Source organism: Phragmites australis, chromosome 22, assembly GCF_958298935.1.
Source record: "Phragmites australis chromosome 22, lpPhrAust1.1, whole genome shotgun sequence".
NCBI classification, from domain to species: Eukaryota; Viridiplantae; Streptophyta; class Magnoliopsida; order Poales; family Poaceae; genus Phragmites; species Phragmites australis.
The window spans coordinates 18,827,010-18,970,137 of NC_084942.1; the positions used below are offsets into that span (position 1 = coordinate 18,827,010).

The 143,128-nt window shown below is 44.1% G+C and overlaps 9 protein-coding genes, 1 long non-coding RNA gene and 4 other non-coding genes across 19 annotated transcripts; 3 read left to right on the forward strand and 11 right to left on the reverse strand.

Annotated features, from left to right (window-relative positions):
* Window positions 1-11,353: 11,353 nt before the first annotated feature.
* On the reverse strand, window positions 11,354-12,549 carry LOC133904927 (uncharacterized). Its single transcript, XM_062346581.1, has 2 exons — window positions 12,250-12,549; window positions 11,354-12,092 (listed from the first exon to the last, which is right to left on the reverse strand). The coding sequence occupies exons 1-2, from the start codon at window positions 12,543-12,545 to the stop codon at window positions 11,684-11,686; spliced, it is 705 nt and encodes a 234-aa protein (XP_062202565.1). The 5' UTR covers window positions 12,546-12,549; the 3' UTR covers window positions 11,354-11,683.
* Window positions 12,550-28,877: 16,328 nt separating this feature from the next.
* On the reverse strand, window positions 28,878-42,296 carry LOC133904287 (uncharacterized). 5 transcript variants are annotated; one of them, XR_009907454.1, is made up of 12 exons: window positions 42,253-42,296; window positions 41,106-41,218; window positions 40,949-41,013; window positions 40,050-40,172; window positions 32,087-32,168; window positions 31,733-31,985; window positions 31,510-31,588; window positions 31,082-31,389; window positions 30,088-30,964; window positions 29,457-29,538; window positions 29,267-29,345; window positions 28,878-29,150 (listed from the first exon to the last, which is right to left on the reverse strand). It is a non-coding gene; the product is annotated as an uncharacterized LOC133904287 (long non-coding RNA). The 5 variants fall into 5 exon arrangements; XR_009907455.1 differs by lacking the exon at window positions 42,253-42,296 and adding an exon at window positions 32,615-32,684 and having other exon boundaries at window positions 32,087-32,230; window positions 41,106-42,240; XR_009907453.1 differs by lacking the exon at window positions 42,253-42,296 and having other exon boundaries at window positions 31,082-31,162; window positions 31,259-31,389; window positions 41,106-42,237.
* A 1,174-nt stretch (window positions 42,297-43,470) lies between these two features.
* LOC133904423 (protein spotted leaf 11-like) lies at window positions 43,471-49,248 on the forward strand. The gene is made up of 4 exons (XM_062345928.1): window positions 43,471-43,868; window positions 46,793-46,909; window positions 47,005-47,439; window positions 47,530-49,248. Exons 1-4 carry the CDS (start codon window positions 43,569-43,571, stop codon window positions 48,721-48,723), a joined length of 2,046 nt encoding a protein of 681 aa, XP_062201912.1. The 5' UTR covers window positions 43,471-43,568; the 3' UTR covers window positions 48,724-49,248.
* Window positions 49,249-52,765: 3,517 nt separating this feature from the next.
* Window positions 52,766-55,189, reverse strand: LOC133904358 (dof zinc finger protein DOF5.1-like). The gene is made up of 2 exons (XM_062345826.1): window positions 54,434-55,189; window positions 52,766-54,071 (listed from the first exon to the last, which is right to left on the reverse strand). The coding sequence occupies exons 1-2, from the start codon at window positions 54,482-54,484 to the stop codon at window positions 53,145-53,147; spliced, it is 978 nt and encodes a 325-aa protein (XP_062201810.1). The 5' UTR covers window positions 54,485-55,189; the 3' UTR covers window positions 52,766-53,144.
* Window positions 55,190-58,259: 3,070 nt separating this feature from the next.
* Window positions 58,260-62,322, reverse strand: LOC133904710 (heat shock 70 kDa protein 4). The gene is made up of 2 exons (XM_062346200.1): window positions 62,010-62,322; window positions 58,260-60,195 (listed from the first exon to the last, which is right to left on the reverse strand). Exons 1-2 carry the CDS (start codon window positions 62,221-62,223, stop codon window positions 58,460-58,462), a joined length of 1,950 nt encoding a protein of 649 aa, XP_062202184.1. The 5' UTR covers window positions 62,224-62,322; the 3' UTR covers window positions 58,260-58,459.
* Window positions 60,427-60,569, reverse strand: LOC133905618 (small nucleolar RNA F1/F2/snoR5a). The gene has a single exon (XR_009907669.1). It is a non-coding gene; the product is annotated as a small nucleolar RNA F1/F2/snoR5a (small nucleolar RNA).
* On the reverse strand, window positions 60,631-60,714 carry LOC133905620 (small nucleolar RNA Z196/R39/R59 family). The gene has a single exon (XR_009907671.1). It is a non-coding gene; the product is annotated as a small nucleolar RNA Z196/R39/R59 family (small nucleolar RNA).
* LOC133905617 (small nucleolar RNA Z195/SNORD33/SNORD32 family) lies at window positions 60,812-60,893 on the reverse strand. The gene has a single exon (XR_009907668.1). It is a non-coding gene; the product is annotated as a small nucleolar RNA Z195/SNORD33/SNORD32 family (small nucleolar RNA).
* Window positions 61,079-61,185, reverse strand: LOC133905615 (small nucleolar RNA Z194). Its single transcript, XR_009907666.1, has one exon. It is a non-coding gene; the product is annotated as a small nucleolar RNA Z194 (small nucleolar RNA).
* A 1,833-nt stretch (window positions 62,323-64,155) lies between the features above and the next one.
* Window positions 64,156-67,022, forward strand: LOC133904988 (probable inactive shikimate kinase like 1, chloroplastic). Of its 2 annotated transcripts, XR_009907542.1 has the most exons (10): window positions 64,156-64,369; window positions 64,473-64,519; window positions 64,660-64,714; window positions 64,819-64,979; window positions 65,094-65,176; window positions 65,274-65,391; window positions 65,693-65,771; window positions 65,881-65,945; window positions 66,079-66,218; window positions 66,616-67,022. XR_009907542.1 is itself a non-coding variant. In XM_062346663.1 (9 exons), the coding sequence occupies exons 1-9, from the start codon at window positions 64,228-64,230 to the stop codon at window positions 66,145-66,147; spliced, it is 819 nt and encodes a 272-aa protein (XP_062202647.1). In that variant the 5' UTR covers window positions 64,156-64,227; the 3' UTR covers window positions 66,148-66,531. The 2 variants fall into 2 exon arrangements, 1 of the variants encoding a protein (XP_062202647.1); XM_062346663.1 differs by lacking the exon at window positions 66,616-67,022 and having other exon boundaries at window positions 66,079-66,531.
* A 3,294-nt stretch (window positions 67,023-70,316) lies between these two features.
* LOC133904575 (probable protein S-acyltransferase 23) lies at window positions 70,317-72,417 on the forward strand. The gene is made up of 4 exons (XM_062346059.1): window positions 70,317-70,451; window positions 70,870-71,067; window positions 71,751-71,863; window positions 72,375-72,417. The coding sequence occupies exons 1-4, from the start codon at window positions 70,317-70,319 to the stop codon at window positions 72,415-72,417; spliced, it is 489 nt and encodes a 162-aa protein (XP_062202043.1).
* A 13,080-nt stretch (window positions 72,418-85,497) lies between these two features.
* Window positions 85,498-86,467, reverse strand: LOC133904365 (uncharacterized). The gene has a single exon (XM_062345831.1). The coding sequence runs from the start codon at window positions 86,262-86,264 to the stop codon at window positions 85,761-85,763; it is 504 nt and encodes a 167-aa protein (XP_062201815.1). The 5' UTR covers window positions 86,265-86,467; the 3' UTR covers window positions 85,498-85,760.
* Window positions 86,468-92,372: 5,905 nt separating this feature from the next.
* On the reverse strand, window positions 92,373-93,371 carry LOC133905103 (osmotin-like protein). Its single transcript, XM_062346812.1, has one exon. It carries the CDS (start codon window positions 93,312-93,314, stop codon window positions 92,637-92,639), a length of 678 nt encoding a protein of 225 aa, XP_062202796.1. The 5' UTR covers window positions 93,315-93,371; the 3' UTR covers window positions 92,373-92,636.
* Window positions 93,372-116,422: 23,051 nt separating this feature from the next.
* On the reverse strand, window positions 116,423-121,471 carry LOC133904361 (importin subunit beta-1-like). The gene is made up of 3 exons (XM_062345829.1): window positions 121,272-121,471; window positions 117,624-120,050; window positions 116,423-117,523 (listed from the first exon to the last, which is right to left on the reverse strand). Exons 2-3 carry the CDS (start codon window positions 120,041-120,043, stop codon window positions 117,325-117,327), a joined length of 2,619 nt encoding a protein of 872 aa, XP_062201813.1. The 5' UTR covers window positions 120,044-120,050; window positions 121,272-121,471; the 3' UTR covers window positions 116,423-117,324.
* Between the last annotated feature and the right edge of the window lie 21,657 nt (window positions 121,472-143,128).

Genomic DNA, 143,128 nt, shown 5'->3' on the forward strand with positions numbered 1-143,128 from the left:
CCAACGATATGGTTGTGGTCCCATCTCGCCACGTGCAATATAAAAAGGAGGGTTTCTGTGAGGCTTTGGACGCTGAATACATATAACCCTAACACAATAATCAGGGCACAGTAGCGAGGCAAAGACTGTCGCCGCCACAGTCGCACCTTGATGCCGGCGATACTGCTCAAGCCGGCTGCCTCTTCGGCATTGGCATCACGTCTTCACAAACAGTACATCTACATCAACGCGATCCTACACAGAGGGATCCCAATGGCATCTCCTAAAGCCGGTAAGTCTTCACACTTCTACTCTTAGGGAGTTCATGCGTTAGTAGTAGTGATTCCTATTAGTTAGACCAATTTTTATGGCTACACTTCGAGTTTTTCTTCCTTAAATAACATGTACTCATACTTGGAACTTGCAATGTATGTATCAGTTGCTTTTTTTAAGGTACTACGTCCTGAAAGGGCAATTCATTCATAAGCATGATACATTATAAGGTTTATCCCATGAAGGCCAAGTACATAATTTTTCTTTCAGGAGGCAACCATTGTAATGGCTGTAATTAGAACAATTAAAACTAGGGTTGTCAAAGTCTATAGAAGAGGCATTTCTAGCTAAAGCATCCACAGTGCAATTGTCTTCTCTTGGAATATGATAAAGTTCAAATTGGTCATTCTCGTCTTTTCCTCCATATCCTTGATCATGTTCCTTATTCTCCAATCTAGGATGACTTATAGGGGATTTTTCAAACATGAAATGAGGCACAAGTTGTCTGAGAGAAAATCACTTTATTGAACCTACAATTTGTCTATAACAAAGAAGCCGAGAAATAGACTCAAAACTTATGCGTGTAAGGGAGATTCAGCTTGTGATGTTCTTGCTTGAATTTATAAGGTCCATCAAACTTGGTATCCTGAGTAAGTTATTTGAATACCAAGACCAACCTCCCTTCCTGCATTAAAAGAAGCATCCGACCTACAACAACAAATGATCTGGGAAAAGATTGCAGATAAAGATGATTAAAGTTTGAAGATTCATGTATAGAGTCTCCAGATATTTGTTCAATATCATAGGCACCATATTGAACCTTTTGAGCTGCCTTTGCCCGAAAGATTATAGAGTGAATAGAGCAATCTTTATTCTAAAATATACGAGCATTTCTCGCCTTCCAAATAAACTAGAGAATGTAATAGATGAGATCTTTATCATTTGGATTTTGTAAGCAACTGAATATGAAGTGCAGAATATTTGAGCAAGAGCTAGAAAGGTTGCCTGATTTGATAGCAAAAGGAGAAGCAAACCAAACGACTCTTACAAAAGAGCAATGAAAGAAGATGTGCTCATCGTTTTCAACAAAATGACATCGAGAACAATTAGGAGAAACATTCTTAATTCTTCTATGCACTCGTTGCACATTAGCAATGTTTTTAGTCATGACCCTCCAAACAAATATTTGAACTTTTTGGTAGCATTTTTTTTATTCTTCCAGATAAGATCAATAATAATCTTTGTTTGATTTGACCTATTTAGTTTGGTCACTATTTTTTTTAATGTTCTCTTGATGAAGAAGCTTGTAAGCACTTTGTGCTGTCCATATACCTTTCTTATTTGCCTTCCAAATTAAAATGTCTTGACCTCCAACTTGAGAAAGAGGAATCTGCATAAGCTAATTAACAAAATCAACATCAAAAATAGAAGAAATCAAAGGCTCATTACATATTTTTGGATTGGAAAGCCACAAATATGCAACTTTGATTGGAAGACTAAGGCTCAAAGCTTCTTGATTAATGTGTTCATGAATGTTTTCCCAATCTGAACACTAGAGCTGATTCCAAATCGAAATATTACCATCAAAGAGTTGCCATTGAACAACCTTCGAGAGAATGTTTCTTATCTTGAGGATAGAGTCCTAAGTCCAGGATTTGGATCTTTGATTGCTACTCTCCAGTAAGATGAATTAGGGAAATACTTATCTTTTAGAATTTTGGCCTATAGTGCTTCTGGATTGTTGAGCATCCTCCAATCTAAACCTGCAATCAGAGCTATGTTCAAGGTTGTTAAATCTCTAAAATCAAGCCCACCCTCTCCTTTAGGAATACAGAAGTTTTCCCAAGCTGTGAGGCAGAGAGACTTTTTATTATTGTTTGAATAATTGCCTTTCCACCAAAAATGTCTGATGATTGCAGTAAGCTCATATGTTAAAGATTTTGGAAAAAGAACATATGACATGTAATATATAGGAATAGAAGAAAACACAGATTTAAGTGGACCGACCAACATGAGAAATCATATCGGCTTTACAATCATTAAATTTAGACTTGAAATTGGTTTTAAGGAAAGCATAGACCTTAGATTTAAAAATGTGAGCTGTAAACAGGGGATGACCAAGGTGAATGGAGTTATGATCCATATTGGTGACTAAAAAAGATTCTTAATATTATCCTACAGATCACAAGGGGTGTTAACACTGAAAAAATAGAAGATTTATTCTAGTTAGGCATTTGACCTAATCTTTAAAAAAAATTCTAAAATATCTTTGATTACTTGAGCTTCATGCGTGGTAGCTTGACCACATATGATAACATCATCTGCAAACAATAGAGAATGAAAGGCAGGAGCATAGGGAGCCAGACTAACACCTGATATTCTGTTATTTACCACCGTATCTCTCAACCTGCAAGTCAGTTCATTAATAGCAATGATGAAAATGTAGGGAGAGAGAGGACATCCTTGTTGTATTCCCCTGGAGCTTCTGAATCTTCCAAAGGGTTGGCCATTAATAACAACAGAGAAAATAGGCCATTCAATGCAGGCTACAACTAAGTCAATAAAATACTCATTGAAACAAAGGCGAGACATGGCAAACTTAATAAAATTCCACTCAAGTCTGTTGAAAGCTTTAGCCAAATCTAACTTTAGCATAAAAGCCTTGATGTCCCATTTCTTAAGATGAAATGAATGAATGATTTCATGTGCTATAAATAATATTCTCTGAGATTCTTTGCCCTTTGACAAAAGCATATTGGGAATTGATGATACAATCAGGTAAGAAAGGTTGCATTTTTAAAGCTACGTATTTAGCAATTTTGTAAATAAGATTACACAGACTTATAGGCCTATAGTCTAAAGGAGTGGAGTAGATAGGTTTTTTAGGGATAAGAACAATATTAGTTTTTTTTTTCAGGCTAGCAGGTAAAGATTTATTCAAATAAAAGGATATTACCAAATTTTGAACATCATTACCTATCCAAATCCATGTGGATCTGTAAAAAGTGACATTAAAGCCATTAGACTCTGGAGATGCATTCCCTCTCATTGACTTAAGGATGCCATAAATTTCCTCTTTAGTTGGAGCAACTATAAGAGAATCTTCTTGCATTTCCTCTCTCAAGGTTATTTCATGTGTTTCTTCATAATCCTGCAAGGAAGAGGTGAACAGGTCTTCAAAATAGTGTATGAAGCATGCTGCAATATCTTCATTTGTATTGACCGTAAGACCATCATAATTGGTTATGGAGTGGATCATGTTTTTCCATCTTCTTTTGATCACATTACTGTGAAAGAAGGAAGTATTCCTATCTCTTTGGGTGATCCATTTTTTCTTGCATCTCTGCATGTAATATTCAGTGATCTTGCTTTGAATATGAGCATGCTTACTGGATAATTCATATTCTAAAGCATGATTTTGATAACTAGGAGGAAGAGCTTGCAAATTAGCAATGTTATCCTCAATTTGTTAAGCTGATCATTAAGCGAATGTTTATTCCTCCTAGACCATTTGATAAGATTATAACATAATAGCCTGGCTCTTTTATGAAAAGGGAGGTAATCATACCTGTTCCAAGCACTCTTGCTCACCTCTTGGAAATCTTTCTCAGAAAGCCACAAGTTTTCAAATTTAAAATTCCTTTTCCTTCTTGCATTGCTAGAGAAAGGAATGGCTAAAATAGGAGCATGATCTCCATAGATGAGTGGGAGATGATAAATATTGGTTGGTATTGAATTGAAGCTTTACTGATAACAATTGGCATCAGAGTCATCCGATTTATGGAGTTTGTGCTATGGAGGAGGTGTTTGAAGATCGGGTTGCTATGTTGTGGGAGAAGATCGTCGAGTAGGCCTACTCACCAACAAGTTGTGTGAATCGTGAATAAGTTGAAGATGGCGTTGAGCGCTCCTGATCCCTTGAAGCTAGAGATGAAGACGATGGCGTCTGAGCTACTGACCATCGCTCTATCCCATGGCGACACACTCATCACCAACCATGCCCGTAGCCATCGCGAATAATGAGGTCTCCACCAGCGACAACTTCGTCTCTAACCCCATCGAGTCTATGATCGCTCCCTTAGCGTCATCCATCGCTATCTCTGCCTCCACTCCTACCCGGTACACCGACCTCGCGACCCACATCACGGCCACCAACATCCCCAAGAAGATGCTCGCCAGACATTCGACGAGATGCCTCAACTACCCTGTGATGGTGGTGCCACCTAGATGCATGACCTCCCTCTTGTTGGCATCCTTCCGAAAGGTCATCTCCGTGTTGTGCTGCCGCCATGCCGACCCAGAGGTGCTTGCCACTGTGGCCATGGCCTACATGGAGCTCATGTTGACCGAAGTCCTCATCGACCCCCAAGACAGGGAGTGTTGTGTGCTTCTCGAGTCTATCATGACCGTGTTCCCATCTGCAACTGACGCGCCACTCCTGTTAGATTTCCTATGCCACCTCCTCCACGTCGCAGTAATCACCAAAGCCTCCGCCAAGGCACGCCATGACCTGGAGCTTCGTGTCGCAATGGTGATCGACCAGGCCACCGCGGGGGGCTTGTTAGCCATCGCGCTCGACGGCGCCAAAAAGCATGTCACAAACACCGACACCGTCCGGTGTGTCATTGCTATCTTCGGTGAGAGACAAGTGGCGTTGAGGGGTGTGATGCCCGTTCCTTACTACCTACCCGACCCATCTCCTTATGCTCAAAGCCCCGCTCGCTCTCTCACTGGCAAGTCGGGCCCACCTGTCAGCCCCAACCTCCCGCTCCCTTCGTGCCCACGCCTGTGCTCACTCTCGCTCCCGCACGCCTGTTCTCACTCTCGCTCCCGCATGCCGTGCCCGCAACCGCTGGCTGGAACCGCCACGCCCACGATCCGCCTCCGCACCCCCATGACTTTGCAAAGATGCTACTCCCTCTTTGTGCTATAAAATGGCCTCTGCAGCACCCTGCTGCCCTCCTGTTCCCCTAGCCCCGCAGCCTCACCACTGCCATTGTCGACAAGCAGAGCACTACCGCACACCGTTTGCCATGTCCAAGCTCTCCTCAGCGACCTCGAGCCTGCCGTTGGCTTCGCAGGAGCGTAGGGGATCTTCTCCGCCGCTCCTCGACGATGTTCCGTCGCCGCAAGCCACCCTCCACAAAGCTTGGGTGAGTTTCACGATCGCACACCATCACCCGCCTTCTTCGTTGCGCCTCGAGGCCCACTGAACGGTTCTTCGGCATCGCAGGACCCCGAGAAAGCTCCCTCGACCATCGTTTTTGCTTCTCCGTCACCGCAGCTGAGCCCCCGCCGAGCTCCGTCCTCACCACCACCATCTCACCATCATCGGCCACCACCGAGCCACCTCTGACCGCCTCGAAGCTTCGGTGAGACCCCCTATCCCTCCTCTCTATTTTGGACCATTTCCTGTTATGTTTGGTAGCTCGTAGCGCTAGATCGAGCTTCTCCAGCAATGCTCCATCCATGCCCGCGACAGCGCCACCATTTTCGTGTAGCCGCCAGCCGCCAAACCCACCCTAATCGCCCTGAGCCATCAGATCCCTTGTATGCGGTCAAGATTAGAGGTTTAAATACCCCCTCGCCCATTTGAATCATAGCCGTCGGTTTTGAGATCAATGGATTAGATTTTAATAAAGGTACCCCAGTCAGCCTTACCACGTCAGCGCCATGTGTCGCAGCAACATCAGCAGCCTTATCCGACGTGGCAAGCCACGTTAACACATTCGAGCCCGATCAGCAGGCCCAGTCAGCGATGACATCATGCTTACATAATAAATAGGGTTTTCAATACAAAAATAAACTCTTTTATTCTCTAAAATTAGGTAATCTTACATTTAGGTTCCTAAACTCTTCTATTTTCACAAAAATGCCCCTGTCAGTACTGTTATTTTACTTTTAGCCCCCTAAACTTTTATATAATTACAAATAAGTTTATGGAACTTTCTATTTTTACTAAATATCCCTATTATTTTACAGAAAGGCCCCTAAAGCTTCAAACCCGTATAACTTTTCTATTATAGCTTCGTTTTAGGTAATTCTTGTGCTCACACGATTGTAGCAATGAGTACTTTCCATTAGTAGACTTTTTATAGTGCTTTGCTACTATTTGGTGTATTTTTCTTAGATGTTTGTGCTTACTTATTTTTTATGTGCATGATTGCAATAGGAGACGAGTAGTTTGTGAACTTGTAGGACCAGACTTTTGAAGAGTTTGAGTAACCCGCTGTTGAATGCAAGTGTCCTTGATCATATTGATCCTATTGTAGAAAAATGTATCTTTTACTTTCTAGATGCTTGCTTTTCAATATGAATCCCATGTTTAGGGTTTATTAGTACTTTTCGTGATTATCCTTATCGCTTGTGTTGTAGTCTATGTGTCAGGGGTAGCAATGCTTAGTCATGCTGTCGAGTCGGGTGGGTTAAGTGTTGATCTGATTGATGGTCTATGCAACATAAATCGGGTTGGGTAATCTTTTGTAGCAACATAGATCATAGGGATCTAGGCAGGTTGGTTTGGTTGGTATGGCTGATGTGTGCTCATTTGGAATGTGCGAATACATGCTTTAGATCCTAAGGACCAACTGAGCAGTGCAACCACGAGGCTTATATGGGTACTGTCTGGTCAATTAATTAGATCTTCTCCTTATTCTGTACGTACCAATGGACGGTTGAGTGACACAAGAGGGGGCCTTGTAGTGGATGGAATCTCTGTTAGTGGTGAAACCTTAGTTGGTGCATATAGATTTGGAGGTGTTTTGTAAAGGCCTTGTAGTGAGACCCCGACTCTATACCCGGAAGTGTGAAGAAAAATAAGAATTACGACTCATGGGTAAAGTGTGCAACCTCTGCAGAGTACAAAACTGATCGATCAAGCATGCTCATGGTCAAGAGCGGACTTGGACTTCTTCATGATTAGTGAGGATCTTGGATGGTTGGTTTTGAGTAGTCGGGTGGTGGTACTCCGATGAGTTGGTAGCCGAATATGGAATATATGGTGAGTCTGGTAGTCGGATGGAATCCGATAAGCTATTTTTTTTAATGTTGGTGTCATCACACATAGTCAATAGGATTGCTAAGTCCTAGAATAGGATGACATAGATGCAGTATATCTGAGTTAAGCCTTTCTTTCCTTAAGCATTCATGTCATATTTTTCCACACTTGCTGAGTACTCCATGTACTCACACTTGCCTTATCCCAACCTCTTGATATTGCTCCGAAGGTGAGAACTTTGAGGATATCCCAACCGATGGAGCTGAGTTTTAGATGAAGGAAGATTTCAACCTGAAGACCATGTCCTGGCGCTCCTCCGGACAATGCATGTGGATGGATGGAGGACCCACTATCGCTGTAAGTTATCTTAGTGCTTTCTTTAAGACATACGGGTCCTTTTGTAATGAATCTTATCGTTATGTAATGACACTGTTGTGTTATCACTTATGAAGTCACCACATGTATGAAACTTGATCCTGACATATATGTGGTATGTATCTGGTTTGTTCTTTTGAAACCGGGTGTGACAAAGGGCGATACGAATGGTTGAAGCCGGAGAGCGTCTCTGTCTAGAGAAGAGCTCGGTTCGATCATGCTGGAGAAGGTGGCGAATACGATGGACGAGGTGGCCTTGCTCTGCTGCACTAACCTATCGTTCCTCCCTGTCTTCTTGCTCGTCGATTGCAGAGGCTGCTACTTCACCAACCTAAAGTTCGACACCACTCATGCCGTTGTAACCGACGTCCACATCATCATGCCTATGGCTAGGGTTTAAGTGTCCAGACCGCCATCATGGCCACCATGGTTGGGTCTAGCCATGTTATGTGAGGTGACGATGCTCTTAGGCACTCCACCAGTGCCATTGCGACCTCTAACTCCATGGCGTTCTATTCGAGAGTTGCTCACTGATAGCAATGACATGCTTGTCTTTGATCCCCTTATTTCAAGCATTAAGGAGTACTTCCCTGACACCATGAGCTTAAATGAAGGTTCACCAATTGGTCAAAAGGTGTTTAATGAAGTGTCTGAGGGTCTGCTGTCATCATCTTGGCCACCGCTAAACATTGGGAGTAGTTGTGTGGAAGTGAAGCTTCCACAACCATGGCCACCACCTAGGCTAGAGTTCATGAGCAGCAAGTCTAAGTTTACAAGTGGTCATGATACTGAAGGTCCATCTCAAATATAGGCAACTGCTCTCCAGTGGATTGTCAAATGTGTACAATTCAAGTTAGTAAGCATTCTCTTTGCTCCAATTGAAATAGCAGCGCCATGTTCATTTGCAAAGTTGTCTGAAGCTCCTGCTACCAATTTTGTACATCTTATTGAGGAGCATTGGAAATGCATGCTACTACTTAAGAACAAGGAGGAGATGAGCTAGATGCAATTTCCCCTAGAATCAGCAAGCGCAGACTTAGTTGGTGCAGAATCTGATGCTCAAGGTGATAGAAAATGGGATGGAGCAATGAAAAGGGATATTATTTCAGTCGTGGAGGGCAATGAATCTTTGCAAGTGATGTTTTCAAGCGAGCTAATTCATAAAGGCTTTCTATAGTTGGATATATTGATGACCGGAGATTGGTGGAGAGAAGACACAATCTATGAGTGCAATATGGGTTCGATGGTGGTGCTGCTATTACATTGGCCTCAAAATTGTAGTGACGGTGCAATATTACTCTTGCCTCCTTGGCCACTACCAAAGCAAAGAAGTGATAAGTTGTTCAAAGCAAAGAAGTGATAAGTTGTTCAATTCTATTAGGGGCATTAGTGATGAGCTTTGCATGGTTCTAAAGCAACATCTTCATAATTTGTTTGTTGTGCATGTCTTCTCAAGCTGGTATGAGTGGAGCTTGTTACATCAATTGATAGTGTGCTTGGACATTTTGATCAATAATTAGAGCACATTCTGCACAGAATCAACAATTCGGAGGAGTGCAATTTTGATTTGTCAAGACAATAGATTGAAGATTATCCAGAGCATGTGTCCTACTACTGTTATCATAGAAGTATAATTGAGGTGGTCGTGAGGTTGAACAGGGTGGGCTGAATTTGTGTAAAGTCCAGAGATAAGTGGAGGGATCAATACAAGAGATTATTCAGCTGAAGTGTTTTCATATGCTAGTACATTGGTACAACTATCTTCTCTGCTCCTCATAGTTTAGTTGGGACCTTGGTCTGCACTTATGTTTCATGGAGTATATTCAAACTGCACGAGAAGTTAAATGAAACTCTCCTAAAGCTTGTGCTGCGATGGTATTGGAGGTGCTTGAACTTGCATCTGGTGCAAACAAAAGGCAATGGATATCGCACGGGAATTGTTCTCTTCCTAAAGGATGTTGTGTTTCATGAAGTGTTATGCTATATGAGGTACAAGATGCATTATTCTTCAGTGAGTTCAAGTGCTCAAGATGTTCAGTTCACCACCGTCAAGGAACGTCGTATACCGTCGGATCATGGAGGTTATTTGGCATCAGCTTGGGGAAAAGCCGATTCTAAGGAGGAAGGAATGTCATGGTCATGGGCCTACATTGGACTGGCTACCAGGCTAGATAGATGGGTCGGCTTTGAGCCCAAGTGGCTAGGAACATTGGTACTACAAAAGAAGCGAGGCCTCAATAGCTCACTGGATCGAAGAATAAAAAATAGGAACAATGCCTTCTTTTTCCTCAAGCTCTGATCCACCCCTGTGCTTCCTTCTCTATTTCCATCCCCTTGCTCGTCCCGAGTCTAATGCTTCTTCCTAGTCCTTAGAGTTCTTTCTTTCTCAAATTGTATCCCTATAACCTGTATTCAAGCCTGGAACTTGCAATGCATGCATCGGTTGGTGTTGAATTGAAGCTTTACTGATCGGGTATGTAACAAGGGGCTTGAGCCTCTAGCCCCTGACAAACCAAGTGGAGAAGTGTCTTGGTTTGTATGTGATGAGGCATTGATAACAATTGATGCGTCTTGAACTTGGTTAGCATGTGTTTATGGATGTTTGTTCTTGTTCTTGTCTAACTCGAGTTGGCGGTGTTTGGAATTAGCGAATTTTTCTTTGTACACAGAAAAATTACACATCCGGTGTGAATATCGGATATTCTGGTGTTCACCGGAAGTTCTGATGTGGGCAGTGTATACTCATCGGACTATTTCTTGCAAAGAGCAATTTTTCGGATGAAATTAGAGATCAATACACCGAAAGGTCCGGTGAGTATAGTGGCTACACCGGAGGATATCATCAGAACATTTTCAGTGCTGAAACAGATATGAAAGCTAACACCAAATGGTAGTTGATGTTTTCTCATTGAGGTTTTTTTTTAAATTTTTTTTTTACGATCCTTGGAGAGGTACCAAGATATCAATGTGAAGTTTTGGTATCTTCTCGCCTCAACTAGAATTTCTTTATACCTATCAGTACTTTTCCAAAGTACCGTAAAGTAGCTCTTTCTTGTTTCCTCAAAGGAACACACTAGACAGACACGTTATTGAACGTGGCACCACTTATACATATGAAGATTCGAAAGGAACAACGCGCATGGCGTCTCCTTCGTTTTGATGTGAAAGCTTTAGCGAACTTCTGAAGCAGCAGTCTTGTTGAAGACGATGACTGGCCTGTAACAACAGCCAGGCTCATCCTGGGCCTGAGAAAGGCACATATTTCCAAGCGTTGTGGAAAAAACAAGGGGAAATACAGTGGTTGGGAAAAAGGGAATGCCAGTATGCTACACGAGAAAAAAGTTTCTTCATCGATATTTTGTAAATTAACAACTGCAGCAATCTCTTTGATGCCATATTTTCATGCTGATTGCTGCCTGCCAAAGCATGGGACACTGCTGATGGCGAGCTTCGCATTTTGGCGCCTGCAGAATCATTCAGAATAGATACATCGCAAAATATTTGAGGGGACACTAACCACAACACACTGAAACAATGGGTAAGTACCGATAAGTTCCAAGTCATGCATGCAGTAGATATTGCTCGGTTAATCTGACTTTCATATCCACACCCATGCAATGATATGATGTAACAACCAACAGACTTGGTGCAACTTCAGCTGTGTGCATGTTCTCTCGCACTTAGTGCTACCTGCACACGGACACAGCTGTTAGAATCCAATTCAGATTCGGGTGTCCAATTTTGTAAAAAAAATTTAAACACACGAGATATAACTCAGATATTAGAATCTGATTCAGATTCAGAGTATCTAATTCGGCAAAAAAATAGACACAAATGTCAAGTAACACAGATGTCCTTTGAATTCCAAAATAACGTCCGTGTATCCCACCATATTCCTACTCAAGTTTTTCATATAATCCCCTTCCAATTCCATTGAAAAAAGAAGCTGTGTGTCCGTTCAGTCTTCACACTATAACAATGGCTAGGAAGCATACATCGTATAGCTTCTTCAGTTCAGGTAATCAGGTAGCTGCACCCTTTTCTTCAGTGAGTAGATGACTAGGAAGAAAGAAGCAACAACGACGACGCCTCCCTCCCGCGGCGATCACACCCGAAAGGATGATCCACCACCGTCTCCACATCGTTCACCCGTTTGGCGCCGCGGCGCGGCATCAATGGCTGAGCCGACTCCTCCTCCGGCGCCGCAACGTTTTCAGAACGAAGTAACGCAGCGCCGGCCGTTGCAGGTCGGTGCCTGAGCTGAGACTTGTTGCTCATGTCACCGGCACCACCACAGACGAGACGAGTATTATTCTCAGACAAGCTTCCTGTCCTGGAGTCGTCATCGTCGGCCAGGAGCAGCCCCGATTCGTCTTTCTCGCCGTCGGATTCGAGGTCGGCCTCGGTGCTGATGCTCTCATAACGCGGGTTGCAGCTGCCGCCGTCGATGACCTCCCCTTCCGCGAGCCTGCGTGCATCGGTTTGATTGCAGAGACAAGAAATTAGCTGACCACCGTGACAAGAACCGCGGTGGAATCAGATAACTGATCAGCTGACCAGCACAAGATGGTGTCGCAGGGAACCGCGGTGGCGATGGACAGAAGGACAGGACGGGGAGAACTTACAGATGCGCCGGGGTGGCGCCGGTGAGCGCCAGCCGCGCCATGCGCAGCAAGGACGCAGCCCGCCGCGTGAGGTCCCGGAGCTGCCGGCCGTCGGCGCCGGCCATCTCCTGCACGCGCGCGCACAAGTAGTCTTTGGACTGCGTTGTGGTTAGTTTTGGTAGAAATGAGCCCGATTTGAAGAGGAGATCTAGAGCTTGAGATCTGAGCAATGAGATTAGGCTGCGAGTTAGCAGTTGAGTGGTGGGCAAGTGGAGTGGGGGTGGGAAAGCACTTGCACTTGCACCGTTGCATTGCATTCCATAGAGGTCAAAGATTTGGAGAGTTGGGCAGAGGTTGACTTTGACTTCAATTTTGTACAACATGAGAAGTTGAGAACTGAGGTTGGCCTAATTGTAAGACTATAGATCTGTTTGTTTGTTATTTCTGTTTTTGCCTAAATGTAATTTCTCTGGTGCCAGAGTTAGAAGTTCAAATAAATAAATTATTAAAAAGTGGTTTATAAAGAAATCAGAAATTTATTTACGAGAAATAAAATAGAAGTCGAGAAGCTGATTGAATGTAGCTTTTTTAAGAAGTTACGTGCTAAAAAGTTAAAAAAAGTTTATAAAAACTAACAACTAAAATTTAAAATAGCTTTTTAGAAAAATCAAAAACATAGTTTTTAAAAAAAATCAAAAACAAAAGCAGCAAACAAACAGACCATTTAAGTCCATTGCACTGGTAACGTGCAGGAACATGATGTCACTAGAGCTTAGAGATGCAACTCCATATGTCCTTACACACGGATGAGCTATCTCAGTTATTTATCTCTCTCGTGATACATATCAATTTATTGATTCTCTCATATATCTATAATTTTTTTCACTTACATATCTAAGTACAAATCTCAAAATAAATAAATCATCTTAATAAACTATGTGTCTATGTACCCTAGTAAAATATTTATATTCGAACTCGGGACCTTGACATTTCTGACAACACTAAATGATATGGAGTGAACAATTTCACACTTACCTCTTCGAAAACATATCACTCTTTGAACATGTCACGGTCTCCAACGAGAGACGTAAACCATCAAATATGTTAGTTAAAAAGTATAGAACAAGTTATATTTTCAAAGTGCTCCTTGTGAAGAAAATTATAATCATTAATGGTACTACTTTTGTGTGGCCAGTCTACATAGTCTTGCACACAATTGCAGTCAAAGTTAAGAAAACAATGACCATTTGATTCTTAAAATGTTACATATTTTCAGACAAAGAGAGTACGAAATATTCTTCCTACGTAAATCTGTACCAAAAAATCATATATTTAAAATGAGTAGGAATTGACACAGTTCATCTCGTGTCACGAGAAAAGAAAATAAGGCGGCATTTTTCAATTTATGCTAAAAATATTTTTTGTTAGTTCATGTCATGTCGCGAAAAAAAAAGCAAACCGTCAACCTCGGTATTACAACACATCGAGTAGCACTTCGACGGCCTCGAGGTGCTCGGTCTGCGCTCACGATCTAAAATATTAATTACGTAATTATATATGTATAATCGTTATCGGATATACTTATATGTATTTATCTATCAAAAACTAGTCAAACATGTTTTAAATAGCCTAGTGATAATTTAGAACACTTTAGAGAATTCCTAAATACTTTGGAGAAAGAAAAAAACAGAAGGATTATGATAAGAGGAGACTTAGGAAAATTTTAGCAAAAAAACCTCTCGCAATATGACTGGAGTCACTCATGGTCTGATCATCAGGTGCGCTACCACGTGGGCTGCCACGTGGATTTTTCACGATTTGACCGCCTGAGCTTGAGGTCTGATCGCCAGCACACAGAGGCTCGGGTTAAGTAGATCGATCACTTTTTTTTCTTTCTCCCTCTCACTTTTCTCTCACTCGACCCTAGAGAGAGAAATAGAGGCCTGTTCACCGCGTTTGGAGGCTAGAGATTAGAGGTGGGAACTCCCACGAGCTTTCTGGAGAACTTCTCCAAATTTCCATCGCTTCTCCCTCGCCGGAGACCAGTTCATCGACCTCATGCTCATCAATCTCTCCGGGAGTCGATCCATGAATTAGAGCCTCCCCGAACCATTCCAATCCAATAGAAAACTTCTATAAGCTGAGGTGAGCTATCCCCTACCGTTTCACTATTTTTTTTCCGAGCTCAATTCGACCCTTATGTCGTTTAGGCCCAAGTTCAACCTAGCCTAGAACCAATACATGAGGTATTTTGAATTTAGCTCGGTGAATGATATCCAAATCACTTTAGGAACACAACACTAGTCCCATAGAGCATTTTGGTATCTTTTGTTGTCGAAGGTTTCGCCGGAGTCCTCGCCGCTGACCCCCCAAAGGCGCTGTCGACAATGTCTGACGGTCTGACCGCCACTAGGGTCGGTCTGATCGCCAGTTAGGATCGAAGAATCCAAGTTAAAAATTTATACATGAGATTGACCACCATTAGGGTCGGTCTGATCGTTGGTGAGCGGTCTGATCGCCACCATGCCTACGGTCAAACCGCTAGAGGCCAAAACTCTCTGCTGGTCGTCGGTCAGACTGTCACCTCTACATCGGTCTGACTGCCAGCCTGTTAAGGCTAGGTATACTTAGTTACCTTGTTCTAAGGTTTTGAACTTCAAAACCCTAATCACTTAGCGGTCATTTGCAAATGTTTTCAAAACACGACCCTCTATTATACTTCAAGCATGCATCATTTGCATGTTTTTCCATCGTTCATTTGTTAATGCAATGCATTTTGATTCATTTAGAGGGCGTTGTGCCGATGGTCCAAACGAGTGAAGGCGACGCTAATCTTCCGGAGTTTTGTGAGTATTGTGCGGGAAGTATCAGGCAAACCCCATAGCAGCAAGGCAAGTATCTAAGTATATTGCATCATTTGATTTGAATTGTGAAGTCTAAAATTGATAAATTATGTTTTATGTAAGTTTGCATGCTGAATGAGTTGATGCTAGGCTTATATGGCTTATATGGGTAGACCCTATGTGATGTATTTTTCTACCTTGGTTATTTGACAATCTATATCCTTGTAGCCTTGATAATATTTTTATGTCTAAATTGAAAGTTATTCGAAATACTTAGCAATACATAGGTCCTCGGTAGAAGTAAAGCGATGGTGCAACTATTGTTTGCGAGCTTAGGGCTTACTTATTGTTTACAAATAGTGATCACAACGTCGATGGTGGGATGAGACAAGATGTGAGCAGTGTTAGGGGTGTCTTCTGCCTTAGAGGAGTTCCTTAGGGTAGTTCGGGAGAGGAGCACGGAAACCATAGACCGCTTTGCATCAGTTAAGCACCGTTCATCGGTCCAGTTGGCTTTAGCACTTTTCATACTTACTACATGTTGCATATGGAAATGTTAAGTCGAATACCTTTGTAGTTATGACCTTTTGGCATGCGAGTCGATGGTGTGAGCGGGCGGGTTTGTATGGGTATTCAGTCTGCTCCGGGAGTAGTTCTTGATGACCCTCGCACCTATCAATGCATGATTAAATGGTTGGAGCTTATTAGGAAAGGTTGACATGAGTACCCTTTGCGTGGGCCTGTGTGGACACGTGAGTCGTATGATCCTCAAGTCGTGTAGGTAAAGGAGTACCCCCTGTAGGGTGTAAAAATAATTTGAATTATCGCGCTCTCAGTCATGAGCATGCTTCTGTCCATTTGCGTCGGTCGTAGAATTATGAATGTGGGGTGGTGGTATGGATGGGATGTGGGTAATGTTGATGGCTGTCTATTGATGTATTATTGTGGTTCTATTTACATTTATGTACAGATTGGTAGTTACAGGTTTATAAGAGTACATTGGTTATGTTTAGATGCTCGCACATATGTGTCTACCTTGTGGGTGCATATATTTTAATCAATCTTGTGGTATTTTTTCTTGCTAATAGCCCAATGCATAATCATTGGAGTCGGGTTATCTATATATATTCTGTATGGATTAAGTCTTGCGAGTACCTTTATACTCAGCTGCTCTATAGGTTTTGCATGTGGGGAAAAGGTAGTGTTTGGCTACTTCGCGCTCGCCGATGCTAGCGGCGGGAATGAGTAGGCAACCACTCGGAGGTCGTGCTTTTGGGGTGAAGCCTAAGGGCATATGGCTTCACGCATTTTTTACTGTCTTTAGCTTTTATTTTTGCTACGTAGTTTCTCTTTTGGCTAGGAGTTGATCAGTTTTAGTATCCTCCTAGATCTCTTTTGTTGTAAATTGTTAAACTTGTACATGGTTAAGAACTTGTAATATGATTTAATTACTCACTTTTTATTAAGCTTGGTTTATAATTTCTTATGTTGGAAAGGTATGTGTTCTGATCTTAGGCGTAAAAAACGTGCCGAGACTACCGAGATGATATTCTGGTTAATTGTTGAAATCGTGATTAAGTAAATGATTGACTTAGTAATTAACTAAAATGTTATTTGGACGGTTTTCCCACAGCTGGTATCATAGCCTAATTTAATGAAGTAGCCTAAAAACACTTAGAACGTGGCTTAGTAAAATGTCAAATCCACTAAGCAACCTATTAAAAAAAATTTATGTCTCCACATGATTAATATGTATGAACTTGTTATATTATGCCCCTAAGTGTAATGCGTTATTGTGTGCGATGCTTATGTCATTTAGTTTCGTATTGTGATGTTCCTTGTCATGAATCATGTTGCATCAATGAAAAAGGTAAGGAACACATCCTGATGGTAGTAAATATCGAGGGCTCAATCAGTGCAAGGTAGGGCCCTGATGTGTCCCGTATGGTGATGGTACGGGAAGTGAAGATATTAACCATAATGTATGAACATTCATCATACGATGGTAGATATTGTCGTCTACCCATGTGACGTTTACATAGGGTGTCTTGTGAGGTGATGGTATGAGACATGAATACATTGGCAACAATGTATGAAATGATGCTTGTGCAACTCACACTGTTCGTGCGAGAAATAAAAGGGTAGAATGAAGGGTGATGATTGAAAACTATTGTACGTATAAATGCCTGTAATCTTGATGTTTGTTGCAGGGAGTCGTGTACGAGAAAGAAACGTGTAGATAGGAATCGAGTATACCTTTATTTTCTGTAGCTCATATGCATGCATTTTTTCAAATACACGGTGTTATGGGGTCCAAGTAAAGGATATCTGGCTAATGCTATTATACTATGTCAGAGTTTGACTTTTCCCTCTTCATCTTATTATCACAACAGGATGAGAACCCGCCAAAATCTCAGAGACCTTCCTGAGGGTTCCAATGAGAACAACCCTTCATCGTCTCCACCGCCTAGTATGACAGATGTTCTTATGCAGATCGAACAAAACCGTTAAGCTCAGACGACGCTCCTCAAGGCTCTCGTGCGCAACATAGCCCCTCATTGAGGAGATGGGGCCAGGCGCCGAGATGACTTCTTGGATTTTCTACGGACTCAATCGCCTACCTTCACACGTGTTGAGGACCCCCTCGATTCTAATCATTGGCTTCGCACCATCGTGCAGAAGCTCACGCTCCTTCGGTGCGAGGACCATGAGAAGGAGCTCTTCGCCGCCCATCAGCTCTAAGGGGCGACAGACGCTTGGTGGTCTAACTTTTTGTCCATGCACCCCGCCAATCATAGGGTGTCTTGGACGGAGTTCCGCTAAGCATTCCATTACTTTCAAATTCCTAAGGGCCTTATGGAGATCAAGAGGCGGGAATTTATGGACCTCAAGCAAGGAGACAGATTGGTGATGGAGTATGTTTAGGTGTTCAACCACATTATACAGTATGCTCATGATGAAGTCAACACCGATGAGAGAAATCAATACCGCTTTGTGAACGACCTCAACTCCAAGATGCAAGACCGGCTATTGGCTCATGAGTTCACCAACTTCAACAAGCTAGTGAGCACATCTCTCACGATGGAGTTCAAGCTGAAGGACCACTAGGAGGAGAAGAAGTGCAAGAGGGTTCCGTCACCTTCTATAGGTAGGGGCTCTCAACGTGCACAGATGGAGAGTCAGCCTCCTCCATCTCATGTTTCGGCCTTGACTGCTCCACAGCTGATGTGGACGGTGCGACGTCCATCCTTCTCCGCTCTGTACGGACATCCTCCGAGACCCGTCGGTTCTCAAACGAGTGTGACTGGTGGTCCCGGCGGCTCGTGCTACAACTGTGGGTGCGTTGGGCATTATGTGTGTGATTGCCCTTATCCAAAGCTAGGAGCCGTGGTGATTGCTCCAAGGTCGTCACTGTCAGCTCAACCCCCTCAGTAAGCCTCCCAAGCTACGTACGTCCCTAAGTGTGGCCGAGTGCGCTACACCATCGCCGAGGAAGCTCATGAGAAAGATAACGTGTTGATAGGTATGTTATTTGTGAATTCATGCCCTGCAATTGTACTTTTTGGTTCTGGTGCATCTCATTGTTTTGTCAAAGAGATTTACGTCTCGAGTCACAGCATGTCACCAAGATTTTACCTTCCTCTTATCATATTGATGTACCCGGTGTTATATTGAGAACCAGCTGTGTCGTTTCTTTAGCTGAGATTCTAATTGAGGAAGTTCAGTTTTCTGCAAACTTGATCCTGCTGGACACTAGAGGAATGGATGCCGTATTGGGAATGAATTGGCTTGCCAAAAATAAGGCTGTTATTGATTGTGCTCCTAGGACTGTCACTCTTAATATCATGTCCGACACCCAAGTCCATTTGAAGCTTAAGGAGATCCATCCTTGCTTTTATGCCCTGCAAGGCGTCTTAGCCATGGATCTTCTGAGTATTCCGGTTGTTTGTGAATTTTCTGATGTCTTCCTAGAAGAGTTACCAAGAATGCCGCCCGACCGAGCGGTAGAATTCTCAATTGATATTTTTCCTAGAACGGCCCTAATTTTGAAGAAGTCTTATAAGATGCCGCCAAAAGAGTTAGTTGAGTTGAAGAAACAAATTCAAGAGTTGCTTTCAAAGGGTTTCATTCGTCTTAGTTCTTCACCTTGGGGGTGTTCGGTACTCTTTGTGAAGAAAAAGGATGGTACTCTGTGGATGTGTGTTGATTACCGTCCGTTAAATGATGACGTGGTCAAGAATAAGTATCCGCTTCCTAGGATCGATATTCTATTCGATCAGTTGACCAGTGCTCAGATTTTCTCGAAGATTGACTTGAGACTGGGCTATCATCAAATCAAGGTCCGACAGGAAGATATTCCAAGGACAGCTTTCTCGACTCGTTACGGACTTTATGAGTTCACCGTCATGTCCTTTGGCTTGATGAATGTGCTGGCATTCTTTATGTATTTGATGAACAATGTGTTTATGGAGGGACTTGACAATGCTATGGTTTTCATCGACGACATTCTTATATACTCTAAGACTGAGGAAGAGCATGCAGAGCACCTCCGTGTTGTACTTGGTCACTTTCGAGATCACCAACTATATGCCAAGTTCAGCAAGTGCGAGTTTTAGCTCAAGGAGGTCGCTTTTCTGGATCATGTGTTGTCTGAAAATGGTATAGCAGTTGACCCGAGTAAGGTGCAGGAGATTCTCAATTCGGTTCAACCCAAGAATTTCACTGATATCCGGAGTTTTCTCAGACTTATGGGCTATTACCGCCGGTTCATCGAGAATTTCTTCAAGATTGCCAAGCCAATGACTGAGCTATTTGTAGGGATCGGTGACGTCCTAAGATGAGGGTGAATTATGACACTTAAAACTATTTTAGCTCCAAAAATAACACAAGATAAACCTATATCAAATTCTATCTAAATATACTCTAGATTTATCTAGCATGTCTACTCTATCGATCAAAGTATTTGGAACCTATCTAAGAAGTTAAATTGCAAATAAGTAAATACGGAAACATAAATAAGGTAGAGAGAGCAAACTCCCTGGCACAAGTTTTTTTTCCCATGATATCGATGGCATGAATGTCACCCCTAATTCACATTGGATCTCCACAAAGGATATGCTTCCGGTCGGCACCCAGTCATGACCTTTGAGCCACAAAGTCACAAAGACAAGGCCTCCACCTAGATGAGCCACCAAACTACCAAGGCAAGGTCTCACCACTAGTCTCTCTTTCGATTCCTCGCTGCCGTGATCACTTCAGAGCTTGAGCCACAAAGGCAAGGGTCTCCGCGTCCCCGCACAATCGGCTTGCCGCCGCTCCACACCAAGTCGGAGGGTCAAAAGGCTTACCGGCGAGTCACCAAGACTCCAAGGTCCCGGCGTACCAAGAGGTACACTGTTGGATCACTCCTTAATCCACTCTCTAGGCAGCAATCACCTAGCAACTCACTCTCTAAGTCTATAAGCACTAATCACTCACTAATCTTGTGCTTAATCGCCTTGGATAATCACTTTAAGCACTTTGGTGGCTTGGATGTCTTCTCAGGTGTACACGAACTTCTCAGGACTCCAACACACTCAAATGACTTAGTGGAGGGGTATTTATAGTCTCAAACTCGCACACTAGCCGTTAACCCAATGACTCTGAAAAGTTGTTAACATCGGATGATTCAGTGAGAACAATAGTACTAACATCGGATCATCCGATGACTACTTCCTTAGAAATTAGCCGTTGGAACCCCATTCAAGCCTCTGTGGACACCGGACACTCTGGTATATACTCCATCTTCATCACCGGACTTTCCAGTGAGTATATCTTAGCCATCCGAGCCAACATCTTCTCTGTAAAAATTGCTCTGGTGCCTTCTTCGGTGTCTTCTCCGGTGCTTATCATATCATCACCAGACCATCCGATTAGGTCACTGCATTCTCCCATTTATCAACAATGCTCCGGTGATTTCCTCCGGTGTGTTCAAATCAATCGTCGGAATATTCGATGGGGTCTTCTGCTTTTTTTTCATATTTGCACTGTCCATTATCCGGTGTATTATCCGGTGTTGCCTTGCTTCGTCACTGGACTATCCGATGAGGCTTTCATGCATATGTCCCCCTTTGACAGAGATGCTCCGGTGAGTGCAAATACCCGGAGCACCGGATCATCCGGATAGTCATTTTTCCTGAAAAAATTTTCAATTCAACTAAACTTTGTCCCAACTTCGATGGCTTCTTTATGTATTGCATCCATGAGATCTACTGACATATTCTTGACAAACATATTAGTCACAATGACTATATTATCATTAATCACCAAAATCACAATTATAACCTAATTACATGCCGTTCATATCATAGTTGTTTTGTCCCACTATCAAAAATAACTTTATTACTTTTGTTGCTGGATGTGTGTGAGCCTCCATATAAAAAAAAAGTACAAAGCCACTTATGAATTCTAATCCAATTATACTTCCATGTCTAACGATGCATTTGAGTAATGGATATTAATACATTTGAGACAAATTAACAAATATTGTACTCTATCCATAGTCATACTGCCAGACATTTTACCTTATGATCTTCGGTTTGCTAATTTAGTATGGTTTGCATTTAGTGTCTATCTGACCCCTGTATTAGAAATAGAAATCATGATTCAAATTGCTGCCAGCACACAAAGCAGAGGCTAACTAATTTTTAGTTAGTTACTGTTAAACTATGTTTTTCCTCCTTTTCTTCTGCTGGCGTTCGAATCTGCTATTATCCCACTGCGGGAACCTTATACGGACTCAAGTTTATTCAGTGCGACTATTTCATTCGTTCCTATTGGCTGTGCTCACTTCCTTCTCCTGCCATCTAATTCATATATCACAAAATCTAAAAATATACTCAGGTTCTAATGAAATAAAGAGATGATGATAGCACTGCAGCTCCCTATGCTTACATTCACCTATGCTGAAATCTATGAAGATCACTATATCGCATGCATTGAATTTTATCCGGATATAAATTTATTCATAGCAGATGCCTCACGTGAGAAACTCTGCGGTTCTCCCGCACCCTCTCAACATGCCGCTTAAGAGTCAGCTGCTCTCCAAGCAATACAATTTATAGAATCAGACCACCAAACGTAGCTCCGTTATTTCAACTTCAAGCAGAAGCAACAGTTGCTCGATTAAAACACAAGCCTGCTAAACATGATAAAGAAACACACCAAAGGCATCAAAACCATCAGCCAGCGTTGGAACAGGTCCCTCAACGAACTTGCGAGAGCATACCAGCTGTGCGATACCAGCGTCTTCTGTGAAGCCTATTGCAATTCTGAAATAACAAACAACCCAAATATCCTACACATCATCACAGAGCTACACCCAGTTATGCAGCAGCTTTCCAACACACTTGAAGAATCAACAACCTTGTTCCAGCGAACGTGCTTTCAGCACGGTGGTAAGGCCAGAGTATTGAGCCGAGCCCACCTGGGCTTCAAGTCCAGGTGACGCACGGGAGGATCTGATTTATTTCGGATTTCTCCGGTTTCTCTGGCGTGACGCTACAGAAAGGATTACGACGTGCTCGTCGTCTTCGGGATTCTTGTTGGATCCTGGTGATCTTTGGATGGACGCTTCCTTCAAGCTGTGTGTAGTTGTAGGGCTAGCATGTGCGTGCGTTAGGTGTGAGTGCGTGTGTGTGGAGTGAGTGCGCGCGTTCATGTTCAGATACTACAGCTGTATTCAGTGGTGAAGAGTCAAAAAAAAAAAAAACAACCTTGTTCCAGGAACATGGCGTGTGCCCATTTAATGTAGCTTATCAACCATGAGTCCATGACCTCGCTGTCCCATAGGACACAACCGCTACTTTTGCTTCTATGTAAGATACAAACCTATCTATAGTTAATCACACTTCCCTAAGTTTATAAGGTACTCTATTATATCTAATATGTGCCCTAGACTTACAAATATACATAGCTTCATAGTGCCATGCTGCTTCATCCATGGTTTTATAATGTCATGCTATTGTAAAAAAATATGGTATTGTATGGTTTGATCATAATAACTATGTCCTCTATATAATCAATATGGTGTACTACACAAAGGCCCCATTTGGTTGCTGTAATCGTTTCGGATTCTCGACCTTTTCGAATCCAATAGCCAAATGGTCAAGCGAGAAGCGATTCTGAACAGCTCTAGTCAAGGATCAGCAGAGAATCGTTGAAATGGCTGGGAGGCCGTTTCTCACCAATTCTCCCAATTCAGCCCCTGTTACAAGATACCTAAAAGAATCTATCTCTTTTCCCTATAGGTTTATACCTTCTAAAAGGCTTAAAAAATCTACCAATTTTTATGTAGGTTCTATAATCCATAAGCAATCTATGTTAACTGGTTGCATAAAACTATATTTTTTTCACAAAAATAGTTTCACAAAACTACAACTATTTTGCACAAAATAGTTGTAGTTTTATTAAAAAAAAATGTAATTTTGTGTTAATAGCGGCACAAGTACTTGTAGTTTTATGAAATTCGTTCCAGAAGTTGTAGTTTGTGATAGTTAGATGTAAATAGTCATAGTTTTGTGAAATTTACTCAATTAAAATTAATTAAAGTTGACTATTTTTGCACCTTTCATGAATTTTTAGAGTTTTAAAAGGATTTCCAAAAATTAGAAAAAATTCACTAATATTCATCTTAATTAATGGATTAATTTCAAAATTATCTGTAGGTCTAAGTTATATTGTGAAATTTTAAGTGTCTTCACATGACCTCACTTTTCATAAATTTGATCAATTCCAATTAAATTCAAATGCATGCAACACTTGCTCAAAAACTATCAGAGATGATACTCATGTTGTATATGTATGTCAATTGTTGTTATTGTAAAAAACCAAAAAAATAGCATATCAACAACGAACAAAATGGTCAACTGGACCACCATCCTCTCTATCAAGAAAGTGAATCTAGAGATTTAACCAAACAATTTTCAGATGTAATTCTGATTCACCAGATAATCGTTTTCAAGAAGAATTCAGAATCGAAATATTTCTAAAAGAATCTAGATTCATACCAAATACGCTAAAAGCAGACAATTTTTATTGTGAGTTGTTTGTGGTATATGACATCATAGACGTTGCTGTTGTTGCATGGGGTGACGTGAATAGCTGTCATCGTAGACGATTTAATTTTTATGTTAAGAATTGTCTAGAATATTGGCTAACACAAACGGTTGGAGCCATTTGGAACCAAGAATTACTTAGTAGCAAGGACACTTGTTTTGCTGACACAATATATAGGAGTACGCTGTGAAGTAGCTAGCCTACATTGCTAGTGGCTTTTCCACACGGTACAAGTTAAGGTTGTTGGTGTGTCACTGTAGCTACACAAAGTGGAAAACCTCTATTAGACGACAAAATGGTCAATTATACCATCATCCTCTCTATCAAGAAATTGTATCTAGAGATTTAACTAAACAATTTTGTAGAGGTGATTATGATTCACCAGATAATCGTTTTCAGGAAGAATTCAGAATCGAATTTTTTTTAAGAGAATCTAGATTCATACCAAATACGGTAGTTTTTATTGTGAGTTGTTTGTGGTATATGACATCATGGATGTTGCTGTTGTTGCATGGGGTGACGTGAATAGCTGTCATCATAGACAATTTAATTTTTATGTTGAGAATTGTCTAGAATATTAGTTAACACAGACGGTTTAGAGCCATTTGAAACCAAGAATTACTTAGTAGCAAGGACACTTGTTTTGCTGACATGATATATAGGAGTACACTATGAATTAGCTAGCCTACACTGCTAGTGACTTTTCCACACGGTACATGTTAAGGTTGTTGGTGTGTCACTGTAGCTACACAAAGTGGAAAACCTCCATTAGTCGACAAAATGGTCAATTACACCACCATCATTTCTATCAAAAAACTGAATTTAGAGATTTAACCAAACAATTTTCAGAGGTGATTCTGATTCACCAGATAATCGTTTTCAAGAAGAATTCAGAATCAAAATATTTCTAAGAGAATCTAGATTCATATCAAATACGCTCAAAGCAGACAGTTTTTATTGTGAGTTGTTTGTGGTATATAACATTATGGATGTTGCTGTTGTTGCATGGGGTGACATGAATAGCTGTTATCGTAGACGATTTAATTTTTATGTTGAGAATTGTCTAGAATATTGGTTAACACGGACGGTTTGGAGCTATTTAGCACTAAAAATTACTGAGTAGCGAGGACACTTGTTTTGCTGACACGATATATAGATTACCCTGTGAAGTAGCTTAGCCTACATTGCTAGTGGCTTTTTCACGCGGTACACGTTAGGGTTGTTGGCGTGTCACTGTAGCTACACAAATCGGAAAACCTCCACTAGCCGGCACCAGGCCGGGGCCAGTCGATCAGAAAGCAACCGATGAGTTTGCTCTTCATGTGCCACGCATGCATCAACAATGGAAGGGACCCATCCATGATCCATGTCCAAGTGCCCATGGGATGATGCTTGTGACGATCGACTAGGAAGCAGTCAAGCAAGTGTGCCTCTGGGATCTGTCTCATCTTCTCATTCTCATCAGACGCCTCGTCACCATTGGCACCGGCCACGTCGATCGACCCTGCTAGAGTCTCAACGTATAGTACGTACTCGTGTCATGTGCACACAAGTCTGCCCTAGGCTCACCAGATCGTGCGTGTGGGCCCTGGTCGGTTAAGGAGCGTGTCGGGTGTACGTCTATCTTAGTTTTTTTTATAAGATTTGGGAAATTATTGCATCCCGGCCCATTTTAAAAGCATGAAGATAACACGGTCTCGAGAGAGAAAAGAAAGAAATAAAAAAAAAGAAAAGAAACGGAACCACCTCTGAGTGGGCTGATGAAGACGCGAGGGTACGACTTTATCTATCAGATATAAATACTTATGTTCATAATTTATGTGTGAATGATTTTAGTGGTATTAGCTGTAAGCGTGTGATAGAGATGTATTTATTGATATGTAAGTGTAGTGTGTTTTAGTGGTATTATATGTAAGTGTGTGATAAAGATATACTTACTGGTGTTTGTGATTGTAGTGTGCGTATATAGTATGGTACGCGTGTGTCACTTATAATAATAATAAAAAAACATAACACTACACATGGTGTCGAAGTCAAAGAACATGCAAACAAATGGAGGAACGCCAAATCTGAAAAGAAAAATACACAACAGCCTATTTATTTTTTTATTATGATTTCAAGATTCTGATTTTAAAATCAGAATAAAAAATAAATAGGTCAATTCTACCATCCAAACTTTACAATCTGAAAGTAGATTATGCCATAATCCATAATCCAGAAAAAGGATGATTCTAGATTGTGGATTATAGCACATATTTATCCACTATTGCTATTACAAACAGAATGTTTCACTTTTTTTTCCCTCCCTTCGCTTATTTCTCCATCGCGCGGTTTTCCCCATCACCTGTATCGTTGCCCTCCGCCGCAGTCAAGGGCACCCCGTCGCTGGAGCCCAGCGTCATCCGCCCGTGTAACCTCGACCTCGCCTTCTCTCACCGCGACTCCGACGTCGCTAGCCTCTACAGTAGCCACCCCCCTCCTCCGTCTACGTGGGCACGACCGCCCCTCCCCACCGCCCGCGACATCCTGGCCGCTCTCCGCCACCTCCTCTAGCGCCTCCACTTCCCCGTCTCAGAGAAGGAGGTCGAGTTCGAGGACGACCTCCTCCACATCCTCCGCATGCTTTGCTGCCCCTACAAGCTCACCTGCTCCACTCTCAAAGCCCTCAGAAGCCTTCTGTGCTCTAGAAAAGGAGGCCCAGGAACAGGAAGCGAAGGCAATTAAGCTCACATCAGGCTCCTTGCGTGGGAGGCACTGCAGGTGGAGAAGGGGATCTTCACTGCAGACATTCACAAGTTTGAGGCAGTGGTGAAGAACCGAAGTGCTAAGATGGATGAGAAGGGGATGCGCTGCTGGATTTGGAGAAGGAGCTGGAGGCGAAGGTGATGCATGGGTGACGCTTTGCAGCTGAAAATCAGGACATGTTGAAAAAAGTAAAACCGTAGAGGAGGGAGGAGAGAAGAGATTATAATAATCAATAGCTATTTATTTTATATTGCATAATTTAGATTCTAACTATCTAAATTTTAAATTATGATAATCAAAATCTAGATTATTAGAATCATAATTAAAAACAAACAGACTTTTATACTAAAGAGTCATAATTAAAAACAAATAGACCTTTATACTCAAGTAAATCTGTATTGGTGTCATGTGGCGACTGACCTGCTTTTGCTGGATCGAGAAGATTGGTCTTTGCAACTAAATGCGTGTATAAATTGGTGAATTGTTGCTTGGCTTGGTGACTTCTTCAAGTGAGCTCTTAGATAAATTCTGTAGAGGGTCTGTAAGCTGCTGGACATGAGTTACCATGATGTTGATGTCTTCTAAATGAGCACTGGGGCGCTGCGTGGGGAAACATGTTAAAACTATATCTTGAATAGCCTTGGATGTTTCTTTCAATTGAACCGGCATCTTCTGCCAAGCATTGAGTAGGAAGTGTATCTTATTTCTCATGGTAAGCTCCCGGAGCAAAATGAGGTTGTTTGCTTCTTTGATTTTCCTGATTAATGTCAAGCTGTAATCATGTATTTCAACCCCTGACACGGTCTGAAAGTAGAGAAGAGCACGGTATGCAGCATCCTTCTCTGCATTTGCAATAGTGTTGCTGACTTTACCCGTGACGCAGAAGATGGTTTTCTGCCTGTCCAGTTCCTTGGGAGAGAAAGAGAAATGCACATATGCTTTGTAGTGGGTCATAGTTACCACGGAATGAGTGTATGCTGACTGGCTTAGATGTAAGTGCTGGAGGACCTCACGTAGGATCATATTTTCTGATAGATCAACCGTCTCCATTGCTAGAAACAGGAAAACAAATGTGCTTTAATAAGTGAGATATATGATTTGTTGGGTATTGTTGTGTGTATTTCTCATAGATCTAGGTGCAATAGGTGTTGAAGATGCAAAATAAAGTAGCATCGGTGGTTGTAGACAAGAAAGCTGAAAGGTGGAGTAGAGATCGCGTCCACACAATAGATCCAAAGGGGTGTTCGTAACTTGTTTAATTGTTGAAACGATAGGTTTAGTAGGGAATAGGAGGTGTGGAAGGAAATTATATGAGACCCTCTGTAGAAAGGTTTCTGTGAGATCCTGATTCACGCTGTTACTTCTCGATTCAACGGTCTGATTGAACACATGTGGGAGTAGTAGAGGACACATGTCACACGGAGGCAGAGTTCTATCTGTGAAAACCGGTCTCATATAATTTACTTCCAGGAGGTACCGTAGCCGACGAGAGACGCCACTTGCTGAAATGACGCCGCTCTTCACCTGGTGAAAGCGACTTTAGAGTGAAATTGGGGGGGGGGGGGGGATAATCTGTTGAGAGAAGCTATGATTGGAAGCATCTTTTTTTTGTGAGGAATGAAATAGTTTGGTTATAACCTGTGTATATACATGTGGCAATAGGTGCCATGGCGTCAGCCTTTGTAATCAGGGAAAAAACAAGATCGATGTTCTAAACGAGCAGTGTCGAATGAGGTCTGTTTAATAGAATGGAAGCAAAGTAGAAGAAACAAAAATAGGTAGATATACAGGAATAAGTAGTATATATTATAGAAGGATGTTGTAGACTGAAAGCAAAAACATAACATAGTAAGTAGGGACACAGATGCTAGGTATTACAGAGCGATAGTTCAAATAGAAATGGCAGGAAGTTAACAAAGCAGTTTCATGCTGCAAGTAGAGCACAATCCATACACTTAGTCCAGATTTGAAATATGCCAAGTGTGTTATTGCGACAGAGCGTATTCTATTACAGAAGCATCAGGCCGCATGGTGACGATCCTAATCGCTATGGTGATTATATACACAAAGGCTGAGCATCAACAGGTTCTAGCTCAGAGCCATCTTGACATCAAAACGAAGGTGCTGGCCATTAAGTTCGTATTCACAACCAAAATGCCAGCAGGTTAGATTTCTGGGCTGCATGCTCCTGCGCTAGTCATATTAAAACCAGAAAGAATACAACCACCACTTGATAAACTGCAAATAACAACAGAGGATGAGTAAAAAAGAAAATAAAGTAAAATAGGTGAGAGTAATAGGAGCAACAAAGACAGGGATAATCACATTAGTAAGGAAGTTGAAATCAAAACTACCTTATGGCAGTTTTTTCCCCTTGAGCAACCCAAGCAAGACTAGGCCATCATCAAGAGAATCACCATGCTTGTTTAAACCCTATAGGAAAACATAGGCAAGCAAGACACAAAACACAAGGATCAAATGAAATAAGGAAAAGAAATAACGTGTAACTAAGGGAATAAGGAAGAGAAAGAATGTATAATTAACCCCGTCAGTTGAATCTCCATCCATAAGTAATCGCTTGCATACATTTCTCCCTCTTTCACCATCACTTGGGTGTCCACTGTATCTACCAACATTATAAGAATCAGGAGCATTTGTTACACATGTATAACCATCTAAAGATCTAAAGCAGATAGGTAACCATGTTAGAAAATAGAGCATGTGCATTCAGCTTACAAAGGAGGCTACCTGGTCTTTAACGACATAAGGCTTGGAGAGTCTTTTGGTGGGGGAGTATCTTTCACATTCTACTCCCTCCGTTTCGCAATGTTTGTTCATAGCATCGGGAGTATCTGTCTCAAATTGTTTGTACATTGTAGTAACCAAGAATGCCTTATGGTCTATTTTACTGCTTTACCCTTGAGTGCATGCATGCATTTACTCCAACGCTGGTGAGTTACTTGCTCTCATGCTTGTATTGATTAGGGGTAACATGATCATCTCACTGTATTTTTCACTAGATTTCAGTATTTTTTGGTTCGTACGTAGTGGTGGACATGGACAAATATTGCGAAACGGAGAGAGTAACAGACAAGGAAGGCAAATGCAGTGAACGTCATGGAACATAAGGTAGCAAGCACCATAGTGAAAATTAGAGCATCAGTCATGTAGATACCTGAGGTAGAGCAGGGACTTCAACATGTTGGTCTTTGTGTAGTTCTATAGCAATTGACCTCCTAACTGTTGTAATGGTAGTTTGCCATGAGCAAGCGTAGCACTTGACCTCCTAACTGTTGGAATGGCAGTTTGGTAGTTGTAGGCACAATAGATGTGCTTAACCTCGTATGATCGTTGTGGCTTTTGAAAGCATTTGCTACTTACATTAACTGTAAACTGATACTTTTCGGATACCAACGAGGCTATTTCACTTGGAATACCATCAGCGTCGTGATAAGACCTCATCAGCACCTTGACATCTTTACAAACAAGGCGACGACCCACATCACCAAAAAGCACAAATTATGCTTCATTTGTGCCATTGGTCCCCATCAAGCATATCTTGGGTCTTTAATGAGGGTAAACCATCAACCAATGTGGGAACAAAACGGGTTATCTAATTCTAACAGGAGAATTCATAAGAGATACACATATGTGCAAGAAGAAATCATTACTTGAATTTAGAGCCTGTGCATTTGCAGTGTGGACATTTATATCCACTCCCATCAGGAAGTGCAATCTTACTGCAGCGGTTGCATGACGGGAAACACCAAGATAGGAATGGATCGACTCTTGAAATAGTAATGGTGCATCGGAAACCCTCAGGCTACAATTAGTAAGAGACTAATAAACCCTTTCACAGAATGGGTTGTATAACATAGCGTACGAACAATGGAAGACACAATTGCAAAGGATACTTAATTGGGAGGTCATATGGACTAATCTTAAATATGCCCTCTAAAGTTTTATGCTAGGGATCAACGTTCACATGTGGGAGAATAGTTGGTTGTTCATCTGCTGCAACGCATTGTATAGCCTGAAAACTGTCGTGCAGGCTATGGGAAAAAAATGAGGTAGTTAATCAATGACAGTCTTACCAAGTAAAAGAATAACAAAGAGGATGCAAAAAAGTATGAAATAAATGAGGTGAGAGGAGAAGAAGTAAATAATACCTAGCTAAAAAAGCGTGGACTTCAGGAACATCAGGATTAATGTACCACCAACAAGCAGTATTCCCACTCAGTGAATGCTCGCTTGTAAAAAATCACATATGCATTAGTAACTCTAAAAAAAAGGATACGACAATAGGTTGTGGAGTCAAAACCACATCCAGCTGTGTAGCACCACACCTTTGCAAGATTTCGTAAGTGTTCCAACAAAGATAGCAATGACTGGCTCTTCTTGCCCAACTGCATACAGCTTAGGAGCATCAAATTTGGAAGCTCTCTTACCCCAAAAGTAAAATTTCACCTCATAGTTGCTACAATCAAATAAAAAATGTTAGAAGTAAATACATAGAGAGCAATAACAAAGACCTCGTTAGCATTAGAAAAAAAAAAGGAAGGGTGGGACCAACAGCAATGTGCAAACTCTGTTGTACCTAATGTCTCTCAGTGTAATCGCTCTTCGAACCATAGGGCTACTCTGATTATGGAGCTGGATTGTGTCGCATCAGCCACCTGTGTGATCAAGCCAAAATATTCGTAACATAATTGTAAGCAGTCAGCAACACAGTAACATTACGATAGCTAATTACTGATGAAAAAGGGAGGGAACAAACAAATTTTCAGAGAGGTGCTCATTAACAAAAGACTTGGCCTCACCAACAAGTGCAGGCAAATCAGGGAATTTCGTCAGGTTGTATGTGTACATTGGGAAATCAGATTGAAAGTTATGCTTTTCTTCAACCAAGGTGTGGAAAGTGATCTCAATCATGAACTCTGAGTCAACAGGTCTGTAAGAAGCCTTAGACTTGAGAACCCTAAACCTCTTCAGCATGTACATCTTCCCTTCAGCAAACAAAGGTTTCTTATCCCTCACATTGTCTGATCTAATCTCAGCATACATAGCAATCCCCTAGAATAGATAAAGCTCACATAATAAGATAGTAAGCACACAACAAGGAATGCAAAGCAGAGCAGCGATTACTGATAGTAAAATAGGAAAGCTGCGTTTACCTCAGCATCTATCATGACAAGGTCAACATGCCGCACATCACCATCATCGGTACCTCCACGATAATCACACATCCTTGAGACCCTTGTACAAACAGCCCAGTGTCTACCCCGTGAGTGTATATCTTTGCGCATAGAGATCGACATCTGCTCTTACAGGTACAATAAAGAAACCAAAAAGGCACCATAGGACGATTGGCATCATGTGATCTCATAGACAAACCAAGGCAACTAAGAAGTCACAAAAACATAAGGAATAGAGCAAGCATAAAGCAAAAAATGAAGCAACAGATACATAAGACATTGCCGCCTGAATACCCAAAACTCAAATGGAGGGAAAAAAGACCTATACACATGAGGTGACATAACAGCATAACCAATAGGTATTTACAGGCCAAAAACAAATGTATATTTACCATAGGTGATGATAAATAGCTACCATATATATATATACTAAAAGTACATTATATAGTATAGAGGCTAAGGAAACAAACTATCACAAACATGAGAAAATTTCGGTATAGACTATACCTTTAGTCTTCGAGCTGGACGAACCATCTTCATTTTTAATTAGAATCACAAGGCCCTTCTTTGATCTCACCTGAGATACAGCCACATATAGTTGGCCATGGGTAAAAACAGGACTTTAGGTAAATACCAACATTATCTAGGGTCTGCTCTTGGCTCTTATTTATAGTCATAGCATAACACACTTTAACAGGGAATTGGCAGTGCTGTAAAGTAAATGTCATTTTATTTTGTGTGATGATAACACTATTCTAGGAATGTAAGCAACCTGGCCTACATTTTTCCATGTTATAATAATCACTCCGGTCACCAGATCAGCAAGATTAGTAATGATAGGGCATGTTATATTGCACAACCCTTCTGCCTGGTTAAGGTTACGTAACAACATGATAGGGACATTATTTTTTAGAACAAGGCTATGATGTGGAAAATTGTTTAACTTGATTGAGTTAAGAAACTCGACAGGATATACTAAATCTACATCCCCCACTGTATATGTTGATTTACATATGGTATCACAACTTAGATATTCTTTCTGACTATCTGGCACAAGTGACATGACATATGAGTTAACTTAATCCGCAATTTCATTTGTTGGGGCTAATATAGCACGTTTACAGAAATACGACACATTAGAAAAATTGGTTTTGAAATCTGGATAAACGGAAGAAACAATAGCGGCAATGTTGTCACCATCAGTATGGACTAAGAAATTGGAAGGTATATCTATCCATGTGGCTTCAGTATGAGCACCATGGTTGTGAGTAGGAAGTTTTCCCTCATCAAGATCAAGTGGGATTTGTTGAATCCAGCGATCTCAAATTGGACATCAGGGTCAAGATCAGAGGAGAACAATCTCATATTAGTCGTGAGTGTAAGGACCTTAATATAATGCCACAACGGAGAATTATTAATCGAAGCATTCACTATCTCAGACCTAGTGCCACCCTCTATAACAGGAAGGATCTATCTTAAATCGCCACCAAACACGACAACTTCACCACCAAATACAAGGCTCTTTGCCTCAGGGTCCTCCACAACCATGATGTCATGAAAAGTTCTATCCAAAGTCTTGAAGCATTTTCTATGAGTCATAAGGGCTTCATCCCAGGTCACCAATGATGTTTTGATGATCATGTCAACAAGTATGGTGCCGCTTTTAACATCACAAATAGTACTGGAGTCAATGGTAAGTGGTATTCTAAAACGAGAATGAGCAGTTGTCCCACTCGATAAAAGTAAAGCAACCACACCAGAGGATGCAACAGTGAGAACGATTTTTGCTTGTGCTCTTAAAGATGACACAATTGCATTCCATAGAGAATTTTTTCCAGTACCACCAGAACCCAAAACTTTTTAAAGTTCAAAAGTTCAAGTCTCTCATCAGAGACACAACTAACAATCTACGTAAAAATTCCTAACTGCTCAAGATTTAAACAGCTACATAATGATGCGGCCTCTGTTTCTAACTCAGCCAAATCATAGGACATTTCATCATCTATAAGCATATTCGTATAAACCGCTGAGCTTTTCTCACTCTTAGTAGGTAGATTGTAATCTTTTATATTTGCACCACGCCTACTAAGCAATAAATAGATATCATCAAGCACTATATCTATTAATTCATCTAAAGGAAGAACAGAATTCTGATTATGAACTGCCTCTTTCATCCGTTGTTGGATATCGTCTCCTAAGTAAAACCAGATTTGTTCAAAAAAAGAAATCACAAAATAGCAGTATAGTAACAAAAAGTTGTCTAAGCTGGCTTGAGAAACCCCACATGGCTGCCTCGTTGAAAGCAGTAAGCCATTCATTATCATCACCTAAAAGACCACGCACTGCACAAGCTTCCTTGAACATGTTATAAACTATTCCGTTATACGTCCTAACATCTTCATAGCTCTTCGCACCTTTGGCAATCATCAGCAGCATCCTTAGAAAATAACGCTCACCAGCACTTGGATGCACAAAATACAAGTGCCCTATTTCAAAGCCATGGACTCTTCCGTTCCATATTCTATTTGTGCCATCCCATGTAAATTTAGTGGGAAACTCACAGTAAGTGACGGTATTTCCTTGTGGTATCTCTGATTAGCAAGGAACCACTCGGTTATCATAGTTCGTTTAAGCCATTCACTTGCTGCTATGTTAGATAAGTTATTTGTTTCTCTGTAGGTGACATAATTTTCGTTAGGTAAATAAACAGGCAGTCTCTCTATAGGTGGAATATGTGCATGTATATCATAACCAAACACCCGCCAACATGCATCTTGCTCATAAATATATCGACAATCTAGATATTCTTTTACCTCATTGATAGCCTTTGTTGTGGTATCCAACGGTGCATCTTCACCATTTCGTATTTTTTCAAGGTAAACCTTTGCATAATTAGGGCTTTTCATGACATACTTGAACAGATATTTTAAAACATGAGTTTTGTTACATAATTCAACATTTATATGAGCCTGGAAATTTTTTAGAAGAGGCATATTATAAGGCACCACCCATTGGTTATCTAATTCAACTTCTCATTTTTTAACATATCTTCCATTTTAAGGATGTTTATACAAAGTAAATCCTTAGGCATTGATTCTTATTTCATCAGCAAATGATTTTGGATACCCCTCAGATCATACACCATTTTTCATGCAAGGGAAATTTGGGTTGTCTGCCCCACATGGTGTTGTAAAAGTGGCCCTATTAGGTTATGATTGTGATTTTGGTGATTAATGATAACATAGTCATGGGACTAACATGTTTGTCAAGAATATATGTTAGTAGGTCTCATGGATGCAATATATGAAGAAGCCACCGCAACCGGGACAAAGTTGGACTGAATTAGAGAAGTCCTAGGAAGATTTGTCTCACCGGATGGTCCAATGCTCTGGGTGTTGAACTCACCGGAGCATATTTGGCAAAGTGAGAGAGAGGCTTGAAGACCTCACCGAAAGATCTGGTCAGCCGGAGCAATTCTTCCAGAGAAGGGTGTTGTGCTGAAGAATGAAGGCTAAGCCTCACCGAATAGTCCGGTGATCAAAGCATGGAAGCACTGGAGTATTTCCGTCCAAAAGGCTGAATGGAACAACCCACCGGAAAGTACGGTGATCAGAGGAAGATACACACCGGAGTATTTCCACCAAAGAAGGTTGCTGCCATGGAAGATCGAAGATCAACAACCGGAAGGTCCAGTGATGAAGTAAGGCTACACCGGATAATAAACAATGCAAAGAGGCAGAACAAAGTTCAAGGCATCAGATAGTCTGGTGATAAAGTGATGTGCATCGGATGCTCTCATCGGAACAATTTCTCAGTTAGCTCGGATGGCTCAAGACAACTCACCGGATAGTTCGGTGATGGAGATAAAGTATACACAAGAGTGTCTGGTGTTCACAGAGGCTTGAGTGGGGTTCCAATGGCTAGTTTGTGAGAGTGTACTCATCAGATGATCTGGTGTTAGTACTATTGTTCTCACCGGATCATACAATGTTAATAACTTTTCTGAGTCATTGGGTTAACAACTAGTGTGCGGGTTTAAGGCTATAAATACCCCTCTACTCAGTCATTCGAAGTGGTGGCATGCTGCTGGAGTCTAGAGGAAGCTCATACACACTTGAGAAGACATACAAGCCACCAAAATACTTAATGTGATTATCCAAGGTGATTAAGCACAAGATTAGTGAGTGATTAGTTCTTATAGGCCTAAAAAGAGTGTTGCTAGGTGATTTCTGCTTCGAGAATGGATCAAGGAATGATCCAATATTATACCAAGTGATATGACAACACCTTGGAGTCTTGGTGACTTGCCGGCAAGCTTGTTGACCCTCTGACTTGGTTTGGAGCGACGACGAGAAGCGTGTACAAGGACGCGGAGATCCTTACCTTAGTGGCTCAAGCTCCGAAGTGATCATAGCAGCAAGAAACCGGAAGAGAGGCTAGTGGTGAGACTTTGCCTTGGTGGCTTGGTGGCTCATCTGAGTGGAGATGTCATTGTGACTTGGTAGCTCAAGAGCCGTGATCGGGTGCCGACCGGGAGCATATCCTTTGTGGAGCTCCAATATGGACTAAAGGTGACATTCATGCCATCGATACTATAGAATAAAAATCTCTTGTGTTAAGTTTGCTCTCTCTACCTCATTTACATTTCCGCATTTACATTCTTGCAATTTACCTTTTTAGATAGGTTGCAAGTGCTTTGATCGGTAGAGTAGACACACTAGATAAACCTAGAGCACATATAAAGAGAAATTGATATAAGTTTATCTTGTGTAGTTTTTAGAGCTGAATAGATTCTAAGTGTCCTAATTCACCCCCCCTCTTAGGACGTCACCGATCCCTTCACATGGGCCATGCATCATGTGCTCTGCAACCAGAGCATAACCAAGAGGATCAACCTCTGGATCTGGAATCTCAACAGTAATAAAGGAATCTATGAGGTCTGGTGTAAGCACTGATGTGTAAAGACGGAGCCACACGAGGACATGTGTATGTGGCAGACCACGCTTCTGGAACTCAACAATGTGCAGGACTAGTGAAGGAAAATAGAAACAATGACATATTAGGTAATGAAACAAGGGAAAAGCAATCGCACAGGAACCTAAGGGCGATAGATGAACACGTAAAACAAGGAGGCATAAATAAAAAAGCAAGGAAAGCAACACACCTGCGCTAATAGGTCCAAAGGCCACACCATTTTTGATATCTCCTAAAAGGGCCTCTAATTTCATATTGTACACTCTAACAACAAGATCAGACCTATATGTATACTTCTAACCAGGCTCAAGCCTAAGAGCTTCAACAATTTCAGGCCATTTTGGATTAGACGTGAAAGTCAAGAACATGTTTGTAGGGCCGTAGACTCTAGTTATCACGACTGCATCATGGAAATTCTGTAGCATGTATCGTTGCCACCAGTGTGACTCGTAGGGAGGTATGTACGTTTGTCAACAGTGTCACCATCTATACAACCATTGGCCAAAGTGTCCACTATCCCTTAGAAATGCTCTACTCTAATGTTTAGCTAATTGTTAATGATCCACTGTAACCTATTCTTCGTCAATACAAGTGTGGGCATCAACCTTGGCATGTGAAGAGAGCCTACCATAGCATAGGTACGGAGTGGTTTCTTCTATAGTTAAAACAATACCGGTAGTAATACTGCATCGTCATCTTGTTTCGAGCATTTGGTTTTGTCGGATCAGCACCAATATAAAGAACACCAACTTGGAAACAGCATTCACCATAAGGAAACAGAAGCGGATACTGAAGGGCCATAAGCGCAAGATGCAGCGCTAATATTTGATGAAGGTTATCATCAAAACAATGCACAACTATATCATGCTTGTAAGTTTCAACAGAAAAAATCACCAACAACCAACAAAGCTAGTTCAGCACACGTCAACAAATTGTACTGGATAGGATCACCTTCACAAGCACCAATAATCCTAATACCCATATTTTTCCCATGACATTCTCTCAATGATCCCTCGCCGTTCTAAATGTCTTAACCAAGGGATTATGGTCATCTAACATCTGCAACAAGCCCTCAGTTATATCTCTATCTAGGTCAGACTTTGATCTCTCAAATGAATCTAACGAATGGACTCTATTAGTTACTTCGTTGTCAGTATCATAAATATAGAGCTCGACAAACTGTGAAGGCTCACCGTTTGGCAACAACAAAGATCCAATACAATGATGGATCTGACCATTGATACGAAATACATATGGACCTCGACCTCTATTTATAGCATGATCTATTCTAGCACCCATTGAAGTAAAAGCAAACAAACAGTTGCATGAGGAATTTTTTTGCATCGAGCATTGCCATTGAATTTTATAAGATCTCGATGGAATGCCAGTGGCTGTTTAAACGAGGGTATCTGGACTTTGCCACCTCTACAGCACATGCTATATGCTGGCGTTGGGCCCCTAGCAAAAGTGGATCCTCGTATCCTTTCCAGATACTAGAACAATGCATGACAATACTCACGCTCAAAATCAGAAGAACCATAGTATGACCTTCCTCGATAAGATTCTGACAAGAAGAGGAATAGAGAGACAAATAGAATCAGGTGAAAACATACAGAATTAGTCATAGGGGAACACATGCAGATATCACTATCCATATACCTTTAAGGTAATCAGTGTACTTCTACGTGAAATTTGCATACATATTAGTAACAATGAAGCCCTCAGTTGGGCCTACAGGGTAGTGGAAAATCAAAGCTATCAAATAGCATTGAGGTATGGACCTAAGAACCACATAGCAACGATTGGACAGTCAAAGTACCTGGCAACTCATACCATATGTGCTTAAACAACCTGTGACGCCTATGACGATTCTCCGTGGCTATATCCGATGGCACACACGGCAAAAGGATCTCCCTTTTTTTTTAAAAGGAGCCCGAGTGTAATATCAACGCAAACATATAGCAAATGGGCACATAAACACAACACAATTGAATCAGGAAACATACTTGGCCTCTTATGTGAACCTCGAGTCATTATAACTATCAGTATTCTCTTGAGATTATAAGAAAATACCCAAGGGGAAAAACACAAGGGAATGGTAAAACGAACAAACAAAATAACAAAAGCATAGGCGAACCAGCAAATAACCATGGCATGGTATGTAATGGAACAAAAAGAACAAAAGAACACAATGCAACAAACATCATAACTTATGGTCCTGATCACTGAACAAAGGATAAATATTAGATGGTGAAGAAAAATATGAAATGGAGTAAAAAAAACAATGACAAGACATCTCACTAGAGCCACAAGGTAGTAGAAGAAAGCTCAATAAGGAAAAATTGCAAAAACTCATTTATGGCTACAGGAGACACACCTCACACATAGATCGATGGGGAAATAGTACTGACCCAACCAACAGCACCAGCGGCTATCTCAACAGCCGATTGTGCAACTCTCCTATAATACAGTAGCCCCTGGTAGCTATAATTGACCATAAGGAACCCATATAACATTTGTAGGAAACTAACAGCCTGAAATGCCACTTGCTCATAAGGGGCCATGAAAGTGATATGAGGACAACTCCAAAAGAAGACATGTCGAGTAGTGTCTGTATCAAAGGGGGGGCAATTCTATCTCTACACCGCCTATCACAGCCCCATCATTAGCGACCTCACACAAGTAAGAAACAGACACTGAGCGGCACTGAATGACCACAGCATGTAACAAAGAAATATAAGACGCACCCACCACAAACATCCTAAACTCAAATTAAAAACCTGCACCCAGATGTCAAAAAGCAATATGTAAAAAGAACAATGACCCCAAAAAAAGGACAAAGGGAAAAAAAAGGAAGGAATGGAAAAATAAACCGGGATGTGCAACAAGTGGTAGGTATAACGATACAATGAACAGGAACGTAGCAGGAAATGAACCAATAGGTGAAGGAGTACATATGAAGGCTCACCTTGATCATAACAGATTAAACCGCAATGAAAGTCCGACAAACCGACCAGAAAGCCGAGAGGTCTAGAAAATAGTAGGTAAAAGAACCGCATACAAAATAGCTGTGTACCTCAAGATCCCAATCCTAAAAAAGAAGCAACAACAAAAATTAGCACTCACAGAGAAAACTGAAATACAAATGCAGGTTCAAACATATAGGCAAACAAGACTAGATGACTCATAGCCAGGTGCAAGCAGGATAGTAAAAGGTGAGAAATCACTGGCAAGAAGCTAAGAAAACAACAAACAACCACGGGTAGCCTGCAAACCTCTATCAGAACTGCAAGAAACATCATTCCATAATCTCAATATCAATCTAAGCAACTAACAAATTAGAAAACACTAAGAAGGAGACTGCAATCTTTAAAACAACGCTGGCACACACCCAAAAGGCATATGTAATGACAGAACCATCAACAAAGCTCCATGCAAAAATAAAACATGGACCATAAACCCACGCATAGCAGATCGCATGCACCTGAACCTACTGTAAAATACACCAAACAATGAATGGAGCGAAACATACCAAACAATTTCTGCACCAAAACAGAACAAACCAGCACTTAACCAGGTGGTTAATGAATGAACATAATCTCCAACTCAAACTGGCAACAACAAATCAAACACGGATACATAACCAATTAAAACAAAGGGCCAAGCAATTAATCCTACTGGTAAACTAGAAGGTAGCAAAACAAGGTACTTGTTGTACACACCAGGGCATCAAAACACGAAGGCAAGCACAACAAGGTACCTGTAGAAAAGTAGGCTCCTACTAAGATTGAATCAGTAAGCAGATAAGAAACAAGGGACTGCTAACTTAATAATGGAACGTTTAGCAATAGGAGGAACAACATGTACCTTGCGGATGGACCAGGGGCTGCAATGGAATCTAACGGCCAGGCACACTGTACGCCTCCTTCCATCTTAATAGGAGGGCACAACAACAAAAAACCATAGTCAGGAAACAACGCCAAAATGATAGCGAAAACAAAAAAAATGTGTAGGAAGCCCTAACCTCAACCCATACCCTCCATGGTTACTCCAGATGGAAAAACACACGAGCAAGCACCAAGAGCGCAACTCCGCAAAGAAAGGTAGCAACAAGATCTGAGGCGATGATCTTTGGAGCTGAGACCAACCAAAGAAAAGGAAGGCAAATCACACGCCAAACCATACATAGGGTGAACCCACGAAAGGAACAAAAATGAACTATACATAGAGTGAACCCAGGAAAGGGATTGAAAAGGAACCAAAACAAGTGATGGAATCAACCCTAGGCTCAATCATAGGGGGGAAACAACAAAGGGTGACCAAAAACAGACCAACATCACAACCAAGAACCAACAACAAAGAAAGAAGCATAGAGGAAAGCAAGAACACGAAGAGGAACATCTCAAAATAAAAGGGGAAAACCAAGAAAATGAATCTCCATCTGACAGACAATCGACGCGACCAGTGCCCAAAGGAAAGGCAGACCAACAAAATCACCACCCAAATGAACGAGAACTTGGAACAACCCTATCAGGAAAAAGCACATCCAACATAGATCCGACCCTAACCTAGAAACTGAATCCAATGGACCCAAGAAACAATCAAGGTCCATAGAGAACTGAGGAAATCAAGCCCCATCCAGTGAACAATCGATCCGATCAGCACCCAAAGGATGGACAAACCGACGATGCCCACACCCAAATGAATGAGAACCCGAAACAAACCCATCAGGAAAAAGCACACCCATCATAGATCCGACCGTAACCTAGAAACTTAATCCAGTTGACCCAAGAAACAGGCAAAGCCCGTTGCAAAGCACAAAGATGAAAGGAAACACAAGGACGACCAGCGGAAGAACTCGGGCAGGGAAACCACAGAAGGCAAGACCACACAGGAGAACATTTGGAAATAAAGGGGGGAAACCCGACAAAATCAAATCCCCATCCTACGAACAATCGATCCGACCAGGACCCAAAGGAAGGGCACGCCAACGAAATCCAGACCCAAACGAACGAGAACCCGAAACAACCCCATCATGGAAAAGCACATCCAACATAGATCCAACAGTGACCTAGGAACTAAATCATCCAATGGACCCAAGGAACATGTAAGATATGTAGCGAAGGACGAGGGTGGAAGGAAAAGCAAGGACGGCCAGCGCAAGAACTCACCCAGGAAAACCACGAGCTGGTGTGGGAAGAAAGAGACGAACAGGGGAAACAAAACCGACAATCAGAGTCTCTGATACGAACGCACCAACCACTAAAGGCACGACCGCCCAACCGCAAGGGACCACCTGGCGCTCACCAGGGAAACATGAACCACCCGACGTCGCACATCCCACACCGATCTCACATGGGGAAAAATCGAGGACGGCCACCTAACCATGCGGGAGAGGCAAGCAAAGCCGAACGATGCAGCGATCGGATGGCAAAGGAAAACTAGTGACGTGGACAGCCTGGCCGTGCAAGAAGTTCACCGTGAATAGAGTGTTAGATGGATTGTGATGTCTTTTAAGGGCCACTAATTCTTTGTTTGTTAGATAAATCAACCTTGGGCATGACACGGAACCACCAAAATAGTAGAGACGTGAGGGTAAGAGTACATCCACCAGCGTTCAAATTATGATACCTACGATTTACACATATTTATGCTTTTTAGTGATTTTATTTGTAGACGTGTGATAGCAAAGTGGATGTGCATACATGGCAGTTGTAAGCGTGTCATAGTTGTGCACATGCATTATCCTTCTAATCGAAAAAAAAAACAGATTGACTAGTGGTCTTTGGACTGAAAGGGCACATATAGTTGGTAAGACGAACGTGCGAACATGGTTTTACTTTAAACAATTCATTCAGAGTCAATTCTCAAATCAAACCCACTTACTATGTTATATTGAGCTCTTACAAATCCTAACGAGAACGAGGCAACTTCATATAAGCTTGCTCTACCGATTATGCTCTCGTGATTATGCTGTCAAATTTATCTCGTCTTAAACCCTTTGCGGTTAAATGATGAGCAACTTAAATGTTACTTCCTCTGTTCTAAAATATAAGACAAGTAGTATTTCTGTGCCACATATTTTTATATAGTTTAGCAAATATACAACTCAAATCTCCCACAAACACCTCAAGAAGTGATACATATTTCTCATTGCACAATTAATTTTACCTCCCTCGGCCAATCCTCCATGAATTAGTTTTACCTCCCTCACCTAATCCTCCATGACAAACCAGTCACGGTCAGTGATGACCGGGTCGGTCGGTTGGCTGCCAGCCGGTGCACCCGCACCGAAGCCAACCCAACCGGACGCGAAAATCTGCCGTGGAAGAGAGGGCAACGACGCGACCCGGCGGACAGCCAATAAGACGCCACCACCCTCCCCTCTGGCCCGTATTTACCACCCCTACCACCAGCAGCTGCCGAGCCGACGCGATCCGTTTCACGCGGCAGCTGCTCGCAGCTTGCCTCGCCTCGCCTCATCGCCATGGCCGGCGGCGACCGCAGGGGGGAGACGACGGTGGAGGCCGCGAAGGAGAGGGTGGCGGCAGCGGTGGAGGCGGTGGCATCGGGCGGCTGGGAGTTCCGGAACGCGTACCGGCGCCAGCTGCTGGCGCTGTCCCGCCGGATTCGGCTCCTTGGGCCCTTCGCCGAGGAGCTCCGGGAGGCGCGTCGGGCGCCCGTGGATGAGGGGAAGGAGGAGCGGACGCTGGCGCCGCTCGCCGAAGCGCTGGAGAAGGCGCTCGAGCTGCTCCGATTCGGTCGCGAGGGGAGCAGGATCTTCTTGGTATGTGCTTTGCTTAGTACTGGAGCGGTTCTTGGTTTTTGTTAGATTCGTAATGCTTGGATGCCTTTGTGAGCAGAGATGGACTTATTATGATTTGCTAGTATTATTTTGTGTTGGATAAAAAGTGCAGCCTTAAGCTATACTCACTTTGTACGAAACGTGTAAATTTAGATACTTGAGTCAAAATTGCGGTTTTGAGCTACCTGCCCTCTGTATTCTTGGTTAAATTAGCAGCAGCATCCGTTGTGCTACCTAGTGTATAATTTGACTTGTTTGTTATTTGTAATTTGTAAAAAGAACTGCTGAGGTTGTAGTTTTAGCTGCCTTCTCTGTTAGTATCAAAGCTGTTTGTGCTCTTAGATTGGGCCGGTGTTTCGACTATGTAGCTTCCTGTGCGTGATGATGTGTTATACAATGTATTCAGGTAGGTAAGTTTGTAACTTTTTTCATTGCATTTTGGGGACATATTATTGTCATTAAATTGGGGATCATTTCGTTGAGCAATATGATCATTCCTTTGCTCTTGTCGTGTAATTTGGTAGGCTTACCAGATAGTGTTCATATTATCAGTTTAGACTTCTGGTCAAAGCTGTGATCTTTTGTTCGTGGGCAATTTGTATTGTCTTGCTTTGGTCAGTTCACTAAGAATTTGGGATTAAGAGTCAAACTTGTCACCTTGAGATGTTTCAGCCTTTGTTAGCATGTTCCACAAAAGATTGTAGCTTTCTCATTTCTGTGACATAAATGCTTGTACTGATTCTTCCCTTATTTCTGGTCAAATTTGGTTGTTAGTTTGCTTGTTGAAATGTTGACTGTCCATGTCTTAAATCCTTCATTACATCTGTGCCATTATTAGTTTCTTTCACCTATGAATGTTGCTAGTCCATGAAAAATTAAATGTTTCGCGGATCCAAAACTCGCGTTTGAATTGTGTATAACTTGAATATATCATTTGCGGGCGTGCCAATATACACACAATATACAAAAGAATAGTAGAGCAATGTAATAGAAATACTGAACTTTATTCATTCATTATCGAACTTATAAAGTACAAGTTTCATTGATTACAACACTTTGCTCTATACTCATACGCACACGCTATCCGACTAGATCTTCTGATCCGGCGACTGCTTTGTCCTAATTCCTGTGGCCTCGTGAAGCCTCTGGTTAATTACGTCCGTCTCTCGGGCAACCTCCGATTAAGCTACGCTAATAGTCGTCAGATTCAGGTCATCTCCGAGTCTGCAAGACTGTCGTCAGATTCAGGTCATCACAGCAGGGACCCACTGGCAAGGGCAACGGCGGCCATGGTGCTCCGGCTTGTATTCTCCCCTCTCTAGATCTCTCTTCTCCCCCCCCCCCCCCCCCTCTGTAGCTCGGTGGTGAAAAGGGCACCACTGGCCGGGAAAAGAGAGGGAGAGGGGCCGGGCTGGCCAAAAGGAATTGGGCCCGCCTATTCTCTTTTTTTTCTCTCTCTTTTCCTTTTCTTCTTTTTTTCTATGTATATATGTATATACGCTGGTGCAAATATACGACAAAATGACATCGTACACTAAGGATCTTGTTTAACTGGGACTTTTTGTTGGGCAATATTACATTTCTTTACTTAAGTATAGTGTAGGATTTTACCTGTGATTTTTTGGGCTTGAGAAATTTCATGGTTTCAGTTAATTCTTCTCTCTGCAAATTTTACTTCTTGAATCCACAAGGGTTGACAAGTAGCCAACCCTGAAGGCTCAGGAAGGCATGGTACTGTTCACATGCACTGAATATCCCTCTCTCTCTAGTGCTGCGCTTCTTCCTCCATCCACTGCTGCCATAGCCGCTGCCCCCAGCGCCACCGCCGGCCACATGGCCGCCAGCCACTTCCTCTTCCCTCCCCCAATAATCCAAGCCCGCAACATTTGTATTGTTAATCCTGTGTTATGTTAAAGTTGCAATCTTTACCTGTTCGTTTGTATCATAATTTTAACCTCTTGGAGCATTCTGTAGCCAATTTTGGGTTTTAAGCATGACGCGTGTATAGTCTAGCAACTGTTTAAACGCCTGAACTCTGAAGAGGCATTTCTACTTTTTGGTCATGGCGCATAGTAAATGTCTTGGTTTTTTCTGCTCACTGCTAGCTGAGCACATTGACCAAAGTCCCAAAATTTCCTTCTAAGCTCAATAGCTAGCATGGAACTTTTGTACAGAAATACACAAAATAATTAGTTATTCAAGATCTCTTGGTTCTGATTGCCCAAACAACATTAGTTCAGTAGTTGTTCTCTCATAAGATCAAAAACTAAAAACAGTACCTTAAGCACGAAGTACCTCGAGTGGATGCTGCTCGTCAACCAGGGGGCAAGACTAGGGGACCACCTCTGTTGCTATGAGTCTAAATGGTTTGACTGATGGAGCATGGGAATTTGTTTTCCGTTGTTGACTATTGATTTGCAACACAGTTTCTTCTGCACAAGTATTGTCATATTGGTTTTCCTTATTAAGATTTGTCCCAAAATGTTTTCTTTTAGTTTGAACTTGACGATTGTTGGGTTGCATGGTGTAAAATATGGATTAGTTTACTGACTACGGGCTGCACCATTTCTTTTATATTCTATTTTGTTTTAACAAATATTAAAAGCACGGTGAGAAGATAGACAAAGTATAGTTTATTTATTCTATCTGCTCATTGAACCACAAATTTATTGAATCATTTATCTTACAACTTGAAACATTTATTTACAGTGCCTAGTGATGTTCTTGTCATTTTGTTGTCAATATCTATTTTCATGTTGACCTTGAAATAACCTGTGACATATAGTTCATCTTCTCGAGAGCATGCTTTTGAGAACACTACCAACTCTTCTGTTCTCACCTTCCAAATTCCAACCAGTTACTTAGTTAAATTTCCTTTCTGTTTTCTTTTGGTGTGTGCTTTGCAGGTCTTTGAGAGGGATAATGTAATGAAGAAGTTTCAAGAAGTAATTGCTCAGCTGGAGCAAGCTTTGTGTGATTTTCCATACGATAAATTGGATATATCAGATGAAGTTAGAGAGCAGGTAACATTAATAGCACAACTGAAAAGAATCAATTGCTATTGTTGTTATTGTTAAGCACTTAAATCCAGGAGATACTTAACAAAATCACTCTCCAGGTTGAGTTAGTACATGCACAGCTCAAAAGAGCAAAGGAACGGGTTGATATGCCTGATGATGAGTTCTACAATGACCTGTTGTCTCTATATAACAAGAGCTACAACCCAAGTGCTGAACCGGCTATCCTTGAAAGATTGTCAGAGAAGTTACACCTGATGACCATAACCGATCTCACACAAGAATCTCTTGCTTTGCATGAGATGGTGGCATCTGGCGGTGGTCAGGACCCAGGAGAACACATTGAGAAAATGTCAATGCTACTGAAGAAGATCAAGGATTTCGTGCAAACTCAGAACCCTGAGATGGGCCCACCAATAGCTTCTAAGCTAATGGATTCCAACGGGGATCCAAGACCTGTAACCATTCCTGATGAGTTTCGGTGTCCAATTTCTCTTGAGCTGATGAAAGATCCTGTTATTGTTGCTACTGGCCAGGTGGCTATATCTAATTCAATTCTTTCATACTCAAAGTACAATGCAACTTTAATACATATCCTGATATGTGTTTTGTTTATCAATTTGCAGACCTATGAGCGGGCATGCATCGAGAAATGGCTAGCTTCTGGGCATCACACTTGCCCAACTACACAACAGAGGATGGCAAACACGACATTGACACCAAACTACGTTCTTAGAAGTCTTATCGCCCAGTGGTGTGAAGCCAACAGGATTGAGCCACCCAAGCGCTTGGCGCAGACTAACAAGCCTATGTCCGCATGCTCTTCGAGCGAACGTGCTAACATCGATGCTCTTCTGTCCAAGTTATGCTCCCCAGATCCTGAGGAGCAGAGGTCAGCTGCTGCAGAGCTTCGCCTCCTAGCAAAGCGGAATGCAAACAACCGGATCTGCATTGCTGAGGCTGGTGCCATTCCCTTACTATTGAGTCTACTGTCGTCATCTGACCTGCGGACTCAAGAACATGCTGTTACTGCACTTCTGAACCTCTCCATACATGAGGATAATAAGGCAAGCATCATATCCTGTGGTGCTGTGCCGAGCATAGTTCATGTTCTGAAGAATGGCAGCATGGAGGCACGGGAGAATGCTGCAGCCACGCTTTTTAGTCTCTCAGTGATCGATGAATACAAAGTAACAATTGGGGGAACAGGGGCTATCCCTGCCCTTGTAGTTTTGTTAAGTGAGGGCAGCCAGCGGGGGAAGAAGGACGCAGCAGCTGCTCTATTCAACTTGTGCATTTACCAAGGGAACAAGGGTCGTGCGATACGAGCTGGTCTTGTGCCGCTCATCATGGGGCTGGTGACAAACCCCACGGGAGCTCTCATGGACGAGGCTATGGCAATACTCTCAATACTGTCCAGCCACCCTGAGGGGAAGGCAGCGATTGGGGCAGCAGAGCCTGTCCCTGTGCTTGTGGAGATGATTGGAAGTGGGTCACCGAGAAATAGAGAGAATTCTGCAGCTGTGATGTTGCATCTTTGCAGTGGTGAGCAACAGCTTAAGCATTTGACTCGTGCACAGGAGTGCGGGATCATGGTCCCTCTGCGGGAGCTGGCGCTGAATGGCACAGAAAGAGGAAAGAGGAAGGCAGTGCAGCTGCTCGAGCGAATGAGCAGATTCTTGGTTCAGCAACAAGAGGAAAAGGAAGCCCAGCTGCAGGCATCGGCACAGGCCCTCCCTCAGGCCCCTGAACCAGTCCAAGAGACTGATATCCCTGAACAATTGGACAGTCCTGCACCTCAATATCCTACGGTTGCATGATGATGATATGTCATCACCGCAATACCACCGAAAGGTTGAACGAGTAGTATCTGAGTCACTTTGCTTCCGGATCCGTGATTCGTGCTGACTGAGAGTTTTTACAAGGTTCTACTATCAACATGGCCGAACCCTGTCTATGTTTTCAACATAGCTGGCCCTAAGCCCAGGTAAAGGAGGAGGTTTGTGATAGGCTAGGCTTGGCGAGCCAATGTAAAAACCCGGCCACTATTATGGAGATGATAGCCTACCCCAACATGGTTGGAATTAAAAGGCTTTGTTGTTGTTGTTGTTCTACTATCGGGTTCGCAATTCAAATCAGTGACGATCCATCTGCCTCTTCCATGCATGTATGCTGAAGCTCCGGTCACTCTGTCTGTTTCTGGATATGTAAAGTAGCCCAGAACGTTGAGATGTGTACAGTCTACTAAATATGCAGCTCCAAATGTCATGTAGCCACATAATCCAAGGTTTTTCTGTGATAATTTATATAAAAGAGAAGTTCTAGTGGCGGATTGAATCAGTAAATATTGTTGCTTACAACTGCATGTTGCTGCTAGTTTCAGAATTTATATAATGGCCCATATGCATTTGTGATTCCAACACTGGCAGTATATGGTATTATACCCTACTTGAAATGCGGGAAATTTTCTCATCCACGTGGAAGTTGAATAGTTTTATGTCAAATTCATGTGAAATATTTGTGTTTCAAACAGATTCTTGCAAACATCTCCGATGACGTTTCCAAGAGAAGCACACATACATCGAGGACTACGAGACTAGGAGAGTCCATGCTCCGTAGGGTCAAAAGTCCTGCTAGCACCTAGATTTCTACATGCCACATTCTGAATTTCTTATTTTTTTCAGGTATAAAAGAGTGTTATTACTCATGAACAGGGTTACAATACGCAGCGATTACCGCTGTGATACAATCTGGAGAGTGAAGTAATAGAACCTCTATACCACAACTCGTCCTTGCAAAACTTGCTAACAAATCTCCACATCTATAGATCTGCCTTCTTAACTCCTTGATGAAATAACATGCGCTCGATTTGTCCATATACGTATCTTTGAGCGCTTGCAACAACACCTGGCAGTCCAACATATCTGAATTTCTGACACAATCAAACACGCTCGCAAAGGCGTCGAGCATAGGCTGTCACATGACAACTTCTGAACGGATACAAAACTTGAAGCTGAAGCTTTACAAGACCGGACCAGATCACCTATTTCAGATTCAGAGATCGAGCTCATGAAAAGAGAAGAAGGGAGAAAAAAAAGGAATTGTTTGGTTGCACCTTTTGTTTTTGTCGCAAGCAGGCATCTCCCTGTCTGACAACCGCAGTCATCGGCCGGTATGCATCGGAGTTCGTGCTCCCTGCAACAGCCCTGCCATAGGCTTCTATTTGGTCTCGGTGTACTGTTGCCTTCTTTTTTGACTGGTTTATTGTGTATTTTATGGGGAAAGGGAGATTGGGGAGCAACATGAGGCTAAGGAGATTAATTGGTAATGGTAGATCACTAGATCTTACAATTATTTTAGAGTTACAGAAACGTCTAAAACTAGCACGGTTTGTTGTCATGTTAAAACTGGCCGGTAACTAGCTAAGCTACGGTTTGAATTCCTCACCTAGTCCTAAACAGGGTTCACAAACTCGTCGGTAACCGCTTGGTTATCGTCGTTACCGGCCGATTCGGTCAACACCATATTCATAAATCGATCGTTTTTTCGGTTAAATTTAATTCAAAATTCAAAGAATTTGAAAATTTAACGAAATTTGATCGATTTCTACTGAATTACTGTGCTGTTACTGTAATTTTCGTATGAAATTCACGCGGAACTCCTCGCGAAACATTCACTAGCTGCACTCCGGGGTCTAAAATGAAGTGTGCAGTAGGGTTTCCCATGCTTTGATCAGAGTGAATCTTGGTGATACAAACCTAGCTACCAGCAACCCAAGTACCCAAGGCAGTAAACTCCAAAGCATGTGCACCTGAGTTAGCAAACTTCCAGCCTTCAGCTTTTGTCAGCACATTGTCTCTTCCAACATATCTGCTGTTGATGCTCTAAGGAAAGAAGAAAACAATGCAGGAGCAGATGCCATCATCGTGTGTGATCTGTGTGAGGTGGATAGGGTGTGGGCCCGGAGGGCAGGGGCTGGCCTCTTTCTCTTTCTTTGATGTGATATTTTGCATAGGCTGGAGGCTGTGCTGCTTTATTCCCTAGAGGAGGACCGCAGGAGAAGAGAGGAGAGGGAGAATATGTGGTAGACTGCATTGGAGTTGGCAAAAGCAGATCTCTAAAAGAGCCCCATATTCCCTCTGATGATGACTGCAGCAGCATCATTCACCACACATTACATTAAGCTCAGTTAACCCAATCATTTCTGGTGAATCCTATGCCTTCAAATTTGTCACATTTCTGGTCGGTGAATGTTGCCACAACCACTAATGGAAACAATTATGTATATCAGCGTACGTGTCTGTTATAAACATGATTTGGAAAACGCACATAATAGAGCCACACATCTCATACCAGCTCAAAGCTGATTTCAAGCAATGGTGTTTATGTTGTATAAAAATATGCTTTTGCATCACTTTCCATGTACCAAACATGGCTCACATGAGCAAGTGAAGTGATCATTCTGTTAAGACATCTCTGCCTGTCTACACCTTTACAATATATATACCAATTAAGCCAGGTCTAGTCCAATACACATCTATCGGTCAGTGACTAGCTACCTGATTGGTGTGAGCTAGCAGATGGATCGATCGACGCCATAATCATTTGAAACGATCGGAAAGAAATTATATTCATCACCGATCACCTCATCGAGTGCCCGGAATTTCATGTCACCTCCTCGGCCATTGCAATTTCAAGTGTTTTCAGTCCATGTCCTTCAATCCTATTTTATCTTAAAAAACGTCTCTATGTATATGCATCTAAAAGTTATATGTATTGTATTTTCAAGGACGTCTTCTTTTGAAGTTTTGATCAGTTCTTCGCCTGCAGCAAGCACTGACATTGACTGCTTAGACTTGCTTGTTTACAGTTATCTTTTTTTACATTCTAGAGGCTGCATTGTGAAAATTATATACGATATCTAGATCTGATCAAATGGACGTACACATATATTAACATATCATCGTGAATGTACCACCATTATCTGAAGAGCGAGACATGCAAATCTTGGAAGCACATTCCCCACATAAAAGTCTCTCTCTCTCTCTCTCTCTCTCTCTCTCTCTATAGCTAATTTGTGTAGATGCATCTCTGATCTCTGATCTCTGATGAATTGTTTAATCTGATCGGATTAAGATCATAGTCATCATCATCGCCAACATCAAGATAAAGGATCGCAGGGGACATATATAACTACGCAGCGAAGATCACGAGGAACAGGAGAGGCATCATAGTTTATTATTGGGATCTTAGGAATAAATATTAGCTGCTAATTATGTGATCGATCGAGTGCTTTCACTATTTGCAGTTGGGACAGATTGTGCACGCAGCGGCAACTCTCGGAATACCGTAACATAACCAGATAATTGGAGTTCGTTACTACTACTTGTATATTTATACTAGCTAGAGAATCTAGAATGCTGATAAGACTAAATATTCACACATAAGAATCATCTTGCAGGATTCATGCACGGAAATCGATGAGTTTGGTGACCAAAGATTTGTTTGGTTTGCTAGCTATTGTCTGGTGAAATAAGTATTGTAGCTGCGTTGCATCATAATCTTAATAAACCATATCGAGTACAATCGAGAAACTTCGTTATCATATAAAGACTTACCCACGTTTAGCTTGACAAGACCTGGCACGAAGAAAATGTCTTCAACCTAACACACTGATCAATTGTAGACTTGCTATTGTCCTCTCTCAATGATGGAACAACGAATTATTTTTTCAAAAAAAACTACAACAAGATTTCCCGAAATCTCCCGTCTTAACCGCCAAGATGTCACATTTTAAAATTTTAACACAAGGACATAACCATTCATTGTTCACAACATAACCAACAAGAGGTCATCCAAACACACATGTAAAATTTTGATCTTGTACTAGTACAACTATAACCAGGTTCTCATGTAATTAAGCATAGTATATAGTTAAGTAACTCAACACATATCACCCTTCATGCCATGAATTAACACGTGCATTTTTCACTACATGCAAACTACCAACTACAAGACATTAACCATCTTAACTCAAAAGAAAAAAGAAAAAAAAAAGAGCACGTAAACGGTAAACCCCAACACAAGATCAACAGCCTAATTGAAGAACACAAGTCCGATTAAGTCTCCAAGCCACATAAACCCTAAAACTAAATTACTCAGGGTGACCCAGTTCAGCTTCAGCAGCATCTCCATGCATGCATGGCCCATGCATCCAGCAGGACGGTCTCATGCATGCAGCTCACAACACATTCCCCGACGACGACGAGCTGAACCCTGACAGGAACTCCGCCGGCCACCCGCTGCCGCCGCCGCCGCCGTTGCCGGGCCAGTACTGCTCATGTGAGGCGGCGACGCCGCCGTTGCCGTGCTCCTCCATCTTGACCGCGGCGAGCTGCGCGAGCAACCCCGACGCGACGCCCCTGGGGAACCCGTCGGCGAGGACGCCGCCGTCGCCGTCGCCCAAATGGTACCCGTGCAGGCCCTGCTGCAGGAACGACGGCGGCTGCATCTGGAATGGCAGGTAGTGGTGGTAGCCCTCCAGCGACGCCTCTAGCGCGGCGGTGGCTGCGGCGGGCGGGAAGCCGAGGTGAGGAAACTGGGCCTGCATGCTGGCGAGGACCTCGGCCGCCGCGGTGGCGCTCGTGGTGGTGGTGGTGGCCGTGGTGGAGGTGGTGGAGGACGACGACGTGGCGGGGTTGGCGCCCGCGCTGGTTCCGCCCTGGCCGCGGGACGACTTCTTGCTGGAGCGCTTGGTGTTGCGGCGGCACCCGCCGCCGACGGGCACGCTGCGGAGCGCGCCGCCGCGCGTCCAGTAGCGGCGGCACGCCTTGCAGAAGTGGCGCGGCTGCGAGAGCGAGTAGTTGTTGAAGTAGCAGAACTTTGTATTGCTGGAGTCGCAGCGCGGGCACCGGAGCGTGCCGGGCTCCGGGAGCGGCACGCGGGCCAGCCGGGCGCGCTCCGACATTGACACGGCCGGGCGCGGCTGCGCCCCGGCGGTCTGCAGAGAGGTGGATGAGCTTCCGCCTGCCGGAGCGCTTGCGGCCGTGTCAGCAGGACCGCCCGGCAGCGGCGCCAGGCCGGTCGGCGGAGGCATCAGGTGGTTGTGATCGCTTCCGCCGCCGCTGCCGCCGAGGAGACACTGAAGTGGCTGCTGCTGTGTCTGCATCTGTATAGAAAATCAAAGGAGGCGCAATTAATAAAGAGTAAACTTTAAAGTATCCATGGTATATTCAAGAACTGAAGAACATGCTTAGAATGATGCCTTTATGCATACGCTCAGATCAATTGGGCATGAATAAAGGTAGTAAACAAAATTGTGATCAATTAACAAAACTTTGAGATTAATATTAGAAACTAAGATTCTCTCAAAACATAAACGTGGAAACAAAGATTAAAAAAAGATATGATGAACTGCATGCTTGTGCTGATGCACACACACATGTACATATCAGTGAGTATATGTCGAAATTAACAGTATTGAATGTCAAAACGGATGGAAGAAGAAGAAGAAGAAGAAGAAGTGATTACCTGGCCCCAATTCGGAGGGTCTAGGAAGAATGGGAGCGAGGAGAAAACCATAATGCTGTGAGATGAGCAAGCCTCTTTTTCTTCTCTCTTTCTTCCGAGTACTACTTTATGAGAGACTAGTTTCAGAAGAGAGAGAGGAGAGGGAAACCACAACTTTCCTTTCCTCTGCCCGTGGACCTCAAGTGGTGTCTTTTATAATTTATGTAGCATTCCTTAGCTGCTAAGAGAGAACGAGCTGGAGCTACCTAAGAACAGTGCAAGAGACAGACAGAGGTAAAGAGAGATAGAGGGTGCTGAGGTATAGCTAGAGCTAGTGGTGATGAACGTCATGAGTCATCAGAGAGTAAAAGGTGACTCGGAAAAGGAGATGGCCATGGCAAACCCTAACAGTAGGGGAGAGAGAGAGAGAGAGATCAGTGTGCAGTAGGAGGAGACATGGACAGCACCACCAGGTACCAGCCAAAGGGAGGGAGGGATCCAGCACGCTATGGAATGGGATCGGAATGAAGAAGATGAGATGAAGCGAAGTGAAGGCCCCTCCCCTCCTGCTGCCCGGTATTTATACACCTCGCGTGCTGGTCTGGTCTTGGAGCCTGCCTGCAGCCTGAGCTTGACGACCCAGTGTTTGTTCGGTGGGCCCACCCCGAGCTGGTAGAATTATATTATTCTTATGCATGTACGGATGTACTCATGTTTACTTGATTATGCATGTACGGATTACTTTGCATAAACAATGGTAAGTAACAGAGCTAGAGTGAGAGAATCAGTTGTCATCCGCCCCCCCCCCCCCGGTCCGGTACACTTTTGCTTCAGTCATATTTCGACAGAGAAAACAGAAGGTGTGCCAAAAAGTAAGATTCTGCAACATATTATGAGTAAGTTAGCAGATACTGTGATTGAACTGGATTTCCCCGCCAAAATTGGATTTTGCTCGAGCTGAAAACTGTGCTGAACAGGCCAGTGTATGCATGCATGGCTGCCTTAAGTGGTGATCCAGAGCTAAGAGTCAGGGGCTCTCTATCTTTTTCCTTCTTCCCTTCTTTTTTTTGCTCCTTCTATCTTTTCTCCTTCCTCTTCCATAACCAAAAATTGAAAGAGACTCTTAAGTGTGCCGAGGGTTAGAGGGCTTGAGCCCCTAACCCCTGATGGATCCGTCACTGGTTGTCCCCCTTTCAAAAGTCCAAATCAATCTTCAACCGTAGCATGCATGAATGCATACAAATTGATGCAAGTAGTTCCTAGTTCTTCTTGATTTGGACCATATCCTCATAGAGCTACTATTTTATAGTTTTTATTTATTACACATAGGTTAGATTATTATTGAAAATACAAGTTGTTATTCCTAATATGATATTAGAGGTAGTTTTTTATGCTATAACTTGTCTTGATCCAGCCACATGCTGACGCCGACTTTCTCTCTCTGTTCACCTTGGTATTGTTCATCTGCTAGGATAACATTCGTCTTCCATTGTTCATCCACCTGGTAATTACTCGTCGTGCGTGATTCAACTACGCGAAGCTACTCTGCTCTGTTTTTTTAATAGATCCGTTGTTGTTGCTCCTGCTTGGATCCATTGAAGAGTTCTCTCTTCCTGTTAATCTTCATGCTCCTTTGGATCCCATCGTCTTACTTTGGCACGGAGCTTCGCATCACTGTTGAGAGTTGTACGTCGTCGCTTGTCACATCACGCTCTGTTGGTTGCCATATGGATTTTGCTACGATCTGGTAGGCTGCTAGTTTTTTGATTTGTTGTGTGCTGCTGCTGTTGTCCTAGGCTGTGTTTTTGTGCTATATATGCTGCTAGCTTCTTTTGCGTCAAGCTTTAGTATTTGCTTTTCTATTGCGTCCATCCAAGTTTCAGTCTCACTTTGAGTTCTTCTATACCGTGAGAGTCTACATATTCCTTCGTTATTTAGTCTCTTCCTTTCCCCGCCATTCTTGATGCAACTATACCATCTAGGTCTCTTTGTAGTTTTTGTGACGACTTTATTTGTCGTCTATTGCTACTTTTTTTATCTAGGATATTATTTTGTCGTCTTGGTTTTTCTATAGCTTTAGTGACAATTTACGTCTATTATCTTGCTACTCGACATTGCTTTGTTACGATTTTTTACCAAGAGCATTTTTCTATTGTCATCATCACAACTCTACTCATATGCTTTGTATTGCACTTTTTCGATTTGATTCGACAGAATTGCAAGACTCCACTCTACGACGACTTTGAAGAGGCAATTTTTTTTATTAGTCAATGTTTATTATTTAGTGTTATATCTTTCAAATGCAACATTATTGCATATGTCTTGCAATTGAGAGAGTAGTGTTAGAAATATATAGTCTTTATCCATTACATATAGATTAGGTTACTGAAATCTTTTATACGTAGTATCATGTACTCTATATATTACTATTAAATATAGGTTACTACTCCTAACAATTGTCATCATCCAGCTGAGCTTAGGTCACTTCCGGAATTCAGCAGACGCGGGCGCGCATCTATGTTTTGCAATGCTGAATTCGGTGCCATTCAAGTTGAAGCCTCCGGCTTGCGCTCCGGCCGGCCGGTGTGGTCCAGACGATGAAGACAGGGGCCCAGCCATAGCCGACCGCCGTGCTCGCTTGTAAAGCGAGCCGCACACATCCGGCTCCTCGCATGTTCCCCATAATTAGCTTTCTTTTTATTTATCTGCTTTCCAAATTTTCATTTCCGTTTTGGCACTTAGCTACTATCTCACTGAAATGTGGGCCCAGAACCCCCTCCAGCGGCAAGAAGGAAGAGAAGTTTCAATCGAGTGTTAAAAAGGAAATTTCTCTCGGGGTCAAAGTGCCGAACCCACATGGTTAAGCAAACTCGACCAAGCTTAACTTGAGAGATCGTTGCAGTGATTGCTTAGTCCACCTGAAATCTAGCTTATATGCTTCCACGATGAAAAGAACTCAACCCAACGGCAATAACGACCGTCGAAAATCGATCCCTTAGAAATCTACGAAATTCAGGCGAGCCACGTTGATGAGAACAACGATTCTGAGTTGCGGCCATCACCAGAAATTCAGGCGAAGGAACAAAGCCGATATCGCGGCGTCAGGAAGCACGTACTCCAACGGGAACGCCAGCAAGTGCGTGCGCGACGAGGGATCACCGAAGCAGCAGGCTGCATCAGTGTGGCAGCGAGTGTGTATCTTGGCCCTGAAGATTTCTCCATTCCCAGCCTGTTCCAAGAAAAATGCAGTCAAAGATGGCGAGACCGGGAGCCAGAGAGGAAAAAGCAGCGAACCGACTAAAGAAAGAGTCGCCCCATGTGAGGCGATGCGGTGCGTTTCTGTTGTGATGGCTACAGCACACAGCTGCTGCTCCTTCCCGTCCCATCGCGCGGACCCCGAGGCGGCAGCTTTGGCCCGTGCTGGTGACGGTGCCGGGGCAGATTCGGCTAAAGCGCCGCTGCCCGTCGTCCAGGGCAAGGAAAAGCTCTCGCCTGACCGAGCACTGGATCGCATCGCGGTGGCCGGCGGTGCCGGCTCGCTTCGTGGCCAAGGGACGGCAAGCTCGGAGCAGCTCTTGACCGACAGACCCTTGAGCGTTCGAGGAGCAGGAGCAGGACACCGACCGCCCGTCCAGCCGACGAACCAAACAAAGGCGGCGAGCGAAGACCAGCAGCAAACGGCGCGAATCTACACGTCACATTCGGCACCCACCGCGGCACGTCACATTCGGTTGAGCATGTGATTAGCACGCTAAGGAAGCCAAGGCTAAAAAACAGGTACAGGTTCAGAAGTATCACCACTGTTAATTTAAAAGCAGCCGAACGCGGCAAGAAAAGGCTATTCAGCTACCGAAGCCGAATATCGAATTACTTGGGTTCCAACAATAAAGTCACAAGATAGCAGGTTCACCTTACTGACACTACAAACCGGCCATAATCACGGCGTCCAAAAATAACCACCATAGATAAGAGGGATACAGCAGAAGATAACTCGTCGCAGCAGATCCTTACCACTGCTGCAGAACGGAGGACAAGGTGATATCGCGTTTAGTCGACCTCCTCGATCTTGGGACCGGGGCCACCACTGCCTGCCGGAGTGTCCTCGTCCATGCCCCCTGCGCCGCCCATGTCAGCGCCAGCACCCTGGTACATCTTGGCGATGATGGGGTTGCAGAGGCTCTCCAGCTCCTTCATCTTGTCCTCGAACTCGTCGGCCTCCGCTAGCTGGTTGGCGTCCAGCCACTGGATGGCCTGGTCAATGGCGTCCTCGATCTTCTTCTTGTCCTCTGCGGAGAGCTTGGACGCGATCTTCTCGTCCTTGATCGTGTTGCGCATGTTGTAGGCATAGTTCTCCAACGAGTTCTTGGATTCAACCTTCTTTTTGTGCTCCTCGTCCTCAGACTTGTACTTCTCAGCGTCCTGCACCATCTTCTCGATCTCCTCCTTGCTCAGCCGGCCCTTGTCGTTGGTGATGGTGATCTTGTTCTTCTGGCCGGTGGTCTTGTCCTCCGCAGACACGTTCAGGATGCCGTTAGCATCAATGTCGAAGCAGACCGTGATCTGGGGGACACCACGTGGAGCAGGAGGGATGCCAGAGAGCTCGAACTTGCCAAGGAGGTTATTGTCACGGGTCCTGGTCCTCTCACCCTCGTACACCTGGATCAGCACACCAGGCTGGTTGTCCGAGTAGGTGGAGAACACCTGCTCCTTCTTGGTGGGGATGGTGGTGTTCCTCGGGATCAGGACAGTCATCACTCCTCCGGCAGTCTCCAAACCAAGGGAAAGCGGGGTGACATCCAACAGAAGCAGGTCCTGCACCTTCTCGTTGCCCTCACCGCTCAAGATGGCAGCCTGGACAGCAGCTCCGTAAGCAACAGCCTCATCAGGGTTGATGTTCTTGCAGAGTTCCTTGCCGTTGAAGAAGTCCTGGAGAAGCTGCTGCACTCTGGGAATCCTGGTGGATCCACCAACAAGGACAACATCGTGCACAGTGCTCTTGTCCATCTTGGCATCCCTGAGGCACTTCTCCACAGGCTCCATGCACTTCCTGAACAGGTCCATGTTGAGCTCCTCAAACCTGGCTCGGGTGATGGTTGAGTAGAAGTCAATGCCCTCATACAGCGAGTCAATCTCAATGGTGGTCTGGGCAGTGGAAGAGAGGGTCCTCTTCGCTCTCTCACAAGCTGTCCTCAGCCTCCGAAGAGCCCTCGGGTTGCCAGTGATGTCCTTCTTGTTCTTCCTCTTGAACTCCTGGACAAAGTGGTTGACCATCCTGTTGTCGAAGTCCTCACCACCAAGATGAGTGTCTCCAGCAGTGGCCTTGACCTCAAAGATACCCTCCTCAATGGTGAGAAGGGAGACATCAAAGGTACCACCTCCGAGGTCAAAGATGAGGACATTCTTCTCACCAACACTGGTAGCCTTCTTGTCAAGACCGTATGCAATAGCAGCAGCTGTTGGCTCATTGATGATACGCAACACATTGAGACCAGCAATTACCCCAGCATCCTTGGTGGCCTGCCTCTGTGAGTCGTTGAAGTAGGCAGGAACTGTGACAACAGCGTTCTTGATAGTGCTGCCAAGGTAAGCTTCAGCAATCTCACGCATCTTGATGAGAACCATAGAGGAGATTTCTTCAGCTGCAAACTGCTTCTCTTCACCCTTGTGCTGAACAATAATCATTGGCTTCTCACCAGGTCCAGATATCACCTTGAAGGGCCAGAGCTTAATATCACTCTGGACAGAAGAATCACTGTACCTTCTGCCAATGAGACGCTTGGCATCTGCATGATAGCAATTGTGTCAGAAATCACAATGACAATAATATCAAGCTATGACTTTAGAAAAGAAATCACAATGACAATAATACCCAAGTCACAATTTTAACAAATTTGAAAACGATAGGTTAAAAAATAACATCAAATAAGGGAATTGTTATAATCAGGATGACATAGCAAACACTCCCTAAGCATGCATACCACATAACACGCCAAAGGAATTGTTCAGAAACAAAGGCATGTAAACAGGTATATAGTAACCGGAAGCTCATAAAGGAGTGACCAGTGTCGCAAGATCTGTTCCCACTCAATCTCTGCCATGCTTCGAGACACAAAATCAAAAAAAAATGAGATTGAGCATCAGATACCATATGGCACTGACTCTAAAAATGACACATACATCAAACAATAGCTATCTAAGACAATAGCATGTATTAGTTATACAATCTCAACCGAAAGATGGTGATTTTGATTGTAATAATCATTGCGATTCAAGAAATGGGAATACTTGCATCACAGATTGCACATCAACTATGTCACCACTTACATAGTTTCTGCTCTTTTTTCAAGAATTACAAAAACGACCAAAAGTTTTCTTGTGAAAATGTCAAAAAATAAGGATTGGAGATCAGATGGTAGTGCATGATGTGTTCATCATAATGAATGCAGATATCTCGTGTGGATATGATCTCATCACTTCTCCCATTACTTTTTAAATAAACAAATTCCATAAACCAAAGAGAAGACTATATACAATTCCAAAGGTCTAAAAGCTAGTGAACATAACATTATAATGAATGGAAGATCAAAACAACAAATACTATTATAGCATGATAAAAAAAAGTTGAAAAGGCAAAGTAAAAAAATTCATGGAAAATCTTTGAGATGTAGATATTTCAGATTGAAAACCACAAAAGCTATTGTAAAATGGCTTTCCATCATATTAGAATCAGTGGAATAAAGCGCATAGGGTAATTATTTCACCATCAATCTGACATCTCAAGATTTACTAAACATCTGAGAAAACGCATTATAAACAGCAAAATAGAATCAATAGATAGCAAGAACATTTTGACTAATTGACTGCTTATGACATGGAAACCAAACTATCATCGTGTTAACTACAGGAATGCGAAAGTAGATGACAGCTCATTTTAATCCACCATTCATCGGTTCATCATAGCAATTTGTTGAAGAATATGCATCACGGAGATAATAACAAAGTTTAAAACATCATTTACAAGCATAATAAATAAGAAACATTCTTGCTAAAACAAAAGTATCAAGTTATGCAGGCCCTAACCTAAGATTACAGCTGTTCAAAATTAACAGATCATAGAGCAACACGGGATCAAATACTACCATCTGAAGCAAACCATTGCAAAGATCTACGGAAAGACAACAGGTCATAAACGATCATGGCAAGTATACTAGAAAAATGAGCTGGCATCAGAGCGCGTGTCAGGCAACTAAGTCTTCGAAAATAATGGATCTGGATCGCCAGACCCGATTGCAAGCTTACTCAACTACTAGTGACAGATCTGAGTCAACTAAACCAGATCGGAACAAAGTTACAGAAGGACAAGCTATAAGTAGCTAGCACAAGTCATTTAACGGGTTCAGATCCTAGCAAACACAACTCTACACCTACTACGGATCTGAACGAGACCATCCGGCAAATCTATCATTACCTCAGATCCGGCTAAACCGCAATAGATCTAGCAGACCGAATCGCTTCAAAGCAAACGGATCTAAGAGTACAGAGCAAAATGATCTAGGCCGGGAGGAAGGGTAAGCGAAGAAACGAGGGCGGAGCTCACCGAAGACGGTGTTGATGGGGTTCATGGCGACCTGGTTCTTCGCCGCATCACCGATGAGCCGCTCGGAGTCGGTGAACGCGACGTAGGACGGCGTGGTCCGGTTCCCCTGGTCGTTGGCGATGATCTCGACGCGGTCGTGCTGCCACACGCCCACGCACGAGTAGGTCGTGCCCAGGTCGATGCCGATCGCCGGCCCGTCGCCCTTCCCCGCCATCTCTGCTCCGGTGGTCGGTGAGGCGGAGATGCGGAACAGGAGCGAGGCGGATTGGCGGCGCGGGTTGAGGACTAGGGTTTTGAGAGGAGTAGAGATGGCCGCCGGAAGGGAGATTATATAGGGAGGGGCGCGTGGGTGATACTGTTCTAGAATGTTCTTGGGCTCGGGGCGGGGAGCTCCCAACCGTTGAGATGTGATCCTGCGGTCCGCAGGCGCCTTTCGGTTTGGGTGGTTCAAACGGCTCCTTTTTTTCTTTCCGAGTTCGCTTTCATGGCTTCACACGCGTAGAAGGAATCTGCTTCCGCTCGTGGATGGGCCGTGATCAGATCCAAGCCCAACTTGCAAACCCTACTTTAGGTCCAAAGTACAGAGAGAGGCCCAAACAAATTAGAGCAGGCCCAGTAGGCTCAACTGAAAAGCCCAACCAATTTTTCAGCCCTGTCCTTGCAAAAGTTTCCAACAAATCACACGAATTTTTTATTTTTATATTTCGAAAATAAAAAATTATAAAAACAAATGTCTACTCATAAAAATTACAAAAATAGAGGAACTGCAACAGGCACCAAAACACACGCCTTCCTGATTTGACCTCCGTTCTCATTTTCCCTTTAGCCCCTCTCTCTCCCTCTCATTCCATCTGTGGTTTTTCTCCGACGGCGCTGGTCCCAGATCCCATCGCCGCCGCCTCCCCTTCCGGCCACCTCCGGCTCCAGTCGTGCCTCCTCCCTTTCCTCCACCTGAACAGCGTTGTTGTTCTGAGATTGTTGTCGGTATCGACATGGTTCTTTGCTGTGTAGTATCATCAAATGCTTTGCCAAGAACAATCATCCTCTTGTGCATTGGTGGTCTTTGCGGCCTGCATGCTTGGTGATCGTATGGCCTACCTGTTCATGAATATTCAGAGAATCAGTCGATGCAGCGGTTATTTTTGTGACTCGTGAAATGCACGGAGACAATGGCGAAGCTAGAAGAAAAAAAGTGGGTTGCACTGCTTCACGGTACATATAACAACATATACAGATAAATTATTTAGAGTATATAATTTTAGATTTAAGATACATATGGTCAAAATAGGCCAACTTTGTAGTAACTCAATTAAATTAATAAAAAATGAAGTAAGTAGTAACTGAGAACTACCTATTGAATATTCATTTGCATATATACCGAAAGTATGGACACACATCCTCTGACTTTACTCTACAAAGTCACCGAAATGTATAGTAATATGAGTCTATGTAAATAGTATCCTGCCATTATTTACTGTAGCAAAACTGTAGTGATGCTACTGTTTATAAAGATATTGTAGTATGCAATCTGGTACGTCCGTTCCAGATCTAACGGTTTAAATATGTGAATGTTACGGTACTGTTTATCCTCTAATTTTGCTGAAACAAATCAGAGGATACGACAAAATCAGAGAATACAATTCTCGGAAATATATGTTCATCCAAAGTCAGAGGATACAATTCCCGGAAGTATACCCCATATGTGGCTCCGCCACTGCATGGAGAGTAACTTTCCACTGAATGTATCAGTATAACCAATGGACCGCTACTGTACTGTTGGAACGAGCCACTCACTCATCATGCAGGCAGAAAACAAGCGTTTTACCCAAATTTGGAACTATCCAAAAAAAATTATATGAACATATATACCATGTCAAATTCTGTAGTCTGTACACAGAAAAAGAAGTACTGCTGCTATGTATTTCTGGACTGATTTCAGATAACTCATATGTACTCTTGTTACATGCATCTCAACAGATAAAAGAAGCCCAGGGGCCTTTGTGAAAATGTTGGTTTCACTGAGGAGGACACAAACAATCAAAATGTATTTTCTTCAGGGTGCACCGCGTATAACTTCCACCATCATCCTGTCCCTCCATCGCTGATCGGGCGGCTGCGAATGCACGGTCCCGTTCGCCTTGGCCCTTGCGGATAACGGGGGACGTGGCGGGCAATAGAGGAACACGAAACAGCGTGACTGCGAGAGTGAGCAGCAGCCATGGCGATGCGAGCGGCGGCGGCGGCGGCGAGCTTCTTCTCGCCCTCCCCCGTCTCCCCAAGGCCCTTCTTCTTCGCCACGCCACTGGTACCATCCCCCACCGGGCGCTCCATCTGTCGCCGTCGCATCTGCGCCTTCCCAGGTATAACACTGCCCGTCCCCCTCTTTTTTATTTTATTTTTTCTTTTCGTGTTCCACTTTCTCAACGCACGGCACACCATTTCCTTCCCGGTGATCGATTTCAGGCTCGGAATTGACTCTGGAGGAGCTCAACCCATCCGTCGAGCTACTTGTGGGTCTCCTTCCCTTCTCTCTCGTTTCGGCTTCTTGAATGAAACAATCTAATTCAGTAACTTGTGGACTCTCTTCTTCTTCTCTTTTAATTTGGTTGCCCATGGGTGGATGGCTTCTTGTTTGGAACATCTAATCCAGAGGAAAACTGCGGAGGCCGTCGGTGACTTTAGGAAGACACCAATCTATGTCGTCGGTGTGCTTCTCCAGCTCAACTCACAACTCCCTCCATTTGGGACTGAAACCCAACAGATGCAGGTACCATGAGTACCGGACTGACTGGTTCATTCTTCTTCGCAGGCACGGATTGCACCGCCAAGCGCAACATCGCTAAGCTCCTCGCCAACTCCATCATATACCGCTACCTCTGCAGCGAGGAGCTGCTCGAGGACGTTCTTGGAGGCAAGGACGCCCTCAGAGCTTTCCGGGAATCCGATGAGAAGGGCTACCTCGAAGTCGAGGTGATCTCCTTGTTTCTTTCACCTTTTCTCTGTTTATCTTTGTAATTGTTCACTAGTTTGGTTGCTCCAAAAGAAGATAGCACCAATTTCCAAGTTTTGCTATCGTGTCCCCAGACCGAAGGGCTTAAGCAGCTGACGTCCATGGGCAGCCTTGTGCTTTGCTGTGGGGATGGTGCTGTCATGAACTCAACCAATCTGTATGTATGGCCGTGCATTCGGCCCTCTACTCTAGTTGTCGCGCACATTAAGTCGGTCTATCACATTGAGGTGTTCATGTTTATGTTCAATCTTTAGAGGGCTACTGAGGCATGGTGTTTCCATCTGGATTGATGTTCCTCTCGAAGTGGCGGTGAACGATATGTTGAAGAGCATGGGGACGCAAGCTAGTTCAGATCCAGACTCCTTTTCTCAGGTTATCTTCTCTTCCTAATAGTCGGTCATGCTCCTCGTATTTTCGTTGTTCATGCTCTGTGTTGACGTAATAGATGAGATGTCATTTTAATTTCTCACTCTGTCATTGGGTCATAATTGTGATCAGCTCAGCTCTATGAAAAACTCAGATCACTGTAAGGTCGTGTTTGCCCCTCCAATAGCTCTTAGACAACAGTTCACTGAATCCAGCCAGCCTTAACGCCTTCCTATGCTATAGATGCCTCCAGCTGCTCTGGTTTGTTATTATGTTTCCCTTGTTACTTGGCTGTATATTCTTTCAGGTAATGGGCAAGCTCCGTCAGCAGTACGATGAACTAAAAGAGCGCTATGGAGTTTCTGATATTACTGTTTCAATACAAAGTAAATAGATATCCTCAACCGGCCTTTCCTCCCTTTGAGTAAAATTTAATTAATGCTGAATCTGTATGATGAAGTAGATTTCACTGACATGTCGTTCAACACGTTTCAGATGTGGCTTCTCAGCTAGGCTACAGCAGTACCGACTCAGTGACCCTAGAGGACATGGTCCTTGAAGTAAGTCCCCAATATCAGCATCACAGACAGATTTGTGTCTAATATCGTGGACAGTTGGGCAGAATGCATGTAGCTTCACCTGAATATAATTGATACTGACATTGGACACATTTGTATCCGTTCTTTATCCCAGATTGTGAAGCAAATTGAGAGGCTGATCCGAGCGAAGGAGATGATGGAATCTGCTGGAAGGCCCTTCTAGACAAGAGTTGCAAGGTTTAACTTGGGCAACATTCTTCATTTGCCCAGGCCCTTGCCTTTGGCTTTTCCATGGTAATCTGCAGTTAGCCCACTTATCAAAGGACAAGCATTTGAGATCCCAGGAGTCATGTTTAGTTTGTATTAGAAAAAATGATCGGCATTTAATAGCAAATTTTGAGGGGAGGCGGGGTGAAGGGTTTGGCATGCTTTTATAAATCTGCCATGGCGCTGTAGGTTTCAGAATCTGTCAGTTTGTTGGAAAACCCAAACTGATTTCAGATATTGTGCCTTAGAACGGAATGCTGTCTTCCTTTTTCTTTTTGAAAAAAGGCAGTGATCAGTATAACCAATGTTGGGCCAAGAATGGTATATTTCTTGGTGTAAATTGTGTGCTTTTGATGTAGGTAGTTCGGTGATAGCATATTTCTGGGGTTCTTTGTGCGTGACTCTAGAATTTCTACTTTTGCAGGGTTACTTGATCTCTTGGGTGAGGATGGTTCAGATTCGTAAAAATGTGTCATTTGGGCTGTAATCTCTTCCCACATTGGAGTTGGTCTGAAGTCTGAACTGCTAATCGGTCCAATCCTCCGGTTCTATCAGTCTAGCTGACCAATGATGCTTCTTTGGGTATATTTTCCATAGCATTCATCGAAAGTTTGTCTGCGATACGTTGTTTTGTTGTTGGCAGACCATGAGTCTTTTTCTGAAATTGCAAGTTGTCAAATGCACACGGAGTAGTATGGCAATTAAAAAAATACAGGGAAGGGAATCATACATACATTACACAGAATGAATGGATATAAACTGTATTGAAGTATTGCACATTGTGGCCAAGCACCAGGTGCTAAATATTCAAATTATGGCCTCTTATATTTACTTTTTGCGCACCTTCACAAGGCAATCCCTGCAGCTCCGATACGATGCACCATTTCACCATCTGTTGTGCAGCTCAAATAACAAGATACTTTGCATTTTCCATAGAACCAGGACGATTCAGAGCCTTGCTGGTGCAATCCTCGACGACCGTTTTCAGCGCTGCTTTGGCCTTTGGCCTTGTTGACAGCAGAGTCGGTGGAGCCCTCGATGTGCAGGCACAGCTTTTGCTCGTTCGCGCCAACCATTTCCCCTTGAGGCACAGCTTGCACATACGACGACGACTCCTTTCGGGTGATCTTCCAGCGAACCTTCTGGCGGTAAATCGTCGATCTCAGGTTCATGCTCGTAGCGTTTTGGAGCTGCACGGGCCAGCAGCATCGTCTCCAGATTCACCGTGGCCGCATTGTTCTGCTGGCCAGGTGTAATAGGCATGGGAGGAAGCAAATGGCCTAGCACTTGCTGGCTGGCATCACCTCGGGCGCGCCTTTCCTCCTCGGAGTCTGAATCTGGCTCCAGAGCCCTAGCGAGGTCTGGTGCATACTCCTCCGACGACGCCGCCGAGATCAAAGTCACAGCAAAGCCCTCATGTTCCTCGTAATGGTTAAGTTCTTACACATCCTGCAGGCCCCTGGCGGCAACCACCAGCAAGTTGCAGACGCTGCCCTTGAAATCTGCAATGGTTGCCTCGCGGTCGTTCTGGTCTTTCACGCCGTGTAGAGGTAGGCATGGGTACCCAAGATGGAGCAGGTCTTTGAGCAGAGAATCGTACTGGTCTTGCGAGTGGACGAAGACAAGAACATTCCCCTTGGCAAACCACTCCGATCCCCCGAGCAGGCTCAACAACCCTGCCGCACCTCCACCAGCTGCGTGATGTCTGCGTTCACGACGCTCCTCCCGCCCACCATGACCTCCACGTGGCCGAGAAGAGCACGGGCTGCCTGTCCGGCCGGGTGTTCCGGACGATCCGAGTGACCTGGGGCTCAAAGCCCAAATCAAACATCCTGTCGGCTTCATCCCTGACCAAGAATGTCACTCTCCCAAGGTTTGGTGATCTTCCCGTTGCTAACGCAGAGGATCTCGATCATCCTGCCCGGTGTACGGACGACGCCCCTCTTCAATTCGTTGACGTGCTGGGCAAACCTCGCACCAACAGTGACAATAGGTTATCGCTGTCAGTTTGAACCACAAACCGACCGTGATAAGTATTAGCACTTTTGATTATCGGTTTTTTGGGTAGTGCATATAGGATCGAAACGTAAGTGGTGTGGTGAGCTATCACCGAGCCATGTGCTAGTTCAGTGAAAATTAGACAAGTTTAATTTTCTGGTGGTGGGTTTTTGCTAGGAAATAGCTTATAGGAGAGGAAATGAAACATGAAATGTCTTATAGTTGTTTTTTCTTTTTTAGTAATTTTGCCCATATTCTTTCGGAATTTTACCAGCAGCATGCCAAAGGTGGCAGGAAATAATTGAAAGGGCTTGCATCAACCATCAACCTCCCTTTCGAGATTACGAGTCTGTTTCCTAACTTTCCTTTTTTGTTCAGGCTCTATAAACCACACGACAAAATAAGGATCAGAATTCAAAACCAATGGCCTATGCGAACTTTAATTGGCTTTGGGTCGTCCCACCCACGATTTATTTTATTTTTATATTTCCTAAATCAAAAATTGCAAATATATGTGTCCGTTTCGAAAATTGCAAATCTACTCTCCCATTGTCCATTCAATGGGCGATATGTTTAAATATAAAAAATTATATTGCATTGCTTTCAAAATTGAACACACTATAGGAATAGTTATGAAAACTTCTAAAAAAATTATGGTATAGGGGATCCTATAATCTAGCTCACCAAAAAATTATGGTATAGGGGATCCTACGGTAAGAAAAAATACAGATTTCAGCATCCAACAATTTGTCTTTTTTTTCTCATCTTGCAGGTCATATTTTTATCTGAAATATTTTAGAAAGATAGATGCTAGCATACTCTATACCACCACATTTTTAAAAAAAAAATCATGACTATTTCTATAATGTTTTGACTTTTTATAGTATTAGAATGCAATATTTTTTTGTTTTTAAACCTACACGTCGTCCATGCAACAGGCGATATGAGAGTAGATTTGCTATTTTTTGAAATGAACATATATATTTGCAATTTTCGGATTTAAAAATATAAAAATAAACAAAAAATCTCCCGCCCGCCATATAGGAAATGGTGGGTGGCCTTTACAGCTTCATCACTTCATGCCATGGCCTGAACCTGTAAGCTATCATGGCCCCAAGATGGGCCGTTCGGAAGGCCCACTGCACAAAGAGAAGGCCCACACCACTAAAGAAGACTTGGACAGTATGCATTACTGACACTGTATATGCAAAGTGGGAGTTTTTATTTTTTATTTTTATTTTTCAATATTTGCAAAAGTGTATGCCTATTTCAAAATATTGTATATCTAGGATACCATCATCTATTGGTTGGGTGATAATAAGGTATCATACATCCAACGGATTATACCTTTTTAAAAAAATAATGATACCATCTTTCCAACCAGCGACAGCTTAAAAAATAAAAACCTTGTGTTTTATTGCTCTTAAAATTAAAAATATTAACGAAATAGTCATGAAAAATTTTGAAAAAAATATGTTCCAAAGGATGCTATAATCTATCTAAAAAAAAATTCAACTCAAACCAATACTTTACAATGAGAAACATAAAAGATAAATTCCATTATACACTCATTGTACAAATCATATTTTTGTTGGACATTTTTTAGAGATACATCGTAGTATTCTCTACGGCATATATTTTTTAGAATTTTTTATGACTATTTTAATAGTGTTTTGAATTTTAAGAGTAATAGAACACATTATTTTTTAAAAGGTATCATCTGTTGGATGGATGTGTCGCCCAACCAATAAACGATGATAGTCTAAATGTGCAATATTTTGAAATTGGCATGTACTTTTGCAAATATCGAAAAATCTCTCATACTTAAAAAAATAGTAAGACGTGTTATGTCCATCCTTCGCCAATTCCTGTGCCATCGTTCGTCCGTCAATCGTTGTTTGTTCTTGATCGAGCACTCGTACGCTTCATCCACACGCCTGCACGACCGCTCCACCCCTCTCCATGATTACCTGCCCCAGTCTTCTTCGCTCGCGCCTCACTACCGAAATCGCCACCCGCCCCATCCTCATCGCGTGCACGAACAATGCCCCACCGCCCCCAACACTCGTCCCCGCTACCCCCATCCTCCTTGCCCCGCCGCCTATAGCCCCACCCCATCATGGGCCCATGGAAGAGAGCCCGCTCCCATCATTCTGCACAGCGTCCTCTCCCCACCCACCGCCGCCAGCCCTACCCCAGGCTTCTCCTCGCCCCTCCGACTTCTCCAAGCCCTGCCTAGCGTCCCTTCATGGGCCCATGGAGGTTAGCCAACTCACCCACCCGCCCTAAAACCCTAGCCCCCTTCCCCTTACCTCGCTTCCTCCGTTAGGGCCATGGCGGAGATCGAGGTGGTGTCCGACGGCGGTGCTAGGCGGGATGAGGAGGAGGAGCGGCGATAGGGGCAGGACGGGGTCATGGAGCCAGACCCCGTGATGGACATGTACTCGGCGGCGATATACAGGGACCTGGAGCGGTTGCGCGTCTTCGTGGAGCATTGAGGTGCCACGGTGGTGCTCAGGGAGCTCGACGGCAACGGTTGCCACGCGCTCCAATGGGCCGTGCTCAACAACTACGCCCATGTCACACTCTACATCATCGAGGTCGGTTAGGCTCGCCTCACCTTGATGATGTTGTTCTGGTTGTATGCTCTTCGTTGGCTTCAATCCAATGCTGATTTTAGAAAATTGAGATCCATCCAACCTCCCTCCCTGCTTCGCTGATGAGTTTGGTCTATGCAGCTCAGGGCAATGTGAACACGACGGACCACGCGCACCAGACTGTGCTGCACTGGGCAGTGGTGCGTGGGGTGGCGACCGTGGCGGACGTGCTATTGGAGAACGGCGTGAGGCTTGAGGCGACCAATGTCAATGGCTACCGGGTAATGTAGTACCTTTGTCTTTCCGGGAATTTTCCTGTTGTTTCTCTTTACTTTGCTGATGGGTTTAGTGTTTGATCGGTGAGGATATCATAAAAATCGATTGCTTTTCCCGATGGTCTATGTGATATCATTGGAACGATTGTTTGACCATTGAAAATATAGGATCCGTGTTGGTTGTTGATTATCATCTGGTCCGGCAGGCATGCCATACAGTTTGTGTGTTTCAACATATATAGATTACAATAGATATCCATGAGCTAATCTCTGTTTGTACATAACTAGGAATGAGCTTGGCAATCTAGAAAATTTGTCATCTCAATTTAATTTTGAAAAATACATGTCTTGCTCATTCCTGCTAGAACCCCCTTTGTTTGCTAATAACAAATCATATGAAATAGGAGCCAGTATAGATTAGTTCTATTGTGTGTGTTGCTGGGAAAGCATTACTTGCTTCATTGTAAACTTGTTTGGCAATTTTTACAGTGCAACTTCTGCGGATTTCCTTTCAGGCTTCATAGCTTGTCTTGTTTGGAAGATTTTAAGCCCTCCTTTTGGTGTTACAATGCTGAAAAGGAATATAAGTTCGGTCCCTGCCACAACTTAATGCTCCTTTGCATTTTACCTTTGTGTGGAATGAGTGAGATCTTCTGTTTAACTATTCATCCTTTGGATTATAATGTCAGATAGACCATATTGCAGCTCAGTATGGCCAAACATCATTCTTGCATCACATTATCTCAAAGTACGGTGCAGACTTTGATGCTTTGGACAATGACGGGAGGAGCCCATTGCACTGGTACATGAATATGGAGAATACTCTACTCTCCAAATGCATGCTTTCCCTTTTCTACGTATCATTGGCACCAGGAGGACACAAAATACAATATATTATGAATTTATAGATTCTGTCTGAAATGTTGTCACAATATTTTCATGCAATTAAATGAATTTATATATTATTTGCAGTGTATGCATATGATATGGTGTTGTTTGATTCTTTTTAATATTTGTTTGCCAATTGGTATCAAGTAAATTAACTGTCACTGCAGTACACCACGCTAAAAAATGAATCACAATATTTAAGCTTGAGCAACCTCAAAATGATAAATGTCCATTACATACTTATTCTGTAGTATATATTGTACAAAAATTCATCTTTTGTCTCTGTGTTGGTGGTTTCTCATCACTTTGTCTAAGAAGAGTGTATAAGGTGTTCTCCTACAAACCAGTGAATCATCAATATTAGTGGTTCCAAAGTGAGAGAAGTATGAAGTTTGTTAAATGAAGCTTTTGTATCTCCATCACAGTCCTGAAGAGTCGGTTGATAACCTGACTGTTGTGACCTTATAAGTTCTATAACATATACAGGGCTGCCTATTTTGTTTCAAGCATATTAATTATGATAATTGAAATAGAATGGTTATTTAGAAGCATATCCTTATCCTATTATTAAGTTGCTTCTGTACAAGAGGTATTTTAACATCTTTGTGACCGAAGGCAACTTTTTTTCTTTTACAAAGACGTAGAGAATGAGATGAAGGTTGTAGGGCCAATATATGGAGTGTTGTTTTCGACTTTGTTTGCGGATAAGGTCTTGCACAAGCTCATACCTTGAGAGACTCACTTGCCGAGGAAAAGTCAGACATTGTTATCAAGATTAGCTTTTCTTATATTCTGCTTGCCCAGCATATATCTTAGCTCTAATTGATAAGGTCAAAATTTCCACCGTATCTTAGCTCTGAATCATTGCTTGATTGGGCCATCATGTATTCCTTAGTTTCTTCTTAACTCGACTTTACATAAGTTAGTATTTTACATAAGGTAGCTAAAACAAAATAATAACTGTTTATGGGCCTTTCCCTTGAGAATGTGAGTTTATCAACAAGTGTCTAAGCAGTATGCACCTCTCTAATTACGTGTTTTGATTTCAGATTGGTCTTTAAAAAGGTTCTAAATCTTTTCAAGAAGCCCATGCAGCTGGATTCACTGAAGAGAGTGGGACGTTGGGTGTATACGCAAGACTGTATCAAGCAGTGATCTTCTACTGCTCCTGATATCGGATGCTGCTCATGTTTGCTTCTTTGGAGATTCATGTGCTCATATATTGCATACTATGATCGGTCCCTTGTGTAGTGTTGTACCTTATACTATTTAAACTATTATTTTCTACTTCAGTTATCTTTCATTATTTTGTAAAGAACTCAAATCTATAAACCAATTACATTTATATGCTCTTATACATAATTTGTTCTTGATCGGTTAGCGATATTATTTTTATTATATTCATGTTAGTCAAGAAATCAAGAGTCATGACATTATCCTAATATTAGATCTTAGATATCATAGATAACTATTTCTGTATAAATTAAGTGTTACCTTTAGCATCAATGTTTTGTTTTCTTCATGTGAAAAGTAAAATAATATTGTGTGTGAGATTTAAAAACTATTGCAATATAGGAATACTAGATTTAGAATCCGTTGCAACACACGGATATTATACTATAAAATATTAATATCGATATCATCTTTCTCTTGTCTTATTTTATTTTAGAATCTAAAGTATTTATAATGGTAATATTATCATGTGTTATGCTATTTTAAATATGTTTCACATAATCAAATATATTATTTTGTAAAAAAAATTAACGTCTATTGTAATGCCCGAGTAAATAACTAGTAAAAGTAAAAAAGACTGCAAATGACCCATGACTGCAATCCTGCTTTTGAAGAATAAATTAAAGCCCTCGCGATTTGCCTAAGATGAACTAGGCTCAGCACGGTGGCAGTTGCAGAAACATTAAGTTTTTATTTTTAGTTTAAAATAATACAAAGATGATTACCTAAATATTCGCAATGAACCCACAACCCCTACTCAAAAACTCTGAAACTAAGAATACCCGCTCTAAAATTTTTAAAATTAAAGCTCTATGAAACAGGTATCGGGGATGACAACAGATCAGATAAAGTATGAATTTAGCTAAAACCTGTACGCCAGGAAAACCAAAAATAAAAACCTGACTCACACCCGAATTACGAATCAGAGTAAAAAATGTGCCTCCGAACCTGGTAGGATCCGAAATCCTAGGGAGACCTATCGGGTCTTGCACACGGTTCACAAATGCGTCGGTAACCGCCCAAAAATCGCGGTTACCGAACTTCTCAGTTCAGTCCGGTTTCAGAAACCCGAACGGTAACCGAAATTTGAATTCAAAAAATTCAAAATAAAAAAAATAAAAAAAAATCAAAAAAATCTTTAAAAAAACTAGACACAATTCTAAGACCTTCTGTGAAAACATTTTTCAAAAATAATGTCGCTTGCATCATATTCTATAGGGAGAAAGTTTGAAAAAAAATGAAAAAAATTGAAGTGTGCGGCTCAGTTATTAACTCACGTTAAGGAAAAGTGTAACATGCAAACACATATTTTTCTTGTGTAAAATGTATTTTAAGAGAATCTTTAAAATTGATTTCACTTTATTTAGAGTTTTATTAAATTCTCTATGATTTTTACAAAGTTCACAAGCATAAAGTGAATATGTTAAGAAACAGCACTGTAATTAACTTTTTCATGTCTACTATTATTTTTTCTACGTAAATCATAGTATAAATAAGCTAATGAAAGTGGTTTCACTAATTTTTGAGGTGTGATGGGTCAGTTATGAATTAATCTAGTCGCAACATATTTACACAATCATGCATTTTACAATAACTAATTCATGAGTTCATGTATTTTTAAAAGACATATGATCATGTAAGAAGACTAACAAAATTAGTTTCATGATTTTTGAATTAGCAAAGAGTAAACTATATATTTAACTTGGTTTAACAAATACAATTTCTCACAGAAAATTTTGAACTTTTTTATGAGTATCAATACTTTTATCATGTAGATCATGTTACAAGGAAACCAACAAAATTTGTTTCACTTGATTTGAAGCTCAGATGAATTAGTTATTGATTTTACAAGGTTGAGCCCTTTTTTGGGTTTTTTTTTACTGCGCTGAAATTCGATAAAACCGCTCGATAAATCGAGAAAACCGAACGGTTACCGACCCAAACCGCTCGGCAACCGACCAATTCAAAATTGTAAGAAAATCGCTCGGTAACCGACCCAAACCGTTCGGTAACCGACCAAAACCGAGCGGTTACCGAACGGCTAAAATCGCGATTTTTTTTTCAAATTTCAAATTTTACCAAATGAATTTTCTCCGATTTTTTTTGAATTTTTGACGGGTAACCGCGGTTATCGCGTATTTTCGATTACCGCCGGAGCTCGATAACTTCAACCCTGGTCTTGCATCAGACACCCAATGTCTCCCCATCGCGACCCTAACCAGATCGGCACCAACGACTTCATTGGCTCCCACTTCTGCAAGAAGCTCATGATGCTACCTCATCGACCAGATCGGCGCCGCCGTCGACGTCTACTGCGGCAAGCTCCGCCACGGCGCCACCTCGTCGACCCCTCCCCGCCTCCTCCTTGTCATGGCCCAGAATTTTCAAAACATATAATTAAGTGCTAATGGACGTCGTTAGCATCATTTGTTTGGTTTTGAGCAATTTTAGGCATGCAATTTTTAATTAAATAAATTGTAAAAATCAATATTAGTTGATGCGTTGTTAAGCAACTCACCATATTTCTATACAACATAGGGTTGGAAACAATTTTAGAAATTAGTAGGTGCCTGGAGGAGAATATAAATGAATTTTCCCAAATTTTTGGGAATTATTTTAAAGGCATAAAAATTAACACAAGTTAGAAAAGCTTGACTCTTTGGAGAATTTTCATTTGAATTTGGTGCAAGCTTTTTGGGTCAAACAAGGTAAAATGGATTGTTCATGATTTATAGAAGCCAACAAAATTTGTCCCACAATTTTTAGACCACAGTAAGGCCTCCACCTTGATAACCAAAGTATTGAAGATATTTTTGCCTGGCGGTCACTGTTCATCGGCCCCACCTGTCATCCCCTTCGCTCAGGCAGCCTCTGCTTCCCCTTCTCCCGCTCTCACAGAGCAAGGCGGCGCCGCAAATCTTGACTTCGGTGGCCAGCTCCACGTTGCCGGCCAAAAGATCGGCCCAGGCCTTATCTCCTCCTTCGCCTCTGCCTTATATCTCTCTCTCCCTCGCTTGCTCTTCCTGTCGCCCAGAGCACCACAGCGCCGAGCTGCATTGCGCCGCGCCGCTGGCCAAGCCGACGCGCCACCGGCAAGCTCCCTCGAGCCCGAGCCTAGTAGAGCCGCAGGGAAGAGCGCCCCGAGCTCCTCCGCCGTGTCCCCTCCTTCCCCGGCTGTTTCCCGCAAGGATTGGAGCCATCCACGCCTTCTTCCCCAACGGCGGCAGCCGAACTCCGCCGCCCTTCGTCGACCCGCCGTGCCCTCGCTTCTCCGGCCCAACCTGCTGCACGGTGAGCTTCCCCATGCTCCTGTACACCTTTTGCGCACGGCGTTTTTCCTCCGTCCCGTCACCGGCGCGTGTGTCCACGATGGCCGAGCCGCCGCCGCCTCCCCGCGCGTGCCGCCAGCCGTGCCGCCGTCGAGCTCGTCGGCCGGCGAGCATGCCGTTAGGTCCACATGCTCGCGTGGAACGTGTTGGTGCATTCGGCCAGGCGTGTTACGCCGCCGTTCGTCGTCGGCGAGTCAAGACCGAGCCGCCGTCGTATAGTTTCCGCCGTCCGCCGCCGCTAGCCATTCTCCGGCCGTCGACAGTGACGACTTGTGCCTCAAATGGATCCCCGCGCACATGCTGGAGCCGCAGCTGCCGTTGCCAGCCGCTTGGACTGCGCCGCTCGCCGCCGGCGGGCTCAAGCCGAGCCCCGGCCAGCCGTGTTGCGCTCTGTTCTGGCGCGAGTCAGTTTTGACTCGGGTCAAGATGTGCCGGCCCCGCCGGTCAGTGGCTTGGGCTAGGCCGGTGTCGGTAGAAAAAGGCGTTGGCCCATTTGAATATTAGAGAAAATCGAAAATACGAATTAGAATATTTGTTAAATGTTAAATCGGCTGAAAACTTGAAAAATGCATAGGAAATTGTGTAGAGCTCCAAAATTCCTAAAACCAATTTTGTTGGTTTTGTTGTATCATGATCTGTCCATTAAAAATGCTAGTGGCCATGAAATGTGTGCTGTGAATTATTGAGTTAATGGTTTATGTCTAGGCTTTGATAATTCATACTTAAAGTTTGGTATTTCCAAAATTGATGAATCTAATTTTGTTGGCCTTGTATTGTCATACTCTACACATGAAAAATACTAGGTATTGTGAAAGGTATAATTACTTTTATTCAATTAATGAGTGTGTTTAATCTTCAATAATTCATAAACAATTTTTGATGAGTCCAAAATTGGCAAACCAAATTCTGTTAATCTTGTTAAATTATGCCATGTTTATTAATAATACTAGGGTTTATGAAATGCTTACTGAGGATTAATAAGTTGTTAAAATGGTTTCAATCTTTAAACATTTCATAATTGGTTAGTCCATAAATTGAGTTGTGTAAATCCTGTTAGTGGGTTCCTTGTTTACTCAAAAGAGTTGCCCTCTTGTTAAGTATAGTTAACTTTCTTTTGGATTTAACCTTAGAGTAAGCTTAATCAATCTAGGAAGTTGTCAAATGTTAAACAATAATTCAGATAAGGAAATCCCTAAGGCTTTTAACTCATGGCATAAGTGCATTGCATCTCCACTGCTGTCTTGCAGTAAAGCATCTTTCATTGCATGTCATTCATGTTCATTACATTGCACGCGTGATTCTTTTAGGGAACTTCGAACCGGCGAACGAGGCGAACGAGGCTGTCCCCGGAGGTTCCCGCAGTGGTGATCTTGACTCGGGTAACTGTGAGCAGCAGCTAGGGCAGCAAGGCAAGCATCTATCATACTGCACCGTATCTACTTGAAAATTTAATATGTTATCTACGCTTAAGTATGCATTGCATGTGTCGGGTTCCGAGTTGGGTAGAACCTATGCCTATGCATTCTTCCATTTCGGTCACGTGTCATGTGTTATTCCATTGGAGCCTAGTGGTGTCATCGCGGTCTAATTTTAGTTCGCTATGCTTAGTGGTACTTAGGCTTTCCGGTAGAAGTCGACGACGGCGTCCACCGTTGTCGCGAGCCTAGGGCTTTTTACCTGTTCACATTTGTGGTTATGTTGATGATGTGTCGGTTGTTGACTGGTGAGTTGAGACGAGGTGTGGGCGGTGTTAGGGGTGTCATCTGCTCACGAGGAGTCCTCAGGCAGTTCGGGGAGGGAGCCCGGACACCGTAGACCGCTTGTACCGGTTAAGCACCGATCATCGGTGTAGTCGGCTTTAGCACTTATCTTACTCACCACATGCTGATATAATGGTAGGCGAGCCGATTACCTTCGCAGACGTGGTCATGTGGGCCTCGTCATAGACGGTGTGAGTCCGGTTTGAGTCCGGGCTTTTAGCGGTATTAGTTTGCTCGAGGAGTAGTTCTAATACCGCCTCGCCGAGCTATGGTTGATCCACATGGTTGGGCCTGGTTGGGAAAGGTTGTCACGGGTACCCCCTTGTGTGCATCTTAGCGGGTGGCACAAGCCGTATGGTCCCTGTGTCGTGTGGGTCCAGGAGTATCCCCCTGCAGGGTGTATAATCAGTTCGAACTGCCGTGCTCTCGGTCATGAGCATCGCTATCGCTTATCTCCACCGAGCGACCATTTTTTGGTCGTAGAGTTTCGATGTGGGTTGTGGCATGGTTGGTTTGGGTGGTTTGGTCGGTATGTGGTCGGTGGTTTGGTGGTAATGGTTTACTTTTATACACTTGTTTATATATCTGTTCTGATCAGTTGGCTGGCAGGGTTTGAGTGGGTAGTTGGTTAAGTCAGTTGCTTACACCTAGAGTCTAGGTTGCTTACCGCTTAATGAACTTAAACCTGTCTTAATCCTTGCTACAGCTTTAAATGCATGATCCTTGGAGTCGAGAATATATATACTCATACTGTGTAAGACTTGCTAGTACCTTCGTACTAAGGGGTGCTGCCCTTAAGTTGCTTTCAGGTTCACAGGTTGGTGAGGAAGAGGCAGTGTTCGGCTACTTTGTGCCTGCCGATCAGGGTGGCGGGCAGGAGTAGCACCTTCTACTTCGAACTCTGGCGCTTTTGGTATGGAGCCTAAGGGCATCCGGCTCCATACTCTCTTGTTGTATAGGTTTATCTTCCGCTGCGTAGTTGTTGTTGTTCCTTTTTTTGTTGTAAATTGTGGAAGCAGTTGCATGTTTAATAATTGTAATCCAGTTTAATTATTTGCTCTCTATTAAACTGTGTTGTGATATTTGAGTTGGAAGGCATGTGTTCCGATCCTGGGCACAAAACACGTGCCGGGACTACCGGGATGGTATTCTGATTAATCGTTGAGGTTGTGATTATGAATAATGATCCTCCTGATGATTAATTAGAATACTATTTGGACGGTTCCTCACACTCCTCCTCCTCCTCCGCCCCATCTGTCTCTCTGTTGGATCCGTGGCTGAACCTGCCCGTGCCCCTCCTGCTCCTCGCCCTCGTCGCCTCGCTCCTCTACCACACCTCCTTCGCCGCCGCTGCAGCCAGCACGCACCGCGCACACCGGCCTCCTCTCCTGCTCCTCCTGTCAGGCCAAAGGGGTGGCGTGCTGACGAGTCCACGAGGCTCAAGCGCCGAGCGGCGAGTCGGCGCATGCCCGAGCGCCGACTGACGTCTGGCCTCTGGCGAGGGACGCCCATTTGCCACGAGCCCCAAAGTTGTGAGCCGCTAGACCCGCATACAGAATTTAGAACTGAACGCCCACCAAATCGCGAAGACCAAACCAACAGGTGTCGCTGCCATCCCTAACGAAGGTGCGGATGTGCCCTGGGTGTGCGCGGATACAGACGGCAACGAAGCCCTCACAGGCTTACACGCACTTACTTGCCTACTTGATCTGATTAACCACGAACTTAGTAAAGCCTGATCGACTCCCATCGACCGACCACGGTGCGCATGTGCCCCGGCTCCCCGGCGGCGGCGCCGACCATGGCGGGCTGGCAGAAGACGACCTTGAGCTCGCCGGGCGCGAGGCACCGCTGCGGCACGGGCTCCACGTCGGTTGGCGTCGTCCGCGTCAGTGGGCACCACTCCTTGAACTAGATGGCGAACCCATTTCACGCCACCACTGCGCCGAACACGCGCTGCGTGCGCGGGCACCCGGCATTCGGGTCCGCCGGGCAGCCTACGGGCTCAGCACCGCAGGCACGTTGAACCCGTCCATCAGGCTCACGCTGTACGCCGCCACGTCCTGCGCGCCCGTCAGCTGCACCACATTCGTGAAAGAGATTTTCTTTCTCTTCAGCACTCTAACTGTTTTTATTTATGATTCTGTTCATAAATTTTTTAAAATCATTATCTACATGACGAGATTCCCTCTCTTTTTCTTTTACGAATCTCTTCGAAATGAAAGTGTGATTAAAACTATTCTCTCCCATCTAAAATAAGTGTCGTTTTGAGTTAGATCCATCAACTGTTTTAAACTTTGAATACAAATTATTTTTTATGCATTGAGTTTGAATATTTAAAATAACACGAGTAGATTTATCTAAAAAGTACATTTTTATTATAATATATCTTTGTTATATTTTATCAATATATTAAAAAAAGTAATAGTTAAAGTTGTAATTTCAGAACCACTATTATATTCAAAATGACATTTATTTCAGATTAGATGGAGTATGTATTAAATACCATGTTTTATTTAAAACGGCAGTGTATTTATGATTAGGGAGATTACTTTATTTTCAGGTTGAAATCTATCCTACGACTAAGGTTTACGTTACCAATCGGAGCTCCGATGGTAATCGAAAAATCGTAATTACCGCGGTAATTGCTCGAATTTTCAAAAAAATTCGGACAAATTCATTTGAATAAATTTACAATTTGGGGGGAAAATCGCGATTTTAGCCGCTCGGTAACCGTCGAATTGGACCGTTTACCGAGCGGTTTTTGCGATTTATCGAGCGATTTTCTTGAATTTTCTGCATTATCGGTAACCGCTCGGTTTTATCGGTAAATGCGGTTTTCTCGATTTATCGAGCGGTTTTCTCGATTTTAAGTGAAATTCAACAAAAAAACCTCAAAATTATCTCAATCTTGTAAAATCAATAACTAATTCATCTGAGCTTCAAATCAAGTAAAACAAATTTTGTTGGATTCCTTGTAACATGATCTACATGATAAAAGTATTTATACTCATAAAAAAGTTTAAAAGTTTCTGTGAGAAAATGTATTTGTTAAACCAAGTTAAATACATAGTTTACTCTTTGCTAATCTAAAAATCATGAAACTAATTGTTTTAGTTTACTTATATGATTCTATGTCTTTTAAAAATACATGAACTTATGGATTAGTTATTGTAACATACATGATTGTGTAAATATGTTGCGACTAGATTAATTTATAACTGACCCATCACACTTCAAAAATTAGTGAAACCACTTTTATTAGTTAATTTATACTATGATTTACGTAGAAAAAATAATAATAGTAGACATAAAAAATTTAATTACAGTGCTGTTTCTTAATATATTCACTTTATGCTTGTGAACTTTGTAAAAATCATAGAGAAATTAATAAAACTCTAAATAAAGTGAAATTAATTTTAAAGATCCTCTTAAGATACGTTCTACAAAAGAAAAATATGTGTTTGCATGTTAAATTTTTCCTTAACATGAGTTCATAACTGAGTCACACGTTTCAACTTTTTTTATTTTCTTTTCAAACTTTCTCCCTATAAAATATGATGCAAACGATAGTATTTTTGAAATTTTTTTTCAGAGAAGGTCTTAGAGTTGTGTCTAGTTTTTTTTAAGATTTTTTTTAATTTAAATTTGTTTACCGTTTAGTTTCTGAAATCGAGTCGAACCAAGATAATCGGTTATCGTGATTTTTACTCGATTTCCGTCGAATTTTCAAACACTGCGTACGACAAGATAAATTCGATTAAAACTCAAAACGAAGGGGCAGGGACCCATCCTGCCGAGTAAAGTTGCTGCTGAACTCCAATCGGCGTGCATGCACCACGTGCTAGTTTACTAGTCCCGAGGCAGGAAGCATCGTGCTTGCAGCTGGAAAGATTTCAAAAGAAAGGCAAAGCGTCTGCCAGGCAGCAGCCTTGGTTGGCAGAATCAGTACACGCGCGCTTGCAGCACAGCAGTCAATCGTGGATAAGGACGGTGACCGTAGAAAGTAAATTTTATAACATTTTCTAATATAAAAGGACTCTTCCATATGTGATGGTATCTATTTTTTTCTTTTTTAACTATTAAATCACGTGATAAATGATGTAGATAAAATATGATGAGAATTTTTGGGACTTCTGACTATGGAGGTGGAATGGATATGCTGCCAAATGAACTCTGCCTGCCTACCCTCTTAGTTCATTATGTATGTGAGTAGCGATTAGACTCCTTCGAATACTATGTGGGTAAAAATTGTTGTTTCAAAGGATATTTTAGTAACATTTTATTAAAATATTTCTAATTTAACCATAATAAATTAGACATGACAGTCATAATAAAATATCATATATAAACAGGAACATTTTAACATAATATATAGCAAGAACAATGCTGCTCGTATTTAAAAGGAAATAATATAGCAATTGATATCATACGGTGGAAAAACACATAAAATATATCAACAGGTGTTATTAAATATATTGAGCTTTTAATATAGGTTACCGAAGTATGAAGAGCCAACACCAATGGTTAAAATAGATCACCAACTAGTGTCACAATACCACATTAGTATTCTAGATTGCAATTAACAAATTCAATACTTGATTATCTAACAATTAAACAATCAACATATAACAGTTGTTCTAAATAATCTAGCAAAACAGATATAACAAGAATAATTGTCAACCGATAGACAAGATAATATATTAGAATATAAAGTTCCACACAACTATACTTTAAAAGGCAATGAGAATGGTTTTACTTTCCAACGTAGAGTCTGAACGCAAGGCACATGAATGTGTTGTCCGAGAAAACACAGACACCTCCTCTATACCGAGGTCAAGTATGAATGTTCTTGAAAGTACAATGCCTAACACTTATAGTAGGGAACACAACGATAAGTACCTGAGGAGGAGCTATCACCACAACAGTAAGGGCCCCAACTCTAGGTCAAGGAGATTGTTGTCAAGAACAAGATCACAACAACACGTGTAAGGGACACAACCATCATGTGCAGGAGCACGAGCACACGTATGCAATGTCGCGAGCCAAACGAGCAACGGACGCGAATGCCCAGAGATCACCGCCACGGACAGAGCACGCGAATAGCGAGTCCACCGTGAGCACGCGTAAACTGGCGAGACGTCCACCCGCAAGAAGCACAAACGATTGTGAGCACAACACAATGACATCACCACAAGTTTGGTGAGCACACAACAAGCACACCCCGCACGACAGTGAGCATACAAGGCCAAGGAACCCCACCAACCAAGCCACATTCGGACTTCAAAAGGCAGACATGGCACAACACAATGAGGCCCACCTCCGGGACGACGAGCAGCAGCACTGCGGGCACCAACACGTAGACAAGCTAGAGTCATGTACGCGCAGACAAGGGGAAGATGAAGAGGATCGCCAAAGATCAGGTGGAGCTCGAGGTGAAAGATGAGGAAAAAGAGGTTCCGTTCGGATCTAGGATAAGAGAAAGAAAAACCGCACACCCCTATATCCCCAAACGAGAGAGAGGGTTGGCCACGTCCCCAACAACCGGAGATTGAATCGGGGCCATCATGCCTAGCTAGGGCGGAGCGACCCTTGGCAGTGGCGCCACCTCTCCTGCTCCCTTCTACTTTGGATAAGCCCCTCCGGGTGCAGGGCTGCCTGGCCCAAAGGCCTTGAAGCAGCCCACTGGGCCTTTCCCCCCTTTTTTCTCTTTTTATTTTGGATTTTCTTTGTAAGTTCAAGTTCGACTTCATTCAAAGTTGAATTTAAAAGGGAAAACTCCCGTGAATTCCGACAGAAATTACCTCTCCAATATATATAGTTTCTTTCACATTTTAAATTATGAGCCATATCTTCTCTAGCTCCTATAATTAAGGCAGAACTCCTACCATTCTGGTAAAAAAACTATGAGCCATATTTAATTTTCTATTGCTTACTATTAGTTTGCTTATGTCTCTATGAATACACTGCCTCACTATCTCTTATTTAATTTTCGGCCACTTCACCCTAATTCCTATGTGGCACCATCATTAAATACCTAAGATATTACCCATAGTGGAGCATGTAGCATGATCATTAAATATCTAAGACATTATTCATGGTTCAACACCGGGAGTAAATGGTGCAATATGATAGTCTTCCCTTTTGGCAAAGCAAGAATGTGATTAAATGGCTACGTTACCACCTTGATAAAAATCACATACTGTTCACTTTAGTTAGGCGGCTATGTCGCTAGCTTAGAGCGTAATGTTCTAGTTTTTTTAAGAATGGATACAAGAATTATCGATTATATTAATAAGAAGAAGGAAATACCGACTGAGGCTAGGGTCATAAAAACAGAGACTATTCTCCCCTAAAAAGAGATCTAGACGCTTTCCTTCTCAAAGTCCTAAGATCATCTCCAATCATATTTTCTTTATTTTGTTCTTTTTTATTCTCCTCTTTGTTTCCATTTTTCTTATTTTCTCTCATCTCCAATAGCTTTTCTTTGAAATGATTTGTGAAAGGAAATGAGAGAGAGTACTGTCATGAAGAGAATGAACTTGAAAATTATTTCGTGACAAAAACTGTGAAGAAAAACCGGTTGAGCGGTAAAGTAAACGAAAATCCTTTCATAAAAGGATCTGAGCCTGACAAGAAACGATTAGAGATGGTCTAAGCAAACCTCCAATATGACGGTTCTAGTTGTGCATTTCTAAGCAAACCTCCATGTGACAGTTCTAGTTGTGCATTTTTCTTCGAAGTAAAGAAAATAACCTATGTGGTGTTCGTAAGTTTTGTTAAACAAATGTTATGAAAAAGCTATTGCAATGTCAAATAGGACGCACTCCGAAATTTCCAAATACGCCGTGAGGTCAAATAGGAGGCTCAGGCTCAATAACACCGTCCCCTCAATGGCCCAAACTCAACTTGTTTGACGGGAAAGATCGCAAATCTTGTTTAGACGTGTTGCACGAGCTTTGAATCTTTTGTTTAGACTTGACTGGATGTAAGTGGAGATAATTACTCACTTGCTAGTTAAAAATAATAATTAGCATTAAGAATGATATACGGACCGTTGTAAATGGCAAACGAGCGATTGTGACTTCCTCGGAGTGGGTAAAAATAAAAACGAATGCCTCGATGTAAGTGTGGTGTGCGAAGAAAAAAACCCGACTTATACTCTTAGAAAAAAAAAAAAGAAGAAACGAGCCCTTTGAATGTTCTCTTCGTTTGCTGTTCTCAGGTGAATCCATGAATGTTTCTCAGCGTTTGATAAAATGTAGATTTGCCACGAAAGCGCGTACATGGACACACCCCAAAATTAAACTAAACCCTGACCAAATCAACTGGAATAAGATGAAAACACCGAACCAAAGACGCGGCGTGACTACGAAGAAGACACATGACACGCATGGGCATGGCTCACATCGATCTACTCCCACACGATAACACGGAGTGTTATTATTACTCTACTAGACTAGATCGTGGGTGCAGTAGATGATCTTGATCAGGGGCTGCAGTAGATGATCTTGATCTCGTCGACGTTGTGGCAGTTGCCCCCCGGCACGGCGTGCTGGAAGCAGACCCCGTGGCGGGGGCAGCCGACGGCGGGGCAGTGGCCCTGCAGCGCCCCGCGCGTCGTGTGCGGCGTGACGGTCACCGGGACGGCCTGGCCCGGCTGGGCGTTGGGGGCCATGTACCACGCGCCGCCGTCGACGCCGAGGTGGAACTCCGTCTGCGGCGCGCCGGGCGCGTCCAGGCGCCCCGTCCACCAGCAGACGGGGAACTCGGCGTGCGTGCCGTGGCGGAGCACATGGACGTTGGTGTTGTCGCCGAAGATAGGGTCGCTGTTCGCCAGGCGGGTGAGCGTCAACGGCAGGTCGTGCCCACACAGGTTCTGCACGGTGATCTTCTTGTTCTTCTGGCAGCCGCCGGCGGCCGCCGCCGTCGCGGCCGCCGCGGCGAGCACCGCCAGGAGCAGGGCCACGGACAGCTTGAAGGACAGCGCCATCTTGAGACAAACGTCTCTGACTTAGAGAGTTACTGCTTGCTTGGCTTGGATTCAGGGTTTAGGAGTAAGGTGGTATTTATAGGCGTGTCTTTGGTGAATTAGCAAGTGTTGAAGGTTGTGGAAAAGTAAAAATGTCAAGAAATGAGCCAACGAGGCATGGTGAAAAGATGAAAGCGTCGTAGCTCTAGACAGATCGAGGAGGGAGTCATGTGTCAGGGCAGGTCACTAGGACATGACCTTGAGATGGGTCTGCCTTGTCGTGTAGCCTGTGGACGTCCATGGATGCGCTGCCCTCCTAGTGGCCTGCATGCATATGCATGCGCTGCGACGACGTGGCAGTGCTACAGAACGCCACTGTTCCGGATGGAAACGAAAGGGAGAAGTAAAGCGGCACATGCTGCTTTTTTTTTTATCAAAGCACATGCAGCCGAGTATTTCAAAATTTGAACACGCCAAAGTAGAAAAGCAATTTCTATAATATTCTATAAAAATCTTTCTTGAGACTATCATTATATCTATTATGTGATTTAAAAACTAGACTGAAAAGAGAGAAAGAAAATGAATAAGTATCATAACGGAGAAGATAATTTTTTATAGGACAAGATCCTATGAAAGGAAATGGAGTAGTGAAGCGGCACATTCTGATTTTTTTTCATCAAAGTACATGCAGCTGGGTATTTCAAAATTTGAACACGCCAAGGTAGGAAAGCAAATTCTATAGGACCATATGACCATATTTAGAAAGACTCTCATAAAACTTTATCTATATTATCTATCTTCTTATCTACTGGTTAAATTGAAAAGAAAAGAGAGTGAGTAAACATCTATTATCATAGAGAGATCTTTCGTAGAATATGATACTCTAAAATTTACTTCCTCAAATCAATAGCTCCAGATTTGAGCATGGATCATTCTGTTTAACTGGCCCGGCAGCCTGCCGTCCTCTTTGCCGTTGAGCCGTTGCTCAAATTCGAAATCACTGGTTTGGCATGCTCATATTTGAAAATATTAGGCTGTATGTGCTAAATAGAAAAAAAAAATCGGCAGGAACATGCTGCTTTTCACTTATTTATGGACCCCCTCTATTTGTTTTTCATCTAGAATAATTTTAGATGCACTCAGTGTCCAGATTTCCCGTCCTCCCAATGTCTCCAAAATAAAACATGATTATCCTCAACATGTATTGTACTGTGACACTGCATATATAGCTAATTTCTGCTTCGGTTGCTGTTTGCTAAACTCCTTGCAGACTGTGAAGCTTGGTTTCTTGCATTTTACCAAAAAAAAAAAAAAACGCAGCTATAGCAGCCCATGGCCGACCGATACTGTCGAGGTGCATGCATGGGGACACCCTTTGGCAGGCTACAGGCATCGAAACATGGCAGGATTGGCATCTACAATTGTTTACCTCATGTAAATGTTAATGAAGAAGAGTGGATAACCCATTTCATCTTTCGTGTGTAGCAGTGGCGGATGCAAAATAATCAGGTAGGGAGGTTCTTCATCTACCTCACTTCATCTTTCTCTTTATCTTCCTTCTCTTCTTTTTATTTCTTCTCTTCTTCTCCCTTTCTCATTGATAAAAAAAATTATTAAAAGGCTTCTATTAACTAAGAAGGGTTAAAATGAAAGTAAATTTTATAGAACCCGGTTCAGAAAGACTCTTGCAATACCTCATCCATGATTCAATAGATGAGCTAAAAGGAAAAAAATAAAATAGATACATATTATTATAGAGAAGAAAATATTTTATAGAACTGAACACTATAAAATTTGTTTCACTCAAGATCCGCCACTGGTGTGCAATTACAGTGTGTGCATGCCAAGCCTAGCTTTGCTCTCATGGAGATCCGAGCAGCGCTGAGCTTGATGAGTACACAGCACGGGCTCCCCTAGGGCAGTGCACCGAAAAGGACGAGACGTTAATTACTTTAATCTTCTTTTGGGAAAATAATTGATTTGTTTAACCGCCTAAACCGGAGACTATTTTAAGCTACCATACATTTCGTGCTTGGGGAATGTTTGTTCGTCATAATAAAATATATTAATTATTACTAATCATACTCTAATCAATACATTAATAGTGTATAAATAAACACGCTAACACTTAACAACAATAATCTCATAAAGATAAATAGTAATTAGCAATAAAACATGCTAATTATTACTAATTATTCTACTAATAATTATAATTAGCTAAGGTAGATGGCTTCATCCCATCAAAATGAATGGATCAATTCATCCAATATATTTGAGAAATATTATTAAAAGTTAGATGATTCTATCTACTGCTCTCTAACCAAACATCTAAAAATATAGATAGTCATCTTACATCTAACCTCATCCCACGTCAATGAGCTAGCAATGAGCACCTCGGCCATTGCAGCAGTAGTAGGATTAATTTTCTAAATAAAATAAGTTTTATTTCATCAAACAAAGAAAATTGTGTCGGTCTCTTCGTCACAAAATGAATTTAGCCGTTACCAATGTACCACTCCTATGCAATAATATACAGTATACTCCATGTATAAAGGATACTTATTTACTTGGGAGACTGGAAGGAATCAATACCCGTTCGATGTTTGTACCACGGTTGGTGGCACGGTGTCGCCATGTCGGCAGTGCGATACTGGCGCAGTGCAGTACGTGATCTCCAGACCCAGATCATCAACGTATCAGTTACTACTGCAGGTAAAACAGTAAAATCAAGATGGACCATGGTGTTATAATATAGGCACATCTAATCGGCTAATTACACGGACACTTCGCCTAAACACAATCATCATTAATAATAAAGTAGAGCGATACCGGGTACATCTTGTACCTTATGTGTGATATCCTATAAATTCTTGTTTGATTAGTGTGCGTTAATATGATTATCATAATATATTGTGCTGACTAATTATGTACTTCTCGCTTACTAATTTCTTTTAAATTTAATATTTTAAAAAAAATAAAAAGAAAATAGGGCAATGTCTTGGCGCCCCCTCCCTGGCCGAGACTCGCATTAGCAAGCTTGGCAACATGCCTCCCTAGCTGCTACCCACCTTGGCAAGTAGTCACGGACCATGGGAAGTGGCCACATGCTCCGCCTTGGCGGGACGAGCACCGCCACCCTTGCCTTGGTGAGGCAGCTACGCTGAAGACATGCTCCGCCTTGGCGGGACGAGCACCGCCACCCTAAGCATGATTAAATTCTTAAAGTATGTTGTTGAATTACTAAAATTGTTTTCTACTATGTTTCAAGTGTAGAATTTATTTTCTATGCATATTCGATTAAGTAGAAATTCATGTTAAGCATGTTTATGCTCTAATTTGCCACGTTATGACCGTTTTATCTATGTTTGACTCTGGAGCACCTCAGTGCCAAATGTTACCTATGATATTAATGTTACTACATCAAAATTTAGATAACATGGGAAGGTGTCTCGGACATGTCACCACCAGGGAATTCCCAGTGTTGAGGTCAAATTACAGTAACTACATATTCTGGGACAAGGAAGCTGAGAGACACGCCTCTGTGCATTTGGGCTTTCATCTATGATCGACCTAAATGTAGGATCTCAAAGATTTGAAAGGGCTTGGGCTTTGGTTTATCTGAAGAACCATATAAGCCATGATCTGAACTGGGAGTTCATTTATTTTGTGACCTAAGAAGTCTCTGGAAGACACTCAAGGAGAGGTTTAATATTTCTCAGCAGGAATCACTCCAGGCTCAGTACTACGCAAAGTTCATATTCACTAGGATTCAAAACTTTGCATTGGTGGTCTAGTACAATGCATACTTATGCAGATAATATCCGTCCTTATCAGGCTTGGAAGGAGTATACGAGAGGAAGTCCTCATCAGCATACTCTTGCAAACTTTCATGGAGATGATATCTCCATCCGCACTGATCTACTTCACAATCACTATCAAGACCAATTTGCATTAATCAGTGACTTACTAAAGCTAGAGCAGAGTGGAAAGCTACATTTAAGGTCCAACTCCAAGACTAGACATTAGGCGTATCACAGATAGGTGATGAGGAGAATATATGCTGTAAGAGGGAGGAATCCTGTAAGAGATGCGACGATATCTCCTAATTATACTCCTGGGAAGTGAAAAGACAACATGGAAATTCTATAAGTAATAGATTTATGATTCATATTAGATAGATATTAAAGGTCAAAAAGGCATCTATGAATGCCATTTATCATTACGTGGTTTAAATTAGATCATAAAGAAACTATGTTTTACAACTGGTGTAATTCAATAGTATAAATAGATTAAAGTTTGGGATTTTAATCTATACCTTACATGCTTTTATATTTATGTTTATCAAATGTTTATTTATGTAAGATCATTTACTTTCTTCTAGTGTGCAACCAATAGACATAAAGCAAAAAGATTTGTAACGAGGTATGAGCATGGCGTTGGATAAATGTCTAAGAGTGTAATAATATAGACCTATCTAATGGGCTATCCATGTTGACACTTGGCCTAAACATGCCCATAGGACATGAGGCACATAAAGGCCATTAAATGGTAGGAAATTTGGTCACATACTGCTCATCAATGTAAAAGAAGGTTACTAAGTTATACATATAATTATCAATAAAGTGGAGTGATATCATACTACATTTTGTATCTCCTATGCGTTGTTATTCTAAATTCTTGTTTGATTATTACACGGTACTATTATTATTACAACACAGGGAAGCCCTTTCGTTGCACCGGGCCTGATCCGGTGGTTGAGTTGGGTTGGGTTTCTCTACCTCTTTTTTGGGAGGCCCAATCAAGGCTCAAAAAATTCGGGGCGAGGTCAACAATTCTCAAATTGGACCTCCTGAGCAAGGCGTACGTCATGGGTCTAGGTGGCGGCTCTGGAATTTGCTCATTTCTCCATCACTTTTGAAGCTCTCACCTTGATCGGATAGGTTCTTCAGCTTTAGCCACTCTAGTGAGCACATCAACGATCATGTCAGCTGTCGCCAATGAAAATTTTCGGATGGTAAAGAGGTCAAAAGGAACAAAAGAAAAGGAAAAAGGAAAAGCAAGATCCTACCACAAATCAAGCCGTCAGATTTCAATTTACAGGATATTGATTGTGGACAGATTTTACTGGTCCGTCGCCTGAACAATTCATACTTTTTGGTGTTCCATTCGAGTTTACATGTTAGTTTATCATAGATGTTTGAAACATGTATATCAAGGAATAATTGAGAAAAATTGAACCAAGAAGATGCAATGTGAATTTGCTTTCCTCGCTCCCAGCCCACTGATCAATCGGGCTGCTAGTACAATGGATCTGCATGATGTCTATCGACATTATATACCCCCTAGCTAGAAACTTCGGCACAATTCAGCTTTGTTAAAAGTTCGTAAGCTAGTGATGATGCATTCGATAAGCTAATTTCTACAACTTTGGCTTTAGGTAGCCAAAGGCGCTTTTTAGTGGTAGAAGCAAGGCATATATGCCAAAAGGTAAAGCCATAAATATTCTTAGAGATCGTCTTCAAGCCACATGTAGATGCGCCTCATGCGTGCGCTCTGAATACCCAGTTTGACAAATTTGAACTTGCACGATGCATGAATCGTATATACGATGATCACTTGAACTTAACAAATATCTAGAAAACCCAATGACGGTGGGCGAGCGACTTATGATGTGTTTGGTTGGACAAGTAAATGATATGAGATAGAAGCACCCGATCGACCACCAGATATTGAAATTTTTCAGGGAACAAAAGCTAACTAAGTACTATTAGTGAGGAACCAGGAAGAATTCAAATAGGTAGACGGCCCAGTCTAAGACAAGGCAGCCAAATCTAAGAGCGAGACGCATTTCTGGCTTTGCATCTATGAAAAATGCATTCAAAAGGGGTTAAAACCTGTGTTACCTGGACACCCGTGTCCAAATTTTTTTACCGAGTCGGACACTCGCTTATCCGTGTCGGATTCCGACACCCGCACCGAAATTTTTTTGCCGAACCGAACGCTCCGACAAGAGTCGGACTCCGACACCCGCACCCGTATCCATGTAACGCAGGTCAAAACTAGAATAAATTAAGTTAACCAAGAGTCCAAGAGTACAAGACAGCGTCAGTATCCAGAAACAACCATCTATAATCAGACTATCAGATCGAGAGTGTTCATACAAAAGCGTGTGCATGATGTAGCATTATTGTCCATCAAGGCAGATTTCTACATACACCAGGAGTACACACGTGGGAGCCAAAGCTACCGAGTCTCCACTAAACACACGAACAAGAGGATACCCAGATTAACTAAGCAGCAATCAGCAAGTTCTTAACCCGTGCATGCACACGCACGGCTAGATGACGACAGTTCAACGAAGTGAGACCAACCGAGCGAGACGCCTGGATCGATCTAGCTATCGGCGACGACGGTCCGGATGACCATCTCGGCTTCGGCGGCGGCCGTGGCTACCATGGACGGCTGGCAGAAAATGATCTTGAGCTCCCCCGGCGCGCGGCAGCTCTGCGGCACGGGCTCGACGTCGGTCGGCGTCGTCCTGGTGAGCGGGCACCGGTTCTTGAAGTACCCCGGCGGGCCGCGGCACGCTGCGCCGTCTGCGACGCGCTGTGCGGGCGGGCAGTCGCAGTTTAGGTCCACGGCGCATCCGAGCGCCGGGCACTGCCCGCCGCCGATCGCCTGCGGGCTGATCACCATTGGCACGTTGAAGCCGTCCACCAGGCTCACGCTGTACGCGGCCAGGTCGAGGTCCCCGCCGTCGTGGACGGTGAGCTGTGCGACGGTGACCGGCGGCGCGGCCCCGGTGTCGCATCTCGACGCCGCGGAGTCGCAGCCCGTGCGCGCGACGACGCGGCCGGCCCAGAAGGTGGGCGGGAAGGAGAGGGAGAGGAGCGCGTTGGGGTCGAGGCGCGCGGTGTTGTCGGAGATGGACGGGAGGCCGGAGTTTGGGGTGACGAGGGGCCAGATGGGGTGCGGACAGATGTTGTGGAGGGTCAGCGTGGTCGCCGTTGAGGCGCCGGCGCTGGCGGCGAGGAGGACGACAACGAAGGCGAGGGCTCTGGCCATGGGCATGTCTTGACAAGCTCGCTAGCTTCTCGTGTGGTGGATGAGAGTTGTGACGAGACATGCGACGGGTTTGACTGTTTTTATAGGCGAGCTCAAGAATTGGAAGCTTGTTTGTGAAGGATCTAATCGTAGGGGAAGAGTTTAATAGAGTTTAGTGCTTTAACTCCTTTCGAAAAAAAGTGTTTTAACGAAGGACGAGAAAGACACGAAGCCTCGCCAAATTTCTAACTGCCTACCCCAGTTATCACCCAACGCAATCTACTTTTAGCCGGCTAAGATCTCTTAGGAATGATTACCTAATGGCCCTAAAAACCAAGCTAGAAAACTCTCAAAACACACCAAGAATCAATCAAAACATAGAAAAAACAAAACATGATAATTAAAGGTCAAAGCAAAACGTCACACAAACATAAAAAACTCTCAATCTAATAGGGGTATCAGTCTAGCCTTGAGCAAGAGATGATGGTCTAACCCTCAACACAATAGAGCCAAACTAAAAAACGAAAGGGTGTCGCGGTCTAACCTCTTACAGAGGATGACCCTAGAGAGGTTAGACAACCGTGCTCGCCAAAGCTACAACCTTCTCGTGTGATTCCCCCATCCAACCATCCCACAACAGTATGTATCAGGTGCCTCCTCTCTTCCCACCATCGGGTTTGATCACGTCTTGAACCCCGATGAGATTCTCGGTGGAAGAAAATTTTATAGGATTCTATTGTAGCGAAAATATCCATATTAGATCATGATTGTGATTTTGGTGATTAATGATAATATAGAAGTCACCGTAGTCGGGATAAAGTTTGATTGAATTGGAAAGAGTTCCAGAGAAATTATTCTCACCGAAAGGTTCGGCACTGAAAGAATTGCCCTCACCGGAGCATTATGTCCAGAGACAGTTTGCCTCACCATATGATCCGGTGATAAAGAGTGTACACGCCAGAGCAATTATGTCAGAAGGAGTCAGAGTGGACTGCACTCACCGGAAGGTCCGGCGATCAGAAGAGATGTACACCGAACTATTTCTTGGAGAGAAGAATTCAAGCACATAAGATCAAAGATCAACTCACCGGATAGTCCAGTGTAAAGATAGTGTACACCGGAGGCTTCACCGGAGCATTTAACAGAGTGTGTGAAAAATCCAGAAAATAAGAAATTCTACACACCGGAAGGTCCGGTGATGAAGACAGTGCACACTGGAGTATTTTGTGCAGAGAAGAAGTTTGGCGCGGTCTAACTCAGGATAACTCACTGGATAGTCCGATGATGAAGAGGATGTATACACCGGAGTATTCAGTGTTCAGAAGAACTCTGAGTGGAGTTCCAATGACTAGTTTCTGAGAATGTACACACCGAATGGTCCGGTGCTTGTACCTCTGTTAATGCCGGATCATCCGGTGTTCACAGAATATGTGAGCCATTGGGATAACGATTAGTCCGCGGGGTTAAGGCTATAAATACCTCTTCACTCATTCATTTAAAGTTGCTGGAGTCCAGAGAAACCCTTGTACACCTAAGAAGACATCCAAGCCATCCAAAAGCATAAAGTGTTTATCCAAGACGATTAAGCACACCATTAGTGAGTGATTAGTGCTTACAGGCCTAGTGAGAAGAGTTGCTAGGTGCTGCAACCTAAAGTGTGGATTAAGGAGTGATCCAAAAGTGTACCGAGAGGTACACCGGCACATTAGAGTCTTTTTGACTCGCTGATAACTTGTTGACCCTCCTACTTGGTGTGGAGCGGCTACATGAGGATTGTGCGGGGACGCGGAGGCTCTTGTCTTTGTAACTAAAGCTCCAAAGTGAAGATGGCGTACAAGTGACTGGAAGAGAGGTTAGTGGTGAGACATCTCCTTGGTGGCTTGGTGGCTCATCGTGCTTGAGGCCTTGTCTTGGTGACTTGGTATCTTAAGAGCTGTGACCGAAAGAGACTTGTCGATCGGAAGCATATCCTTTGTGAAGCTCCAACGTGGACTAGGGGTGACCTTTGTGCCACCGATACCACGGGATAAAAATCCCTTGTGTCGAGTTTGTCTCTCTACCTCATTTACGTTTTCGCATTTACTTACTTGCAATTTACCTTGTAATTCTCTTAAGCGGTAGAGTAGATACACTAGATAAGTCTAGAACACATTTAGATAGAAATTGATATAGACTTATCTTGTGAAAGTTTTGGAGCCAATAGTTTTTAAGTGTCTTAATTCACCCCCCTCTTAGGATGTCCTCGATTCCCTTCACCTGTCCAGATTGATCCTCGTGAGACCCTACCTACACCATCCATTTTCTAATCCAACAGCTGAACTGAGAAGGAGAGAGTGAGAGTGAACACATATCATCACAAGAAAGGAGGTACTTTGTAGGACCGTGTCTTGTAAATTTGCTTCCGTTCCCGATATCCCAAGCTTCTGGCACACCTTAACCTCATTCCAGCACGACATGCAAAGCATAATGACTTCAGCAACCAGCTGTATGGGCAAGGTGAATGGCTTAGAGGCTTCTCTCGCGGAGATCAAACTTGCGATTGTAGCCTTGAGCACGAAGTCGAAGCCGTTCCCCAGTGACAAGCAAATAGACAATGATGACAACTATGCATGCAAGGCGTCACATGACGGCTGGTGAGGATGAGCGCTGACATCATGAGCAGGAGCAGGCCATCTTATGTGATCATGTTGTCCGTGAGGCATACAAAACGATCACATGGGCACATCAGGCGGCTCCTCCATCGACATTGACTCCCTCGTCAACATCAGTGCCCAACGCCTAACATTCCTCGGGGCGGGGACGATGCTGCAAGCGGCAGTGTCATTCCTCCAGTGATGACGTTGCCATAGGTGGTGGTGTTGCTCCTCCCCCTCCCCCATGCTCTGACAGCTTGTTGGTCCCTCGCTACCACAAGCTATCGTTTTCGATGTATGACGGCAAGGAATATCCCCTCCTTTGTTTGTGAGCAATTTTTTGTAGGACAACTCGTACCGGATGGAGAGAAAGTCTAGTATACATACTACAATATGACTGGGGCTGCCTTGCTGTGGTACATGCGGCTATCCAAGGAGAAGCTGATGGTGTACTGGCCGACATTCGTCCAGTTCATCAGTGATCACTTTGCCAAGAACTTGGGTGAGCTCCAGCAAGTTAATATTTACACTGCATGTAGGTTTGCTAGAACATCTCAAAATGGACGTCGAACTCAAGCAACCAAAAGACATGGAGGCGGCCATGAGCCTTGCATGGGCTTATGAGGGTCGTGCTGCCATGGTGGTCGAGTACTTGCTGCCTAGAGGAGCAGCCAAGGCCATTATTCCTTCAACTACATCACGATCTTCGTCAATGTTCCTGGTCACCAAGGGGATTGGGGGCACCGCTACTGCTGGAGGGTCGACAGGAGGTGAAGACCCATCTAGGGGTGCCACACAGGCTGTAGGTGCCTAGCATGCTCACATCTTCAAGCATCCAATGATCGTGCAAATGGTCGAATGTTGCCATTTAAACCTCTATTAAACATCTGTTCTTTGAATGCCATCTTGCCCGTGCTGTGTGGTCTATCATACAAATGGCTTCAGGACTTTTCAGACCTCATAGTGTACGGTACTTGGCTATTCGGTATTAGGAAGGACTTGAAACCACAATTCCTGCTAGGGGCGGCTGCTATTTGTTGGTCGTTATAGCTATGCAGGAATGATATGGTTTTTGATAAGAGGAATATTTCTTCACCTTTGCAGGTTATTTCCGATGTAGCCACTGGCTCCGTACCTAGGCCATCTTACAGAGGCTGGATTCTCGGGGTTTGGTTACACAGGCATGTTAACACTTGGAGCAGGTGGTAAGGGAGTTTTTTTACCCAGGAAAATGGGTGGCGGTCTAGTCGAAGAATCGGCGCTCCATAGCGACTCCTGTTTCTACCTTTGTTTAAAGCTTTTATGTTGTTTTTTATTTTCTTGCTTGGTTGTGTGGATGCTTGTTATGCAGAGGCCAGAAGTTTCTTAGCTCTATTGTATCACCTTGATGTAATTGACCGAGATCAATAAAAGCTTCCATTTTCAAAAACAAATCATGCCCTTTTTGTACACCTTCCTTCTCCTTTTGTGCCGATCGACCATGAACACTCCATGAAAAAGCTTGGCTAATCTGTTTCCCGGGCAGCATGGTGCTTGTAAGTCACTACTATAAAAAATTATTTTTTGAGACACCTAGATTTCATTTTTATAGGCGGTTCATATGACAAACCGTTTGAGTACCAGACTGCATCCTCGTGCGGTCGTGGCGGTTCATATAAGTAACCGCTTGTGAAAATACTCATTTCAACCGCCTGTAAAAATAAGTCCATTTTTATAGACGGTTGACATAAAGAACCATGTGTGAAAATTAGTTTTTATAGGTAGTTCCTTATGTGAACCGCGTGTGATAATCTCTCCAAAAACAGTGCCTCCTAGCGAGATCCATTCAGACAGAGAGCTTGCTGTGTTCGAATAGTAGAGCTCAAAGGCGGCCACGGATTTGGAAAAAAGAGGGGAAAGGTTTTGTTTTTTTTAGCAAAAATGGTCATATCCTATTCTATGCCGGACTCAACTCACACATTCGACCCAAGCCGAATGACCCGATCCAACCCATATGCTCAAATTGTGAGTTTTTTTTCCTATTTTGATCTACAGTTTCGACCCGCGGGGTCCGTGATGAGCAGTTCAGCAGGGGTGATGATAACTATTGAATAACTACCATATTCAAATATCTCAGGGTTTCTCGTAATTTTTGGGGTATATCTCTATCTCCAGAAAAATTTGTCTAGCATGCTCGTATATTCAAGCATTTGTTTACAGTGAAGTTTATCTCCAAAAACAGGAATAAGGACTTAAAAGATATACGATAACCCTATATAAACGGAACCTGGAGACCCTATGGAGGACAAGCCATGCCAATTGAGAGTGAAAGAAGCCATTAAATGCCCAAATAGAGAGAAGAATCGAAAATACAAGCCAATAGAAGACAAACAAAGAAATCGCCGACTAGGTTTAGATCCATCTAGGCTAGCTACATGCCCCTTTGTAACAGACTTAGATCAATACAAGACAAATGAGATGTAGAGTTATTATTCTCTTAGAGGTCCAAACCTGTATAAAACCCCCAGCGTATTCTCCTACGACCCATCTACTCAAATCTTATTTCTTCAATAAGTTCGTTAGATCGACGATTCACAAATCATCGACAGTTGGCGCCGTCCGTGTGGATTATAACAATAGGCGTTGAAAATTCTACACAGAACATGCCATCGATTACGCCTACGCCGAGGACCAGTTTTTCGAACGAGGGGTTCTATGACAACTTCACCCCTCCCAACGATGAACCGACGATCGATCGGGTGAACTTCGACGAAGAACTTTTCGGTGAGGATTCTAGCGATGAGGTAAGTCACTTTATGGATCAATATGCAAAGGATTACGACATCAAGTTCAAACCACTCAGCTACCAAGATAGCCGTGAATGCCCTATTCACCATAAGTCGGGATCTTCCCCCGTAATTTCCGACAACATGGATTGTCAAGACACCTATCCGGAGTAATCCGATGAAAAATCCATGATGAATTTGCCATCAAGCCAGTTATGCAAGCCTTCCACGACATATGAGCTAGATCTTTGGCCACTCCCATTGGCTAGATATTGCTCCTCGTTACCTTCAGGAAGCATGACAATTTTTGGGCAATTTTTTTTCATCGACGTGGTCGACTTCAAGACAGCATACAACGCCATTTTGGGAAGACCTACTCTTGTCAAGTTCATGGCAAACACACATTACACTTACCAATGCATGAAGATCCTAGAACCCGAAGGGGTCATCACTATCCGGGGTTGCCTTAAGGAAGGTCTCCATTGCAACAAGCGGAGTCCTAACATGGCATCTCAACACCAACCAAACAAGGAATCTAAGAACTCACAGATCAAGGTAAACAAGAAACCTCAATCGTAACCGCAACCACAACATCTCGAGATGCAAACCCAAAAACCTAGGGCCTGGGTTCCACAACTAGTTCGGAACCATGTAACAACACCTACGCTACCCCGGAAGTAAAAAGGGTCACCGCTTATCAGCTTAATTTAGTTTGTGTCATTTAAGTTTAAGATTTTAGGTCTATAATAGCTCGTGGGTCATCAATAAGCTCTGTAAGTCCCAAGCATAAGTACTAAGAGTACCTTCATAATAATAAAGATCATATTGTCTAGGAAGTCTATCGAATTCTTTTCCTACCTTACTTGCCTTTCTGTGCATCCCCATGCCCGACAATGGGATAAGCCGCTTCTCGGGTTCTTCATCCCAATCGCGCACCCGGGGTGGCGAAAAGCTTTTCTCTACCCAAGGGCAATACGAGTTATTTTCTCTTATTGTGCTTTCTATTTAGACTGCCTATCTGAAAAAATTTTCTGGCAGATAGTTGGGGGCTTAACAAGTACTAGGTTCTGAAAATAAAAAATGACATATTGTGTACCATCTGAAAGCAAATTCCAATGAGAAGTGCAGAATCATTACATTGCGAACTTGGGTTGCGAAAATGCTTCTTATCACGTTCCACAAGTGACCGAGTGCCACAACGGCTCTCACTCAAGTGAATCTAAGGCTTGTCATAATAAGCTCTCCGACTAGTGATTAACGCACCCCAAACTAATCGAAGGAAGAAGTCAGTAAGGACATCACGATATGTTGTCCAATGCATCCAGCATGAAGTATTCCCTTCAAATGCAAAATGCGTTTAAATTCCTACAAGTCTAACAGATCTACCAAGTTATTTATTACAGACTACAGAGGAAAGTTTTAAGGCAGGACGCCCTAAATGTCCTCAAAGAAAAAGGACACAAGTGCTGATAAGATCAACGTGCTACTAGCAAGCTCTCCGGTGCTACCATGACCAAAACATCAACAAAAAATCCTTCGAACCTAGAGATGTGGTTCTACGACTCGTACAGAGCAAGAAAATCAGCAACAAGTGATCTCCGAAGTGAGAGGGTCTCTACACGGTGGTTGGATCTACTCACCTTAGGTCTCTTAGAAATGGAGGGTGAATGAGTCTTCAATAATTCTTGGAACATCGATCAACTCCAAAAATTTTATGTGTAAGTACTAAGAGTAAGTCTACACTAGTAAATGTTTATATTTCCCACTTGAATCTATTTGTGGTCTTTTTTATCTTCCCTAAACTCAATGTCTGACACCTGTAAGATGGGTACACTGACAGGAAGCCGCAATCCGGGTAGCTCTACCTATCGCCCGCACCTAGATAAGCCCGAACAAGGTCACACGAGAATTGACTTTAGGAAACAAGAGTTTCTATGACTAAAGGAAAAATATGAGAATTCAATTCTTTTCTCTTACCCTGGTCGGCTAATTCATATTGGTCGATTGATAATTTTATCTTATTATCTCTAAGCTTTATTTCTAGATAACCAGTCAGGAGCTGGATGAATATAGTGTACCAATAGCTAACGACAACATACTGTGCGTGTGCCAAAGTGACTTCCTTCGCATGGGGATGTTGTTCTAAGTCGCGACCTCGCGGGATGTGACAAATGTTCCTTATCACATACTCGAGTGCCTGGGGGCTACGGCACCTCCAACTCACGTTGGACATAGGGCTGGCACGATTAAGCTCCTCGATTAGTAACAAAGTCATCCTACCCTAGCCGGAAGAGGAAGCAAGTAGCAATGAGCATGTTAGGTTGTCGGTATCTCCTCGGTATCGAATTTCAAAGAAGTCCCACTATTTTCATTTACATTATTTTTTATTAACAAAAGAATAAGTTTATATTTCCAAGCACATGATACAGAAGAAAGCCTAAGCATACTCGACGATTCTCCGACTAGCCACCGCGGCGGTTCTGAGTGCTACTCAGACTTATGATTTTCTGTGCTAGGGTCCCACCACATTTTCTATTTGGGATCTCTTTCAACGCATGTGGGGGTTGTTGGTACAAAAGACCTGGAGGGTTGGCGCACTACACTGACAAAGGCGCTCAGTTTCCAAATGTCATCCTGATCTTTTGCTAGAAAAGGAGGACATAGAATCTCTTCACCACCACGTAAAACTTCCACTGCAATAGTTCAAATTTTGAGCCTTGCCAGAGATGAGTCTTATCCCCCTTGTCCTTTTACCGGGATGGGACAATATTTTTGGGCTAATCAAAAACCCTACTCGGATGGAATACCTTCTCGAGAACTTGCTTGAAAACTTGAAGGCGTTCAAAACCCTGAGTACATGATCTGATAACCCAAAGAACCTAGTTAGATGCTTCACCCTAATCTGGGACTCGAGTCATACTCAATGATGTGATCGAGCAAAAATCTTATCTTTGTTGGCTATATACTTAATCCATCGAAGCCTCATTTCACATACTGATGGGGAGATTGACGATGACTATTAGATAACCACCATACCCGTACACTCTAGAGTTTTTCACAATTCTCGGAACATATCTCTATCTTCGGGAGAGAGATCCTTGGATGAAAGAAAACTACTCGTAGGTACCCAAGGATCTTGTAAACAGGGAAATTTATCTCCAATAACAGGAAGGAAGATTCCAGAGGACATATAACGCCCCCTATATATACTGAACATGGGGACCCTGCGGAGGACAAGCTAGTCCCATTGAGAGCGAAAGAAGTCATTGAACACCCAAATAGAGAGAAGTATCAATGATACAAGCCAATAGAAGCTGAGCAAGGAAATCGCCGACTCAATTTAGATCTATCTAGTCTAGCTACATACCCCATTATAACAGGCTCAGATCAATACAAGAAAAATAGGGCGTAGGGTTATTATCCTCTTAGAGGCTCGGACTTGTATAGAACCCTCCTGTGTATTCTCCTATGATCTATCTACTCAAAGCATCCTCTATTTTTTCAACAAGTTTGTTAGATCGGTGGTTCACAAATCATCGATAAGGGATTATCATTGCAAACACCTATTTTGCATTGAGTTGATTGATGAGACCTCTGATGGTGATGCCGATGATGCTGACCGATGATGAAGAGTGTCACCTGCAGAGAGGCTGCACCGTGCAGCTGTATGGCACCTTGTGAGAGGGGTGCCAGAGGATCCTCATTGATACGGGCTCCACTCACAATGTCATGATGACGAGCTCCCTCACCATTTTGACTTACATGTACGCCGGGTATGTATGGGCATGATAATTTCCAGTGCGTGTGTATCCTCAGTCGTGACATCTTGTGTGGCTTACCTCTTATGATTGAAAGCGTGATCTTTTTGTTCGACTGCTACATGATGACCTTGGGCAATGACATCGACATTGTACTAGGTATGTCTTGCTTGTACAGTTTGGGTCCAATTTTGTGGGATTTCTTGGCCTTGACAATGGGCTTTCTTCGTGGGGGGCGTTACATCACTCTCTATAGCAATGATGCTACACCAACATCTTCACTGACCTTCCTGTCCTACTTCCCGCTGCTCCTGCACCTCGGTGGGCTTCTTCTGCATGCCTCCTAGCCACTTGGATGGAGGTGCCCAACTCCTCCTTGGCCATGGTGGGTGGCCCTTGTTGTCTCGCCAACATCTTTGACATAGTGCTCCTAAACTTGGGAATCTTCGATGACATTCGATGTGCAGTTCATAGGGAGCCCAAACTTGCATCCCTTAGAGTGCGTAGTTAGGATGACACTTGTGCCCGGGCGTGGACGATAGCCAATTGCATCATTCTATTTGATGACTGCATCTACCTGCTAGCTTAATCTTCCTTACTCCATAACCTCATTGATGTCATGCATGCTGCCAGGTAAGAGGATCTGCAGCGCCATCTAGATGTAGGGTACACATGCCTTATGCATTAGGTGTTGCCCACTATTTTCCAGAGTCAGACCTTTTGCTTCAACAGATGCCAATGCAACTGTCCCTGCCACAAATGTGCTTTTTTGCTTATGACTCAAGCTGTGAGTTCCTCATAGTTCACCGAGTATTTTTTTTACGTCTATCGTGTTATTGGTTCACTGCCACTTTCTCGTCCTAAATATAGCTACTACAGGGTGTTGTTTGGCCATAGCATCGACCTCACAGATGGCCACCTGGTGCCTCGAGAAATATTCTTGTTCTTACTCAACGTGTACTTGCTTCCTCCAAAGGTGCACTTTGCCTTGAATGTTAGGATCATGTGCCATCTCATTGCAGCACCATGAACTCCTATTGTTCATGGGAATGATACTCATGCAACATCCTACCACTTCAACATGCAAGCCTACATCGGTAGTTTATCCTATCACTTCATGTTGATCATTAACACGACTAAGCACAACCTCCTCATTGACATGCTCTGGGCGAGCTACACATGGCCATATGGCAGCATGAGGCATCTTTGCCAACACATCCAAGCCCCGCACAAGGATGTTCCATGCCCCAGTACAAGGACGTGCTAGAAGTCGAAGGGGTGGGGTGATGTTGTGGGTTGGCGATGATGACATAATCCTTAATAAATTTCCAATAATAGCCAACTAATCCCAAGAAACCGCATAATTCCCAAATTATCAAAGGAATAGCCAAGCAGTGATAGCTTGGATTTTAGTTGGATCAACATCAACTCCTTGTGTCAAAACAATATGACATAAATATGCCACCGATGAAGTCCAAAATAAAGATTTAGGCTTTTTTTAAGACCAAATGATAAAGGCGCGATGTTTGAAAAACCCGGCAAAGATGTTGGAGTTGCTTAGACCATGAGGAGCTTTAAATAGGGATATCATCAAAGAATACCAAAATGAAGCGACGAATGAATGGTCTTAAGACATCATTCATTAAGGCTTGAAAAGTAGATGGCGCATTGGTTAAGCCAAATGGCATGACCAAAAGTTCAAAATGTCCATGATGAGTGCAGAAGGTTATTTTCTCCACATCCACATGGATCATGTAAACCTAATGATAGCCGGAGCGAAGATCCAATTTAGTAAAAAATATGTCCATCCACCACTAAATAGGGAATTTATCTCTGATGGTGTTATCATTAAACACCCACTAATCCACACAGAAGAACCAAGATTCATCATGCTTCTTAACAAGGAGAACATGTGAAGAATAAGTAGATGTACTGTAGCAGATAATACCTTGTTGAAGCATCTCCTCATCGTTCTAGTTCATCCTTCTGTAGTTGAGGATAACGATATAGACGAAATGCAATGGATTCAGAAGAATTCTTAAGATGAATCAGGTGATCATAACAGTGAGAAGGCGGAAGTCCTATGGGGGTAGTGAATAAGAAATCAAATTTCCATAATAATGTGTCCATTAATTTGCAATCAGTCCCCTCCAAAGAGTAATTCGTAGGAGACTTCCTATCGCACCTGAACCACTGAACCTCATGATTAGATCTCCAAAATTTCGTTGTTAGTTGTTGAAAATTCAAAACAATAGGGCCGAGAGAACTTAACCATTGAACACCCAAACCCAAATAAAAGTCACCTAATGGAATAGTATAACAATCAAGAATAAATGTTTCTTGATCGATGGAAATTGGAATTGCACGACACAGTCTCATGCTAGAGATATAATCACCATTAGCCACATCAACATGCATACCAGTCTAAGTAGAATAAATTGGAAATCCCATTGATGGCAAGCATCTTCACTAATGAAAATTATGAGTTAACCCCGAATTCATAAGAACAATTTCCGTGCACACTACTATAGAAACTCCAATCAGCGACGGCCTATCTGTGCTAGTTTTGCTAGCACTGGCAATGAAATCTTATCATTGACGGTTCATAACCACAAATGGCCAAAAACTAATGAGTCTGTTGGAAACGACAATGATACCACTTATCATTGCTGGTTCATAACACAAACCAGAAGTGATACATCACTGCCAGCTTGTGGCATCAACCGATAGTTATATACACTTTATTACTACCAGTGCTAGCCCATGAACTGGCAGTGATATAACATTGCCGGCTCATGACTAAAACCAGTAGGGATATACACTTTATCACTGTTGATTGATGCCATGAGCCGATAGTGATATGGGACCCAAACTTAAAAGTGCAAAAAAAATAAGACACTAAGCTTGGAATTGCAAAATTTAGACTAGCAAGGTAACTATAAAATAAGTACTTGATTGCACTAAGAAATATATGATTACACTAAGAAATAAGGTCATGATTAATTACAAAATATATAAGGTCTTGATTAAAAAATATTTGGATTGCACAAAAATCAACATCTAGATTGCAAAATATCACTTCTTAACTGGTTGATCATGTCAACTGGTGGGCCTACTCATATGCTAGCTTACACTTCTTCACCGGTGGGCCGTCTGAGAAGCTAGCTGCCTTGAGAAGCAATTGTTTGGAGAGTCTACTGGTTGGAGAAGCTGACAGTTTGGCAAACCTGATTTTCTTTTAGGAGATTGCCTGTCCTAAGTGTGTAATAACTATTGTGTCCCTGAATAGTATGATGACTTGTTTGGTTGCATATTAGGAACCATTATTTTAATTAATTTTTGACATTTTGGGATGATAATTTTTTGGTTTTACTTTTATAAAGGAAATATTGATGTAATAATAACTTCATGTCATGGTCAAGAAAGATAATAAATAAGTTGATTACATGTTGGAAATAAGGAATCTTAATGGCATGAATAAACATGTTCACCACAAGAACTTTTTCTACAAATTTCAGCTCAGAATGTACATATAACCTTTTGCCATTCAATTCAGCAAGAAGATTTATACAGGTGAACCATTTGGAACATGAACATACTTCCAGTCATGATAATTGCATAAATGTTGACATAAACATTCAGCCACATTGTAAGTTACCTTTTTATATGTACATCTCATGTTATCTCATTGAATATCAGAACATGCTCAGGCATCATTCTCTTTCAAAAATAACTCTACTGAACTATGGCAATTGCTGAAACAATCGACAAGATATGGCAAAGCAAGAACAACTTAGATCAAAGAAATCTAATGAAATGGATCGATTAAATCTTGAAGTAATGCATCACCTGCATACATTTCAGATCAGGGTCAAACTATCAAGCAAGAGAATAGGAATTAACAATCATTATAGAACAAACATTTTACAGTCGTGCATTCAAGTTTGAGCAATTCTCTCACAAGATTTCACAACTAAATTGTTACCATAACCATCTATACAAATACAAATACATGCTATCTAAATCCTGGATTATATTTTTTTGCTTGTCGTTAAAGAAAAAAATGAACATAGAGGTCATTCAGGAGGAAGTTTTGGATGAAGGTGGGGTGTCAGGTGAGGAAGGACCTGAGAGGGAAGGAGGGACTAAATTGGGGTGGCGTCAAGCTCATAGGGAGAGACAACTGATGGGCAGTCGAGGATGACGAACTTGTCGGTGAGCCGCTATTCCGAGGAGCTGTCGTTCCAGGAGAACTCGAACCCTAATTGCCTCTCTTATGTGTTCCGTGACTTGGAGATGGATGGCTGGAATGCAAGTCGAGGGGCGACGGGTGGAAGGGGTAGTTCAATGGCAATGGCAGGTAAATAACTTGAACTATTGTGCCATTCTCTTATTTTGCACCAGGAAAAGCCATGCTTATATGAGAAGCGGTTTTCCCCACTTCCGCTTGTATGTGTGTCGTGGGGCTTGTCCCAGAATCATGGTTGGGAGAAGCCGAGTAGCAGGGCATTTGGGGTCATAATAGCTTATTTTTCACGATAAGTGGCTGGGAAGCTGTCCCAAATGGGGCCACAACCAGCCCCTCACCTTTTCATCTTGGACATTTTGATATCCCCAAAATGCTCCTACATCAACACACACATATCCTTCCATAAGAGGTTTTTTGTCCAACTCTTTTTCCTTCACTCGAACACTGTCAAGACCTTCACAACATCCTTTCATCTCAACGCAAGCTTCACCATGATGCCATGTGCATCACTATCTATCACCCACAGTAGGGATGAAAACGGAAATGATATATATCGGTTTTCCGGGGCTCGTTTTCGAAGAGTTCCGACCGTAGCAGCCGGAAATGATATACCAAAGAAATGGAAATGGAAATGGTATTACGTCTCAGAAATGGAAGTGGAAATAATTTTGGGCTCTTTCGATCGTTTTCGGATTTTTTCCGTATTTAGCCGGTAATTATCGTATTTTAAGCCCGGTAATTACTGTTTTCCACCCTCATATCTGAAGGCCCACATCCACAAGCAGCCCAACCCATACAAATCTACGTCAAGTCTAAACTATTATATGTCTATGTTAAGTCTGAACTAAAAACTATATGTAATATGTCTATCTCATTGGATGTTAGCATGTTGCGGTGTTCTGGTGTCTGGTTGTATACTTCAGTACTTATGTGTTTGTTTGGCCTGTCATAAGTCGAACATGTATGGTATTATTACTTAAGTTAAACATTTGATATTATACTCATAGTGTGTTTGTGTGTAATCATCGATCAATTGACTTGATCCTATACATGTTCATTTGCTTGATTGCGAGTAGCGTTACGCCGGTGTTTATCATTCTATAATTTCAATTCGCGATCGATACCGGCTTGTTTCCGTTCCGACAATATCCTTATCGATGTTCCCATAATATCGACGCTGTATTCGTTTCTGGCACTATCGTTTTTGATTTCGCTTTCGAGAAAAAAAATATGAAAGTGGAAATGGTGAAAGCTTCTTCCGATCGTTTCCGACCGTTTTCATCCATAACCCACGGTTTTGAGGTCAAACCACCAAACTGTAATGCACGCTTCTCAAAGCGTGACTTCCCGCTTGCTGCCACCTGAAGCAAATCTTTTCGATCTTGATGCGTGTCACCTCATCTTGCGATCCTCCACATCGATAATCTCTCCTGCTTCCACTTCCACTGACAGCCTCATCACTTGCACCAACACCGATCACCTTTGACTTGGTCAACCCACCGTCTTGATCAACCATTCGGTGCTTCTTGACCTCTCCATGTGTACTGTGTGGATCACCAATGACTTCACCTGACATCTTGATCGTCTGGCCCTAAACATCCCCACTTAATCTCGATCCTCCTCGCCGTTGACCATCATGTTGACTCCATTGACATATACATCATGAGACAAGGAAACACATATATCCAATTCCACTATATAACATCCATCACCTTTCATCAACTCGGGTTAGCAACATAACCATCTCCATGCATAACAACATCACTCATATGCTCAATCATGCATATACCAACATACACATGCATATATCTTCATATGCAAAGCATATAGACCAATGCACAATGCACCCATGCACAAACATCACTCATCATGCATACACCGCTCACACACAAACCAAATCTCAACTAACCACACTTGTGGGCAATTACTCATCACGCTAGCTAGATCATCCCCATGATCTCACATTTAATGTTTAAAAATATAAAAACCATTGTGCTAAAAGTAAATTAAGGCTATAGTTTGTGAATCCTCACTGTTGCACAGTCGAGAGCCAACCTATGATAGCCATAGACCTAAACATGTACAACTGTACACCTACACTGTCTCTAAGTCCACCCAAGATTCTTATTACAAGTAATTGTAGAGAGACAAAGAAGTAAAGGGAATAAAAACTCTTGTATTAATTCATAGGATATTTACAAATTTATACATACTGAATGGACATGATGAAAGGACATGTCTATTAGGGAGACATTTCTTCCCAATAGACACAACTCTTGGTAGTTGATAGTGTAATTGATGGCATGGTTAAACATCCAAAGAGTATCTATTTACCAGAGGTGTTTATTCGTAACACTCCCCCTTGATCAATTTGGTCATCTATATACATCACGTAAAGACTCCTCCAAAAACCCTATGGGAAAAACTTGAGGAGAAATATAATATAGTGATATGCCATTAAAACTCCTTTAAAATACAGTGAAAAAAATAAGGAGAAAAATGATACAACATATATTGATTATTATCTCATTGTAAACTCATATAAGAAAACCTTGAAAGGAAAAACCCATAAGTGAGTTTAGAGAAAAATTGGTATGATTTGTGGATCAATATATCTTTGATACCCCTTCAAAAACCCCGGTAGGGAAATTAGGAGATATTATACACACACACATGTGTAGATATTGCCTCGATAAAACCTTTTCTGAGAAACCTTATGAGTAAAACTCGTAGAGGGAAAATAGTACAATATGATGTATGAGCATGTTATAATTCAGGAGGAGTCTCCCCTTGAACCTTGCAAATATCTAAGTCGTTGCGTACCAATTCCAGGAATAAATTTTTAGAATGTCGGAGTTGGTAAGGACATTATGGATAAATCTCTAAGGATATCGCAAGATTTAGTTTGCAAGATGTTTATCTCCCCACTTTACCATAACTTATGAAGATAAAACAATTTAGAAGCAATATGTTTAGTGATATTTCTTTTTATGTAACATGTTTGTATCTGAGCAACACAACCAATACCATTGTTGTATGTGGTTGATCATTTTGCAAAGCTATACATAAGTATGTGATGTTTCAGAATGATAGGCGAAAGTAGCCATTGTAATCTATTTTGATAACTCCCACAAGAAGGCTATACCATCATAAAATTAGTCTATGATCTGACGTTATGGAGATCATATAGCCAGTATTTGGATATCCCTTTAAGGTTATATCTTGATTTTTTCTGATGAATAAACCATGATCTATGGTGCTATAAAGATATATGAGATATCCTCTTTGACTCCCGCCTAATGGCATTGTTGGAGCTATGCTATTTTGATCTAGCAAGTTATCTGCAAATGCAATATCAGGCATATTGCGATTTGCAAGATACATGAGAATTTTGATGGCACTAATATAAATAACTTTAGGTTCAAGATCATCAACCCAAGGTATGAATAGATCTTGATTCGTATTTAGGGATTGAATAACCATAAGTGTTTTGATGGATATGATTGTCCAATATCATTTAGATATTAGTGGACTGATGGATAAATATTCATGAATGAATGTGCTTAAATTGTAGACTTATGCAAAATTTGGTTTTATTCAAACCATTCATGTCAAATTCCGTCTTAAGATGATTGCATGCTTTCTTGTATGTGGTTGGAGATGATACAAAATCCAACTAAGATATTATTATAAACATATATATGCAACCATTGTGGTTGGAGTAACTCTTTTGTAGAAGGAACTCATTTAGTCAATTGTACTACAATCAACTTAACTGTTTGAAGTCAAGGAATGTCTTAAGGTTTACACAATATATATATATATATATATATATATATATATATGTATGTATGTATGTATGTATGTATGTATGTATGTATGTATGTATGCATATATGTATGTATGTATGTATGTATGTATGTATGTATGTATGTATGTATGTATAGTGCTTTGTATTTAGATTCAGAATATGAAATCAATTAGGGATTTTTATGTCCAAATCTATCTATTTTCATTTGATCTGACAATGATATTGAATATGGCAACGTAATTTTCACACATACCATAGAGTATGTAGCATCGTAATTGATGTCGGGTCTCTACGTGAACCCTTGTGCTACAAGCCTCGCTATTTCACCACCTTATAGAATAAAAATCCATTTTGCTTCCGTAGGGAAGACATTGTTTTGTTGAGCGAACACAATTCTCCTTAATTACCATTTTTAGCTTGACCAATTTGAGTGTTAAAACACTCTGCCTAGGACTTTTGGTTGGATCCAGTTGAAGGTGTACGCCAATTTTGAGGAGAAATATATATCGACAATTTATAGTCTTTGTATTGATTGATTCTATGGAATCAATAAAGTTTGTGAAAGTATTATCCTGTTTAACTCTGTGTATTTCCCAAAACAATGGAGTTACGATGTTCCTATGATCCAACGCCTCAATTTATGTACACATTTGTACTGAGCTTTTAGATGTTGATTCGCATTTAATATCTTAGAGAATGTTCTCCCTCTGTTTGTGAGAACACTTTCAACAAGCTATATCCCTTGTGATCATATTTCCCCCTCTTATTTTGATTTGGGAGTTGAGTTGTTTTATTAGGTACCTCCACTCTTTCTAGCACATTAATAACAGAAATCAGATTTGATGATACCTTTATGATGAGTAAACACATCTAGCATATTATTTGTAATATGTTGCAAATACAAGATGTTCTGAATAAGGGTTCAGATCTATGGTACATGGATATAAGGACTGAATATGAACGTGTGTGACATTTTCTTCTGATTCCTGGTATTCTTTATGATATTAATATCCCATAATGCCAGGAATTGTTCTCAAAATATTATGAGCATACGAGCAATGAATAAGTCTCTTGTGAGGGACTTGAGGTATTATATGATTGACGGATAATTATACCTTATATAGATCCTCAATACCCTTTGATGTATGTTGTACGAAGGTGATATCGGTATGTGCAAAACGTAACCGATTCGCAGATAGAAAATACTTGGCTGAGGCTAAATTTTCACGTACTAACTGCAATGGAGGGAGACGTATGATTACTGTTGGATAAATCTAGATTAATTATGTGGTGTGTAAGGCCGCATGTCACTAGTAAGATGTTGGCAAAGTGCAATTCTAAAGTTGGTCATGAAAATGATTTGATTCTCTTGATGAGAGATTCGATTAGACCATTATGAGTATGAACATAAAATACTTAATGCTGTAGTGCCCAAACCAAACTATTCTATGTGAATGGATTTGATACTGCATCCAGGATTATTTACTCTGATTTTAATTATTTGAGCGATGAGTTTGACATAAGTATGGTGTCTTATGTATAAGGGACATATATGGGGCTATTTTTTAGATGCATCAATCAGCATTGTAGAATACTTAGGTGGTCTATAAAATTACTAAATAGAGCCACATGTATGTTCTTGAATGTATTTAAGAAATTAGACAACACTTTATGAATTTTAAGGTAAGAGGGTATTAAAATTAAATGTCCTGTGATACACGTGGTGCACAGAAATATGAGGATTTAGGTTAATAATTTTTCTTATCATCTCTAAGGTAGAATGACAAAGGAAATCATGCCAAGTCTTGATTTGGTCCATATTGAAAAATTATTTTATACGCAAATATGTGGTACGAGAATGATGTATGTGTGATACATCCCAGATCTAATGAAGAAGTTTCCTAAGATACTTGGTTTTCATACTGTTGTACTAGGTTGAGAGTAGATTATCATCACATGTCTCAGTATTGGGTTTTGATATTGAAACCATACACATGGATATATTGAAAATAGAGTAGGTTATATGTTGAACCTGGATACATGGGTGCATCCACGATTAACTCATATATAATGTGAATGAGTGGATATTGTATTAGTGGATGCAATGGTTTACTAAACAAAAATCCTTCTATATCTAGTTGAAAGCCCAAATAAGTTCTATATAGCATACGAGAATTCAATATGAATTTTAACTCATATATAATATGAATATCACGTCTGAGGTATATGATATTATGTGATGATTGTTAATGAACTGCATGTGATAGTACAATTTTGGGCTAATGATATTTCTATGAATAATATGGAGACTTTTTAGAGGTCTCGTTTGTTGAATTGAGCTTCAAATTGATTCTCATGAATTTGCTGGCCTCCAATGGGTTAAAGGTATAATTCAGCCAAATGTTTGAGAATTTGATATTATGGTAATTATTCTCAAAATAATTTTTGCCTTTGTTTGGTCCACTAGGTTTCTGCTTGTCATATGCCAGTGGAATTGTAAACTGTCATGAACGTGAAGTCCTGATAAATGAATGAGTGAGCATCCGCTTATATTTTAGACAGTAATACATTCTTTTTTTATCACTCCTTGAGAGAGTTGCAAATAATAGGTGGATCTTACTCCGTTGAATACTCAAATTTTTAGAAATTTGAGTAAAGGAGATGCAGAAAATGCAAAGTTGTGTGTATTGCAAGTTTAGGAATGCCTGAGCATTTGGATTGTGGTTGGGCTATGAGACATTGAGGCCACGAACCCCCATGTGGGATAACCAGTCCCATCCAATGCAAGTTCAGAAAATTCAAAAATGTTAACCGTGTACTACATGAGGTGATCATGTATTCATTGAATTTACTATGAGAGTAAATTTAGTAGAATGATTGTGCAATATTTTGGAGTCAAGGTGATACTTGATACATGAGCCCTTCTATAAAGTACACTACTAATATTTTTGGACTCCATTCCTGAGAGAATAGGTGATGTATGAATCATTGCCAAAGACATAGGTTCCGTGTAATAAATGATAGAAGGTATTCACTAAATATGTTGCAAATTTGCTATTTATTTGAGCAAAATTGAGGTTTAAACAATTTTGAATTCAAGATGAGTCTTGAATTGACATATGCAAAAAAATTGTAAAGTTAAGATGGGTCTTGAATTACAAGTAATATAGACCTCATATTGAATAGACGATAAAATCGCTGCTAATATCGAGGGTGAACGATAATCACTGCCAAGATATAGTCTCCGTCATCACGTAGCTGTGAGTTAACACATTGAAGGTAGACACCATAATAGTATAGACCACACGATAGTGGGCGAGGAACTCGCTGCTACATGCATAGTCTGAAAATGACATAGTCATAGTAGATGCCTTAGTCTCCACTGCCTTGTGTTATGCTAGTAGGAATATTGGGTGATCACGTTGAAGGTACACACCATGTTGAGAGAACATGGTATAGACTCACAGTGGTGGGTGAGAGACTCACTGCTATAGGCATAGTTTGGCATAGTTACAATAGATGCCTAGTCTCCACTTCCTTGTGTTATCCCAATATGAAAGGAGGAAATTACATTAAATATTTTGGCATTTAATTCTGCTATTGATTTAAGCAAATAAGGCTTAAATAATACATGAAGGCATAAACTTTTGAATTGTAATTAACTGCAATCATGAATGAAATGTGTAATAAAATTTCACATTTATAGAATATTGCACAACATTGTTATTACTGAGGTAATATATGTTTGATTCCTGATGACCTGGTGGTCTGAAAATAAAAATGCATGTTATTGGGAATACAAGAAAGCATAGACATAGAACATAACAGAATTTCAGAAACCATAGGGTCTTGAATGTGAATTTATATGAGGTAAACTCAACTTGGTGCAATAGTACATATCATGATGCAATTTCTGAGGACATGTGGGTCTGAAATGAATATTTACATTAGGTAAATATTGTCCATCACAATTATCTTAAACCGATGGCTTAAATAATAAATGTACTAAACATGTAGCACTATTTAAATGGACGATGCTGCAATTACCAAAAAAACCCCAATTTTTTTTGAAATGGTAATGTCACCATCCATTACCCATGTTGGATAGTTGTGACCGTCAAGTGTGAGTTCATCGAACTCTTTGCCATCCATTGTGTCTTACAAGGAGTTGACTATAGATTTGATTAATTTACCGTGGGTAAATTAAAAATCATTATGGTAATGTTGTAATATGATGTAAAATTTGTAATGTCAAGATGAGTCTTGACACCATATACGACCTCAATTAGTGTAGACCTCAATTATATAGCTAACACGTTGGAGATAGTCACCAAAATTGGTGTAGATCTCACAGTAGTAGGCATAATCTGACACAATAGATGCTTATATTCCTATTACCTTGTGTTATGCTAATAGAATATTTATAAGAGCACATTAAAATTATTCACCATGTCCATATGCACATTGAAATTCTTGTGCAAATGTGCAGTAGATGCCTTATTTCCATTATCTTGTGTTTCTCAATATTAAATGAGGTAATCATTGCGAATGATTTTGCATGTAATTATGCTTGAATTAAGTGCTTTGGGCATGTGAGCATATTGGGATTAATTAAAAAGAATTTAGAATGTAAATTTTGCAAGAAATAAACTTAATTGCAAAATTCAAATGAGTGGGCCGTCAGCTTAGAGATGGGCATGTCTACCGCTGGTTGAGGGTGCCTATTCCGCGATGGATGTCGTGTCGCTTACTTGGCCAAGGAGGGCCATCGGGATCAAGGGTGCCACGGGCGTGGGCGCGCGGCAGCGAAGAAGACGTACACTGCGAGGATGTCGATGCTGGCGTTGTTGTAGTGGCCGGTGTCATGACCACGGGCGGTGCAGATGCGTCGTCGTCGCAGCCATGGTTGCCGGGAAGAAGAAGGGTGTCATATCCTCCAAAGCGACCATGTAAATCTTTCTGGTGTCGAAGCAACAGAGCCTCAATTCTTGTTTGTGTTTGAGGCCGAAGAGCCTCTGTTCTTCCTTATGGCTGATTAGCGATGTAAGAGTAAGTGCATGATAACGTATTAGAAGTAACTGTAGAGAGACAAAGAAATAGAGGAAATGAAAACTCTTGTTATTGATTCATAGAGTGTTTACATATTTATACATGCTGAATGAACATGATGAAAGAATATGTCTATTTAGAAATACCACTTCTCAATAGACACAACTCTCGATAGTTGATATTGTAATTGATCACATGATTAAACACTCGAAAGATGTCTAGTTTACTAGAGGTGTTTATTCGCACCAATTCTCATGATGTGTAAGAGTAAAGAGACAACTTGGGTGCATAGACATGGAGAGAGAAGTTGCATTGTAGTGAAAGGCTATGTCCAACACACCTTTTTATAAAGGTAAGCGTTTGAGGAAATACAACTAATTAAAAAATAGGCTGAAGCTTAGAAGAAATAACGATTCATGCAGATCTCCTAACAAATTACCAAGTTCTAGGTCCGGGCCTCGTACCTGAGTAGATTATCTCAGAATTTTTCAGCTTTGCTTGATTCTATTTTTGGATCTAAATGTCGCAGAGGGTTCTGAAGGAAGAAAAGGACTACAATGCAAGAGGCAGAGATCCATAGTCGGGCCTGAAACTGCACGGAGAATGGCGAGTGCTCGTCGAAGTGGTTAAAGCAGGCGCGCACCGTCGCCATCAACCTCTGTCCTCGGGTCCGTCCAATCCCGCCGCCCCGCTCACGGCCGGATGCCTCGCCTTCACCGGCAATGCGATATCAAGCATGGCCTTCCTAGTTCGTAGTCACTAGCATCACCAACATAAAGCGACACGCCGATACAAACTGCAAAAGCACTAACACCCACACAAGTGGCCTCCACGGCTCCACTTCTTCTAGCAAAATGGAACACCATATCATTAGACACATTCATCATCACATTCTCATATGCTCAACAAATGATATGACATGTTGGGTAGCAGCAGGAGGCAGAGCTCCACAGAATATTACAATTCATAAACAAATCCAACTCCGACCAACTGCCCCCCGCAAAAACAACTCCAAAGACCTATAACTGTGTTTTTTCACCAGCCCAGCTTCAGAAACCGAAATGGAGCAGCATGTAGATAACCAAAAAAATAAAAGCACAAACGCCTGCTGCTCCGATGACCTGGAAATAAACTGATGCACGCGGGGTACTTGTACAAAGGCGTGCTGCACCGGACAGAAGTTTTGCCCAAAAATAACTCTTACAAAACAGACCAAGAATGAAATGCAAGACAATGCAAGTGAAGAAAGAAAATGCTAGGAAATAAACAAGCTACCAGAGCTGGGGAGGGGTATGTCTGACATAATGGACGACCACCCAGCACAATACAAAATATTCTTGTGACAATGCATCTGAGCCCGCTCCTGCTTACTAGAGTAGTAAGCAATTGGGCCTTGTCCCAAGTGACCATCCGACCAAAGTTTGATGCATGTGATGAATGCAGGGGAAAATGATAGCCACAGACCATAGGCGTGCCATGCCGAGGAAATGTCAGCATGTCAGGCAACAATAGAAGCTCATCTCACCTCCAATAAGAAATGAAGGTTGCAGATGCCTTTAGCAAAAGTTAGCAGGCGGCTGACTTAACCCTCTTTTTCGCGTAAGTGAAAAAGACAGGTTGACACATGTACTGATGCATGAGTTAGTGAGGACCTTCGACTCTGCTGCAAGGATGTTGGACTTCTCCAAAGAGCAGGTCTGGACATGATGCAATCGAAGACCCAGACATGACATGTGGATGGATGCAAGTGCAGACTCGAGACCAACGTGACATCAACCCGAAACTACACGGCTGATTGCGATCGTAGCCCAATCAGCGGATTCTTTGACCAAAGGATCATCAGATGCCAAGCATTCCTCTAAAAACTGCTTGCTTGAGGTAGATTGATTGATCAAAGGACCAGCATGGACGCCCAATGTGTCTGCCAGATCTCCCAAGACACCTATTGCAGTCTTCATCACAGTATCATCCCTGCAAAGAAGATATAATATCATAATGAATTAGGGCACCAAACTAATAACTCACATAAATTAGACAAGGTAGGAAATCAGAACGTGGGGTTTTGACTTACATATCCTTTCCATTGTACAGAGCGTCAAGGAATTGAAGAATATGCGGAGCATACGGCATCAGTAGTTGTGTCTTAGGTGAGCTCTTAAATCCTTGAAGAATACCAGAGTAGGCTTCCAAGATTCCATTCCTTAGCTGATTTGTGTAGTCGATCATTTCATCATCAGCTGCAGTGGCATGTGCTGACAGATCAGCTGCACTTTGCAGCATAGGCATGGCATAGATCAAATACTTCTCAAAGTTCTCCCCAATCGCCAGTGCAATATCACCAAAGCATGAAAATATAGGTGGTTTTACAGATCTGTGCAACTGGTTACTGGATAGGTCCTTCAGGAGCTGGGTCATGATGCCATCACACAAGGGCAAAATTTTGTCTTCCAGTGCCCTGCACAAGTCACCCACAACGCCCACGGTAATGGCACAGACCTGATACTCCTCAAAGTTCTGAAGTCCCATCTCCAAATATTGATAAAATTGTGCCATGTACTTTGCAAAGTTTGGACCAGTTGCATATGCCAATGCACCAATAGCAAGCATAGCCTCCTCATGCACTGTGGCATTTCGACAAGCGAAAACTCTCAAAAACAGATCCATCATCTGATCTGCATACTGCAAGAAAGAGTACTTTGTCGACTCCATTCCTCCCAACTTTTGGATAATGACCTGCAAGCAACCACAAAGAAGGCCCTGCAGTTCGCTCCTCTTCTCCCTCTCATCAGTTGACAGTTTCTCGGCTTCAAGTGTCTGATGAAGTTCCATCATGATCACAGGTACTAACTGCATAACAATAGGGGCTGTCGCCTCAGTGGAGCACCTGACAACTTCATTTAGAGTCTCATAAGCTGCTGTACGCAGCCTGGATTCTCCAGCATCCTCCCTGTGAGTAACCATAAGAAGGTTCTGAACAATATCTTGAAAGAAAGGGGATAATGGCGACGCAGAGCCAGCATCAACATAACCTTGAGCAAGGAAATAGAGTGCACCACATGCCTTTTCAGCCACATTTGGGACATCCTTCATGCTGTGAAGCAGCACAGTAAGTATTTGCTGACAGTTCTCGGCCGTAATGATAGGAGGAGTTTCGAGTGCTGAACCATGAAGAAACTCAAAGATTCTTCCAAGGGTCCAAGCAGTTGTGTCCTTTACATGGTTACTTGGATCCTTCATCAACGCGGTCAGCATAAAGTTTAACGCAACATTAACAAGAGGAGCCAATTTATCAGCTGATGGACCCTCCAAAATAGAGCCAAAAGCATATGTTGCAGCCTCTCTTTGCCTCCAATCAGACTTAGTTATGTTTTCCTCCACAAAAGGCATCACAAGAGGAACAATATCATCCCCAACAGTCCTTGCAACCAGGCCCAAACAAGTTCCCCCAGCCATTGCAAGATTCCAGGCACCTTCATCCAAGTCTTGGTCTTCCTCCTGCTTAAGGAGAGTCTCCAACAACATCGGCACTAAGGCAGGAAGAGCCTGCTTGATAAAGTAGTAGCAAGGAACATCGGAATCAGCTGTGAATTCACTACTGTACTGATCCAGAACGTCAATTTCCTCATCACATATAGAACTCCAGAATTCAATAGCCTGAAGTGCAACTGACTCCTCATCTCCCCTCACAGCCTTTGCGGTGATATTAAATATGTCCTGCATGTATGTGGCCAGCTTATCATAATAAGTAGACGAGATAGCCACCAGACACTCAAAGGCGGCCTGCCTTATCTTCACCTCCGGAGACTGTGTTGCTTCACAAACAACTCTCATGATATAGTCACGCTCCATGTCATTTGAGAAGTTAACCTGAGCAAAGCCCAATGCATTATGCAATGCCTGTGTAGCTGCAAGCCTCACGTCAGAGTTGCCCTCAGTAGCATTCATACCCTGAACAACAGCTGTAAGTATTTTATTGACTTGGTCTTGGTCAACAGCTTCTGGAGAAACTTCCTCACATAAATAGCCAAGTGTCTCTAGTGTTGCCTGCTTGACGTTTGGCTGGACCTGATGTATGTTTGAGAGCAACGATCCTATAAGCTCAGGCCATTGCTTCTGAGGAATCTCAATACCAGCAACCTTCGCAATAACTTGAGATGCAGTAGATCTGGCACTTGCAACAGGAGATGAGAGAGTTTGCAGCAACAATCCTTTAATTTGTGCCTTGGCACCAGCATCCAATGCCAGCCATCTCTGGAAAAGCTCATTCTTCCTGTGCTGCTCCTTTGCATCCAGCGCATTCTTGAGAATCAACCCAGCTAACCTGCGACTCTCCTCAGGTTTCTCTTCATTGGCCAACTCACTTGACAGGGAAAGCAAGAATCCTGGGAGGTTTTGCTCCTGGAACTGCTTGAGGTTTTCTTCAGCATGCTTCCTAATCGCACCATCGGCAGATTGCGCACTCAAGAGAATTTGAGTGACGTCGAGTGACATATTGACTCTGTGAAGACCGACATTCGGGGGAATCAGATATGTATGCATGGATTCATAACATGAAAATCCATATGCATCATCACAGGAAAATAACTCCTCTCCAATGTAAATTGGACCATACAGAGTAAGTGCTCCATATAGTAAAGCCAAACAAGACACACTAAATTCCTCTACAATGTGAAGCTAGACAAGATATGCAGATGGATAGAGTTATTATTACTAGATATATTCATTCTAACAGTCACAAAAAAGAACAAAAAGCAAGGAGAAATAAACTATATCAAGACAGCAGCATGACATACTCTTAATCTTAGGCTAATTAAAAAACAAGATGTCATAGGAACAAGAATGATCCAATACAACTTAGATATATCAGTAGACATTATGGTCCACAAGATCATGTATAAACTAGCAGCATAAGAAGTTAAGAACATAATACGCTTAAGCATGAACCATATTCACCTCGCCCAGCATACAAGAACTGACACTCAGATTGCTAAACAGTGTTAACTTCCTAGCCTCCAATCTAACAGTAAACACTAAAAATCAATGAAGCTAGAGTGCTCGAGTAAGCAAGTAAGCACATACACAAATAATCGGTTGCAGTAAAACTAGCCCACTACAGATTTGCATTAGAAATACAGCGTGCCTGAAACTACCATAACTAAAACCCCACTAGAAGAAGGAAGACATGATCGGTTCCCTGTGAAATTTTAGTAGTAAACTTCGAGTTTCACTAACAAAAGTAATACCAGCGTGAATGAACGAAAGTACAAGCTAAACCATACACAGCTCACAGATCGACAACGTAACGGTAGAAACAACACGTGACAGTTCCATGAGTTAACTATACTTCAATCAATCAACTACACAGAAAGGTAAAGCGTGTGCATCAGATTTATCGAAGTCCAACACAACCCTCATCATCAACATCACGACCACACCACATCACCCACTACCCACCCACGAATCTAACTTCCCACACGGAGAAATCGCCGAATCCTCCAACTCTAAACCCATAAACCAACTCAGATCTAGCAACACAAGCCCGAACAGATCGCGCACAGCCCAGATACGAGCAAGCGATCGGCAGTCAACGAATCCACGGATCGAGACAACACACAGAGAATAGCGAATCAAGAAGAAGGATCGGACCGGAGATCCGGGACGGATCGAGACCGGTCCTCAGATCCGACTACGGAGTCTAGGGTTTTGGCCTCACACTTACGTCGGTGGATGCACGGAGGCGCCGCGCTGTACGGCAGGACCGGACGGGCGAGCTTCGGCTTCCTCGAGGTCCGGCGCGCGTGCGGCCGCGAACCCGATCGGCGAGGCGGCGCGCGGCGAGGATGGGAGGGTGGAGGCGGCGGCGGCGGCGGGGAGAGAGAGCGAGAGGGGAGGGTGAGGAAATCAAATAATGCAAGGAAAAGAAAAGAAGGGCATCTTTGGGAGGGTGCTGGGACGTGGGAGCGAGTTGGGCGAGGGGTGTGGCCAATTCCCTACCGTCCGATCTGTAGTCGACGGTCGTGATGGGAGACGAGGGTTTTTGACTGGGTGGGCGATTTTTTTTATTATTACCTCTGGTTTCCTTTACTTGTTATCATCTTTTTTATTATAGTAATTTTGATATTATATTTTCTAGAAAAGTTTATAGATATCTAAAACTTTTATATCATTAGATTCGTCGTAAAATATATTTCATTGGTATTATATACTTTTAAGTATTCGTAAATTTTTCGTAGAAAAAATGTAACGTCAAAATTACTACAATAAAAAATTAGTGACAAGTAAACGAAAAATAAGATAGTATTTTTGTGGTGGTTTGCTTATTGAGTTTAGACCCTACTGTGATATCTTTTTCAGTGGCCCTATATGCAGGTGACTTGTCATTGCAACAGGTATATATAAAATTACCGTAGTTATGCATTATTTTCTTAGTTGGACCCTAGGGCTGACTACCTATCGCCGCCGGCCTTTCGAGCGGGCAGTAGATACCTACTTTTACAATTTTTCAAATAAACGTCTATTTGCTAATTTAAAAAATAGAAATATAAAAATAAAAAAATCTTTTGCCGCCGATTTCCAGCATCGGTTTCCATCGGTTATCTTTGGGATTTCTCAATTAACCTAAGAGGACGTGTGCAATTCCAGCATTGATTTATGATTAGCCGCCGGTGCGTGTCAGGTGCCTATATCGTGATTTCAAATTTGCGAAACTATCTAAGCGCATCTAAAAAGATATACTTGCGTTGGAAACTTGAACGTACCAGATGAACGCTTAATCACTTCTTGTATTGTACATGTCCTTGTTTCTTAAACTATCTAAGCACTAAAGCACGTGTACAAAGACTAGTTAAGTGTCTGTACGTGCAACGGAAACAAAATTTATAGAAGATGATATAAAACATATATATAGATATTGCTTACATCAATAGACCTAAGAATTGATTTACTAGACTACCACGTAACAGATCTGCTGCTCATTTATAGCTGTTTTTATTTTTAGTACCTCTTGAGATGAAAGATAATTTTGTCCTGTATAAGTGTGCAAATATTTTCTATGAGGAGCATGACGTGCATGCTCATTGTCCTTATTTGGCAAAAGCAATATATCTTATAGCACCTAAGATATTCTGGATACAGATAATTTTCATATTTATCAATGTCACTTAAAAATTCACTTGAGCATGACGATGCTGCTATGTAAGTGTGAGTAATTGGCATGTCCTTGTTGATCTGGTGACACGAGGCTCCCATCTTTTGTTGATTCATGAGAACTAGCATCAATGTGCATAGCAGCATGTATTGACATAGGCCTGCGCAGAGTTCAAATAGTGTGAAAAAAATAGAAAATACCAGCATGTAAAAAAAATAATGCAGAAGAATTGCAATGTTGAACAGAACAAATAGTCTGAACAATTTACGAGTGCAGATTTAAACAAAGCTATCCTATATGGATTTGTTACACATAGATGTGGCAGTGAAAACACACACTTGTCGATAGTAGTGAAAACATGCACTGTGGTTACATGAGGTTGAAAATCTGCAATAACATGAGAGCTTGCATACAGCTAATAAATACGATCATTTCTGCGACAGGGAAAAATTTCACACTTACCTTGAAGGATTCTGTCCTTCATTGTGTAACTTGGGTGTTGATTCACCTACAAATCACATATGCACTTCATGAGCATTCATGAAACAATCTACCGGAGATCAGTAGTATCCATTATAAGGCATAAGAGTGTCAGAGAAACACATACTTTTTACACCTGGCAATCGGTTCCCACTACGATCATGTTTCAAATCTTCTTTGCCGGTATTATTTACATTTGCATGAGTGGCAGGCCTGAAAGAAGACAGTTTTCCTTTTTGCTATCACATATACTGAACAGAAGTTTGGTGCGGATTTTGTAACACATGTTGGCGCATCCATTTTCCTTATTGTTCAGCAATAGATAACACAAATGTCCAAATTCATCGAAGTATGACAATATTGTGTTAAGCAAACAGACCATCAAATAATTTCAGAAAATGGAATTGTGCATAAAACTTGTTTAAAATTTGACACCGCACCTTGTAAATGATGGGATAAGTCCTTGTGCTGCTGCATGGTCTTTGTGGGGCTGCCACATGGTGGTCTTGCTGCCCATATGCTTTAGGACAGCATCTTAGATTAGAGGACAGCATCTAGGACAGCATCTTAGACTAGAGGACAGCATCTAGGACAGCATCTTAGACTAGCATCTTAGACTAGCATCTTGGCATATGCTTGGCTGGCCATAGGCCTATAAATATGTATCCCCAACCCCTCAGGTTGGCATGGCATTGTATGAGAAGTGAGAAATAAACCAGAAAAATTTGCCCCAACTCCTAGTGTCATCCTCTCTATGAGAGTAAGAATTCTGCTACTACCTAGAGTAAGAATTCAGCGACTTACAACTGGTATCAGAGCCTGTTTATCCTGTAGCCTGAGCATCTCTTGCTCATCTCCCCCCTCAGCCTCGCAGCAGCCCCAGCTTAGAGCAGCAGCAGCCCCGGTTGCTCCTGCTCACTCCTCTCCCTCTGCACAGACGAGCAGCAGCTCGTCTGAAGCAGCCCTCTCCCCACGCAGCAGCTCTCCCCCGGTAGCGCGTCATGTCCGCAGGGCAGTCTCAGCGCTCGGTCGCCTCGAGCACGCGGCATCGGCAGGAGGCCGAACTTGCCGCGGCAGAGGAACGCAAGCGAGCGGCGGAAGAGACCGCTGCGGCGGCGGCAAGGGCGTCGAGGCTAGCAGCGGCGGAGCTGGCAGCAGCCAGAGCGGAGGCAGAAGCAGCGGCGGCGGCGGATGCAGCGCGTGCGGCGGCAGCGGAGGTCGAGGCTCTGCGCGGCAGCACCGGCAGCTCCATTTCTGCTGACGACAGCGCCGACGCGGATCTCGAGCTGCCGGAGGCAGAGGCAGCGCGAGAGCGGGCGGCACAGTGGGCAGCCGCGCACACCCACGAGCGCGGCGGCAGCCCAGACAGGCGCGGACGCGCCGGCCGCGCTCCTGGAGGAGGCGCGCACGGCAACGGTGGTGGACGGGTCGATGGAGAGCGCGGCCTTCACAGGCGGCGTGGCTCTCTCTCCCCGGATCGGTACCGTGGTCACCACGGGTTCCAGGCTGTTGTCAGGGACGTCGGCCCCGGCGGTGGGTGGCCTACCCTCACTAAGGCCAACTATGTTGAGTGGGCTGCGGTGATGAGGGTAAAGCTCCAGGTGCGGCACATGTGGGAGGCAGTCCGGTACGGCGACGTCGACTACGACCAGGATCAACGGGCGCTGGATGCCCTCATCGCTGCAGTCCCGTCCGAGATGCAGTTCTCGCTTACCAATAAGCGGACTGCCAAGGAGGCTTGGGATGCCATCGCTGCGGCACGCATCGGCAGCGACCGCGCCCGCAAATCCACACTGCAGGCACTTCGCAAGGAGTGGGACAACCTGGCCTTCAAGCCAGGTGAGGACGTTGATGACTTTGCTCTCCGTCTCAACACTCTGTTGCAGAAGATGGTGCAGTTCGGCGACGACACCTACGGCGAGGAGAGAGCCGTCGAGAAGCTCTTCCGCTGCGTCCCCGAGAAGTACAAGCAGATGGCTCGCTCGATCGAGTCTCTGCTGGATCTCTCCACGATGTCGATCGAGGAGGCGATAGGTCGCCTCAAGGTCGTTGACAGCGATGAGCCACAGTCTCTCTCGGGGCCCATCACCACTGGCGGGAAGCTCCTTCTCACTCGGGAGCAGTGGGATGCCTGCCAGGGTGACCGGAGGAAGGGGGAACCTTCTTCCACGACAGGCGGCCGCAAGCGTGGCAAGCCGCGCAAGGCGCGCAGAGACGCCGAGGCCGGGGCGCGAGGACGTGCCGAGGGTGATGCCCGCGGAGGCGCCCAGGGCGGCGCCACCGGAAAGCACAAGCCGGCACGAGACGACACCTGCCGCAACTGTGGCCGGCTTGGCCATTGGGCCAAGGACTGTCGTCAGCCACGACGCGGCCAGGCCCACGTCGCACAAGCAGAGGAGGAGGAGCCGGCTCTGTTCATGGCTCATGCGAGCATAGAGCTACCTCCAACGGCACCGGCCGCAGCGGCTCTCCTCCACCTTGACGAGCCAAAAGCCCACGCCCTCCTCGGTGACGGCTCCGGCAGCGACAAGACTGACGGGTGGTGCCTCGACACCGGCGCCACCCATCACATGACCGGTCGACGGGAGTTCTTCACCGAGCTTGACTCTAGCGTCCGAGGCTCCGTCAAATTTGGGGATGCCTCCGGCGTGGAGATCAAGGGCGTCGGTTCCGTCATCTTCACCGCCGTGTCTGGTGAGCACAGGCTGCTCACCGGAGTCTACTACATTCCCGCGTTGAGGAACTCTATCATCAGCTTGGGACAGCTGGATGAGAACGGTTCGCGCGTGGTGGTTGAGGATGGAGTCATGAGGATTTGGGATCGCCGTCGTCGCCTTCTTGCCAAGGTAACCAGAGGCACAAATCGACTCTACGTCCTTAACGTGCAGGTGGCACAACCCCTCTGTCTCGCCGCTCGTCGGGACGACGAGGCGTGGCAGTGGCACGAGCGCTTCGGGCACCTTCACTTCGAGGCCCTGAAGCGGCTCAGTGCCGCAGAGATGGTGCGAGGCCTGCCGTGCCTCGACCATGTGGAGCAGCTCTGCGACGTCTGCGTGTTGACGAAGCAGAGGCGACTCCCCTTTCCCCAGCAGGCGAGCTTTCGAGCCAAGGAGAGGCTCGAGCTTGTGCACGGGGACTTGTGTGGCCCGGTGACACCGGCCACACCGGGAGGACGACGCTACTTCCTGCTGCTCGTCGACGACCTCTCCCGCTACATGTGGGTGATGGTCCTCGGCAGCAAGGGAGAGGCTGCGGACGCCATCAGGCGCGCGCAGGCTGCTGCGGAGGCGGAGTGCGGCCGCAAGCTGCGCGTGCTGCGCACCGACAACGGCGGCGAATTCACGGCGGCTGAATTTGCGTCGTACTGCGCTGATAAGGGCATTCAGCGCCACTACTCCGCGCCGTACAGCCCGCAGCAGAACGGCGTCGTCGAGCGGCGCAACCAGACGGTTGTGGGGATGGCTCGGGCCCTCCTCAAGCAGAGGGGGATGCCGGCTATCTTCTGGGGAGAGGCGGTGGTGACGGCCGTCTATATCCTCAACCGCTCGCCTACCAAGGCGCTCGACGGCAGGACGCCGTACGAGGCTTGGCATGGGCGCAAGCCGGCGGTCTCCCACTTGCGGGTCTTCGGCTGCCTCGCGTTCGCCAAGGAGCTTGGCCACATCAGCAAGCTCGACGACAGGAGCACTCCGGGAGTGTTCATCGGCTACGCGGAGGGCTCGAAGGCCTACCGCATCCTCGACCCGAAGACACAGCGTGTGCGCATGGCGCGCGACGTTGTGTTCAACGAAGGGCGAGGATGGGCGTGGGACAAGGCGGTGGACGACGGCTCGGCTCCAACGTACGACGACTTCACTGTCGAGTACGTCCACTTCGAGGAAGCTGGGGGAGTAGGCAGCTCTTCTTCGACGAGCGTGTCTACCCCAGTCCCCGAGCCTCCACCGACCCCGGCGCCTGCTACTTCGAAAGCACCACGCTCTCCAGCTACTTCGAAATTTGACACCGCACCTTGTAAATGATGGGATAAGTCCTTGTGCTGCTGCATGGTCTTTGTGGGGCTGCCACATGGTGGTCTTGCTGCCCATATGCTTTAGGACAGCATCTTAGACTAGAGGACAGCATCTAGGACAGCATCTTAGACTAGAGGACAGCATCTAGGACAGCATCTTGGACTAGTATCTTAGACTAGCATCTTGGCATATGCTTGGCTGGCCATGGGCCTATAAATATGTATCCCCAACCCCTCAGGTTGGCATGGCATTGTATGAGAAGTGAGAAATAAACCAGAAAAATTTGCCCCAACTCCTAGTGTCATTCTCTCTATGAGAGTAAGAATTCTGCTACTACCTAGAGTAAGAATTCAGCGACTTACAGTAAAAGCATTCCTGAATGCTGCTCCCAGTATTAACTTGTCGATATTGTTGCTCACAACAAAATCTACAATAGCTTTCGACACATCTGTTCTATCGAAAATAATTTCCCTGCATTGCAACTATAGATATTAAAGTAAGTCAGAAGAAGGGGCAGTGTGGCACTCAGTTGCTACATTTATCTAGATATCAATAGTCGCGTCAGAGTTTCAGTAATTATCTGTCTCATCTCCCTGGCAAGAAGAACATTAATTTTTGCGGTATTTTTCAAGCAGTTAATCGACATCTGCATTGACTTTCTTACCTCCACCATTCAATAAAACAATTGAAACTGTGTTTTTCACTAAAAGAAAAGGTAAGAGATGATGCATACCCCTCTCCTACTGCAGAAACATTGAAACGGAAGCAGTAGTTCTTTAGTCTGAAGATCTATCTGAGCATGAAAAGCAGCCATGACATCTTCCTGCACGTGTGAGATGGAGAACTGCTTTCCGCCTGCGAATATTACAATAAGAAATTTGCAATATTTGGCAACGCAATGCAACGCATCAGTCGGTGGAACCAGATCAAGATTGTCTGGTCAACCAAAGAATTTAGGAGTAAACGACACATTGCACATAGAAATGTGGCATCCATCTCCCCCAAAATTAAATCAATATTATTACATTACTCCTAGGAGATATATGGGATTATCAAATCATATTTCAGAAATAGTCACCAAACGAATAACAGGAATTAATCAGTAGTCATTTTTTTGACACATCACAATGGTCTTATGGTCAGATAACATAAATCAACAATGTATGCAGAAGCAGAACACCCCAACCACAACTGATAAACTTGCATGCTCTACTGATCTACCTACGAAAACATGGTGGGAACTTGCTCGGCAGCATGCATAATGGACAGTGAGGCTTGCTAATGAAAGCATAAGAGAGTTTACAAGTTGGAAACATCAGATACATACGTTCAATGTTTTGCTTGGCACATTCACGCCTTGCCTCCAGCTCAGCCAATTCCTATATGGTGTAGCAATACATCAGCATCAGATGCAATGACCTTTCCTTACTAAGTTGAACAAACAATTATAGATGCGCGATTAGTAGAAGCAATCATGGTCTTGCACTCTTGCTCTTACCTCTGGTGTTGGAGCTTTCTTCCTCTGGCCATTTAACCAGCAAATTCACTCGACTACAAGTACGGCACAACTATGAGACTCTCTGTACCCACTCGACAAATCCAAGTACATCAATCAAGAATAAAGGTCCACAATCCATACATGCCTGTAAAAACACAGTGCAACAACACCAGTTAAATTGGGAAATCTTTCGGCCACACCACAAGTCCTCACCGATCAAATGAGGATAAGGGGAAGAGAGGTCACCTGGAACGGTGGTCGAGTCCTGGTCAGCGCTCTTGAACTCCACTCACCGTTTCTCCTTCACTATTCCGCCATCAAGAAGGGCATTAAGAAGCAACAACACCAAGATTTGCTTAGCCGGCAGCCATGTGCGTTCTAACATCTAGAGAAGATCAAGAGCAGAGTACAATGAGGTCTTGTGAGAAGAGGGGGGAAGAGGCAAGGATGGATGGGTGCACGTATTGGGGCTATTGACCTCCTCGACACGGGTGAAGTAGCGGTTGCCGGCCTTGTCTACGCCCACCTGTTTCCGTGACTGGAACATCCCCAGCAGCCGTGACACGATCCGCTTTGACATCCCCATTTCCGCCTCTGCCCTGCACCTGGCTCACTAGAACAGGTCACCGTTTCCCCTCTTCGCCGCCAGTGAGTAGCCAAAACCGGATGCCATCTCGAGCATGAGTGCATCGGCTTCGAGCGTGCAGCCGGCGTGGCCGAGCGTGTGGATGAGGCGCCCGTACGTGGCAGCGCAGGGGCGTGTCCCGGGCGGCGCGTCCATTGGGTGGGGCGTGTGGGGGAAGGGGAGCTTCCAAAGGCGGCTGTGGTGGCGGAGGGCGAGCGGTGCCAGGCCGGAGGGTGAGGGCGGTTGGAACGACGCCAGGAGGGGGGCGGAGGCACGTGGCGAGACGGAGGTGGACGTGGTGATGGGGCCATGCTCATCGTCGTGGCAAGGAGGATGGGGGTGAGGGGGCTTGTGCAAGGGGGCAGAAAAGCCGAACTTGTGCTATGCAGATGGTGCTGGTGGCAGCACGCTAGAGCGAGGGCAGGAGGTTTGGCGGGCGAGCATGCAGGACCTAGACGCGATTGGACGGGCGATGCTTCGTGCGGGTGAAAGGGCGCGATCGGACAGGCGAGGAGCGTGCGGTCGTTCGACTGGGGGCAAACGAATGAATTCACTAGGTACTTTTTAAATAGTAGATATATACTTGGATTGGAATCTGGAGCATCCGAGATGAACACTTAATCACTTCTTGCATTATACATGTCCTGATAGGTTTACTGTTTGGTTTTGTAAACGATAACTCTATGACATATGTCCTAGTAGGTTTTTTTTAAAGAAAAGCATCTAAAATAAAATAAGAAATTGGTATCGCTATATTCCCCCCTTAGAAAACAAATAACTCTATGATATATGGACGTTGAAATTTGGTATCAATGTATTTCTACAAAGGTAAGTGGTCAAAGCGGTACCTCCTAGACTATATCTACATCTAATCGGCGCATTATTTGCAACAAATTGGGTAAAGGGTGAAGATAGAGTGAAAATGTCCCGATTGCACTACTTCGCCATACCTATAGTTGTATACCTAATTTTCGAGTGGCATGGAACTTTGATTGGAACGTGTCTGACATTTTTTTTAAAAAAATAAACAGCATCTAACACTTGTTATCACAAATAATTCTCCTTTTCTTGAATACGTAGGAGAATTACACATCTTTGCATTAAGAAGAAGTAAATTACAGGAGTTTAAAACAACAACCCTCACAGGATCACAATAGTGGCCTAAGCTGACATGAGATTACTAAGAGATTATAAGTAAATGAGGCACCTAGGCATAGCGGCAATCACAATTAGACTATAGAGCCGAAGCACCTCAACCGTTTTGAGATGGGGATTAAGTTCTTTGCTCCAGCCTCTTGCCATCGATCGACATCATCTCTGATGAGAGCCACCAGGTTATCCGAGGAGATGTGGTGATTGATGAAGATGATGTCGTTGCACGAAAGCCAAATCCTCCAACAGGAGAGGAGGATGAGTGAGTCCAAACCGTTGCATAGCTCGTTAACGACACGTCGTCTGATATTAGTCCACCAGTCGATGAGAGGAGTCACCACTATAGGAGTCTGAACCCCCAAGAACTCGCCACCAAACCTCTCACGCCAAGGTACAGTGGAGTAGCACGTGTTCGGTGGTTTCAGGGAGCTGGGAGCAATGAGTGCAAGAGTCGTCGGATTGAACTCCATGTCGTTGCCGCCTCGCCGCCGTCCAAAGTCGGTCGTGTAAGGCAAGCCAGGTGAAGAACTTAACTTTCTGGGGAGCCCAAGTATTCCATATTAGACTAGTTTCTTCGAAACGGATGGCACCATGAAACATGGCAAGGTATGCCAATTTGGCCGAGTATTGCCCCGATCTTGTCCTTTTCCAAATCACTTGGTCACTGCATGTGGTCAAACTGACTGACTCAAGTTCGCCCCATAGCCAAACGTATTGTGTTATCGCTAGTAAGCTATAGCGAAAATGGCTCTATTAGGTCATGATTGTGATTTTGGTGATTAATGATAACATAGTTATTGGGACTAACATGTTTATCAAGAATATATGTTAGTAGGTCTTATGAATGCAATACATCAACAAGCCATCGCAATCAGGATAAAGTTTGATTGAATTAGAGAAGTCTTAGAAGAATTGATCTCACCGGAAGGTCCAGTGTAGAAGAGTTTGCACTCACCGGAGCATTGTGCATAGAGGCTGATAGCCTCACCGGATAGTCTGGTGCTCTGTGTGTTAAACTCAATGGAGTATTTCTGACAAAGGGGGAGAAGGCTGAGGACCTCACCGTATAGTCCAGTGATCTACAATGGGAAACACCGGGGCATTTCTTGCAGAGAAGAATGCGAGTGTAGAAGACTGAAGATCACCCACCAGAAGGTCGGTGCTTGGTTTGTGCACACCGGAGTATGACACCAGAGCATTTCTTGCAGAGATGACTGCTAGTGCTGAAGAATGAAGATCAACTCACCGGATAGTCCGGTGATCACATATATGAATGCAACGGAGCATTTTACACAGAGAAGAAGTGGCACGGTCTAGCTCAAGATAACTCACCAGAAGGTCCAGTGATAGATTTAAAGTCACATCGGAATGTCCGGTGTCCACAGAGGCTTTGAGTAGAGTTCCAACGACTAGTTTCTGAGTTTGTATTCACCGGATGATCCGGTATTAGTACTACTGTTCTCACCAGATCATCCAGTGTTAACAACTTTTTTGAGCCACTGGAAAAATGGCTAGTTGGCAGGTTTGAGACTATAAATATCCCTCCACTCAGTCATTTGACGTGTGGCATGCTGCTGGAGTCTAGAGGAAGCTCATATACACTTGAGAAGACATTCAAGCCACTAAATTGTTTAAAGTGATCATCAAAGACAAGTAAGCACAAGATTAGATAAGTATTTAGTGCTTATTGGCCTAGAGTTAGTTGTAGCTATGTGCTGCAATTTGAAAAAGGGATCAAGGAGTGATTCTAGTGTGTACCAAGAGATACGCTGACACCTTAGAGTCTTGGTGACTCGTCAACATCTTGGGCCTCGGTGGCTCAAGCTTGTTGACCCTCTGACTTGTTGTGGAGCGGTGGCAAGACACGTGTACGAGGACGCGGAGACCCTTGCCTGGTGGCTCAAGCTCCGAAGTGATCACGGCTGTCGGTGGATGAACACCACAAGCGGGGATCCTGAGGGACCCCTTTTGAGATTCGACCGGGGGGCTGATTCTGGATCTACCTCGTACGTGGATTTAATGTGAATGTATGAGATCTAGGCGGGACGGATGATCGTCGGCTAGTAGGAGTAAATGTACAAAGGATTTTAGACAGGTTCGGGCCGCACGGAGCTTAATACCCTACTCATGTGTGTCTGATGTACTATTAGTACTCTTGGAATGCCTTTCTCTGGATCTCTGTGTTACAAGGTTTTTTGGTCTAAGCCTTGAGCTTCGGTCTTACTTCTTGCTTGTTGAACCTCAGCTTGCCTTTTCTTAGCTTGACTTCGACCTTCGACCTCCCCTTCTATGAAATGCTCTCCCCCTTTTATCCTACCAGGGGGAGGCTCGGCGTGCCCAGAACGGGGGCAGGCTCCGGGGCGGTCGCTGGGACCAACCCACAACGGCTCGAGGGCCAGAGCCCTCCCCCGAAAAGGAGGAGGCTGGAGCTCAGGCCTGATCCCAGGCCGCAGGACCCAGAGTTCCGGATCCTGCAGTCCCGATGGCGGTACCGCGGGCCCAAAACCACGTAAGCTCCTTTCTCTTCCTAGAGCTCGTTTTGCCTATGTATGTTTTGGCTGGGCGTTAACCTGTTTTCATTCCAGGCCGCCCAAGGACCCTGCAGGAGGCCGGACGTCCCCGGAGCAACCGAGGCCATCCCCCGCCCCTGAGCCGAGAGTCCTGGCTGACTATGAGTCGAGAGCCCCGGCTGGCTCTGAGCCGAGAGCCCCGGCCGGCTCTGCGCCTAGCCCTCTGAGGAAGGTGCAACCGGCTGCAGGGGAGGTTGTCGCGACAAGGGTGGCGCCGGTGTGGCTGCCGTCTGGGTCCCCGGGCGCCTCTACTGAGAGGGCTTGCAGGGGACCCAGCCCTCGGCCAGCCCCCGGCCAGCCCCTGGCCAGGCCCCGGAACCCCTCCCCGAGGTGCTGGGAAGCGCCCGGGAGGTCATCGGGCGGCTCGAGGCGGCCGTTGCGGCAGAGCGGGCTGAGCTCGAGAAAGAGCGCGCCACCCTAGTCGACTAAAGGGGCTGGCTAGAGGTGGTCCACAAGTTAGTGGAGACCCGCGTGGCCACGGCTCGCTCGGCCTATGAAAGGTCCATGCAGGAGCTGGTCGTGGAGCAGGAGGCACTGGAGGAGGCCCGCGATGAGGTCGTCACCGCGCAGGAGAAAGCCAACCGCTTGGAGTGGCTCACGGCGAAGCGCGACCAAGCGTCGAGGAGTCGCGCCGGTGACCTGGCCGCTCGTGAGGAGCAACTTGCCTGGCACGAGCGGCAGGTTGCCTCACGGGAGGAGGCGGCCAGCAAGAGGGAGGAAGCCGTGCGGTCTGCACAGGCGGACCTCTACCGCCAGAACGATGATCTTGAGCACAACAGCGCCAATGTTTTTCGCCGGGAGGAGTAGGTCGCGCTGCGTGAGACGGATGCCGACTTGGCATCGTCAGCGCTTGCCGCCCGGGAGGAGCAGGTCGCCAACCAGGAGGCCGACCTAGCCGCCCGAGAGCAGGCCATCAAGGCCCGGGCCGAGCAACTGGAGCAGTCCCGGATCGAGGTGGCTACCCAACGCTAGAAGGTACCGGCTGCGAAGGACATCCCTGCCAGCACCGGCGACAGCAGCAGTCTCAAGGCTCGGCTGAAGAACGCCGAGGAGGAGCTTGATGCCGTCCTCACAGAGCAGACGAATGTGAAGCTGATGATGCGGGATATCCTTCGATGGGCGCGGGACACCGTGGAGGCAGCCGGGCTCGGGCGCGTGTTTGTGGGTTCCCAATGGCTGGAAATGGAAATAATAGGCCATCTTGCCCTGGGGTTCTTCGAGATTGCCCGGCGCCTCGAGGCTCTCCCTGCCGCTGTCCAGGAGCTGGCGACCCGGGAAAGGGCGTGCTCTGGCCCAAAGTGTGGCCGAGCACGTTCTCGCCTGCTACCGCAGCCGAGACCCTGCCTTCCCGCTGGAGCCAGCTTGGCAGGGTGTGGTTGAGGCAGAGGAAGCCGTTGCCCGGGCAGCCGTCTGCGACGTCACCACCGAGGTGGCGGAATCTTTTGTGCGGGAGCCGGGCCCGAGCAGTGACAGTAGCGGCAAAGCGTGCCCTCCTCCTTAGCCTGTAAAAAGTTAGGGTTTTGTTCCTTTTGAATGTTGTAAATATGGGAGTGATTCCCTCCTGAATGGTTCCTTTCGGTGTAATAGAAGCCATCCTTGGAATTGAACTCCGTTCTGTGCTTGTTCTTGATGTTGTTTGTTCTTCCTTGATGTCCCCTGAGGCACTAGCCGGGCCGAGTCCGGCAGTTTACCCCCGAGAAGTTAGGTTGCCCTGGCCACTCATGTTCGAGCAGCGGGACCACCCGAGCGTCCAGCCCTTGAGCCCTCGCGAGTGCGCGGCTGCTGAGTCAAAGAGACATAGACAAACATAAACTTCTTTGCTCGGGAAACAAATCCGCCTGGCACAGTACATGCCACAACCAGTGAACGCTTTTCGCCCTGCGACCTCTCAAACAAATAGACCAGAGATGCGCGTGGGCGGAAATGCAACCAAGAGTCCCCACTGTTTGGTGGTGTCCGGGGTAGGACTGACCAGGCCGAGTACCGACAGCCCGCCCCTGGGGTCTAGGCGGTCCCGATCACTCATGTTCGAGCGGTAGGATTACCCGAGAACCCCAGAGGCTCGGTGGTGCTTGGGGTACTGCCAAGCCGGCCGGGCACCACTGCCACCATAAAGGACCTAGGTTAGCCATCGCCGCCTGTATGGTACACCGACTACTGTTTGTCTTTGTCGTTCCAGAAAAGTGAACACGAGGGCGGGGTTTTACGCGCAAGGAGACTGCCTCGCCGAACAGATTAGCATACAAGGGCCCCGAGGAAAATTCGGGAACAATAGTTTATTGCGTATGTATGAAAGGAAATCCATATGACTTTAGCGACTCACTAAGTAGGTGTTAGCCTTCCGGCCGACCAGGTCAGGAAAGGGTAGATGCCCTGTGCAGAGCGCTTAAGCCCCTAGGACGTCCTTTTAGCACCCGAGCACTGCAAACCTGGTAATGGAATCAGGGGCTAGGTGGTCCCGACCACTCGTGTCCGAGCAGTAGGATTACCTGAGGACCCCAGAGGCTCGAGCAGCGACCTGGGCATAGAGGCCCTTGTGGCTGAGCTGCTTGGTTCTCGATCATTTATCTGTAAGCTTAAAAAATAGGCAAAGATTCTTTGTTTGGTGCGCTCTGTCAGTGCGGTACTCATTATAGCCTGCCCTCATTTTTGACCCGAGACCTCTCGAATGCCCGAACCGGTGGAGTGTACAGGCAGAGACATGACCAAGAGGTCCAATGGTTCGGTGGTGCCCAGGGTAGGACTGACCAGGCCGAGCACCGACGGCCCGCCCCTGGGGTCTAGGCGGTCCCGACTACTCATGTTTGAGCAGTAGGATTACCCAAGAACTCTAGAGGCTCGGTAGTGCTCGGGGTACTGCCATGCAGCCGAGCACCACAGCCTACCACGACAGACTTAAGTCAGCAATCACTGCCCGTGGCGCATACCGATCGGGATCCATTTTTATCAGCGGAAAAAATGAGAGAGCGTGTTTTTCTCGCACAAATCGAGCATCTCACCAAGAAGATTAAACATATGGACCGAGAAAAACTCAGAATAAGAGTAATATGAGCGTATATTGATGATTTATATAGAGACGAAAATAAATAGCAAGCGCTAACTTACATGGTTGGTGGCAGCCCCCAGCCAATTTGGGCAGGGGGAAGGCCCCTGTCCTGGTTGGCCCGAGCACAAACAAGCTCACATAGGGATAAAACTTGCACATATGCTCGATGTTCCACGCGTTTGGGAGAGGCTGCCCGTCCTCTGTGGCCAGCTGAAACGAGCCTTGCCGTGGGGCACCGGTCACGATGAAGGGGCCTTCCCATATGGGGGAGAGTTTATTCTTTCCTTCGCGCGTCGGAGAACTTGATCCCCAACCTTGAGTGACCGGGCCCGGACGTGGCGCTGATGGTAGCGCCTCAGGCTCTGCTGATATCTGGTGGCTCAGACGGCAGCTCGTCGCCGACGCTCCTCCAAGTGCTCGACATCGTCGCGTCTTCGTTGTTCCTGTTCGCCCTCTAAGTAAGCATTCACCCGAGGTGAGCCGAGCATAAGCTCGGAGGGGAGGACTACCTCGGCGCCGTAGACGAGGAAGAAAGGCATCTCCCCAGTGGCCCGGCTTGGCGTGGTCCGGTTGGCCCATAACACAGCTGGTAGCTCGTTGATCCACCCTTTCCCATGCTTTGCCAGCACTTCGTAGGTATGGGTTTTGAGCCCCTTCAGAATCTCGGCATTTGCGCGCTCGACCTGCCCGTTGCTATGGGGATGAGCAACAGAGGCAAAGCAGAGCTTGATCCCGAGGTCCTCGCAGTATTCCCCGAACAGGGCACTTGTGAACTGGGTGCCATTATCGGTGATGATCTTGTTCGGGACGCCGAAGCAACTTGTGATACCGTGGATGAATTGGACCGCCGTTTTCTTGGTAACCTTGGCGACTGGGACTGTCTTCGGCCACTTGGTGAATTTGTCGATGGCGACGTAGAGGTACTCATTGCCCCCGATTGCTCGGGGGAATGGACCCAAGATGTCCAGCCCCCAGACCGTGAAGGGCCAAGATAGGGGGATGGTATAAAGAGCCTGAGCTGGCTGGTGAATATGCTTTGCGTGGAACTGGCATGCCCTGTAGCGCGGAACCAGCTCAGAAGCGTCCTGGAGGGCTGTTGGCCAGTAGAAGCCTTGCCGAAAGGCCTTCCCGACCAGCGTGCGGAACGATGCATGGCCGCCGCACTCGCCCTCGTGGATCTCAGTGAGGAGCTCACTGCCTTCTGCCCGGATGATGCATTTCAGGAGGACACTGTCTGTGCCGCGCCGGTAGAGATCCCCATCTACTATAGCATAGCGTTTGGACTGCCGTGCAATCCTCTTTGCAGAGGCTTCATCTCCGGGAAGGATGTTTTCTTTCAAGTACCCTCAGATCTCATCGATCCACGAGGATTCTTGTGAACTACCGACAAGCGCAGCGCACTCGCCGGGCGGCGGCACCCTAACGGGACCTCCCACTCAGGGTGCGGCCTGGGTCCCCCCGACTGAGCTCGAGGGTTCCCCTTCATCTTGGTTGGCAGGCAGGACGGATGGCCGTGTGAGCCTTTCTTCAAAGGGTCCGGCCGGGACGAGCGTCCGGGTGGAGGCCAGGCGGGAGAGGTCATCGGCCAGAGCGTTGTCGCGGCGAGGTATATGCCGCAGCTCTAGGCCGTCGAAGTGCCGCTCGAGGCTCTTGACTTCCGCCACGTACGCCACCATCTGCAGGTCTACGCATTGGTATTCCTTGGATACTTGGTTGACCACCAGCTGGGAGTCAACCTTGACAAGCAGCCGCAAGATCCCGAGACCCACTGCTGCTCGGACGCTAGCGATGAGGCCCTTGTATTCCGCCATATTGTTTGTCACTTGGAAATGCAGCTGCACGACATACTGGAGTACTTCACCCGTTGGGGAGGTGAGCACAATTCCAGCCCCCGCGCCTTTCAGCGTGAGGGAGCCGTCAAAGTGCATGACCCAGTACCCGAGCCCGTCCTGCCCGGGGTAAGCGGACAACTCTTCATTGTCGATCTCAGAAACCGGCGTCCACTCTGCCACGAAGTCGAACAGAGCCTGGCTTTTGATTGCGTGACGGCTGATGAAGTGCAGATTGAATTCTGCGAGCTCGACCGCCCACTTGACGATACGCCCAGTTGCTTCTCGGTTCCGCAGGATCGGCCCCAGTGGGTATGTTGTTACCACCGTGACCTTGTGCGCCTGGAAGTAGTGATGTAGCTTCCTGGAAGTGATGAGTTTTGCATAGAGCATCTTCTGGGCTTGGGGGTATCTTGTCTTGGTGTCTCAGAGGACTTCACTAACGAAGTACACTGGTCGCTGTATCCGGCGGGCCCTGACTGCGGCCTCGCCCGAGGACTTGTCACAGCCCCCGAGCTCGACGCAGTGGTCGGGGCCGGCCGAGGTCTCGGGCTCGACCCCCTGGTCGGGAGTGGCCATGAGTCCTAGAGACCGCTCGGGAGCGACCGAGAGCTCGGAACCAGCACCCTGCCCCGAGCACTCATCACGCTCTACCACCAGTACCATGCTCACGACCTAAGAAGTGGCCGAGACGTAGAGCAATAAAGGTTTGCTCTCGGAGGGGGCCATCAGTACGGACGGTGAGGTGAGATACTTTTTCAAGTCTTGGAAGGCCTGCTCAGCCTCCGGTGTCCAGTCGAAATGACTGGTCTTCTTTAGAAATTTGAAGAGTGGGAGCCCTCGCTCCCCGAGTTTGGAGATGAAGCGCCCCAGGGCCACCATGCACCCAGTGAGGCACTGGACCTCTTTGAGACGAGCCGGTGGACGCATCTGCTCGATGGCCCGAATTTTCTCTGGGTTGGCCTCGATTCCGCGGCTGGAAACCAAGAAGCCGAGGAGCTTGCCGGCGAGTACCCCGAACACGCACTTCTCGGGGTTGAGCTTCAGGCGAGTGGTGCGGAGACTATTGAAAGTCTCCGCCAAATCTTCCAGCAAGGTGGTCCGTTCTCGGGACTTGACCACGATGTCGTCGATATAAGCTTCGACGTTGCGACCAACCTGCGTATTAAGGGTAATGCGCACGGCCCGCTGGAATGAAGATCCAGCGTTGCGCAAACCAAAAGGCATTGACACATAGCAATAGGTCCCCACCGGGGAAATAAAAGATATTTTTTCCTCGTCCTGCTTGGCCATGCGGATTTGGTGATAACCTGAATTTGCATCTAAAAAACACAAAAGATCGCACCCTGCGGTGGAATCGATAATCTGGTCTATGCGAGGTAAAGAAAAAGGATCTTTTGGGCAAGCCTTGTTCAGGTCGGTGTAGTCGACACACATCCGCAGCTTGCCATTGGCCTTCGGGACGATGAAGGGATTTGCTAGTCACTCCGGGTGGAGGACTTCTCGGATGAAGCCGACGTCGAGGAGCTTGTTGACTTGCTCCCGGATGAACTCCTGGCGCTCGGGCACCTGCCGACGGATCTTCTGCCTCACCAGTCGTGCATCTGGGCGCATAGCAAGGTGGTGCTCGATCACCTCCCTAGGGATCCTGGGCATATATGACAGCTGCAAAGCAAACATGTCAGCGTTAGCCCGAAGAAAGGTGACGAGCGCGCTTTCCTATTTGTCGCCCAGGTCACCACCGATTCGGATGACCTGGGACGAGTCTTCGCCCACCGCGACCTCATTCGTGGGGATGGAGGCGTCGGCGGCGAGTCGGAGTTTGGATGAAGAGGGTCCCGGGCCCCCTGGGTGTCCTTCGACCTCGGCTCGAGCGGAGACCAAGGCCGAGTATAGCTGCTCGGTGCAAGAGACGGCGCTGCCAGTTTCGGCGGGCACGGAGATGGGGCCGGCTGGGCCCGGCATCTTAACCGTGAGGTAGGCGTATTGTGCCGCCACCATGAACCTGGCGAGCACTAGGCGCCCGAGGATTGCGTTGTAGGGGAGAGGGACCTCCGCGACGTCGAAGACGACGTTCTCCGTCTGGAAATTGTCCCGGCTCCCGAAAGTGACGGGCAGCTCGACCTGCCCGAGGGGCAGCGTGTGTCCCAACGTCACCCCATAAAAGGGGAGGGACGGCTTTAGGCACCTCGGAGGCACCTGCAGCTTCTTGAATGCCTCCTGGGACAGGAGGTTTAGGCCTACACCCCCGTCGATCAGCACTCGGCTAACCTTCACATTGCAGATGGTGGGGGACTCTACCAGAGCCAGTCGCCCCACCACTGCAGTACTCGCGGGATGGTCCGCCTGGCTGAAGGTGATCGGGGTCTCCGACCACTTGAGGGGCCTTGCGGCCGTAGTGCCCGGGGTTACCGAGCACACCACACACCGCATTGTTTTGACGCAGCGGCGGGAGGAGGGCGTGTACGTGCCTCCGTCGATGAGGGCGACGGTGTGCTCGGGCCCTTGAAACCCGAGCTCTTGATTTTTGGGGGCAGCTTTGTCGTCGCCACCCCTGTGGTGCTCCTCGCGCTCCTTCTGGTGCCGCTCCACGAGACCCTTGACCGATCGGCACTCAGTGAGGTCGTGCCAGTCGGTTTGGTGGATTTCACACCATTTCCCGGCTTGGGCCTCGCGGGAGCGGGCTTCTTGTCGACAGTCGCCCGGCGTGCCGGTCTGCGGGCGGCACCTTCTGCCGGCAGGACGGGGGCAGCGTCGCGCTTATTCCTCTTTTTCTTTTCCCACTTGTCGGAGCGGGAAGGACCTACTTTGTCGACAGCAGGTTGCTCAAGCCGTGGGACGTGCCACGCCCGAGCTTCCGCCACCTTGGCGCACTTGTCGGCCAATGCGAAGAGCTCCGCGGTGGTCTCGATCTCGTGCGTACCTAGATTCTCGAGCATTCGCTCGTCGCGGACGCCCTGCCAGAAGGTGACAATGATGGCATGGGGGTGATCCGCGGGATGGTGTTGTGGACCTGGCTGAAACGCTGTATGTACCGCCTCAGCGTCTCTCCCTCCTGCTGCTTGACGGTATGGAGGTCGCACTCCAGGCCGGGGCACGTGAAAGTGCCCTGAAAATTAGCCACAAACTGGTGTCACAGATCATCCCAGGAGCAAATAGATCCTGGGGGTAAGTTCATAAGCTAAGAGCGGTCAGAGCCCCTCAAGGCCACGTGGAAGTAGTTGGCCATCACCTTTTCATTCCTACCCGCTGCTTGGACAGCGGTGGTGTAGATTTGGAGGAACTCGACGGGGTTCTGGCCGGAACTCTGTGGGATAGTTGACCCAGCGGAGCTTGCTGGTGAACGCACGGCAGCCTGTGTCGTATCCCACGGCACCGGCAGTGCCCTTGGGGGGCGAACGCTGACGCGCCGGGGAACCCCGGCGGTGGCAGGTCGGCATAGAGGAAGTCAGGTCCTCTGCCTTGGCCTCGCGCCGGGACTCCCGGTGACGCTCGAGAGTAACGCGCGCATCCTCAATGGCCCTCCGCTCATTAAGGTGCAAGCGGAGGTCTTGAGCTCCTGTTGTGACCAGGGGGCGGCGCTTCGCCTGGAGCCCCCCCCCCCCCCCCGGCCGGTTCTGCCGCCACCCGAAGATGGTCCGGCTCTTGTTGCGTCGTGGTGGGAGGTGGCTCGAGAACTTTTGGCAAGTACCTGCCGGTGAGCCGTGCCCACCAAGTCGGCCACCTCCTATAGCCAACGGCCCTCCGGTGTTTCCCCCGCTGCCTGGACAGGCGGGTGCCTAAGGAGTGCTTGTGCCGCAAGCAAAGCACTCCCAGGGCTGGCGTCACCGAAGGTGAGTCTACGCCATAACGGTGCCCGGTGTTGTCCGGATGGCGACCTTGCGGCAGGGACGATTGTCGCTTGCTGAGGATTTGATGGCCTGCCTGCGGCGACCGCGGCCCTGTTGGGCCCAGCGCTGTTGTCCCGATGTAGGGAGGCATCGTACGGGCCGACTGCTGCTGCTGTTGAGGAACAGCATGAGCCGGGGCCTCCTGGGCCACGTTTTCCACTTCTTCGCTCGAGTTTGAGCCAGTGCGTTGAAACTCGAGTGAAGAAGTCCAGTGATCTACAATGGGTAACACCGGGGCATTTCTTGCAGAGAAGAATGCGAGTGTAGAAGACTGAAGATCACCCACCAGAAGGTCGGTGCTTGGTTTGTGCACACCGGAGTATGACACCAGAGCATTTCTTGCAGAGATGACTGCTAGTGCTGAAGAATGAAGATCAACTCACCGGATAGTCCGGTGATCACAGATATGAATGCAACGGAGCATTTTACACAGAGAAGAAGTGGCACAGTCTAGCTCAAGATAACTCACCAGAAGGTCTGGTGATGGATTTGAAGTCACATCGGAATGTCCGGTGCCCACAGAGGCTTTGAGTAGAGTTCCAACGACTAGTTTCTGAGTTTGTACTCACAGGATGATCCGATATTAGTACTACTGTTCTCACCAGATCATCCAGTGTTAACAGCTTTTCTGAGCCGCTGGGAAAATGGCTAGTTGCCAGGTTTGATGGAAGAAATATTTAGGTACACATATGACTTAAGCAATGCTTTGCAAAATAGGAATCAAGATAGTGTTAATGATATTTCTCTTGTTTATATCACAAAGGAACAATTGCAGTTATTGTGGGAGGATGACGGATGGGATACTTTTCTTCAAGGTGTCATTTCTTTTTGTGTGAAGCATATGATCAAAATTGTTGATACGGATGGTCACTACAAGTCGGTTAGAAGATCTGCAAGGTTATATTGTAAAGTTACAAATAAACACCGCTTTTATGTTGATATGTTTTTGGGTGCCATTGATAGGCAACTTCAAGAGATTAATGACCGGTTTGATGAGGTGAACACAGAATTACTTATTTTCATGATATCATTCAATACTATTGATTCATTTGCTGCATTTGATAAGAAGAATTTGGTTAAACTTGCTCAATTTTATTCTAAGGATTTCACAAGGATGAAATGTTGAAACTTCCCAATCAATTAAGAAATTATATCGCAGATGTGCGAAGGGATGAGAGGTTTAAAGATGTGAAAAATCTTGCCAGTCTTTCTATTAAGCTTATTGAAACAAAGAAGAGTGTTACTTTTGAAGTTGTTTACAAGCTTATCAAATTGTTGCTAATTCTTCCTGTAGCGACAGTTAGTGTTGAGAGGGTGTTTTTTTCAATG

Coding starts and splice junctions, on each gene's coding strand:
- LOC133904575 (XM_062346059.1), top strand. CDS start 70,317: ATGGAAGAGAGCCCGCTCCCATCATTCTGCACAGCGTCCTCTCCCCAC. Junction 71,068..71,750: donor CCAATGTCAATGGCTACCGG/GTAATGTAGTAC, acceptor TTATAATGTCAG/ATAGACCATATTGCAGCTCA. Junction 71,864..72,374: donor GGGAGGAGCCCATTGCACTG/GTACATGAATAT, acceptor TCTCCATCACAG/TCCTGAAGAGTCGGTTGATA.
- LOC133904365 (XM_062345831.1), bottom strand. CDS start 86,264: ATGGCGCTGTCCTTCAAGCTGTCCGTGGCCCTGCTCCTGGCGGTGCTC.
- LOC133904423 (XM_062345928.1), top strand. CDS start 43,569: ATGGCCGGCGGCGACCGCAGGGGGGAGACGACGGTGGAGGCCGCGAAG. Junction 43,869..46,792: donor AGGGGAGCAGGATCTTCTTG/GTATGTGCTTTG, acceptor TGTGCTTTGCAG/GTCTTTGAGAGGGATAATGT. Junction 47,440..47,529: donor TTATTGTTGCTACTGGCCAG/GTGGCTATATCT, acceptor ATCAATTTGCAG/ACCTATGAGCGGGCATGCAT.
- LOC133905103 (XM_062346812.1), bottom strand. CDS start 93,314: ATGCCCATGGCCAGAGCCCTCGCCTTCGTTGTCGTCCTCCTCGCCGCC.
- LOC133904710 (XM_062346200.1), bottom strand. CDS start 62,223: ATGGCGGGGAAGGGCGACGGGCCGGCGATCGGCATCGACCTGGGCACG. Junction 60,196..62,009: donor CCCCATCAACACCGTCTTCG/GTGAGCTCCGCC, acceptor GCTATCATGCAG/ATGCCAAGCGTCTCATTGGC.
- LOC133904927 (XM_062346581.1), bottom strand. CDS start 12,545: ATGCAATGCAACGGTGCAAGTGCAAGTGCTTTCCCACCCCCACTCCAC. Junction 12,093..12,249: donor GGCGCCACCCCGGCGCATCT/GTAAGTTCTCCC, acceptor CGATGCACGCAG/GCTCGCGGAAGGGGAGGTCA.
- LOC133904361 (XM_062345829.1), bottom strand. CDS start 120,043: ATGTCACTCGACGTCACTCAAATTCTCTTGAGTGCGCAATCTGCCGAT. Junction 117,524..117,623: donor CTGTACAATGGAAAGGATAT/GTAAGTCAAAAC, acceptor TCTTCTTTGCAG/GGATGATACTGTGATGAAGA.
- LOC133904988 (XM_062346663.1), top strand. CDS start 64,228: ATGGCGATGCGAGCGGCGGCGGCGGCGGCGAGCTTCTTCTCGCCCTCC. Junction 64,520..64,659: donor ACCCATCCGTCGAGCTACTT/GTGGGTCTCCTT, acceptor CATCTAATCCAG/AGGAAAACTGCGGAGGCCGT. Junction 65,177..65,273: donor GTCATGAACTCAACCAATCT/GTATGTATGGCC, acceptor TTCAATCTTTAG/AGGGCTACTGAGGCATGGTG.
- LOC133904358 (XM_062345826.1), bottom strand. CDS start 54,484: ATGGTTTTCTCCTCGCTCCCATTCTTCCTAGACCCTCCGAATTGGGGC. Junction 54,072..54,433: donor ACCCTCCGAATTGGGGCCAG/GTAATCACTTCT, acceptor TTTTCTATACAG/ATGCAGACACAGCAGCAGCC.